This window comes from Sciurus carolinensis, chromosome 4 (assembly GCF_902686445.1).
Source record: "Sciurus carolinensis chromosome 4, mSciCar1.2, whole genome shotgun sequence".
NCBI lineage: Eukaryota > Metazoa > Chordata > Mammalia > Rodentia > Sciuridae > Sciurus > Sciurus carolinensis.
Genome location: NC_062216.1, coordinates 77,039,434 through 77,183,612, shown reverse-complemented (window position 1 = coordinate 77,183,612; position 144,179 = coordinate 77,039,434). Strand labels below are relative to the sequence as shown.

General features: G+C 36.6%; 6 protein-coding genes and 1 pseudogene across 14 annotated transcripts; 3 read left to right on the top strand and 4 right to left on the bottom strand.

Annotated features, from left to right (window-relative positions):
* Positions 1-26,597: 26,597 nt before the first annotated feature.
* Positions 26,598-50,806, bottom strand: LOC124983217 (natural killer cells antigen CD94-like). 4 transcript variants are annotated; one of them, XM_047550287.1, is made up of 7 exons: positions 50,670-50,806; positions 38,038-38,149; positions 29,634-29,726; positions 29,427-29,489; positions 28,540-28,691; positions 27,811-27,914; positions 26,598-27,039 (listed from the first exon to the last, which is right to left on the bottom strand). In XM_047550287.1, exons 2-7 carry the CDS (start codon positions 38,042-38,044, stop codon positions 26,928-26,930), a joined length of 531 nt encoding a protein of 176 aa, XP_047406243.1. In that variant the 5' UTR covers positions 38,045-38,149; positions 50,670-50,806; the 3' UTR covers positions 26,598-26,927. The 4 variants fall into 4 exon arrangements, with proteins under 4 accessions (XP_047406243.1, XP_047406242.1, XP_047406245.1 ...); XM_047550286.1 differs by lacking the exon at positions 50,670-50,806 and adding an exon at positions 40,715-40,835; XM_047550289.1 differs by lacking the exon at positions 29,634-29,726.
* LOC124983216 (pre-mRNA-splicing factor SPF27-like) lies at positions 50,684-51,358 on the top strand (annotated as a pseudogene).
* Positions 51,359-55,038: 3,680 nt separating this feature from the next.
* LOC124982439 (killer cell lectin-like receptor subfamily E member 1) lies at positions 55,039-95,897 on the bottom strand. 5 transcript variants are annotated; one of them, XM_047549071.1, is made up of 8 exons: positions 95,883-95,897; positions 62,871-62,940; positions 61,346-61,431; positions 58,506-58,610; positions 58,168-58,206; positions 57,364-57,527; positions 56,475-56,575; positions 55,039-55,282 (listed from the first exon to the last, which is right to left on the bottom strand). In XM_047549071.1, exons 3-8 carry the CDS (start codon positions 61,413-61,415, stop codon positions 55,147-55,149), a joined length of 615 nt encoding a protein of 204 aa, XP_047405027.1. In that variant the 5' UTR covers positions 61,416-61,431; positions 62,871-62,940; positions 95,883-95,897; the 3' UTR covers positions 55,039-55,146. The 5 variants fall into 5 exon arrangements, with proteins under 5 accessions (XP_047405027.1, XP_047405026.1, XP_047405028.1 ...); XM_047549070.1 differs by lacking the exon at positions 95,883-95,897 and having other exon boundaries at positions 62,871-63,010; XM_047549072.1 differs by lacking the exon at positions 95,883-95,897 and having other exon boundaries at positions 57,364-57,512; positions 62,871-63,010.
* Positions 67,142-67,610, top strand: LOC124982441 (U6 snRNA-associated Sm-like protein LSm5). The gene has a single exon (XM_047549077.1). It carries the CDS (start codon positions 67,142-67,144, stop codon positions 67,415-67,417), a length of 276 nt encoding a protein of 91 aa, XP_047405033.1. The 3' UTR covers positions 67,418-67,610.
* Positions 95,898-97,452: 1,555 nt separating the features above from the next.
* On the bottom strand, positions 97,453-104,785 carry Gabarapl1 (GABA type A receptor associated protein like 1). Its single transcript, XM_047549076.1, has 4 exons — positions 104,409-104,785; positions 99,945-100,023; positions 98,848-98,966; positions 97,453-97,558 (listed from the first exon to the last, which is right to left on the bottom strand). Exons 1-4 carry the CDS (start codon positions 104,496-104,498, stop codon positions 97,493-97,495), a joined length of 354 nt encoding a protein of 117 aa, XP_047405032.1. The 5' UTR covers positions 104,499-104,785; the 3' UTR covers positions 97,453-97,492.
* Positions 104,786-119,215: 14,430 nt separating this feature from the next.
* On the bottom strand, positions 119,216-124,774 carry Tmem52b (transmembrane protein 52B). Its single transcript, XM_047547955.1, has 5 exons — positions 124,669-124,774; positions 122,756-122,799; positions 121,089-121,127; positions 120,431-120,597; positions 119,216-119,460 (listed from the first exon to the last, which is right to left on the bottom strand). The coding sequence occupies exons 1-5, from the start codon at positions 124,750-124,752 to the stop codon at positions 119,216-119,218; spliced, it is 579 nt and encodes a 192-aa protein (XP_047403911.1). The 5' UTR covers positions 124,753-124,774.
* A 6,429-nt stretch (positions 124,775-131,203) lies between these two features.
* On the top strand, positions 131,204-142,549 carry Olr1 (oxidized low density lipoprotein receptor 1). 2 transcript variants are annotated; one of them, XM_047551554.1, is made up of 6 exons: positions 131,204-131,329; positions 135,667-135,768; positions 137,409-137,654; positions 140,223-140,362; positions 140,514-140,629; positions 140,925-142,549. In XM_047551554.1, exons 1-6 carry the CDS (start codon positions 131,254-131,256, stop codon positions 141,073-141,075), a joined length of 831 nt encoding a protein of 276 aa, XP_047407510.1. In that variant the 5' UTR covers positions 131,204-131,253; the 3' UTR covers positions 141,076-142,549. The 2 variants fall into 2 exon arrangements, with proteins under 2 accessions (XP_047407510.1, XP_047407509.1); XM_047551553.1 differs by lacking the exon at positions 131,204-131,329 and having other exon boundaries at positions 135,197-135,768.
* The last annotated feature ends 1,630 nt before the right edge of the window (positions 142,550-144,179 follow it).

Sequence of the window (144,179 nt, the reverse complement as noted above, 5' to 3'; positions counted from 1 at the left end):
AACTAACATTTTTGTTTTATTAAATTTTTAACTCTATACTATTAACTTTTTGATCTTTTGTCAAATGTCTTTGCAGTTTATTTTATTTGACATTTGTGGGATCCATTTTTTTATTATATATGAATTTCATTTTTATTTATACACTCATAGTTATTTCTGGAACCTAGAAATTTTATAACTAAAATATAAGTGATATATGAAAAATCACTGAAGCTCAATAGCAGGATGGAAATAATAGAGAAATGAGTAAGTTTCTTAAGGATAGGACAATAGAAATTACCTAATCTGGAGATAAGAGAAAAAAAGTACATTTTTTTATTTATTCTTTTCTTATTTTTAATTTTTAAAAAAGTTTTTAATTTTATTTGTTCTAATTAGTTTTACATGACAGTAGAAAGCATATATACATTTTGATAGATCATACATAAATAGACTGTAATCTCTCGTTCTTCTGATTATACATATTGTGGTATCACATTGGTTATGCAGTCATACACGTATATGAGGTAATAATGTCTGTTTCACTCTACTATTATTCCTTCCCCTATACCCCTGAAAAACATATTTTTTAAAAGTGAATAGACTCAGAGAACTGTGGGGCAATATCAGTAGGTCTAAGATTTGTGTCATTGGATTCCCAATAGGAAAAATAAGAGTTTGGGCCACCCAAACTCTAAGCAAAACCTATCTTCCCATAGCTATAAGGAACAGAGTAAATCTTAGAGGAGAGAAAACTGGAGAAAAGGATATTTTAATTTTGTTTATGAAATAGACATAACTCCAGATTAATCGCCTAAAATGTGAAATGAAGCTAAGACAGCATAGCAGACTTAGGGAAATGAACTGTGATCTGTACTACTAAGTCCCACATTAACAACTGAGTGACTCGTGAGCAAAGCAGAGCCCAAGCAGTACAAGAAATGTTTTAACCCTGAACTGCCATGGAACCAGCATCCACAGAAGACAAAGGGCACAGAAAATTTGGGGCCAAGAAGTATGTGTTCATTATCTTGATGGTAATTTAATGGTAATGTATATGTCAAAACCTATCAAATTGTACCATTACACCTGTCCTTCAGTGTAGATGAGTTATACCTCAACAACCTTAAAACAATAAATACTTTTTGAATTTCTAGTGACAAAATTTAGGAAATGAAAATATATGTTCACTCAGTAAAAAAGCAGGGGTTTCCATCCTTATATCAGAGAAAGTGGACTTCAAGCCCAAGTTAGTCAGAAGGGATAAAAAAGGACATTTCATATTGCTTAAGGGAACCATAAATCAAGAAGATATAGCAATATTAAATATTTATGCCCCAAACAATGGTGCATCCCTGTACATCAAACAAATCCTTCTCAATTTCAGAAATCACATAGACCACAACACAATAATTCTGGGTGACTTTAATGCACCACTGTCACCACTAGATAGATCTTCAAAACAAAATCCATCCAAAGAAACCATAGAACTCAATAACACAATCAATAACCTAGACTTAAGAAACATGTATAGAATATTCCATTCATCAACAAACAGATTCACTTTCTTCTCAGCAGCACATGGAACCTTTTCGAAAATAGACCATATGTTATGCCACAAAGCAGCCCTTAGTAAATGCAAAAACATAGAGATACTGCCTTGTGTTCTATCAGATCATAATGGACTGAGAGTAGAAATCAATGACAAAATAAAAAAGAGAAATTACTCCAACATCTGGAGACTAAAAATATGCTATTGAATGAAACATGGATAACAAAAAACATCAGGGAGTAGATAAAAAAATTCTTAGAGGTCAGTGAGAATGACGATACAACATATCAAAATCTCTGGGACACTATGAAAGCAGTACTAAGAGGAAAATTCATTGCATGGAGCGCATTCAAGAAAAGAATGAAAAGTCAACAACTAAATGACCTAACATTACACCTCAAGGCCCTAGAAAAAGAAGAACAGAATAACAGCAAAAGTACTAGAAGACAGGAAATAATTAAAATCAGAGCTGAAATCAATGAAATTGAAACAAAAGAAACAATTGACAAAAAATTGACAAAACAAAAAGTTGGTTCTTTGAGAAAGTAAACAAAATAGACAAACCCTTACCCACACTAACAAAGAGAAGGAGAGAGAAAACTCAAATTACTAAAATTTGTGATGAAAAAGTAACTATCACGACAGGCACCACTGAGATACAGAACATAATGAGAAGCTACTTTGAAAATCTGTATTTCAACAAAATAGAAACTACCGAAGACATTGACAAATTTCTAGAGACATATGCTCCTCCCAAACTGAACCAGGAGGACATACACAATTTAAACAGATCAATATCAAGCAATAAAATAGAAGAAGCCATCAAAAGCCTACCATCCAAGAAAAGCCCAGGACCAGACGGATTCTCAGTCGAGTTCTACAAGATCTTCAAAGAAGAACTCATTCCAATACTTCTCAAAGTATTCCAGGAAATAGAAAAGGAGGGTGGGTACCTTACCAAACTCATTCTATGAAGCTAATATCACCCTCATACCCAAACCAGGAAAAGACACATCAAGGAAAGAAAATTTTAGACCAATATCCTTGATGAATATAGATGCAAAGATCCTTAACAAAATATTGGCAAACCGTATCCAAAAACATATTAAGAAAATTGTGCACCACAATCAAGTGGGGTTCATCCCTGGAATACAGGGATGGTTTAACATCTGTAAATCAATAAACGTAATCCATCATGTCATTAGACTTAAGGATAAGAATCATATGGTTATTTCAATTGACGCAGAAAAAGCATTCGACAAAATACAACACCTCTTCATGCTCAAAACACTAGAAAAAACAGGGATAGTAGGAACATACCTGAACATTGTAAAGGCTATTTATGCTAAGCCCATGGCCAACATCATTCTTAATGGAGAAAAATTGAAACCATTCCCTTTAAAAATGAGAGCAAGACAGGGATGTCCTCTTTCACTACTTCTATTCAACATTGTCCTCGAAACTCTAGCCAGAGCAATTAGACAGACCAAAGAAATTAAAGGGATATGAATAGGAAACGAGGAACTTAAGCTGCCACTATTTGCAGATGACATGATTCTATATTTAGAGGATCCAAAAACCTCCTCCAGAAAACTTCTAGACCTCATCAATGAATTCAGCAAAATAGCAGGTATAAAATCAACATGCATAAATATAAAGCATTTTTATATGCAAGCGATGAAACAGCTGAAAGGGAAATGAGGAAAACAAGTCCATCTGCAATAGCCTCAAAAAATAAAATAAAATACTTGGGCATCAATCTAACCAAAGAGGTAAAAGATCTCTACAATGAAAACTAAAAACATTGAAGAAAGAAATTGAGAAAGACCTTAGAAGGTGGAAAGATCTCCCATGTTCTTGGATAGGCAGAATTAATATTGTCAAAATGGCCATACTACCAAAAATGCTATACAGATTCAGTGCAATCCCAATTAAAATCCCAATGATGTACCTTACAGAAATAGAACAAGCAATCATGAAATTCATCTGGAAGAATAAGAAACCCAGAATAGCTAAAGCAATCCTTAGCAGGAAGAATGAGACAGGGGGCATCACAATACCAGAACTTCAACTATACTACAAAGCAATAGTAACAAAAACAGCATGGTATTGGCACCAAAATAGACAGGTAGATCAATGGTACAGAATAGAGGATACGGACACGAACCCAAATAAATACAATTTTCTCATACTAGACAAAGGTGCCAAAAATATGCAATGGAGAAAAGATAGCCTCTTCAACAAATGGTGCTGGGAAAACTGGAAATCTATATGCAACAGAATGAAACTAAACCCCTATCTCTCCTGCACAACAATCAACTCACAATGGATCAAGGACCTTGATATCAGACCAGAGACCCTGCATCTTATAGAAGAAAAAGTAGGTTCAAATCTTCACCTTGTTGGCTTAGGATCAGACTTCCTTAACAGGACTCCCATAGCACAAGAAATAAAAGCAAGAATCAATAACTGGGATAGATTCAAACTAAAAAGCTTTCTCTCAGCAAAGGAAACTATCAGCAATGCGAAGAAAGAGCCTACAGAGTGGGAGAAAATCTTTGCCACTCATACTTCAGATAGAGCGCTAATTTCCAGAAAATATAAAAAACTCAAAAAACTCTACACCAAGAATACAAATAACCCAATCAACAAATGGGCTAAGGATATGAACAGACACTTCACAGAAGAAGATGTACAAACAATCAACAAACATATGAAAAAATGTTCACCATCTTTAGTAATCAGAGAAATGCAAATCAAAACTACACTAAGATTCCATCTCACCCCAATTAGAATGGGGATTATCAAGAATACAAGCCACAATAGGTGTTGGAAAGGATGTGGGGAAAAAGGTACACTCATACATTGCTGGTGGGGATGCAAATTAGTGAAGCTACTCTGGAAAGCAGTGTGGAGGTTCCTCAGAAAGCTTGGAATGGAACCACCATTGACCCAGGTATCCCACTCCTCAGCCTATACCCAAAGGACTTAAAATCAGCATACTACAGAGATACAGCCACATCAATATTCATAGCTGTTCAATTCACAATAGCCAGACTGTGGAACCAACCTAGATGTCCTTCAATTGATGAATGGATAAAGAAACTGTGGTATATATATACAATGGAATATTACTCAGCTATAAAGAATAATAAAATTATGGCATTTGTAGGCAAATGGATGAAATTGGAGAATATCATGCTAAGTGAGATAAGCCAATCTCAAAAATCCAAAAGACGAATGATCTCACTGATAAGCGGATAATGACACATAATGGGGAGTGGGAAGGGGGCAAGAATGGAGGAAGGAAGGACTGTATAGTGGGAAAAGAGGGGTGGGAGGTGTGGGGGGGAGGAAAAAATAACAGAATGATTCAAAGATCATTACCCTATGTAAATGTGTATTATGCAAATGGTATGCTGTTACTCCAAGTACAAACAGAAACAACATGTATCCCATTTGTTTACAATAAAAATAAATTTTAAAAAAAAGAATTCCATGTTCTATAACATTAAAACTATCAAATGCCTAGGGAAAAAAAATTAACAAAAGTTTTGCAAGACATTTCTTCTGAAATGAACAAAGGTTTTCTATGAGAAAGTAATGACAACATAAGTAATTGCATTGATACTCCAAGTTCATAGGTTGGAAAAGTCAGTATTGTTTTGGTTTTAGTTCCCTTTTAATTGGCATACACATTCTATACAATTTGATTTAAAATTAGTCTGGCTATGTGTATGTGTGGAAATCTTTTTATCATAGAATACACAAACACACACAATGGGCATATAATATCTAAGATAATTAGGCAATAGGTAAGAAAAAATAAAGTAAGGTATCAAGATTTACTCTGATACTAAATTATTTAAGGAAGTATAATAGGGTGCAAGGATGTATCACTCAATAAGAATCCAAAAACCAGAGTTTTACTGCCACATATATTTCCGGATTTGTGACAAAGACATTATTGCAATTCAGTGAGTAAAATGATGAACTTTCAATAAAAGTGACAGAGTTAAAGTGATTTTGATCTTTATTTCTTATACCATAAATAAACAAAGATTAACTTGTAAAGAATCACTTACAAAAGAAAACATAAAATATCTAAAGGAACTTGTGATAGAAAAACTCTTTCTACTCAAGACCAAAAAAAGAAAGATAACAGTAATAATGAAAAGTTTGATTAATTAAATTTTTTTATTGAGATTAAATTTTCTATTTATAGAAAGACAACATTCTGTTCACAAGGGATATTGAAAACTAAAGTTACTGAATAAGAAAATATTGATAATATGTCTGTACAACAAATTATTGTCTGTACACACACACACACACACATTTAATAAGTTAATAATCCTTGGTTTATACCCAAAGAACTTAAAATCAGCATACCACAGTGACACAACCACATCAATGTTTATAGCAGCTCAACTCTCAGTAGCTAAACTATGGAATCAACCTGGGTACCCTTCAAAAGATGAGTGCATAAAGAAAATGTAGTGTACATACACAAAGGAATATTAGCCTTAAAGACGAATGAAATTATGGCACTTGCCAGTAAATGGATGGAGCTGGAGAATAACATGCTAAGCGAAATAAGCCAATCCCAATAAACCAAAGGCCAAATGTTTTCTCTCACATGAGGATGCTAATTCACAATAAGAGGATGGCGGTTAGGGAAGAATAGAAGTGCTTTGGATTAGAGGGGAATGAAGGGAGGTACAGGGGGTAGGAAGGATAGTAGAATGAATTGGACATTATTACCCTATGTGCATATACGATTACATGACCAGTGTGATTCTACATCATGTACAACCAGAATAACGAGAAGTTATATTCCATTGTGTACAATGTGTCAAAATTCATTCTATTGTCATGTATAACTAATTAGAACAAATAAAAAAGAGTAGAAATCAATAATAAAATAACTTTTTAGAACCTAAAAAGTTTATAATGGCCAAAGATCTAACAGGTATTACATAGAAGAGAATACTCAAAAGTCATCTCAAAATGTATCAGCACTATTAATCAGAAGGGGAATGTAGATTCAATCTACATTTATATTCCAATGTATAATACTGAATATGAAAATTTTAGAATTTGAAAAATTTTAAAAGATTGAAATTTTATATCTTGGCAAACCAATAGACCAGCAAAAAATCAATAAAACCACTGGTAACTTATGTACTTATCTTAACTAAAAATAAGTATTATAGCCTTTATAGAAAAAAGTATGGGGGTTCCTCAAAAAATTAAAAGTATAACTACTATATAATCCAACTGTCTCACTACTGGGTATGTATATCCAAAGGAAAGGAAATCTGTATGTCAAAGAGACTTCTGTATTCCCATGTTCATTGCAGCAGTATTCACAGGAACTAAGGAATGGAAACAATCTAAGTGTCCACCACCTCATGAATGGATGGGGAAAATGTGGTGCATGTACAATGCAATATCTTCAGCCAAAGAAAGAATTAAATCCTTTAATTTGTGAGAACATGGATGGAACTACAGATGTTTATGTTGAGTGAAATACAGCAGACCCAGAAAGACAAGTACTAGGTGATCTTACTCACATGTGGACTGTATAACAGTTGATCTCATAGAAGCTGGGAGTGGAATGGTGGTAATCCCAGGTCTAGGAGAGTTGAAGGAGAGTGATGCTGGGAAAAGGGTGATGAGGGGAACTAAGTTACAGCTAAACAGGAGTAAGAAGCGGTGTGTGCTGTTGTACAGTGAGGTAACTGTAGGTAGTAGCACTGTTCTTATTTCACAAAAAACTGGAAAAATTGATTCTGAAGTTGCCACACACACACAAAAGAAACATGTCCCAAGACATGGGTGTGTTTAAACTGATTTGAACATTATATGGTGCATGCATGAGCCAAAACATGACACCATATCCCATTGATATAAAATAAAAATAAAAAAGTATGCCAATGAGATAATATCAGAGTTATTCATACATTTATTTAAATGATAACTTTATTTTTTTAGGTTCCTGAGTTAGTTAGAGAAAGTTAGATTATTCCCATAATGATTAAGTCCCATTGTGGCATCAAGATTGTGTTTTGGTTGCTCTTGTTCATGGTCTTAGAGTGTTATGTACTGTTTCTGTTTTTAAGATATATTGGTTTATATGGACTGGTTGAAAAACTAGAGAATAACTTTTAGGATAGTAAAAACTTGAAAACCCATGTTTTTTATTTTTTTATTTGTTGTTTTTAGATATGCATGATGGTAGGATGTATTTTAACATATTGTACATAGAAGGAATGCAACCCTTTTCAATTTTGATCCAATTCTTATGGTTGTACATGGTGTGGAGTTACACTAGTCATGTATCCATATATGAGTATAGGAAAGTTATGTCCAATTTATTCTACTGTCTTTCCTATTCCCATCTCCCCTCCCTTCCCTTTATGTCCCTTTGACTGATCCAATGAACTTCTAAATTTCCCCTCCCTAATCTCTCTTGTTATGGGTTAGCATCCACATGTCAGAGAGAACATTTAGCCTTTGATTTTGGGGGGATTGGCTTATTTCACTTAGCATGATATTCTGCAATTCCATTCATTTACCAGAAAATGCCATAATTTCATTTCATTGTGTATATGTACTACATTTTCTTTATCCATTTATCTATTGAAGGCAACCTAGGTTAGTTCCAAAGCTTGGCTATTGTGAATTGAACTGCTACAAACATTGATGTGGCTGTGTCACTGTAGTATGCTAATTTTAAGGTGTTTGGTATAAGCCAAGGAGTGGGAAAACTGGGTCAAAAGATGGTTCCATTACAACTTTTCTAAGGACTCTCCATACTGCTTTTCATAGTGGTTACACCCATTTGCAGTCCTACCAGCAATGTATGAGTGAACCTTTTTCCCTACATCCTCACCAACATTTATTGTTAGTTGTATTCTTGATAATTTCCATTCTGGCTGGATTAAAATAGAATCTCATAATTTAAGTGTAGTTTTGATTTGCATTTCTCTAATTGCCACAGATGTTGAACATTTTTCATATATTTGTTGACCAATTGTATTTCTTCTTCTGTGAAGTGCCTGTTCAGCTCTGTTTTCCATTTAGTGATTGAATATTTGGTTTTTGGTGTTAAGTTTTTTGAGTTCTTTGTATATTTGAGATGCAGATGGTAAAGATTTTCTCCCATTATGTAGGTTCTCTCTTCATGTTCTTGATTGTTTCCTTTGCTGTGAAGAAGCTTTTTAGTTTGATGCCATCCCATTTATCTATTACTTCTTGTGCTTTAGGAGTCTTATTGAAGAAGTCCATTCCTGAGCTGACATGATAGAGAGTTGGGCTTACTTTTTCTTCTAGTAGGCTTAGGGTCTCTGGTCTAATGCTAAGGTCTTTGATCAATTTTGAGTTGTTTTGTGCAGTGTGAAAGATAGGGCTTTAATTTCATTTTGCTGCAAATGAATTTCCAGTTTTTCTAGCACTATTTGTTGAAGAGGCTGTCTTTTCTCCATTGTCTGTTTTTAGCACCTTTGTCTAGTATGAGATAACCCTATCAATGTGGGTTTGTCTCTGTGTCTTCTATTCTGTATCATTGGTCTATCTACCTATTTTGGTGTTAATACCATGCTGTTTTTGTTACTATTGCTCTGTAGTATAGTTTAAACTTTGGTATTGTGATACCTCCTGCTTCACTCTTCCTGCTAAAGATTGCTTTGGCTATTCTGGGTCTCATATTTCCAAATGAATTTCATGGTTACTTTTCCTAGCTCTATGAAGAATGTCATTGGGATTTTAATAAAAGTTGCATTAAATCTGTCTAACACTTTTGATAGTATGGTCATTTTGACAATAATAATTCTGCCTATCCAGGAGCATGGGAGGTCTTTCCATCATCTAACGTCTTCTTCAATTTCTTTCTTTAGTGTTCTGTAGTTTTCATTGTAGAGGTCTTTCACCTCTTTTGTTAGATTGATTCCCAAGTCTTTTGTTTCTCTTTTTGTTTTTTGAGGCTATTGTGAATGGGATAGTTTTCCTGATTTTTCTTTCAGTTGATTTGTCATTGGTGTACAGGTATTCAATTGATTTATGGTGTTAATTTTATATCCTGTTACTTCATTGAATTCGTTTAGGACCTCTAGAAGAGTTTTGATGAAATATTTTGGGTCGTCTAAATATAGGATCTTGTTGGTCAATAGTGATAGTTTGAGTTCTTCTTTTCCTATTCATATCCTTTAATTTCTTTCATCTGTCTAATTGCTTTAGCTAGAGTTTCAATGACTATGTTGCATAGGAGTGGTGAAAGAGGGCATCCTTGTCTCATTCCAGTTTTTAGAGGGAATGCTTTAAATTTTTCTCCATTTTGTCGGCCTTGGGTTTAGCATATATAGTTTTTACAATGTTGAGGTATGTTCCTACTATCCCTAGTTTTTCTTGTGTTTTGAACATATGGATGTTGCATTTTGTCACATGATTTTTCTGCATCTATTGAGGTAATCTGGTGGCTCTTGTTTTTAAGTTGATTGATGTGATGAATTATGTTTATTCATTTCCAAATATTGAACCAACTGTGTAGCCCTGGAATGAACCCCACTTGATCATGGTGCACTCTTTCTAATATGCTTTTGTATGCATTTTACCAGTATTTTATTAAGAATTTTTGCATCTATGTTCATCATGGATGTTAGTCTGAAACTTTCTTTCCTTGATGTGTACTGGTACTGTATTTCAAAGATCATAACTATATGAAAGTTGTTTTCCAAATCTTTGAAAATATGTGAGATGTCAAAAAGTGTTGAGCCCCACTAGAATAATGTGCAGAATACCTTTATAACGTATTCCTGCCTGCCAAAGCTAAAGAATTGGACATTGTGCATGTGTGCATATACATGTATCCATGCCATATGATTACACAATGGTAAAAGGAGGAAAGAACATTTTAATATAAAATAATGTGTCATGAGTTATTTGTATGTGAGAGCAAGAGAGGCAAGAGAAAGGGAAAAAAACCCTCCTTGGGGAAAACATTTAGCTCTCCCATCAATAGTTTCAAAGAGTCTTAAGTTTATTTCTAAGTATCTTATCTTATTTCTTAGTATTGTAAATAAAGCATTTTATCCATTATGTCTTCTGACTGGTTAATGTTTATGTTAATGAATGTTATTTATTTTTGTATGCTAATTTCATCAGCTTAATTTAATTAAGTTTACCTGCTAACTTACTAATTATTAATATTAGAATTAGATTTATCTTTGATTCACTCAGATTATTTACATGTATTATCTTGTGATATCCTAATACAGAGGGTTTTTTTTCCCCCATTTTTGTCTTCCTATCCACTTTCTCTAGTGTAGTTAATTGGCTGAACTTTCCAGGACAACATTAATGAAGAGTAGAGATATTTGACTTGTATGCCACAGTACTGACTTTGGCAGAAATACCTCAAGGGATTTTCTACAAAGCACTGGTTTGGTACATACACACACACACACACATACACACACACACACACAGACACACACACACAGAATATATACTTTTCTAGGTAAGTAAGTATCCATAATTTTTATTTTTTAAACAGAGTTCTACTTTGTGAATGGTACAGGTACACTTGTTGAAGGTATATTCTTTATTACCAGTGTATAGTAGTGAATATGTATCTAAAATATGTATGATGCTGACTCTCATATTTAGATCTTTAAAATGACATTTTTTTTGTCAATATCTTTGGTCTCATATTGCCAGTGATATGCTGAAGTCACCTGTTACTAATGTTACTATTTCTCCTTCCATCTCCTATAATTTCTATTTTATGTAAAAGTCACTGTTATTTATTGCATAAATTCATAACTATTTTCTCATCATTGTATACCAGTGTAGAGAGAAGTAAAACAACTAAATGCAAATTTAAGATAGATATAATTTCTGTATGTCCTTTCTCAATTAAAAATACAGAAAGAGGTAAACTGTAATCAATTAAATATTTGATGTACATAAGGAAATCAATACAGAAAAAAAAAATCTATGCAATTGTTTATGGAGGAGGTTTAGTGAGGAGCCAGCCCAATAACAGCAGGTGAGTAGGGACTCTTGGAAGAATATTTTCAAGGAAAACAAATGATATTCTTGAATTACATAATATGATTGAGAACTTTGGAAAACCTAAATTTCACAGAATAATTTTCTTTTATTTCATAGAGGTTATTATAGTGATAGAACCTCAGAAGAGGAGGTATACTCCTACTCTTAAGTACCTTCCATTCGTAGGAGTGTAACAATGAAGCATAGGCTGTTAGCTAGCTGTTGTATATAACAAATTAGATTCAAACTTCTTCACTTAAAACCACAGTTATTGCATTACACAGTTTCTTCAAAGTGCCATGTACTAACTGATTGCACCACACTAGTTCCTCATTTCACATAATTTATGAGGCTTAGGAGCATCTGAGCTAGACTGTTCTGATTCTTGATTTCTCAAGAGGTTGCAGTGAAAGTGTGAGGTAACACTGGCTGAGGAGACTAAGGGAGGCTCATATGCATGTCTGTCCCTCACTATATGTTCATAGGAGGCCACAGTTCTTTGCCATGTGAACTTCTCTGAAGTTTTGCTCATGAATGGTATCTGGCTTCTCTGAGATACAGTGATTTGAGAAAGAGCAAAGCTGAAAACACACTCTTACATAGCCCATCCTCAGAAGTGACATACTATGACAGCTGCCTCATTCTATTTATCACACTGACCAACCCTAACACAATGTGATTGATTATTCAAAATATTTGAATTCCAAGAGGAAGGGATCAATGATACTGTACTAGTTAGCTTTGCATTAATGTGACCAAAATACCTAACAAGAACAACTTAGAGGAGAAAATGTTTATTTGGGGCTCAGGGTTTCACAGTTTCAGTCCATGACTGACAGACCATTCCTCTGGATCTGAGGTGAGGCAGAACATCACGGTGGAAAAAAATGGCAGAGAAAATCTTCTGAACTCAGGATAGTCAGAAAGCACAGTGAGAAAAAGAGAGAAGGGGCCATGGAGAAACATAGTCCAGGTCACACTCTCAGTGACCTACTTCCTCTAGCCAAACCCCATCTGCCTATAGTTAAGCAACCAATAATCCACTCATATTATGAATCAATTGAATGAATTAATCCACCAGTGAGGGTACAGCTTCATAAACTCATCATTTCACCTCTGAACATTAGTTCATTGCCTAATATGAGTTTTCTCAGGGGATATCAAAGATCTAAATCATAACAGGTACTGTCTAAGAAACTATAAATGAGTACAGATTTTTAGCTAAAATGATTTATGTTCCTGCCACATACAAAACACACACCTCCCGTGGCCCCTCTCCCAATCTCATCTCATTACATCATCAGTTCAAAGTCCAGTATTTTGTCACAACCAAGTATGGATGAAATTCATCAATTATATTTCCTTAAATTTAGTGTCTTGAGTATAATTTCTCTCAATCTGAAGATCTGCTAAACTAATAATAATAGACTTTGAGGTTTTTTTAAAATTTATTTTTATTGTAAACAAATGGGATACATGTTGTTTCTGATTGTACATGGAATAACAGCATACCATTTGCGTAATTATACATTTACATAGGATAATGATGTTTGATTCATTCCGTTACTTTTTTCCTTCCACCCCACCCCTCCCACCCCTCTTTTCCCACTATACAGTCCTTCCTTCCTCCATTCTTACCATCTTCCCATCCCCCATTATGTGTCATCATCCGCTTATCAGTGAGATCATTCGTCTTTTGGATTTTTGAGATAGGCTTATCTCACTTAGCATGATATTCTCCAATTTCATCCATTTGCCTGAAAATGCCATAATTTTATTATTATTTATAGTTGAGTAATATTCCATTGTATATATATATACCACAGTTTCTTTATCCATTCATCAATTGAAGGACATCTAGGTTGGTTCCACAGTCTGGCTATTGTGAATTGAGCAGCTATGAACATTGATGTGCCTGTATCTCTGTAGTATGCTGATTTTAAGTCCTTTGGGTATAGGCCGAGGAGTGGGATAGCTGGGTCAAATGGTGAGTCCATTCCAAGTTTTTTAAGGAATCTCCACACTGCTTTCCAGAGTGGCTGTACTAATTTGCAGCTCCACCACCAATGTATGAGTGTACCTTTTTCCCCACATCCTTTCCAACACCTGTCGTGGCTTGTATTCTTGATAATCCCCATTCTAATTGGGGTGAGATGGAATCTTAGGGTAGTTTTGATTTGCATTTCTCTTATTACTAAAGATGGTGAATATTTTTTCATATGTTTGTTGATTGCTTGTACATCTTCTTCTGTGAAGTGTCTGTTCATATCCTTAGCCCATTTGTTGATTAGGTTATTTGTATTCTTGGTGTAGAGTTTTTTGAGTTCTTTATAGATTCTGGAAATTAGTGCTCTATCTGAAATATGAGTGGCAAAGATATTCTCTCACTCTGTAGGCTCTCTCTTCGCATTGCTGATAGTTTCCTTTGCTGAGAGAAAGCTATTTAGTTTGAATCTATCCCAGTTATTGATTCTGGCTTTTATTTCTTGTGCTATGGGAGTCCTGTTAAGGAAGTCTGATCCTAAGCCAACAAGGTAAAGATTTGGACCTACTTTTTCTTCTATAAGATGCAGGGTCTCTGGTCTGATTTCAAGGTCCTTGATCCATTGTGAGTTGAGTTTTGTGCAGGGTGAGAGATAGGGGTTTAGTTTCATTCTGTTGCATATGGATTTCCAGTTTTCCCAGCACCATTTGTTGAAGAGGCTATCTTTTCTCCATTGCATATTTTTGGCACCTTTGTCTAGTATGAGAAAATTGTATTTATTTGGGTTCGTGTCCATGTCCTCTATTCTGTACCATTGATCTACCTGTCTATTTTGGTGCCAATACCATGCTGTTTTTGTTACTATTGCTTTGTAGTATAGTTGAAGTTCTGGTATTGCGATATCCCCTGTTTCATTCTTCGTGCTAAGGATTACTTTAGCTATTCTGGGCTTCTTATTCTTCCAGATGAATTTCATGATTGCTTGCTCTATTTCTGTAAGGTACGTCATTGGGATTTTAATTGGAATTGCATTGAATCTGTATAGCATTTTTGGTAGTATGGCCATTTTGACAATATTAATTCTGCCTATCCAAGAACATGGGAGATCTTTCCATCTTCTAAGGTCTTCCTCAATTTCTTTCTTCAATGTTTTGTAGTTTTCATTGTAGAGATCTTTTACCTCTTTGGTTAAATTGATGCCCAAGTATTTTATTTTATTTTTTAGGCTATTGCAGATGGACTTGTTTTCCTCATTTCCCTTTCAGCTGTTTCATCGCTTGCATATAAAAATGCTTTAGATTTATGCATGTTGATTTTATACCTGCTATTTTGCTGAATTCATTGATGAGGTCTAGAAGTTTTCTGGAGGAGGAATCCTCTAAATATAGAATCATGTCATCTGAAAATAGTGACAACTTAAGTTCCTCTTTTCCTATTTGTATCCCTTTAATTTCTTTAGTCTGCCTAATTGCTCTGGCTAGAGTTTCGAGGACAATGTTGAATAGAAGTGGTAAAAGAGGACATCCCTGTCTTGTTCCCATTTTTAAAGGGAATGGTTTCAGTTTTTCTCCATTAAGAATGATGTTGGCCATGGGCTTAGCATAAATAGCCTTTACAATGTTCAGGTATGTTCCTACTATCCCTGTTTTTTCTAGTGTTTTGAGCATGAAGAGGTGGTGTATTTTGTTGAACGCTTTTTCTTTGTCAATTAAAATAACCGTATGATTCGTATCCTTAAGTCTATTGACATGATAGATTACGTTTATTGATTTACGAATGTTGAACCATCCTTGCATTCCAGGGATGAACTCCACTTGATTGTGGTGCACAATTTTCTTAATATGTTTTTGGATACGGTTTGCCAATATTTTGTTAAGGATCTTTGCATCTATATTCATCAAGGATATTGGTCTAAAATTTTCTTTCTTTGATGTGTCTTTTCCCGGTTTGGGTATGAGGGTGATATTAGCTTCATAGAATGAGTTTGGTAGGGTACCCTCCTTTTCTATTTCCTGGAATACTTTGAGAAGTATTGGAATGAGTTCTTCTTTGAAGATCTTGTAGAACTCGGCTGAGAATTCGTCTGGTCCTGGGCTTTTCTTGGATGGTAGATTTTTAATGGCTTCTTCTATTTCATTGCTTGATATTGATCTGTTTAAATTGTGTATGTCCTCCTGGTTCAGTTTGGGAGGAGCATATGTCTCTAGAAATTTGTCAATGTCTTTGGTAGTTTCTATTTTGTTGGAATACAGATTTTCAAAGTAGCTTCTCATTATGTTCTGTATCTCAGTGGTGTCTGTCGTGACATTTCCTTTTGCATCATGTATTTTAGTAATTTGAGTCTTCTCTCTCCTTCTCTTTGTTAGTGTGGCTAAGGGTTTGTCTATTTTGTTTACTTTCTCAAAGAACCAACTTTTTGTTTTGTCAATTTTTTGAATAGTTTCTTTTGTTTCAATTTCATTGATCAGCTCTGATTTTAATTATTTCCTTTCTTCTACTACTTTTGGTGTTGTTCTGTTATTCTTTTTCTAGGGCTTTGAGTTGTAATGTTAGGTCATTTAGTTGTTGACTTTTCATTCTTTTCTGGAATGTGCTGCATGCAATGAATTTTCCTCTTAGTACTGCTTTCATAGTGTCCCAGAGATTTTGATATGTTGTATCATTGTTCTCGTTGACCTCTAAGAATTTTTTTATCTCCTCCCTGATGTTTTTTGTTATCCATGTTTCATTCAATAGCATATTTTTGGTCTCCAGGTGTTGGAGTAATTTCTGTTTTTTATTTTGTCATTGATTTCTACTCTCAGTCCATTATGATCTGATAGAACACAAGGCAGTATCTCTATGTTTTTGCATTTCCTAAGGGCTGCTTTGTGGCATAACATATGGTCTATTTTCGAGAAGGTCCCATGTGCTGCTAAGAAGAAAGTGAATTTGCTCGTTGATGGATGGATTATTCTATATATGTCTATTAAATCTAGGTTATTGATTGTGTTATTGAGTTCTATGGTTTCTTTGGTTGGATTTTGTTTGGAAGATCTATCTAGTGGTGACAGCGGTGAGTTAATGTCACCCAGAATTATTGTGTTGTGGTCTATGTGATTTCTGAAATTGAGAAGGATTTGTTTGATGTACAGGGATGCACCATTGTTTGGGGCATAAATATTTACTATCATTATGTCTTCCTGATTTATGTTTCCCTTAAGCAGTATGAAATGTCCTTCTTTATCTCTTCTGACTAATTTAGGTTTGAAGTCCACTTTATCTGATATAGGGATGGAAGCCCCCGCTTTTTTACTGAGTCCATGTGCATGGTAGGTTTTTTCCCATCCTTTCACCTTTAGTCTGTGGATGTCTTTTTCTATGAGATGATTATCTTGCAGGCAGCATATTGTTGGGTCTTTTTTATTAATCCAATCTGCCAGTCTGTGTCTTTTCATTGATGAGTTTAGGCCATTAACGTTCAGTGTTATTATTGAGATATGATTTGTATTCCCAGTCATTTGGCTTATTTTTGGTTTTTAAGTTGGCTTGGTTTCTCCTTTGAGTGCTCTAAGGTAGTTCCTCCCTTTGCTGACCTACATTGGTGTTTTTCATTTCCTCCTCGTGGAATATTTTGTTGAGAACATTCTGTAGTGCAGACTTTCTATTTGTAAATACTTTTAACTTTTTTTTATCATGGAAGGATTTTATTTCATCTTCAAATCTGAAGGTTAGTTTTACTGGGTATAGGATTCTTGGTTGGAAACCATGATCTTTCAGAGCTTGAAATATGTTGGTCCAGGCCCTTCTAGCTTTTAGAGTCTGGGTTGAGAAGTCGGCTGCTATCCATATTGGTCTCCCCCTATATGTATATGCTTTTCTCTTGGGGCCTTCAAAATCCTATCTTTATTTTGAATGTTAGGCATTTTCATTATAATGTGCCTTGATGTGGATATGTTGTGATTCTGTGCATTTGGTGTTCTGTAAGCCTCTTGTATTTGATTTTCCATTTCATTCCTCAGGTTTGGGAAATTTTCTGATATTATTTCATTGAATAGGTTGTTCATTCCTTTGGTTTGTATCTCTGTGCCTTCCTCAATCCCAATAATTCTTAAATTTGGTCTTTTCATAATGTCCCATAGTTCTTGGAGATGCTGTTCATGATTTCTTACCACCTTCTCTGTTTGGGCAACTTTATTTTCAAGATTAAATATTTTTTCTTCATTGTATGAGGTTCTGTCTTCCAAGTGGTCTAGTCTTTTGGTGATGCTTTCCATTGAGTTTTTTATTTGGTTTATTGTCTCCTTCATTTCAAGGATTTCCGTTTTTTGTTTGTTTGTTTGTTTGTTTGTTTTGAGACTCTCTATCTCTTTGTTGTAATGATCTTTTGCTTCCTGCAGGTGCTCTTTCAGCTTATTGGTATGATCATTCATTGCCTGCATTTGCTCTCTTATCTCATCCTTTGCTTCGCAAATCATCTTAATCATGTATAATCTGAAGTCCTTTTCTGACATTTCTTCTACCATACCATCATTGGATTCTATTGATATAGAATCTAGATTTGTTTGGATCATTTTCTTTCCTTGTTTTTTCATGTTGTTCATGTATCTTCCACTGTAGCAGTGCAGATCTGGGGTATTGCAGATTTCCCCCTATAGGCTTATAGTGGCCCTATAGGTTTCCAAAACCCTTTCTTTAGGGGAGATCAATATTAGCAGTGCCCAAATTAGACACTATGCAGTCCTAGACCAAAAACTCCTATGGGGACAATAACAAAATTGTCATAGTAAACAAAATGAGTTCAAATATTATCTTCGGTAAAACAAACAGGTTTGCAATAAGGTCTGCAGTTTCTAATGGAGGACAAAGAGGATGCAGAGGGATGTAGAATGTGGCTGTTAATGGGATAAGAAAAGAATATACAGAAGTTCTAGAAAATAGAAAGTGTGAGAGTGTAATCAAAAGAAATCAGATGTTAGCATGCAAAAAAGGGAGAAAGAGACTCTGAGGGAACAGGTGAACAAAAGAAAAAGAGAGCAAGAAAAGTAAAGAAATAAAATCTTAATTTTTTTAAAAAGGAGAAAAAAGAAAATCTACAGTATAACAGTCATATACTAATGAAACCTCTCAGTGTTTAGTAGCCTGATGCATGAGAGGTACTTGACAATGAGCTTCAAGCCTCCAGCAGGCATTGCAGGATGAGATTTACCCCACCCAAAGATCGGAGCTATGGCTTCTAGGATTATCCAAGATGACTGCTCTGGCTTCAAAATGTGTTGGCAAATGGGGAGCTGCAGCTTGGGGGTGGATGTGGTCACCTGGATGTCCTGAAGATGGGATGTGGTTGGTCTGACAGGGGTCCTGAAGGTCTCGTGTGTTTGGTGTGGTTGTTTGTGGGATCCTGGAGGCCAGGTGCAATCAGTTGGTGTTGGGTCCCAGTGATAGGACGCAGTTGGTCTGGGGGTCCTGGCGTCAGGGAGCAGTCAGTTGATGTGAGGGTCACAGAGGCAGGGAGTGATCGGTCAGGCTGAGGGATCATGGAGATGGGGTTCAGTCAGTCCGGCCAGGGGTCCTACGGGGCCTGGCTGTTGTCTCAAAATGGTGGCAGCCACGTGTAATCAAACCTGCAGGTATTGTAACAGTGGACTTCCAGGGGACAGCAGGCTGCTGGTGTTCCACTGGTGGTCGGCGATCAGTTTGCTGACTATTGTTGGATGATCAGGAGGTGAACCTCGTGTGTTGGGTGATGAATAGGTGTAAGGCAGGCGATGGACAGGCGAGAGGCAGGCAAATGGCGGATGATAGATGCGTGATAGTGAGCAATCTGCACTCAAAAAAGGCGTTGATATGCTGGCAGAATGCAGGTCATCACAGCAGACAAATGGGGTAAACGCCAGGGGATCAATAAGCAGCAAAAACTGCCTCACAGAGAAACAGATATCCTCTGCTTGAAACCGGAGTTACAGAGCGACAAGGAATGCAGCCTCCCTCTACTCCGCCATCTTGGATCTCCAAATAAATTTTTTTAACCCCTATTTACCCAACATATAAAAGAATAAACTCTATAGACGTTCTTACACTAAATGGAAAGGGGAATAAGAGGCACAAAGAAGTCACTGATGTTTGATAATTCTAAAATCTAGCACAGAAAATGTTGGGACTGACCTGATTAGGACCAGTCTCTCTTCTGCTCCAAAACAACTCTCCGTAATTCTTGGTTCCACCATTTAGGCTCTTGGTTCTGTCCTCTGACTAATCCTTAATTTTTAATGAAAAATTTATTATGAATTCATATTTTTCTCAGTGTTTCCTGTTTGCAAATGTTTGGAGTAAAAATATGTATACATGTAGGTGTGCATGCATGTATGTAATATACGATTAATTTTCCTGTCTTTATGTCCTTTAGTCTAAGGTATCCATGCTTTTATTTCTATGATATAATTATGTTTAAAATGTTCTGGGACCTTCAGTTGTGGCATTCAATCCATTCACAGAAACCACATACAAAAATATTTTTGAACTTCTTTTCCTGGAGCTTCAGCTGAGATATCAAGGGTCAATTCTACAAAGCTTCCTCCAAGACCTATGGTTTGACCAAGACAATCTCTAAAGTATACCACTTACAGATCCTTTCTCTGGCTGAACTGAGACACCACAATTGCCTTTTCTGTGATATTAGTGAAAATAATAAAATAAAGCCAAACCCCATGCTTCCCCGAAAGCACCCTAGGTTTGATCTTTACTCAGAATGTATTTCTTAATTTTAACACTTTTTTGACATTTGAAGAGGTCAGATCTCAAAACCATCAAGTTCTGGCTCCTTTTATTTTTAAAGTCCTTCCACTGCAGTACATATCTTCTATCATCATAAGCAGTAGGAAGAAACCAGGCAGTATATCCAACAATCTGACCAGCAATAACTTTAGAGCATTCTCCCAGTTCATTAAGTACATTTTCTATTTCCCATAGTACTAATGGCAATAGTACTGATAAGTTTTTGGACACTGAAGAGAAAGCCACTTCTTCTTTCGGTCTCTGGTAACATGTTTTCATTTCTCTATAGGCACACACTAGAAGCCTCCAGTCTTTCCAGTCCCTATGCCTTTCATTTCTGTCAAGTCAAGGCACTTCAAAATGTTGTGGTTTTTTCCCCCCCTTTATAACAATACTTCCCTTTCAGTTACCAAAATAATTATTCATTATCTATTACAGTATAACACATGACTCCAACACTTAGCAGCTTAAAAGAATAAACAGTTATATCACATAGTTTCTGAGGGTTAGGAATCCCTGAACAACTAGGAAGGATGAAATGATTCAAAGTTTATCATAAGGTTACCATTGAGATGTTAGGTGGGGCTAAAATTGCCTGAAAGCTTGATTAGGGGTAGAGGACATACTTTCAAAGAAGTCTCATTACATGGCTGTTGGAAATAGACTTCAGTCCTTTCAGGCTGTCCACAAGAGGCACCTGAACATGGAGCTTTCAACAGGGCTGTTCATGATACTGATCATGAACAATCAAAAAAAAAAAAATCTTTATGATCTAGCCTCAGAGGTGACATGTATTGTTCTACTGTATTGATTTTGTCACACAGATTAACCGTGATATAATTTGGAAGGAAATTAGGCAAGTGCACAATTGGCAGACATCTTGCAGTTTAGTTATAATACATACTTTATTGAGGTTTTACCTGTTAGAATAAAACACACTGAAATTAGACATTATTGTAACATCCACAACCTAGCTGTACTAAGGTAGAGAAATACATGGCTCAGAGGCCAATGAAGACCCCTGAAGGTGAGGGGTGACTGATAAGGCTAATTGGAAAATGCTTATCAGGAAAGTTCAGAGGCAATGATCTGGACAGGTGCTTCACCAGAGAATCCATGGCTACCAGCTACACAGGTGGACCTTCTTTGCTCATGATACCTGTAGGGCTTATCAGAAGATAGAACCTCCTATTCCTCATGACAGTCTATCCAGTGCAGGTTGATTAGATAAGCACTTCTCTTTCCATGGTGCTCTGACCCATGCCAGTCACCACAAGGAGAGGGATTTTATAATCTAGGCTACAGACACAATGACATCACTAGCTTAGCGTGCTCTGTCCCTGTATGACCAGCATCCCAAGGAATTTGCCATGCATGCAAGAATGCTACACATAACACTAAATTGCACTCATTCCCAGCAGATGTGAGAGAAAACCATTGTCCTTCAAGATAATATGCATCTGCAATTAACTTATACTAGACAAAGTTGCCATAAATATACTTTGGAGAAAAGAGACCCTCCTCAATAAATGGTGCTGGGAAAACTGGAAATCTATATACACCAGCATGAAATTGAACCCTGATCTCTCACCCTGCACAAAACTCAATTCAAAGTGGATTAAGGTCTAGGCATTAGACCAGAAACCCCACACCTACTAGAAGAAAATGTAGGCCCAGTTCATCATGTCAGCTTAGGAACCAACTATCTCAATAAGACTCCTAAAGTGCAAGAAGTAAAATCAAGTATTAATTAATGGAACTAAAAAGTTTCTTCACAGGAAAACAAACAATCAAGAACATGAGGAGAGATCCTGCAGAATGGGAAAAAATCTTTACCAACTACACCTCAGATAGAGCATTAATCTCTAGGATATATAAAGAACTTGAAAAGCTTAACATCAAAAAAGCAAAGAACCCAATCAATAAATGGGCAAAGGAACTGAACAGGCACCTCACAGAAGAATTACAAATGGTCAACAAATGTTTGAAAAAAATGTTCAATATTTTTAGCACTTAGAGAAACACAAATCAAAATTACACTGAGATTCCATCTCAATCCAGTCAGAATGGCAATTATCAAGAATATGAGTAATGATAAATATTGGCAAGGATATGGGGGAAAAGGTACACTCATACATTGCTGGTGGGACTGAAAATTGGTGCAACCACTGTGGAAAGCAGTATGGAGATTCCTTAGAAAACTTGGAATGAAACCACCATTTGACCCAGTTATCCTACTCCTTGGTATAGACCCAAAGGACTTAAAATCAGCATACTATAGTGACAAAGCCACATCAATGTGCTTAGTAGCTCAATTCACAATAGCTAAGCTATGGAATCTAGGTTCCCTTCAACAGAAGAAAGGATAAAGAAAATGTGATATATATATACACTATGGAATATTACTCAGACATAAAAAGAATGACTTTATGATTTTGTCAGTAAATGGATGGATCCAGAGACTATTATTATAAGTGAAATAAGCCAATCCCACAAAACCAAAGGCAGAATGTTCTCTCTGATATGTGGACACTAACAGACAATAAGGGGACGGGGAAGAATAAAAGTTCATTAGAAAAGACAAAGGGAATGAAGGGAAGGGTGGAGGGATGAGAATAGGAAAGACAGTAGAATGAATAAGACATCACTTTCCTTTGTTCATATATGAATTCACTACCAGTGAAACTCCACATCATGTACAACCAAAAAAATGGGATCTGAATTAGAATAAGTTATACTCCATGTCAAAATGCACTCTACTGTCATGTATATCTGAAAAGAATAAATAAGATAACAAAAATATAATTTCCTAAAATTTAAAAAGTAAAATTATATGTTTTTAGAAAAAAAAAAAAAAAAGATAATATGTATCTGAACACTTTGGCCCAGACTTGCTTTCATTGTTCCCTTAACTTATCTAGAATTTGGGGGACTGGGATGAGCATTTCAGAGACATGGTGTTTTATTGTTCTCCTTATCTCCATTATATTTACACTTTCTGCTTTTTCAGTATTTTTAGTAACACATGAAATTAAGAAAATACAAAGTGGCTCTAGGCAATGTTATTCTATTATGTGTGCGTTTTGCACATTTACTTACCCTATTCTGCTCTATCTCCAGCACAGAGTGTCAGTCAACTTAGAACTTTCCATGCACACTTTCTTACTTCATGGTAAAGGGAGAGGGAGAGAGAAAAAGGGAGAAAGTGTCTCTCCCAGAAAAATATATTAGAAATCTCATATTAGAGGAGAAATTTTCGATAAGAAGTTCTATGTATAAAATAACTACCCTGTCCCGAAGGCTACAGAAATATTTCAGAATGAAGAAAATCAGAATGTTTGGAGAGCAGTGACCTGAACCATGGCTTATGATTCCTTCGTGGTTGCAATTGCCTGGGAACTGCCTGTGTGAGGATGCAGGTCGAGATGGCCCAGTCAGAGGAGGCTGTGGAGAAGGCACGCAGCTGTATCAGTTCCAGCCTTGAGCTCAGGCACCAACTCCCGGGGATAGAGAATTCTGGGCATGACAAGATGACCTCAATGTCACAAGTTTTGCTACATCCTTCAAACTGCCTGCTTTGCTAAATCTTTCTCACAAATAACCTTCTTATGACAAAATCTCTATAGAAATGTGCTAAGCTAGCTCTGGGCCAAAGTCCAACAGGGTTTGGCTGCCCGCCTGGCCCCAGTTTTTTTCTCTGTGTGTCTGTCTTTTCTTCATTCCCCATCGCCCCTCCAGCCTCTGAATTAATGACTGTGCTGATGGTGGCAAGAGTACAACATTAAAGAGAAGAAAAATGAAGCAGACCAGATGAGCTTGGACTGAGTATGACTAATGTGATACCATGTTGTGAGATAGACACTGTTTGGGGTGAACAGTCTTCTCCTTTTAAGCCAGAACTGTTAGAAGCCACAAATGAGCCGTGGGCATGTCTGAGCCAACTCTAAAGTCAGGGTAGGCCCTTCAGAGAACTCTTGGGGCAATTTCACTGATCTGAGATCGCTCTGTTGCTTTGGCAGACGTCCTGCTCAGAGAGAATTCTACGATACTTTATTGGCTCAGGCAGCCCTAGGTTCAAATGCAACTCCCTGGAGGTAGATATACCAGTGCCCCAACTAGCCCTGTGGTGCCAACTGCCTGGAGGAGGAAGAATTACTGCCCCAGTGATAAGTCTCCAGTCAGGCCACCTTCCCCACAGCCTCTGGCTTCTTGTTTACCTCAAAGAACCCCTCCTCACAATAAATTCCTTTGGTGTGATTCACTATAAATAAATCATTTGTGAACTTCTCCCTTTGTTTGGATCAGACCCATCAGGTGTCTTCCACCCATCAATGTTCCCGCTTTGAAAATATTTCTTGTCTTTTGTGTCTATTTCTTAATATTACTTTTCTAGCTTTTCATTTCCAGCCAGCCCAAACTCCAATGGTTCCTATTCTCTTCCGATGCAGGACGTGGCTGAGACAGAACCTTTCATCAAAATGCACTGAATGTTACCTACATTCAGGTATTAAGAACTGTGAGTTATAGTTGACAAGCAAAAATAATTTTCTTCTCCTATTGGACATAATTTCTGGCATAGCTTACTTTCTAAAATAGACAGTTTCCAACATATTTAAAACTTCTATTTTCCATTACTCTTGCAGCTGTGATGAATGCTCAGAAAAAAAGAAGACCAGGCTTCAGACATCTGGGGGTGTTGATAATGTGAAAAGTAAGACCATGAACCTGTAATGTGTATGGCTGCATGAAAACAGTCAATATCAGAGCAAAGGCATAAATTTGAGAGATCTATTTCACACAAGATAATGACAGTTAATGATGATATATTGTATTATTGAAAATTATAGAGTTCACACCATAGAAAATGATAACAATGTGAGGTAACACATTTGTTAGCAAGCCATATTTGACCAATCCACAATGTACACTTAAAAACATAACATTGTAAACTCTAAAAAATGCAATGCTATTTTTCTACTTTAATTAATTACAAGCTTTTGAGATTCACACTGGAATAAAATGATGCACATAAATCAGCATTTGTTCATTTGTCACTTTAGGTGGCAAAATAAAAGCAGAAGGAATTGCCTTATGGGAACAGGGAATGTGACAGGGACATGAGGTAGTGGATACCAAAAACTGCTTATTTTCATTAAGAGTTTGTCTATCCTATGCTTACAAATTTAATTAGAAACTCTTTTTTTGTGTGTGTGCTGGGAATTGAACTCAATACCTTGTGCATGCAAAGCAAGCACTCTACCAACTAAGCTATATCCCAGTCACAAGAAATGTATTACTTTGTGATCACATGGACAAAATCCTCAAATTTTCACAAAATACAATGTATAAACTCTCTTGATCCAAGTTAAACATTTAAAAGATAGTATATTGTATTCTGTATCTTTCCTAGAGTAACTTCCTAGGTCAGTATTCATACAAGAAAGTGAAGTGTCTGGTGTATAGAACTATTAGGTTTATATTTTGAAAAATCAAATTTAGGAGGTCCTTGCTTAGACATGCCTCTTTATATATTAAGAATAAACTTTGGGTTCTTAATTATTATTATTTTATTAAAATATAATACCATAAGTAAGTAGAGATGTCAAAACAAATTTCTTAAGATGTACATGCAATACTTATGAAAGAGTGTGAGCTTTTGACAAACTGTAATGTTAGGAAAAGTGCATCCACATCACAGGTTGTAAATTTTATTCTGTTTCAATCTTGACTTTGACATACTCAGAAATCCCTCAGTATGTCAATGGTTTGTCATCTCCCTTCCCCAAAAGGAATGGTTCAGTGTTAGACATATAATTTTAGGAAAAGGAATAAGATCTTCAATTCATGTGTAAGTGATTGTTACCTGGTATATAAGACAAGAAAAATCTGGGGAAAGAAAGAAATTCGTGTGACTAGGGCATGGATTCCCTTTATTCTTGCAAAATATGGAAGCAATCCCATGAGAACCAATACCGACCAAACACAGGCTTACAATCATTCTGTATAACTCAAGACCATTGAGAGGATGTACAGATAGGTTCTCTTCTCAAACAGTGATACATATGAGGAAATTTTTACATGGTACTATCAACTCTAAAATTAAATAGAGTTATATGTATATGTATATGTGTGTAGGAATATATATGTATATCCAGAAGAACCAACAAAGTAAATTATTTTAACTTCCAGAAAGTGAGATAAGCCAAAACTTCCCAATTTAGTATGCCATATTAGATTGAAAGGATGGGTCTGATATATATGATTTGGTGTGAATTAAATTTTATTTAAACATTTTCAGAGAGTATTTATACAAATGTATGTATAAAAGTACATTTAGTATAAAATATGCATTTAATCAATATACTCATGAAATTCTTTATCTTGATTGACACTCGTCTCTCAGGTATGGATGTTCAAATTTCACCAATTTTAAAACACAGGGTTTCAAATATATGAAAATTGTATAATAAAACACAATTGAAAACATTTTATAGTCCCCAGAAGTAGATGATTAATTTAAAAAATTAGAGGTAAAGTTACCATTCTTTGTAAGCCTGGACTTTTACTGTCCACCCCTACCACCCCAAAAAATAGTTAAGTAAGTTATTTCTTACAGATATAGTAATTTTTATTTTCACAGAGTTCATCCAAAATATTGTGACTTGGATTATATGTTACGCAGAATTTTGGATTTAAAGTTTCAGTTGATAGAAATCTGTAACAAAAAAGAAAATGTTAACATGGAAAAAAAGAAATGTGAATGTTCAGGGATGTTATTTTTATTAAATGATAGAACTTTTAAAAGTTTTTGAGTGATATATTAGCAGACTGTTCTGTTTTTTCAATAACCAAAATTATGATTTTAGCATACAATACTTCACAAAATTCAGTTATTCTCTCTATAATCAGTAGACTGAGGTCAGGATTTTTAAAATTTTTGTTTTGTTTTGTTTTGTTTGATATGATCATAAATGGTTTGGATGTGTGATGTTTTACTTGTACTTTGTTTAAGAAGTGTTAGTAGACCAAACTAGTGCATAAACTTAGTCACTGCATGATTCTGCAAATCCCATGTTCATGAATGAACGTTATATATAACTCAGAAAATAAGCTCAGAATATTTGAAAAACGGGAGGATGCTAATGATACTGGGTTTTATCAGAACAAAGAAAATAACCGATACTGTTTATCTGTATGGCTCAGTGCATGCAAGTGCTTCCAAGTGCTTGTACTAAGGTTTAAAATAGGTGGTGGGGGGGCATCTGTTAATGTCAGTACACTAACTTTCATGTCATTGAGCCAAAGCTTGAGTGTTCTGGGTTGAGCTATGATTATGTCTTTTCTGTTTTATGTGTATTCATGCCCTGCACAGGTTATTTTAGCTAGAATGGCTCTGGTCAGAACTAAGGATAAATCCACAAGAAACAAAAAAAAAAAAAAAAAAAAAAAAAGAAAGGAAAAACAGCCTTAACAACCAGAAACGTACAGATCCTGATTGAGAGATGAGCCATCCTCCCACAACCAGGCACCATGTTCTTCACTATATGAGAGTCCAATCCAATAAAAGGACTGAGTGGAATTCATGAAATGCTGTTTCAAGAGAGAGACAAGCATATTAACCAAATGTCAATCTACTCTGGGAATAACATACTTCTTTTTTGGTACCAGGGATTGAACCCCGGGGCGCTTAACCACTGAGCCACATCCCCAGGCTTTTAATTTTTTTTATTTTGAGACAGGGCCTTGCTAAGTTGCTTAGAGCCTTGCTAAGTTGCTGAGGCTGGCTTGAAGTTGTGATCCTCCTGAGCCACTGGGATTACAGGCATGTGCCACCATGCCTGGTTATAATAATACTATAAAGACAAACCTATATAATTACAAAGGAAATTCTACACTAAATTAGAAGAACTCAAAATTCTAAAGTTATTTTGTTGGTTCTTTCAATAACATGTAAAAATAATAACTTATTGTTTATTCTTTGAATTCTCACTGACAAGTTTGTGGGATTTATCCAGATTTTTGTGGCTATGATGTAAATATTTGAAGAATTTTATAGAAATCTAATGATTACATCTAGGTTGAAACTGATAGTTTACTGGTTCAAATGTAACCATTCATTTTCTATCTGATTAGAAACATTAAGTCAAAGTATTCAGCTTACATAGCATATTTTATAGGTCAAATAAAATGTAGGAAACAAGAATTAAGTACATGCCAATTCATCTCTGTTTTGGAGCTGAAGAAGACTGGAATTATGAGAAGCACAAAAATGGAAACTTTCATTCCAAGTTTTTATTTCATTAGAAATGAAATAACAGTTGCACTGATGCCCAATCCACTTTTCTGGACAAGAACAGCAGTCAGAAACTAAGAAAAAAACAAAATATGAGATGATACTGAAGATTTAAAATTTTTTTCAATGCTACTTAATCATTTTAAAATTGTGTGCCATTCGTTCTTGTTTTTCTACAAATATTCTTTAGGAATCTCCTATATACAGTACAGTTCAGAGAATATTAACACAAACAAACCAGACAATTTTTCTCATTCATAAGCTACATAAACTGTGGACTGTTAATCGTTTGGATCTGAAATGTCCCCCAAAGACCAAGAGGTGAGGGACTTGGTTCCCTGCTTAGTGTCATCAGAAGGTAATGGGGCCTTTAAGATGCAGGGCCTAGCGGGAAGTTTTAGGTCATTAGGAGCATGTCATTGAAGGGGACAGTAGGTCCCAGCCTCTTCTCACTGTCTGACCATGAGATGAGTAGTTCCATTGCACCACACACTTCCACCATGACCTGGTAACTTGCCATAGGCCCAAAACAGCAGGGTCAGCCTATTACGAACCTAAACCTCTAAAATCACAAGCCAAATAAATGTTTTCTTTGGAAGTTGATTAACTCAGACATTTGTTACAGACACACATATACATTTGATGTAATTTAATCATTTTTAGAGAACAGCGAAGTGTGACTATCCTATAGTTAACAGGCAAAATTACATTACTAAGTGCAATATTCCATCATGCATTTGTGTGTTAAAAACAAGTCACTGTCTATTTAATCCTTATCAACTCTAAGATTTGCAAAGAATGAAACCTACCTTCTTGAAGTTCTGTCATAGATCCTGGAGAGAATGTTGGTTGGATACTTTGTTTAGTGTATGCTGTTAAAAATATTAAGGATTTACTTAATCAGGCATGGGCTTATGAAATAATAAAATATTACAAATTAGTAAAATGAAATCTTTTCTATTAAATGATATAATTGCAATTTTGATCTTTATATAGACTTGCCTAGAAAAACTTACAATTTTTCAACAAAATTCCCAAAGTAGCCATCAACAAAAGGCATATTACTCCCAAGGCCCCAGAAATCAGCTTCCACAGAGTGATCTGAGAAACTGTAGGAAAAAAATGCATATAGTAATGATTTAAAGAACAAACACAGGAACTGAAGTTCATAAGAGGAGAAACCAATGAGAATGAATCTGAAGAGTTTTTCATTTGGTAACACAGACATCTTGCCAGTGAAACATTGGAAAATGACATTTCATTTGTAATGCCACCCAATAGCAACATTTTTATGTACCTTATTCAGTGAGATAATTCATGCATGTTCTTTTCTATGGGTTCTATCTCAGTAAAGTGGACTTATCACTTATTTTTTACATTGACAAAGAAGCTGAGACATCTGCAGCAAACTGTTTGATGGGCTTGTATAACAGACATTTACTGTTTTTCTTTCAACAAAATCACAAGATATGTAATATGATTCCAATTAGATGATGAGAAAAAAAGTATCAAAGCTAGTAAGTACCCACTTTAGAAATCAAATTGAAGTTTGTCTAGGTTCAGAGTCTTTTATTTAGCATATTCTGTCATTGTCACAATAATACCACTAGGGACCGTGCCCCTCCCTAATCTGCTAATAAATACGTCTGTGGAGTTACGATAGGTGAGATGACACAGCATCTGGAACTATGTGATGAGAGATTGCATGACCAGTGTGTGGGTTGGAGGACCAAGTTCACATCACAGCACACTGAATGAGGATACATAAGGGATTTTTTTCTTTAGGCTTTTAAAAAGACATATTCAAGAGGTTCAAGATGGCGGACTAGAGGGCGGCTGCATTTCATGTTGCTCCAGGACTCAAGATTCAAAAGAGGAGATAGTGACTTGGGACCAACTCAAAGCCGCCGCCGGGGGAGTTTCTCCCATAGGGGAGGCGTCCCCGATGGGGCAGTAGCCCTGGAACGCAGAGAACTTTGTGAAGTACAGTGACTTGGCGGGTCGCCCCTCCCCCGCCGGAGCGGTAAAAACGGACAGCGAAGCGGAGCGAAAAATGGCGGATTGAAGTTTCCAGGACCGCGGGCAGATTCTCTAACCTAAGGAGACTCGTCTGCGAAGGGTGAGGCTCTCAAGCCCAGGAGGGAGGTCCGGGCCCCTGGGAACGTTGCCTGCGAAGGCTGCCCTGCCCAGGCGGCAAGACACACCTCCCCTGCTGGAGCAGTGAACTCGGAAAGCGGGGAACTTTGCAAGGGAGGTTGTGCGACACACCGCTTGGTTTTGAAGCGATCTGCCAGGGCTCCAGCGGCTGCCAGAGAAAGAGTGGGGCGGCGAGTTGTTTGGATCCAGCAACCGCCTGAGCAACGGGGAGGGGGCTGCCCAGAGGAGGTGGAGGTACGCAGTGAGTGCCTTGGTCTCCAAGCGCCCACACCTGGAGGAAGAGACGAGCGACGGGTCACTGGGGCTTGGAGTATATGTACGAGGCTCCAAGTGACTGCTCAGAGGGCGGGTGGCATAGCCAGGCGATTAGGTGCATAGCAAGGTCCGGTCCAGGGACCTAGGCACCTTTTCTTGAATGAACTACACAGAGACAAGCTGAGGGGCAAAGTGAAGGTTCCAGGACTTCAGGCAGCGTCTCTGAGAAGGGACAACCTAAGGAGACTCGTCTACGAAGGGTGAGGCTCCCAGGCCCAGGAGGTAGGTCTGGGCCCCTGGGAAGGCTGCCCTGCCCAGGCAGCAAGACACATCTACCCTCATTGGAACAGTGAGCTCGGAAAGTGGGGAACCTTGCAGAGGAGGCCGAGCAGCACACCGCTTGGTTTTTTGGTTTTTTGGACCAATCTGCCAGGGCTCCGGGGGCTGCCAGAGAAAGAGTTGGGTGGCGAACTATTTGGATTCAGCAACTGCCTGAACAACGGGGAGGGGGCTGTCCTGAGGAGGTGGAGGTGCGCAGTGAGTGGCTTGGTCTCCAAGCGCCCACACAGAACACCTGCCTGGAGGAAGAGACGAGTGACGGGTCACTGGGGCTTGGAGCATATGTACGAGGCTCCAAGTGACTCTTCAGAGGAGGGGTCGCATAGCCAGGTGATTAGGTGCAAAGCACGGTCCGAGCCGGGGATCTAAGCACCTTTTCTTGAAAGAGCTACATAGAGACCAGCTGAGGGGTGGAGCGAAGGTTCCAGGACTGTGGGCAGCTTCTCTGAGGAGGGGCCACCAAAGGAGACTCGTCTGCGAAGGGCAGGGCTCCCAAGCCCAGGAGGTAGGTCCAGGCCCCTGGAAACGCTGCTTGGGAAGGCTGCCCTGCACAGGCGGTAGTTGTGGACTGAGGGGAACCTCTAGGAGGGGAACGGACTAGTGAGACCTCCCCACCGGGTGAGTCTTCCCCGCCGAGTGAGGTTTTCCCACAAAGACAGTAAAACCAGAGACACAGGCCCAAACAGGCATTGCCTTAGCCCGCAGTCTAGCTCCCCTTTGGATGACCATTGGTCAACAAGTAGAGGCACCTCTGCCCTCTAGCAGGGAATATACCCCACCTGAAGACCACCACCCCTAGAGAGGCAGCTACCTAGGGGAACACCGAAGTATCAACTTCCTCTAAGACTTCAGGCTACTGAAGGATAAGAGGGGATACATTAGCAATCTTCAGGGACATTATAAGTCAATAGAGGAAATCTGCAACATCTCTGCAGTCCACTGATACCTGAACAATATGAGAAAACAAGGGAAGAAAATGCCTCAAACAAATCTGGATGTTATATCAATAAAATCCAATGACAGCATGGCAGAAGAAATGTCAGAAAGGGAGTTCAGAATGTACATAATCAACATGATAAGGGAAGCAAACGATGAAATGAAAGAGCAAATGCAGGCATTGAATGAACGCACCAATAGACAGTTAAAAGAGCAAATACAGGAAGCAAAAGACCATTTCAATAAAGAGTTAGAGATATTGAAAAAAAACCAAACAGAAATCCTTGAAATGAAGGAAACAATAAACCAAATTAAGAACTCCATAGAAAGCACAACCAATAGGATAGAACACCTGGAAGACAGAACCTCAGATATTGAAGACAAAATATTTAACCTCGAAAACAAAGTCGAACAAACAGAGAAGATGGTAAGAAATCATGAACAGAATCTCCAAGAACTATGGGATATCATGAAAAGGCCAAATTTGAGAATTATTGGGATTGAGGAAGGCTTAGAGAAACAAACCAAAGGAATGAACAACCTATTCAATGAGATAATTTCAGAAAATTTCCCAAATCTGAAGAACGAAATGGAAAATCAAGTTCAAGAGGCTTACAGGACTCCAAATACACAAAATTACAACAGACCCACACCAAGGCACATTATAATGAAAATACCTAACATACAAAATAAAGACAGAATCTTAAAGGCTGTGAGAGAAAAGAACCAAATTACATTCAGGGGGAAGCCAATACGGATATCAGCAGATTTTTCAATCCAGACCCTAAAAGCTAGAAGGGCCTGGAATAACATTTTTCAAGCCCTAAAAGAAAATGGATGCCAACCAAGAATCTTATACCCAGCAAAACTTACCTTCAGATTTGACAACGAAATAAAATCCTTCCATGATAAACAAAAGCTAAAAGAATATACAAAAAGAAAGCCAGCATTACAGAACATTCTCAGCAAAATATTCCATGAAGAAGATATGAAAAACAAAGAAGCAAATCAGCAAAGGGAGGAGATATCCTAAAGGAACTCTCAAATAAAGAGGAACCAAGTCGTGTCAAAAATAAGCAAATAAATGAATAAAATGAGTCAAATGACCGGGAATACAAATCATATCTCAATAATTACCCTGAATATTAACGGCCTGAATTCATCAATCAAAAGACATAGACTGGCAGATTGGATAAAAAAGAAAGATCCAACAATATGTTGCCTGCAAGAGACTCATCTCTTAGAAAGAGATACCCATAGACTAAAGGTGAAAGGATGGGAAAAAACTTACCATGCACATGGACCCAGCAAAAAAGCTGGGGTATCCATCCTCATTTCAGATAAAGTGGATTTCAAGCCAAAGTTAATCAGAAGGGATAAAGAAGGACATTTCATAATGCTTAAGGGAACCATAAATCAGCAAGACATAACAATCATAAATATCTATGCCCCAAACAGTGGCTCACCCATGTATGTCAAACAAATCCTTCTCAATCTCAGAAACCAAATAGACCACAATACAATAATACTAGGTGATTTTAACACGCCTCTCTCTCCACTGGACAGATCTTCCAAACAAAAATTGAACAAAGAAACCTTAGATCTCAATAACACAATCAATAATTTAGACTTAACAGACATTTATAGAATATACCATCCAACGAAGAGTGAATACACTTTCTTCTCAGCAGCACATGGATCCTTCTCTAAAATAGACCATATATTATGCCACAAAGCTAATGTTAGCAAATACAAGAAGATAGAGACACTTCCTTGTATTTTATCAGACCATAATGGATTGAAACTAGAAATAAATGAAAGAGCAAAAAACAGAAATTACTCCAACACCTGGAGATTAAACAATATGCTATTATATGATGAATGGATAACAGAAGATATTAGGAAGGAAATTAAAAAATTCTTAGAGGTAAACGAGAACAAAGAAACATCGTATCAAAATCTCTGGGACACTATGAAAGCCGTACTTAGAGGAAGATTTATTTCATGGAGCGCATTTAATAAAAGAAGTAAAACTCAAAAAATAAATGAACTAACACTACAGCTCAAAGCCCTAGAAAAAGAAGAACAGACCAACACCAGAAGTAGTAGAAGACAGGAAATAGTTAAACTCAGAGCTGAAATCAACGAAATTGAAACGAAAGAAACAATACAAAAAATTGACAAAATAAATAGTTGGTTCTTCGAAAAAATAAACAAAATTGATAAACCTTTAGCCACACTAACAAAGAGAAGACGAGAGAAAACCCAAATCACCAAAATTCGGAATGAACAAGGAAGTATCACAACAGACACGACTGAAATACAAAACATAATTAGAAGCTATTTTGAAAATCTATATTCCAACAAAATAGAAAATTTCGAAGATATCAACAAGTTTCTAGAGACCTATGAATTGCCTAAACTAAACGAGGAGGACATGCACAATTTAAATAGACCAATTTCAAGTAATGAAATAGATGAAGTCATCAAAAGCCTACCAACAAAGAAAAGTCCAGGACCTGATGGTTTCTCAGCCGAGTTCTACAAAACCTTTAAAGAAGAGCTCATTCCAATACTTTTCAAAGTATTCCATGAAATAGAAGAGGAGGGAACCCTCCCAAACTCATTCTATGAAGCCAATATCACCCTGATACCTAAACCAGACAGAGACACATCGAGGAAAGAAAATTTCAGACCAATTTCCTTAATGAACATCGACGCAAAAATTCTCAACAAAATTTTAGCAAATCGCATACAAAAATGTATTAAAAAGATAGTGCATCATGATCAAGTGGGTTTCATCCCAGGGATGCAAGGTTGGTTCAACATCAGGAAATCAATAAATGTAATTCACCATATCAACAGACTTAAAGTCAAGAATCACATGATTATTTCAATAGATGCAGAAAAAGCATTTGATAAAATACAGCACCCCTTCATGCTCAAAACACTAGAAAAAATAGGGATAGTGGGAACGTTCCTTAACATTGTAAAGGCCATCTATGCTAAGCCCATGGCTAATATTATTCTTAATGGTGAAAAACTGAAAGCATTCCCCCTAAAATCTGGAACAAGGCAGGGATGCCCTCTCTCACCACTCCTATTCAATATCGTCCTTGAAACTCTAGCCAGAGCAATTAGACAGACCAAAGAAATTAAAGGGATACGAATTGGAAAAGAAGAACTCAAACTATCCCTATTTGCTGATGATATGATTATATACTTAGAGGAACCAGGAAATTCCACCAGAAAACTCTTAGAACTCATAAGTGAATTCAGTAAAGTAGCAGGATACAAGATCAATGCTCATAAATCCAATGCATTTTTATACATAAGTGATGAATCTTCAGAAAGAGAAGTTAGGAAAACTACTCCATTCACAATAGCCTCGAAAAAAATAAAATACTTGGGAATCAATCTCACAAAAGAGGTGAAAGACCTCTACAATGAGAACTACAGAACTCTAAAGAAAGAAATTAAAGAACACCTTAGAAGATGGAAAGATCTCCCATGTTCCTGGATAGGCAGAATTAATATTGTCAAAATGGCCATACTACCAAAAGTGCTATACAGATTCAATGCAATTCCAATTAAAATCCCAATGATGTACCTTGCAGAAATAGAGCAAGCAATTATGAAATTCATCTGGAAGAATAAGAAACCCAGAATTGCTAAAGCAATCCTTCGCAGGAAAAATGAAGCAGGGGGTATTGCAATACCTGAACTTCAACTTTACTACAAAGCAATAGTAACAAAAACGGCATGGTATTGGTACCAAAATAGACAGGTAGATCAATGGTACAGAATAGAGGACACGGACACAAACCCAAACAAATATAATTTCCTCATACTAGACAAAGGGGCCAAAAATATGCAATGGAGAAAAGATAGCCTCTTCAATAAATGGTGCTGGGAAAATTGGAAATCCATATGCAACAAAATGAAAATAAACCCATATCTCTCACCGTGCACAAAACTAAACTCAAAATGGATTAAGGACCTCGGAATCAGACCAGAGACCCTGCATCTTATAGAAGAAAATGTAGGTCCAGATCTTCAACATGTCGGCTTAGGACCAGACTTCCTCAACAGGACTCCCATAGCACAAGAAATAAAAGTAAGAATCAACAACTGGGATAGATTCAAACTAAAAAGCTTTCTCTCAGCAAAGGAAACTATCAGCAATGTGAAGAAAGAGCCTACAGAGTGGGAGAAAATCTTTGCCAATCATACTTCAGATAGAGCGCTAATCTCCAGAATCTATAAAGAACTCAAAAAACTCAACACCAAGACTACAAATAATCCAATCGACAAATGGTCTAAGGAAATGAACAGACACTTCACAGAAGAAGACCTACAAACAATCAACAAACATATGGAAAAATGTTCAACATCTCTAGTAATAAAAGAAATGCAAATCAAAACCACCCTAAGATTCCATCTCACCCCAATCAGAATGGCGATTATCAAGAACACAAGCAACAACAGGTGTTGGCGAGGATGTGGGGAAAAAGGTACACTCATACATTGCTGGTGGGGTTGCAAATTAGTGCAACCACTCTGGAAGGCAGTATGGAGATTCCTTAAAAAACTTGGAATGGAACTACCATTTGACCCAGCTATCCCACAACTTGGCCTATACCCAAAGGACTTAAAATCAGCATACTACAGAGATACAGCCACATTAATGTTCATTGCTGCTCAATTCACCATAGCCAGATTGTGGAACCAACCTAGATGCCCTTCAGTTGATGAATGGATAAAGAAACTGTGGCATATATATACAATAGAATATTACTCAGCCATAAAGAATGATAAAATTATGGCATTTGCAAGCAAATGGACGAAATTGGAGAATATCATGCTAAGTGAGATAAGCCAATCTCAAAAAACCAAAGGAAGAATGATCTCGCTGATAAGTGGATGATGATACATAATGGGGTGTGGGAGGGGTTAGTTTTAGGGTTAGAGTGAGGGTTAGGGAGGGGGGCAAGAATGGGGGAAGGAAGGACTGTATAGAGGGAAAAGAGGGATGGGAGGGGTGGGGGGAAGGGGAAAAAAATAACAGAATGAATCAACCAACATCACCCTATGTAAACGTATGATTACACAAATGGTATGCCTTTACTCTATGTACAAACAGAGAAAGAACATGTATCCCATTTGTTCACAATAAAAAATAAAAAAAAAAAAAAAAGACATATTCAATTTTCTTTCTTATAGGCTTTTGCTCTAAAACATCTCAACATTAGTAGATTCTGAATTAAATTAGCACACTCTCAAAGAGTGGTGTTGTCTATGACAACAGTACAATGTGTCAGTTATTCTGTGTCATTTTGGGATGTCACAAGACAAATATTAAAAATTTGAAGCACTGTGTCATTAAAATCTGACATTCTTTATTTCTGTGCTAGAAATATGTTGTTTAAAATTGAACCAGTTATATTCAGGTTTTATTGAAAATTTAGAGGTATCCCTATCAGAAGCCACTCTTTAACTGATGGAAAAGATTTACAAAAGACTTTGCTTCACAAAATCATGCTTAACTTACAAAACGAAGAGTCAGGAAAATAAAATGAATGCATAAAGGACTAGTACATACAAAGTCTAAAAATATTCACTCTTAATTACATTCTTTTTAAAGTTTAAAGCACTGCCCTGAAATTAGCTAATCTATGAAATGCCTCTTCTGGGGTTTTTTTATTCTTTAAATTTTATGACAAGGGCACTTACTTGCCATGAGAAAAGATGTTCCAGGGTCGATGGAGAAAAGACACAATGTGTGCTGGCTTAGGAAGAATGGTGTTGGATCATGAAGCTGAGCAGGAGGCTAAGGATGGAGAAACTAAACACAAAAAGAGGAAGAAAATTTATGAATTAAAATGATGTCCTTGAATCATCTATTGGTGAGAAGCTTAAGTATAATATGAATAAGATACAGTAAAATCACAAGCTTCTAAAATAGTCTAGGAACCACAACAAAGGAAATTCTCATTATGCTTTTGTAATGCCAACACTTGAACCAGAATAAAAGAGGGTGAAAGGGAGTTTTTTCCAATATTTGCACAGCAGAGTTGTCTTTAAAATTATTTGGAAAATAGGGAAAAACATGTGCAAACCAGTGGTAAATTTATTTAGCATAATAAAACCCCACACTGATCTTCCTCTTAATAATAACTTTTATTATTTATCTTGTACTGTGCACAATTTAAAGCATATAGCTTTAAACTTGACTTCTGAAAATTCTTTAAAATTAACTTCTAAAAATGACTAGGTAATTAAGATGCAAAACCAGCCTTATTTTAGCAATGGATAATCTGAGATCCAGTAGAGATGAGTGACTTGCTCAAGTTCTCCTAAACTTGAAACTCAGGCATCCTTTCTCTGGAGCATACATGTGATATATTTCAAATGAAGCCCGTCTCTTTGTATGTATATATTTTGTAGATATTAATTCATTTCTTTAGCACATACTGGATGGTATTTCCATGTCTAATTTTGTGTTTTGGCTTCAGTAACCCAGTCAAAAAAGTAGAACCAGAGTGGCTTCCCACTACTGTTCTATGAAGACACACATGTGCTCACGCATGCACACAGAGCACACGTGCACATGCCTGTGCTCCAGAACTGCCTTGGGTGGTCTAAACCAACATGTCAGTGCCCCATTCACATTAGGCTTAAATGTTTCTTTCCACATGACTGACCATTCCCACTAAGGGCTTTGAATTTGACTAGTTGCTCTATAATCCTTATTTTTACTAATATATGGATTATTATGATTATCTAGTATAGTTAGATGATATACTGATAGTTTAGTTCACTTTTTTGTCCTACGAAGAGTAACCTTGGTGGGTGCAGTGGCTCAGGCCTGTAATCCCAGCGGCTCCAGAGGCTGAGGCAGGAGGATTGCGAGTTCAAAGCAACTTCAGCAAAAGGGAGGCACTAAGCAACTCAGTGAGACCCTGTCTCTAAATAAAATACAAAATAGGGCTGGGGATGTGGCTCAGTGATTGGGAGCCCATGAACTCAATCCCCAGTACCCACCCACCCCCGCAAAATTATAACCTTATCTATATGAGAAACCAAATATGGAAAGAAAAAATCTTGAGAGCAGGGACCTTGGTCTATTATTTGGTGTCTGGGGACACCACTGCCATTCATCCCCACACAAAATCAGACTCCTATGTCAGATTTTTGTGTTTTATATGATTTTTAAGCATTATAATTTGCTGTACATTCATTTTATTGTAAGAGGTGGGCTTTCAACCAAAAAAGGAAAAACAACACAAGCACCAAAAATAAAGGCTGTGGTTTGATTTCTATTTCCATGAAGTCAAAAGTTTAACCATGAAGTTAAAATTTTCATCTGTTTAATTTGCATTGTGTACATACAGCTGGTTACACAGAACCTCAAAAATTGCTAAAATATAAATCATTACCAGAGAACACAGTCATGAAAATCCCTCCATTCAGATTTTATGCAAATCCTAAGTAATTTATAAATGATCCTTTGCTTACTTGATCTCTATTCTTTTTCAGTTTGGGGATAAGACAAAGCTGAACTAGCATAAAGTTGTCTGATTTTGCTCAATTTTGTCTCATGTAAAATTGCCTAAACTCTAAAGGAATTTAGGATTTTGCTTTTAGCTTTTTGTTTTGAGATGGTACCAATTCATGACAGGACTAAAGCAGAGATCACACTAAAACAAAACCACCTTTAGAATATTTCAGACCTATTGGTGAGACTCTCTTTGTGAGAATCATACTAGTGACATTTTTTTTTTCCTTTTCATCTTAGTTCATTGACTCAGAAGCAAAAATCCAGTTAAGACATGTGTGATTCAAGAACTACAAGCTCAAGACACAAATATGACTACTGAACACGCACTACTAAGCACACATTTAATTCTTTCTAAATTGTCAGCCCTGGCTGATTCTTTGATTTCTTTTTGTACCTAGACGGTTAAATTGTTTCATGCCATGGGATCCTTACCACTCATCTCTATTTGCAGCAGTTTTTCATTGCCCTGCCCATACTTGAGATATTTGGGGTACTCTGGAAAAATAGTATCAGTATCTCTGTTTCTTGGAAATTTTTTTTTTTCTCCCCTCTTAAACCCACTGAAAACCTTGTTGTTCTCACACATGGCAATCTAGAAGTGCTGAATAATTAGCACCAGGATGAACCTCAATCAATGAGTCTCCAGATTGGTATAGTCCAGGCGATACTAGCCCTAAGCAAGGAAGTTTCAGACACTGTGCTTTATCCCATTTCCCAGAATCACTCAACAGTGTTAAGCTCCAGTCTCCCCCAAGCAGCTAGATTGAGAGGAAGAGAATATTTTTTTTCGTTCAGCCTTCCCCTTCCTGTATTAACACTCCCTTTCCTACCTTTACTTTATATACATACCAAATAAACTTTGCACCCAAAACGTTTCTGAGTCTGTTGCAGAAAGATCCCAGACTGAAACTCCACAGAAAGTTCAGCTGCACTAGAGCTAAATTTGTTTTTGAAATGTCTTCTTTCCAAAGATGCATCTCCCTTTGCAGCTCCTCCCCTTCTCTGGTGTCCACAGCAAGTAACTCCGCCCTTCCTCCCTCATAATTTCTAGTGCCCTTATTTAAAGCAAATGATGACTTCAATAACTAAAACATCTTTCAAACTTGAGCAAAGACCTGGGAGAAAGAAACCAATGTCCACTAAAGATATGAATGGTGAAATTTTTTCTCTAACATTTTATAACTAAAATGTTGCAGAACCTCCTAGCAGTCCATGTTTCACCAGATCCAAATGGGAATTTATTTTGGTCTCACTACTTTTGACAAATATGTGCATGCTCTGAGTGAAAAGAAAATTGCTGGCACCAGGCTTTAAGTCACTCTCCTTTTCAGAGGCAGGAAGGGTTCCCTGGAAAAGAAGGAAAGGATCCTGAGCTGATAACAGCTCTTTATGAACTTACTAATGATAAACTTGCTATCAAATACTAGTAGGTTTTTCCTGGCAAAATTTATCCATGGCATGTTTTTAGCAACATGTATTGCCTTGTCTAAATTGTTCATTAACCTATGAGTCGATGGAACAAGGTTTCCTGGAAAATGTTATAGAAGCTACAGAACCATCTGAGTGACAAAAAAGGTGTGTCGTGACCAAAGCATCTATTTTTGTGTAAATAATAAAGCCATACATCATTTTGAGATCTCATATGTTATCTGTTAGTCTGGTCAGAGTGTGTCCTAAAGCAGAAAGCAAGGACCTAAGTTAACCCATTGGCAGACATCTCACTGCTCTGTCCTTACCTCACAATTACTGTATCCCTAAAATTATTATTAAAGCTTGATATTGGGTGAAATCTGTGGTGACACTCATGTGTCTAATTTGACCATCAAATCCTTTGTGTTACATTCTTGAGGAACTGTTAAGTTTTATCCACAAGGTTATTGAGAAAAAATGCTTACAATTCTATATCTAGAATCAAACATCCCTGCCACTCATATGAACTTAAAGCAAAAGTTATCATTGCCCCTCCTCAAATCCATAGGAACTTTGTACTTTGGCAGACTTCTGCATCTCCTGGTCTGTGGCTTTCTTTCCTCCCTCCTGTGCTGACATCTTTCCTGCACTCACACAAAGGAATCCTCAGGACCTGACAGAAATATTCCAGCATTTTTTCCTTCTCTAAAGTGCAGGGACTATGTGGAGATGCATGGTTGAAAGGAGGAAATGTGTGAAAAAAGTGTTTTCCATCCCCAAGACTAAGAAAAACTTCCTGAATCAAGGGAAAGGAGAACAAGCATAATGGTGTAATTGTGGAGGGGTGATAAAAGAAGAGATCGGAGAGGCAGGACTGGGTGCTACTGACATGAGGAAACCATGATGTGAGAAGAGAGGCCACAGGTCAGTGCTTCCCTTCATGTACTATGGGAGTTGAGTAAATGTCTGAAAAAAACGTACCCTCTTTACAAACTGAGTACTAACACATTTCCTGCTTCCTGGGGATATTCTGATTGGGATTCTTTCTGTTATCTGGAGATAATTTCCTTTCAAAAGAGATAACCTTCATATAATTTAACATCTAGACACTCCTGTTTCTTGACATATTCAAGAATCTTTGTAAGTCTTCAGCACCAAAAATAAAATTAAATTAAATTAAAATTAAAAATTCAGAATGAAGCACCCAGAGTGAGTTGAAAAGGATATTCCTGAATATTTGTTTTGTTTAGACTAAATAAGTATGAGATTCATCCTTGGGTGCAAAAGTGATAAATTATCTTCATAGACCTTCACAGAGAAAGTGGATAGAACTAGAAAACACAGAAAGGGAATGAGCTAACCCTTGGGGAAGGACCCAGGTTAGCACAAATGGAAAACAGAACTTTAATTATTATAAGCCGTCTGTACTATGGACTTCTAAAACTTATGCATATTTTGCTTTGTGGAAAAAAAAAAAACTGACAAGCAGGGTACAGTAGCACACGCCTGAAATCCCAGTGACTCAGGAGACGGAGGCAGGAGGATTGCAAGTTCAAGGCCAGACCCAGCAATTTTGTGAGACTCTGTCTTAAAATAAAAAAAATACAAAGGGCTGGGGATGTAACTCAGTGGTAGAGTGTCCTTAGAATCCAACCCCCCCAGTATCGAGAAAGAGAGAGAGAGAGAGAGAGAGAGAGAGAGAGAGAGAGAGAGAGAGAGAATACAATTAAGCAAAATAAACCTTCAGATGCATAGTTCTGAAATCACTTTAATGCTTTAAATGCTTTGAAAGATGGTCTTTTTTAATATGTACCTATCACCATGAAGTTCATTTTTCTAATTTGCACCTTATTCAAGGGTAAAAATGGTTTTGGTATGATAATCCCATTTTTTGGAATTCAAGAAAAAAATAGATTTTTTAGTTTTGGCGCATTGTGTAGTGAGATGGCAAAATCAAATCATCGGTTCCCCAATTAATACTATTAATGCTAAAAAATATACTATTATAGAATAGAGGAAGGGGACTGAGAGAGAGGGAGAGAGGCAGGAGGGGAAGGCACTGGGAAGTACTGGAGAATGAAGTCTACTAAAATATGTCCATGTATGAATATATCATATATATGTATATGTACATATAATTATAATGCACTAATAATAATAATAATAATGGTAGATGGGACATCAAAGAGTAGAGCAATCAGATTGGGGGAGGGAGGAGAGGAAAGGGAAAATACTGGGGATAGAGATTGATAAAATTACGTCATGTGCATGCACAAGTATGGCATAATGAATCCCACTATTATGTATAATTATAGTGCAGAACTAAAAATATACTATTACATGAAAAATAAAAATATCAGTCTAAATTTCTTAAGATATTTCTGTACCATTATCATAAAAGTGAGTTGTACAATATTCAACATATGATATTTAGAGACAGTGTGCTTTCTGGTTTAATGGGGGGATAAAGGACAAGTTCCATTTGTGTTGCAAAGATTTCGCTGCCTGATGTGCTTGGAAGTCTATAATGTAGCACTAGGTTTTTGCAAAAAGAAAACGCTTTTATCATGTGGTCAGTTAAAAAAAAAACAGAAGCTACAAGCTCAAATCTGCTTCCTCCTTTGTTTGGTAGTGAGTGGGATTTATAGGAAGGCAGAGGGGAGAAGTTGCTTATTAATTGACTGGCAGGAAGGGGGAGTTTTAGGGTTCTTTTATACAGGCCTAGATGGTCAGGTCATCATGCCTCTTCACAGGTTGAATATTTCAGGGGACAGTTATGTTGCCCACAATGGATTTTATGCTTGTAACCTCAAAACATTGACCAGATGAGTTGTCTTCTTTAGCACTTGTCCATTCTTAAGAAACTGTTTCCAAACAGTGCTTGAGTGAATTCTGGACTCTTCCTGAAACACAACTTAAGAACTTTGTTAGCTAAGGAATTCATTTCCAGGTGTGTCCAGGACTCAGTTGATTTAACTACCTTAGGACATCACAACTCAAGGAAACTGTCGATTAGATCTTAGCGTGTCCTGTTGTTCACATGGCACAGATTCTGGGTATAGCCCTAGGAAGACACTTTTTTTTAAAAGGATGGGCTGATTCCAATATTTATATCTTTAATATTATTTCACATCTTATATCAGAAATGTCAAAAAGCTACATCATTTTTATTTATTTATTTTTTTGCAGTGCTGGGGATTGAACCCAGGGCTTTGTGCTTGCAAGGCAAGCACTCTACCAACTGAGCTATCTCCCCAGCCCTAAAAAGCTACATCATTTTTAAACAAAACAGAGATAAATTACAATTACCATAATCCAAAGCATTTTAATTGACTATTAAATAATATAATAAGATTGAAATTTCATTTTACATTGAAACCAGGTATTAAAATTATAATTGCCTATTTTATTACTTAAAGGCCAAAGCATTAGCCTAATATAATTATTTAAATGACACATCTCAAGATATGAAGATTAATAAACATGCTTCATTCATGATTTGGATAATTTCATTTTCATGGAAGCTTGGCATCTATATTTTAATGTAAAAGTATGATCTAGTTTTAGTAATTATAAATATCCTGAATTTCATTCACATTTATGAAAAAACTGATTTTTATGGTATTTATGCAATAAGTTAAGAGATTAATGAGTGATTTAAGTAAAGTAATAACCAGATAACCTGTTCAAAAGTCCATTGAGTACCTAAACAATCAAATTCAAAGTGTTTAATTTTGAAGTATTTTTTTATGAATTCCCAAAGAACACTGTAGGATACTTAGTTTGAGAACATATTGACTCATCCCTACTATCTATCTGAAATAGATGAGAATACTGAGAATTACAGAGGGCCTGGCTCTCTATGAAAAGTTTTGCTGTAGTAAATAGGAGGTAACACATGGATCTATTCCCCATGCACTCTGTTCCAGAACAGGGTCACAGGAGAGGGAGAGACAACCTCAGATAGAAATGAAGAAAGAACTCAGATGGAATTGAAATTTGATCATGATCTTAGAGAAAAGATAGAACTTGGAAATGCAGGTGTTACTACTATGAAGTGAGATACAGGTAACTGTCCCATCTGATATGAGGACCTAAAAGAGACAGAAAACAATTTAACAAACTATATTCTTTTTTTTTTTATTTTTTTACCATTTTGAAGAACATATATAAACACATAAATTTCAATCATTTAACTATCATCTAAGTTCAAAAACAGGACACTTCCAAACTTCCCCAGAAATCTCATTTAAACTTTCAATGCCTACTCTCTATTTCCAGACATTAGCACCATCATGGCATCTAGTGCTATAGTTTAGTTTGCCTGCTTTTGAAATGTATGGAACTAGGAGAATATAATGTGAACTCCTTTGTGTCTAGATTATTTTGCTTTGGTTCTTGTGATTCATCAAAAAGCTCCATTCTATCACACTGACATGGAGTAGAATAGAGAGAAACCACTTTAGTCAGTGGATAGGAAAAACTGACTAGCTTAAATCATGTAGGCCCTTGTTTGTGCAATGGATTGAGGTAAACTTCATTAACAACAAAATGGATAGCAATGATTATCTAAAGGAAATTTTGAGGCACTGAACTTCTATGAGGCTAGACTTTAGCAAACTGGTGATGACTATTAATGCATTTTTGTGTTTGTTTTGTTTTCTTTAGTAATTTTTTTTCTTAAGACTGATCTTTCTGAAGAAGTCTTTCACTGATCTACATGAACAAGTTTACTGTGAAGCACAGTAACTGGGAAAAGATGAGAGTGAAGAACACACGTGTGAGTGTGTTGTGTTGAGAAGACTTCATGTCCAGATTCAGCAAGTAGAAGTGATATTAGCAATGACCTCCATGAGCTTTGATCCAGAAACAGAGCATTCACCATCTCTGATGTAGAGTAAAGCTTATATTAAATAATGTAACAGAATTTGACCTCAGTGAGGAAACCAGCCAAGTGACTGAGACATAACAAAAAAGGAAAATGAGGATAACTATATGCTAATACCAAGGAAATAACAGTACAACGGGCTGTTAATTCTGTTTTTTTTTTTTTTTTCCTTTTCATTTCTATGTTGAAATTAATATAGACTGAGAAAAAATTGTGCAAAGTCTAGGATGCTCTCTATACTATGCACATGTGTAAATGGGGTGAAAAATTGCTACCAATTATTTTATTACTTCAAAGTATGTTTATTGTAGAAAAGATAGGATAAACATTGAAACTTGTTTACTAATTTTCATATTGATGATTTAGTTCAATACAGGAGAAATTAAACATTTGTTCAGTTCAGTACAGTATAATTTTAACACATTACATCCCACTTTCTAGTGCTTGTGTTGCATCTTATTTCAGTATATTTGTGTGCATGTGTATGTATTGTGTATATATGTACATACATATATACATACATGTGTCTCCTAATGAAATATTTGATGTTCATCTATTTTATTGATGTAGAAATTTATGAATATATGAGGAATTCTATGTTCTATACTTTCTTTTTAAAATTAGATCTTTATGGTTATATATAGTAATTGGGTTCATCCTGACAGACATGCATGAAATCAATTTCAATTTCTAATACTTTCTTAAATGGAAAGAAGATCATGTAAATATACCTAGAAATAGGAAATCATTTGAATTCCTTTGAATATTCTTCCTGGAGTTAAATATTTTGACATCATTTCAAATTAAATAGTGCATTTCTTACTGGTCATTCGGTTCCAGACACCGACCATTTCAAGAATTGACTAGGAGGGTGCTATATGGAACTTGCTCTGCCTTATCTAGGACTAAAAATGACCACTGTAACTCCAGTGTAAGTAAGAAGGTATTTATCAGGGTAGAAATGGTGACTTTCAGTTCTAGCCAATACCATGTTTTAAATCAATCTCTGATATGTTCACCAGTGGCTTTGCAGTTGTGTTTTGGGTTTTAGATTCTACTTTGTTTGATTGTGATATCATTTTACAGTTTCAATTTTAACTGATAGTAATGAATTCACTCAAAGATATCAAACAGAGACATTACAAAATAAAAGAATTTCCCTTTTGCAACTATCTCAAATTAAAAAAGTACCAAGAGACCTGCTTCCCACCAGAGGAAATAAACAGATTAAAAAAACAAAACAAAACGAAAAAGAAAACACAATGACACCAAAGCAGCAACCAAATTTGCATCTAACTCCAGAATAGCTTACTCAGAGACAAATGAAAGAAATAACAAGGTGCAAGTTTTGTATACATGTAGATCTCTCTAAGCACTAGATGCTGCTTGATATCTTTTTTACAAAGTAGTGATGTCTACACATAAGTGTCCAATTAATGGTGGCATAATTAATTGGCCACATGTATTTTGAAAACACATTGGGCATTCTCCTTGATTGCTTAGGGTAGGAAGGATTTATAAAACTGAGTGGAGAAAACGTACCACTGTCTCAACACCTCTTACTTTCAGTGCTAACATGCATCTTTTCTAAATAACAGGTTAATGTGCCACGTGGGACTCAGCAAAGTGTAAGAACCCCAGGAAAGAGCTGCAGAGCTCAGCTACAGCTGTGGCTTGTCACCTCCTGTGTAGTTGCAGATAGCTTCTTTGTGGTGAGCACCTGGTGAGTAGACCTTTGGGTTCTCAAACTGAAATAGCATACCAAAGTTGACAGATTGGTCAGTTCTTAAACCCTAGAGCTTAAGCACTGTGACTAAGTATCAGTGAAATGGCACCAAGCCTCTGTCTTGGCCTTTAGGAAAAAATGTGTGCATTGCAGAGTTCCATAGTCATCTGCTGATGAAATGGGCAAGAAGAAACAGTGACGTGAGAAGAAAAAGGATTCCCTAAGAACAATAAGACGCACCAGCACCCAAACAGGAGACTCAGAGTGAGATCAGTGAAAACCTGGCGTCTAAAGAGAAATACCTTTTTAACTCTTTGTGATTTCAATGAGCATTACAAATTTTACACATTTCCAAGCTTCAATGATGTGAAACAAAAATGAGAAAAAAATTCATATGAAAGATTGTTGCTAAGATTTTTAAATTTACCCTCTAATGCTTTAATAGTGAAGCAGTCTACATTTCATTACTGTTAACAACTTTTGTGTTACTCTCTGCTGGGCTTAGTGTAAGATTATTCTGCAAGATTCAGCTCATCCAATCTTTATAAACTCTATAATACTGATAGTATTATTTTTTAAATTTCACATTTGAAGACACAGGACTATCAAGGAGATAAACATAAAGTCAAAAGAGCTGGGATTGGCTAAGCTGAGTCTCACTAAATTTTGTCTTCATCTTATAAATCAAAAAGTAGACACTCATTTACATAATTTTAAGAAAAATATATTTTATTTTGCCCTTATAAGTCTGGAAATTTTTGATCTTCATTTAATTTAAACATGTAAATAGTTATAGTTAGTTTGGATATGTGTTTTTATATGATACTTGCACATATATGTACATATATAAGTATCCACACAAACTTAAGTATATGTTGTCTAGTTTTTCTTACTGAAGATAAACTAATTTGTGACCGAAAATCTGCATAATTTAGTAGTGGTATTTAAAGTCCTAGTAAGCTTTAAGCTATTTGCTTTATTTTCCATTTTCCATTTTTATGCCTTTTGTCTTCTAGAGAAATATAATTACATTTTTAAAAGGATCTGTCTAAATATACCAGTGTCTTTTACTGAACTTTATGATACTTCAAGATATAAAATAATTCACTTGAAGTGGATAACAGCCACAAGGTGTATGGTCCTTTATAGAATTTATTTGGACTTATTTGAAGTTAGGTTTCATGGTTGAAGAAAAAAATTCTATCTTGCTCCTTCTTTTTTTCTATGTTTTTTGGTGTGTGTGAGTGTGTGTGTGTGTGTGTGTGTGTGTGTGTGCATGTGTGTGTGTGTGCATGTGTGTGTGTGGTGGGAGAGATGAGAACTCTAATCAGAAAGGCATAAATGTGCAAAATAGGCATTATAATTGACTACAGCAGCTAAAATACATTTACTATTCCCTGTACTTGGCTATCTTGTTTACAATGGTCCAGGCAGACACTAAGGGTAAAATGATGTGAATACGTGCTGGGGTTACCAGCACCTGGCTAGAGCAGAATCCTGCTTGGAGGTGTGGGCCACCTGGGAAAATAAAGTCTGAAGTAATCAGCCAGGAATAAAAGACAAAGCCAGAAATTAGATTTAAAGATGGGTCTTCCAGTCCTAATAGGAACTGGAAAACAACTGAACAAGTTCCCAATCCTTTATTTAAGGGAAAATAGAGCAAAGATTTCAATGTGGCAGGAATCTTGAAGTAAACAGGTTGTTTAGTGCTTGGCAGGTTATGCCCATCTCTGGGTGGCTGTGTTTGATCCTAGGGCTTTGAGCTAAGGAAGGGCACAGCGTGATGTGGGCTTTCTTGAAGTAGAGAATTTCACCTGGAAGTTCCCAGACAAGCAGCTTCTCTGCCTTATGTTGGCTCAAACAAACCCACAATTTATATATGGCATCAACAAATACATATGATTTCTTGTTTAAATATGTCTAATATAAGTGTTGGATAATTACAGCACAATTTATTAAGAACCTAATAAAGCTGCATACAACATTCTCAGGTTCAGAGATAAAAGATTTAAGTTAACTTCTTGAAACAAAGTGGGAAATACTAGTTGTGTCTTGGTTGAGAAAACTTTTCTTGATGGTATTAAGACATTTGATTTTACCTTGCTATTTTAGGATAGTCAAAATTTTTTCTCATATATGCTAAATTTCATAGCACATTTTAATAAGGTTTTTTTTTTTTTTTTTTTTTTTTTTTTTTTACCTGTTAGAAAACCCTTTAGAGTCCTGAAAACTCAAAGAGAAAGAAATAGCCAGCTCCTTGTTTACTTTATTCCAAGTGCTAGAAATGCAGTTAATTCTTTTATTCTTTACAGTGATCGACATGAGATGGAAGTAAGTGTTGGGTGTTTTTATTCCACTATAGAAAACTGTATGAATAAATTAACACGTGGAGGCATCTTTAGAGTGTTACATCTTTGCAATTTACTAGTCATATCTTTAAAATGATATGCTAAATGTTTTGAAACCACCTTTAGTTCATTTGAATGATTTTCTCTCCCCTTCTATACTGTGTGAACAAGTTATTTTCCCTTACATTAAAAAGATAAGATTTGTATGGATACAAAGCAGGAACATCTTAGTGGGAAAGTGGAAGGGCTGATATTAGAATGACTTAAATCAACATTTTAAAAATCAAGTTTTTAGAAATATTTTAAAATTAGATTATTAAAATGTTTTCCCAAGTGTTATGATAATAGCATTAACACTTGTTGTAAAAATATTTCAGGCTAAAATAGATTTCTTTACTTAAAAGTAATTACTGGGAGAAAACGCAGGCAAACCTTAGGTCCCTGGTATGGCGGGCACAGAGTTGGTAGCTGGTGAGGTTGTGGTGGATGCGCTTCCGTATTTTGATCAAGGTTATGAAGCTCCTGGTGTGCAAGAAGCTGCTGCAGTGTTGGTGGAGGAGGAAACTCGCAGTTACCGACCTACCAAGAACTATCTGAGCTACCTGACAGCCCTGGATTATTCTACATTTGAAACTGTCATAATGAGAAATGAATTCGAAACACTGGCTGCTCGTCAGCCAATTGAATTGCTCAGTATGAAATCATATGAACTTCCAGCCCCTTCCCCGGGTCAGAAAAATGACATTACTGCATGGCAAGCATGTGTAAACAATTCTATGTCCCAGTTAGAGCATCAGGCAGTTCGAATTGAGAATCTGGAACTAATGTCACAGCATGGATGTAATGCCTGGAAAGTATATAATGAAAATCTAGTTCATATGATTGAACATGGCATACAAAGAGCTTCAGAAGTTAAGGAATCATATTCAGGATTTAAACTGGCAGAAAAGAACATCCAACTCACAGCTAGATCTCAATTAAGAGAAAATGGATTCAAATTGGGTATCCCTGGTCAGTATTATGAGATTGAACAGACTGTTGTGCAACTAGAAAATGATATCTTTCAAATTAAGCAGCAAAATGGAGAGGCAAACAAAGAAAACATCTGGCAAAATTTCTGAAAAAGACCAATTTGGAGGATAGAAAGGAAGAAAAATTGGGCTTTCACAGAATATCAGACATCTGAACTTTCTCTGACATGAAGAACAACAAGCCTTATGAAAACCATTGATGGTTAAATGTTCAGAAACCACAAAATATGTAGACTTTAGTATTAACTCTATCTGTATATCTTAATGAAATAAAGATTTTCAACTTGGTAAAAAAAATGACTGAGTATTTACTAAGTGACTGATATTCTTCTGGATGCTACATCCCACCAAAGAAAAAAAGATATTCATTTTATTACATGGACAATAAGAGCACATGTGTAAAAAGTTTATTGTGTAAAAAGAAAGCACTGGAAATATAAAACAAGAAGAGGGCCAGGGGTGAGGTGTGACAATAAAATTTTAAATCAGAGAATGAAGAAAATATAACTGAGCTGTCAGGGGCGGGCTCTGAGGGCCCCAGAGCCGCACCGTGGCCTGATCTCTAAGATGGCGCCTGGCAGCTTGCCAGACATAGCTGCACTGGTAAACAAGTTTTAGGAAGTAACTCTGGTTGACTGTTGTACGTGAGGCGATCCTGGTATCTCCCTGGAGACTGTTCCTTGATAGGCTGACTTTCCTGGTAGTCTACTCTCTGATAGGCTGATGTTCTCAATATAAGTCTGAGACTTGTGGAATAAAGCGCTTTTTGGTTCCTGTGCTCAAGAAGAGCGTATGCGTTGTGATTGTCCCCGCGGGCAGTGGGCGATCATACTGAGCAATGCACATGAAAATAGAAAAATGAAAAAGTCATAGAGGTTGGGGAGAAGCACTGTATGCTCCATGGCACCCACAGCAAGTTGCAAGTATTCATTTAGCTCATGTTTTTTTGGAATAGACCTAAAACGGCTACTAAAATTTATAATCTAATCCCAGAAGTGTTTCCATACCGAATCTGGCTATATCAAGAAAGAATAACCAAGCTTTTACCAAGAATCTTAAATTAGATGTATCTATGTATATCTATACTGTTGTTCTTAAAGTTTTATGTGCCTTTATAAGAACATGGGTCTCTAGACCTTATGAATCTCTTATGCATATAATACAGAGGAATATTTTCAATCATTTCTGATATCAAAAACTTTATTATCATTTCATAAGGCGACGCTGGTGATAAAAATTTACAACTGACATAAAGATATTAAGAATCACATTTTTCTGTGAAAAGGTATTTCCTATTTGTACATAAAATGCCAATTTGGCCCCAATTTGCTAAAGAGACTATTGGAATAAATACTTCTGTATTTTGTGTATTTATCATGCAGTGGAAAAGAGAGGGCAAATTCACTCATTTGCATAATATTTTTGCAATTTATCAGTGAGAAGTATGTGAAGTGAGAAAAATTTTTGAGTGATTTGCATTTATGCATGTTAACTTATTTAACGAACACCAACTAATACATATTATCTGCCACGCATGCTTCTGAGTATTTTATAAACAACTACTCATTTAATAGCTATTAATCTTATCCTATCCATCCATTCTTCCAATGGCTCTCTAACCTAACTTCAAACACATGTCCTGCAGTACACATTCATTACTTTAGGTGTAGTATCTCCCAGGCTTTTAATCATTACAAAAACTAGCTGCATTCATTATAAAGCAAAACTTGACACCATTATGGCAGGTCTAGGATCTAAAATAAGCACACAAATAGGCATAAGCATGCTCAAATTAAGGAATTGCTGCAACCTGTATTATGCAACTAAATTGAATTTTTATCGAACAGCTCCATGTGTCTAGAAAAGGGGGAGAAAAAAGAAAAATATAAAACAAGAAGAGGGCCAGGGGTGAGGTGTGACAATAAGATTTTAAATCAGAGAATGAAGAAAATATCATTGAATTACATATTATTGAACACTGACTCTACCATAGTGCTTGTCTGGTGGTTATCTCTCTCTGTCAGGACTGCCAGAAAAAGTAACATGACGACCAGGATTTGATCCTTCTTGTTTACTTTTATACTCATAATCCTCAAATTGTGCCTAAGCTACAGTGAATTTTAAAATTAATTACTTGTTTAAGGAATGAATATATGAATGCATTAAATGGGTAAATGAATAAATGAATGTGTGTGTGTAGGTGTGTGTGTGTGTGTGTGTGTGTGTGTGTGCATACTTATGGAACAGAGACCATTATTTATTAGTTACAGTAAGTTTGGAGAATAAATTTAGGGGAAATTTATGGAACCTGACATGCCCCTGGCCCACCAGCTCAGTATATTCCATATGTGTAACAGATGTGGCTGACACATCACACTATACACAACAGAATATTTCCAAACGCTGCCAGTCACTGCCACTTGAAATTAAAGTTCACACCTACACTAGCCTTGATATGACTGTATGATCTTGGGGACAAAGTAGAGGGTCATGGGCAGAGGAAATACCTTATTGACAAACCAAGATGCCACTGCAAATGATATTGGGAATCAAAGCATTGTACCTGACCAAGGAGCGGAGGATATAGCTTACAGAGGAAAGAAGGAAACCAAAAGTGAGGTTCACAAGTATGAATGTGGCCAATCACTATCACTTTAGCTGCAATATTTGTGTTATTCCAGCAAGTGTTAACACAGGAAACACCACCGAAATCAGAGCTATGACAATATTTACCCACCAAAACAATAAGAAGGAAGAAGAAAAGTCAAATAAAAATAACATGAGGGCCATAAAGCACTGATTGGATAGTCCATACCATAGTCTTATTTTCTACAAGATCCTTTTTACCCTGGATTTTCTTCTGAGTGCTGAAAAGTATAGTAAATTAGGAGTGATGAAGGTGGGGTAGCTAATACTTTGCACTAAGCCTAAGCACAGTATCTGGTTCTTCTATCATGATCACATCATTTCTGTTGAAGTAGAATAGATGGACTAGTAAAATATAAATTTTTTTCTGTGAATATAATTTACCAGTCTTAAGGAATAAAAAAGAAGGATGGTTACTATGTCAGTACGTATAGAAGCCACAGATGTTTAGAGGATGAAGAAAACAGAAGTGCCAGATTGTTATCCTTACTGTTTAGTAACTCTAAAACCGTAGAAATGGTTAAATTAAAATAAATACTATTTGTTTATTTCTGATATTTTAAAGGTGATTATGTAATAGAACAACGTAAAGAAATAGAAATTTGACAACTGGGATTTTAAACCAAAGACTTAATCAAAGACTGGATCACTCTAATTTGTGCTTGTGTCTCTAATTAGTTATCTCAATTTGACTAGAGGAAACAAATACTGAAGAGATTGTTGTTTTAATTAGACAATTTAATCAAGATTTATGGAACCATTCTATTTCTTGTGTGGTCATACTAATTTTTTCTTCCTGTATAAAATCTTTGTTATTGATTAACAGGATATTTTAACCAATTTATAGGCCATTAATGTACATACACATCAAACACACACAAAAATGTATAATGGCAGTGATAATTGTAAAACTGTACATAACTCAGGCTCTTTGCTATTTAGTAGTCTAATCTTAACCTCAGTGACCTTATCTCACTGTTTAATTCAGACATCATTTATTCTGTTTCCTAAATGACTATTCTCCTAATACTGTCAATGTTATTTCATGAAAGTCATGTAAATAAAACTAATTGCTCAACACAATTATAGTATACTTTAAAGAATAACACTGGAAAGTATTTGTATAAGGTACCATATTTATTATATCAAAGGTGTAAATCTACATTATTTTGTCTATAAAACTGGCAGTGCTGTCAGTACATGGAATAAGATAAAAGTAATTTTCATCTCCCTTATGACATTATAGGATAAATAAGGTGCTTCTTGCAAATGTAGGTTTGTTTCTCTTCACATTTTTCAGGTAAATAAACTTCTTTTGATTTGTAAGATAGACAGGTTTGTTGCATGTGAGGTCTAAGAACCCAAAACCTGAAACAGAAGAAATGTCATAGTTATCATGGAATTCTATAAAATCTCAAAGAAAATATAGAACTTGTGTTTTATGCAAATTTTAGAACTATAATTTCTATGTAATTTAATACAATTTGATTTAATTTCTGTCACTTAGTGGCACAGAGAAGTAAAATTTTAGTAAATTGAAGGTTGATAGATATAACGGAATAGGCCCAGAGAGTGGGCTCCAGAGAATGGGGGAACTGCCTCAGTTTCAAAGGGAAGGGCCCCCTCCTCAATTACATTAGTCTAGGCCACCACCATGGAGGGTCAAGTGAGCAGGGCCACTGTTCTAATGGGGCCAGAGAACAGAACACTGCACTAAATCAAGGATTATTCTTAAACTTTAAAATTTAATGCACTTTGCCCTAATAAATTTCAGACTTGCTTGGGATTCAGCATGACCCCTTTATTATGTCTGATTTTTCTTTTTAGAATGGGAATATTTATCCTATATTTGTCCCACCCTCATATCCTAAGACATAATAAATTATTTGGTTTTCTAAATTTTAAGCATAAGAATTTCACCACAGAATGAGTTATATCTCAGCTCTGATATAGATGAGAGTTAGATGAGACTGTAGACCTAAAGTTGATGCTGGAATGGTTTAAGACCTTTGGGGCTATTAAGATGGTGTGAAGGTATTTTGCATATGAGAAAGGTAGGAAGTTTGGGGAGCTGGAGGGCAAAGTATTGTGGATTGAACTGTATCTTCCCAAAACCCAAATGTTCAAATCCTCAGAAAGTTTGGAGATAGGATAAATGGGTGATGTAAAATTAAATCATTAGGATGAGCCCTAATCCAATGTGTCTGGTGTCACAAGAGAAGGAAACCTGGGCATAGTGTGAAGACATAGGGAGAGGCTGGCTATCTGAAAGCCAAGGAAGAGAGACTTCAGAAGAAATCAACCTGCTGACACCTTGATCTCAGGTTTGCAGCCCCCTTAATTCTGAAAGAATATATGTCCTCTGGCAATATTAGCTACTTCTTGAATCCATAATTCTGAATATGAGATTGGATTTAAATCACTGTCTCTTTTCTCAGTTCCTCAAATATCCTTGAAATTACGGCCCAGGTATCCTTTATTACCATTTTTTGGATAAATGCAGTTCCTTGAGGAAAACGCCATAATTAAAGTAAGTACATTATGTCAGGTAGATACTTACATATCAGGGGGTAGAACTGAATCATTTTCCCATAGCCACTGATGGCAAATTTCATTATAGTAAATTCCAACCCAAAAGAAAGAGTTTAAAGAGAATAAATTCTGGTGGTAAGAAAACACAAACAAATTATTATTTTTTTCATCAACTGCATGGAAGAATCTTTAAAAATATTCAACATAATATGTATATTTATTCAATTCCTCCAGCCCACAAAATCATTAATGCATGATAAATAGCAATGAAAAACACAACTTCCTGCTCTCATGGAAGATACAGAAAATAATAAATAGTAAAAAGATGGTGTTAGTTTGGGGAAGAAGGGAGTGAGCTTTTTAAAAGAATAGAACCATCACAGATTTCTTGGAGATTAATTTTACCCTCACTGCCTCCCTCTTTGGATGCATAATAAAAAGGATATTCTCTATCAGAAAAACTGACACAGTGGGGCCTCTACTTCAATGATGATGCACATTGCTAGAGTCTGGACCCCTTCCCCATCTTCTCACACAGTGTTCCAGATTCAGGTGTACTAGTCACACAATAGTATTAGATTTGGAGCTACAAAGGCTACTACCCTATTAGCGTTGGGATATAACAGGTTCCTTTCTCTCTGACTGAGATATTTCTTATAATATCTGGCTCACTCTGGATTCATTATTTATAGTTTTTTTATGAAGAGAATACCAAATATTATTTTAAAATATCTTCCTCTTTTTTACACAACGTATAGACCTACATTTTGCATGTGAAAATGGAAACGAAAGATAAATGAATGTTATCCTTCAGTTATTGGTCTAGTGTTAAATTGGCAAATGTCAATCCCAGTTCAATCTAGTTAATCAACCTTATATATCTCTCATATTATTGTGACACTCAATTAAAAACTCACCATCTCATCTCTGTTTATCTTCAAGAGGCTGGAATTTAGAGATAAGCAGGCATTTTGACTCTCTCTCCAAGATAACTGTTCTTTGGAGAAGTAATAACAACTGCATCTGAACCAGACCCAATTCTTTGGACAAGGATGATAGCAAGGTCCTAGGCAAAGATCCTCTGTCATCACATTGAAGGGATACACAAACTCAGATTTTGTTTTTTACTTGTTAAAAACACACCTTATAAATAAAAATACACTTTATGATAGTATAGGAATATTATGTAAAGATGATAAAATTCTACAATAAGATTATGAATTAGATATGCAAACTATTGTTTTTATTTTTCTCTGAACCTGATGTTACCTTTTAGACCCTTTGTGTATCAAAGAACATGGGTTCAGAAGACCCATTCATCCAAGTAGCTGAACCATTAGTTTTCTTACCTCTATGTCATTGTAGCATTTAGAGATTGGAATATCTTCATGTTACATCACCAGTAGATTAATTTTTTGATGAAATTTTGACCTTCCAACATAAAACTCTGCCTTTTTAAAATTTGTTCTTATATTAATTAATTTTACTCCCCTACAAACCTATGCAGTCTCATAAGAGTTTCTATAATGAACTTATTTCTGTATCATTATATTGAATACGAATATGTTATTCAACTTTTGGGACTATATCTTATCACTTCTATAACTACATATTGTAGTACCTTGTTATAAAGGCTCTATGTTTAAGGAATTAATATAAATAATAAATGTATTTTCTACTTAAATCAGCATAAGAAGTCAGGCTATGAAATCATTGCCTACCTTTTTGTTGGATTGAGGGAGATGTTCTTTCAGAAAATGCTACAAAATAGTCAATATCATAATTAGATCTTCTGTAAACTGATACATCAAAATAAAATCAAGAAAATCTATGAGAACAAATCAGAAATTTTAAAGAAAATTTTAAAAGGAAGTTTGTTCTTTTTTTCCCTTGATAATCAGAATTGAGCCTAAGAAAGGCCTGGCACATGACAAGAAAATGGTAGAATGGTAGAATTTTGATGAGGTTAAATTGTGAACCTAGTCTCTACTTATCATATTATATAAAAGAAAGACTGTTTCCAAAGGAAGACAATTTAGAGGACTCTATGGTTGCTCACAGTTTGTAGTAAAAACAGCCACTGCAATGACCACAACCATCAGGAGAAGGCACACGACACCAAGTGCACTAGAAAGGAACCTCCATGGAAAAGGTGAACAACCCCCTGGAAGACACGACATCAAAGGCAGAATTCCCATGATGTAAAAACAGTGCTGAGCAAACAATAAAAGAAATAGAAATACCAAAACATGAGCAAATGATTCACAACTTACATAATAAAATAATGGAAGTAAAAAGCTCACTGTTTTAAGAGACCATAATTAATGGCAGAGTACAGTCCCTAATTCAAAAATTCTGCCTTCAAATCCTACTCTTTATTATCTCATCTAAGAAAAGGGGAAAAAACTGAGCAAGAAAACTTTCTGAAACCAAAATGAGAAATGATTCACTTAGGCACTAAGTTCTTTCCTATACAAAAAGAAAAAATGGTTATATTCTAAATTAGGAAGTCAAATAGGTATCACTCGTTAATTTTTTCCTCCCACACTTCCTCCTTTCCTTAACTCAGTGAACATATAGGACACCTTACAATGTGTTATGAAGGATGACACCCAGGAGCAGGGACACAAGTATGAGATGCAGCCTCCCCCGATGGTTCGTTTTCCACCACATCTGCCAAGTTAACACTTATGAACTGAATTTCAGTATCCCTCCTCCTGCATCTGTATTGCAGATACCTGACGAAGGATGAACAACTGATAGGACTCAAGATAAAGGAAGCATTATCCTGGTATATAAACTTAGCCAAACTAGCTAGATACTTATGACTTGGTATGATTTTTTTTTTCAAATAATTTAGGATGGAAATTTAGATGGCATCTCCTTGAGTGTGTATCTCCTACGTGTTTCCATCAGGACTCAGAGCAGTCATGCAAGGACTATATATTTAAGCATTCGAATTTAGGAATCTAGGAAATGGCCTTTAATCTTGCCACAAGGTAGAAACACAACAACCTGTTCTATTAAGCACAAAAAGAATTTAATAAGAGGCCAGATAAATTATTTTTATAACTGGAAAGATTACTATAAAAATGTCAGCTATTCTCAAATTACATGAATAAATAAAACACAATATTAAAAATGAAACAGAATCGTTCTGGAACTTGATTTAGTAGTCTGGAGTAGTTTGGAAAATAGGCAAATGAAAATAATAGGATTTTATTATTTAATAATAGGGGCTCATTCTATTTTTGATTGAGCAAATAGTCTTAATTAGCAAGATTGATTATTAAAGTGAGAGAATTGAAAAAAATGCCTGAGATAGACCCTACTACATTAAGTGTTAAAATATAATAAAGGACAAACACACACACACACACACACACACACACACACACACACAAATACCTCCATTAGTTACTAAGAAAAAAACTTGCAACCAATAATCATAGCTTCCCATGACAGCCACACATAATTTATACTTTCCTTTCCTTAAAAAATATTTGAAGTTTAGGAGACATAAAATGTGACTCTATCATAAGCATATAGTTGGATGAATTTTTAGTGTGGACACACTTGTATAACCACAATGCTATTCAAAATATAGAATATTACCAGTATCCACAGGTTTCCCAGAGAGGCCCTTCCCAGGGTCAAAATATAACTATTATCCTTATTTCCATTGCCATTAAATAGTTTTGCTTGCTTTAAACTTCATATAAATAAAGTCATACAGTACATGGAAAAGTTTTGTATTTGAAGTTTCTTTATATTTCTATTTAATGTGGAAAGTAACATATAAAGAATATTAAATTATATACTCCAAACCACATAGCTACATAAACAGAAAATAGCCTCATGGGGGACTTCTAAAATGTATACTGTATTTTTAACATTTTCTTTAATAAACTTGTATTTATTCAGTCAACAAATAATATAAATACAAATTATGCTTTTTCTTAAAAGCTAAATAGTTTGAATTTTATTAGCAATTTAAAGTAAGCTCATGCAAAATGTGCCTATGTTTTTGTAAAAAATAATACAAGGAAATATTGAAAACTTATTTTTTATAGAAACAAGAAATTGGTCTTTGCTATTTCAAAAGCTCACCAGCTACTTCTATGCTTTCATATCTTTCCCAGATCTGGAGAAGGAAAGTTGGCTGCAATCACATGCAGAGTTTCAGAAATAAGACTTAACCGCAACTTCACATTAACTGTTAAATCTTATCTAGGGGTTAATTTTGTCTTTGCTATATGCAGTTTGAGATCCAAATTTGAGATAAGTATGTGTGTCTTTTGTTTGTTTCAGGATATAATATGGAGCACTCAAGTGTCAGCTGTATACTACACTCTGGCCCAGAAGTCAATCAGTCTAATTACATGTTGACTTCTTGCGCAATAAAATTCTCAGTGCCCCAAACAACTTTCTTAAGTCCAGTCCTCTCAAGCAGCTATGCCCAATAACTTTTTCCACACTTCGATACCTTAAAGTCTGCAGTGAGAGAATTAATTTCCAACTTTTTTGACTTATTCAAATTTTATTCTTCCATTCAGATCTAAAGCAACTCTTACCTTAGCAATGAAATATCTAAACTATCCAAATTACCTTTTAATTTATTTATAATATTGACCATTTGACCTTTGTTATAATCTACATTGTCAATATTCAATTTTACTTGTATATTTTCTAATTAGATTCAGAAAAATTTTATGCTATATTTTTGTATCTCCCCAATACATAGCACAGATTTTTGTTCTGTGCATGTTTATTGAATATAATGTTTACCTTTGCTAATAATGTTTTTTGCTTTGTTATTGTGTTGTTTTATAAAGTTTCTGGTCTTTTACCTCTTTCCTGATGAATGGCAATTGTTCAAACTTAATTTAGTCTTTATACCTTTTTCCATTGTGTGTTTCTGCTGATAGTTCTCATTTAGCGTGGTAAAAGTTATGGGCTGCTCATTCATTTTTATGTAGGAAAAACTGTGGAATAGAGTATAAATATCAGTATGTTACTCTATAATTTGGGAAGGTATATTATAATAAAAAGAGGAGTAAAAACATTTTTTAAAAATTGTGTCAAAGAATAGATATGGCCTGTTACCTTTTCTAGATGCATGTCTTCAATATTTGAAGACCCAAATATTTGAAAACGTACCATCAAAAACTTAGATGTAAAGGTAGTAAAATAACCCTGAAAGAGCTCAGAACCATTTGACCAATTCTTATAAGGAAGTAATTAATGCCTTAACAAAGAATTGAAAACACAATTATAGATTTGCAATGATTTTATCTCCAAAATTTCTAAGACTATTCCTCTCTAACATCATTGCAATTTGAATTGAATTTATCAATTTAAAATGTCTTGCTTGAAATTGAATATGACAGATGATTTTCTGCTTCACTACTGAAAATAAAAACTTTACATTTATTAGTTGTGCTCCCTAATAAGCATTGCACAATTTATGATTAAAGCATGAGATTAATATTTGCTTTTCATAATTAATAACTATTGGACAAACATCTTTATTTCATAATATTTTAGGACTTATTTTTATTTATTGATTTTTTTATAGTCATTTATGTATATGTGTTTTTTTATTTTTCTGAGATAAATGCCCAGGAGTGCAATTTATGGATTGTGGGATAAGTACATGTTTAGTTTTTTTTTTATTAGTGCATTATAATTAAACATAATAGAGGGATTCATTGTAACATTCATATATGCACATAACAGATACCTTATTTGCGTATAGAGTCTGTCGATTTACTAGTTTATTTCTTTGTTTTATAAAAGTCTTCCTTATTATGAAAAAGTAAATAAATAATTTAATTATAAAAAAGTAATTAAGAGATTAAATACCAAAATATCTAAGTTTCAAAGTTTGAAGAATTTTTGGTTGTAAATATTAGTTCTCAGCATCAAAACTGGCAAAGCACTGATCAAGACAATGTCTGTTATTTGTCAGATTTTAAAATACCTTACTTGCCAGTGTGGTGATACACACCTATAATCCCAGCAGCTTGGGAGGCAAGGCAGCAGGATCTCAAGTTCAAAGCCAACCTCAGTAACCTAGTGAGGCCCAAGCAACTTAGTGAGACCCTGTCTTTAAATAAAATATTTTAAAAAGAACTGGGGATATGGGTCAGTGATTAAGCGCTCCTAGGTTCAATCCCTGATACAAATAATAATGATACTACTACTAATAATAAAATTAATAATACCTTACTCCACTTTCAAGAAGTTTTTACTAAGAAAAATGTGGCAGATATTTGGAAGCCAGAAAATAAATTGCAGTTACTTTTTTTTAATTTAAAATGTCTAAAAACATAGATAGTCTCCCCTCAAAATTTTATACTAGTCGTTTATTTTAAGTTAAGGGAGGGAAAATTATGAGTGAAGTAGAAAAGGTTAAACGTACCTGAAATGAGGAAGAAATTCTAGGAACTTGTGCTAAAAATTTAATATGTGGGAATCCGAGGAGGCAGGACCTGGTGAATTAGAGCAGAAATAGAAACTGTCAATCCCAGTAGAAAAATGTGCTTGCTGTGTTGAATATCAAAATTACCTACAGGAACTTCACTTCTTTTCTTTTAGCACCCACAATGTAGGTGAGAGCACTGCTTGGAACTCAAGTGATGTAATGCATTTCATTTCAAGCCATGGTAAATGACAGATTTTGTAAACAACAGGATAACATGGCTGAGAACAAATCTTCTTTTCCAATAAGTATATTTTCATCAAAGCTTTGCCATATTTGCCTCTCAGGAAGTAAAAAGTAAACTAGATTGAGTTGTGATTGTCTAAAAAATGATTTCATTTTCATATTCACAAGCAAATGCTATAGATACCTTCTGAGAAATGCATAATTAGGCAATTTTGTAGTTGAGCAAACATAGTATGCACTTACACAAACTAAGACAGCTTCAATAACACAAGGTGATGTTTTCTTACAACATGTAGTACTTGTTGACCAAAATAACATTATGCAGCACTATGAGTTAAGTTTTATATGTGGGTACAGAGAAATTTGTTCTCTTGTATATTGAAGTTCTCTATGCTGGGCTTTTGATAAGTTTCATTTCTTTCTTTTTTTTTTTTTTGGTATGGGGGATTGAACTCGGGGCACTTAACCACTGAACCACATCCCCAACCTTTTTTTGTATTTTATTTAGAGACAGGGTCTCACTGAGTTGCTTAGGGACTTGCTAAGTTGCCGAGGCTGACTTTGAACTCTCAATCCTCCTGTCTCAGCCTCCCCAGCCCCTGACATTACAGGCATGCACCACCATGCCTGGCAAATTTCATTTCTTTATTCATTATTTTCCAACAAATTAATATTACTTGAAATAGTAATTAATGAATTCATTAATGTACTTATACCAGTGATTAGCTCATAATTGCAAGAAATGCAAAGATGGATGAATGGATAAATGTTACACAGACAGAAAATCTAGGAGATTACACTATGGGAAAGTTAAGGAGCTAGTGTATTTCAAGGAGTTTCTATTGTATTCTATTGAATGCTTTCAAGAGATATAATAACATTAATGCTTATTAGTGTCTAGAACACCTTTAAAAATGGAAGAAACTAAGTAATATAAGAATGCTGGGAAAATAGAATGAATAAATCTGCATTATCTTGAAAAAACTGAGACCAATTTGGGTTAATGGGTGTAGATAGTTACCTTACTGAATTACACACAGGTAGCTGAAATATTTTACTCTCATACCCTCTCACCATTCAATATTCAGTCTCATGCATCGGTTCACTTCGCTCAGTTTCTCTGAGGTTATTTATCCTCCTCAAAAATAGTCTATCTTCATGTTCACACATTTTCTCAGGGTGCTTCCGCTCCTGAAATCTACCTTCTTGTCTTCTTTGTAATGACTGTTTATTCTTGCTTGCACAAGACAACTGATAATTCTACACAATCATGGATTTAACTTTTGCTAAATAGCTTAAGCATAGAGATAGTTTCTCTATAATTTGAGAATCTGGGTCTTTTCAGTTATAGTAACAAGAGTAAGATTAACCATTTCAATAATCTATAAAACAGAAAATTAATTTGATGCAACTTTCAGGAAAAGTATTTGTTTACTGAAAAACAGGTATGTTGTTGTCTCTGCAGAATTAAGGAGAAATATGTCACTAATAGACCCTTAATTTTTGTATTTGGAAAAGAGAGATTATAAGATGTATGTGGCTCAACCACAGAAACATATTGCTGACTTGTGCTATTTCTTTCTTACCGATACACACTTTATATTTTAATTTTTATTTATCTCCGTTATAATGGTTTTGAAAAAAACTTATACTTGTTCAGTATATTATATACTTTCCCCCTAAAATTATGAATGATATTATTTGAACACATACATATAAACTTATATAATGACCCAATAATAAATTAAATGTGATGATGCAAGAAAGATATATATAAGGCATATAAAGAAAACCAAAGAAAAGTATACTTTTATTATTAATGACATTCAGAAGCAGTACAAATAGGTTATGAGAAGTAAGAAAGGTAATCACCATTCTTAGAATAGTTTCATAATGTTCTAAAATTCAGAGGCTCTTAAAAATAGCAAAATAAAATTTTAAATCTGTTGTTTGGAAGTATTTCATTTATTTTGATAAAAACTTATACTCTGTTGCCTTTTAAACTCTTCTTTTCCAGTCATTTTTAAGTATAGATTCTTTAAATCAATAGTTACCCTACTATGCTATTGAAAAAAACAGAATTCCTTCTCTCTGTGTTGTGGTGACCCTTTTTGAACTTCTTTCCCTCCACAATTCCCCCCTTCAATTCCTGGTCTCTGTGAACACTGTTTTATTCCATTCTTCTACAAGAGTCTTTTTAGTTTTCACAAATGAGAATAAGTGGCATTTGCCTTTCCATGTATGTCTATGTCACTTAACATAATGACCTTCAGTTCCTCCATGCTGCTGCAAATGACAGGGTAGGATCTTTGAATGAATGCTATGAATTTCTGAAAGGCTCTGGAGGCCTTCAGTATGTCAAAATGTGAGCAAAACCACCCAGGGGAGCTTTTTCTTTTGCTCATCCTTTCCTGGTTTCCAACCCCACTCATAAGAGTACTCTCTCCAAAAAGAGAAAGCAAAAAGTTATCAGCACTTAAGGACTCAATAAAGACTCCAGAGAGGACTTGAGGAGATGTAAATGCTTCTTTCTAGGTTGACACCTTTAGACACCAGAACAGCAGTAAAGACAGGAACACAGGACAATTTAATTCCTGGGAAATTCTAGCATGGTGGACAAGATATATTTAATAAATGATCCTCAAAGTTAGTTTGCCTTAGAGCCAACAAAAGGATGACTCTACTCACTTCCTTAAAGTTGAGATCCACAAAGTCAGAGTGATGGCAGCTCCTTTGTACTCAGATGAAACCCAAAGGGAGCAGTTAGTTAAGGAACATATTACAAGTTGCCATGGCCTTCTACCTCTGGGCTTGGCAAGTTCAAACTAAATGGTCTTTCCTGCTTGAAAGATATAACCACAGCCCTCAGGTCATCTTCACTGCAATTTTGTGGTAAATGTGAGAAGAAACTCATTATGCCTTGTAAAAAGTCAAGTGTGAAATAATTTCACACTTTTTCTTGTCAAGATTTGTCAAGGTTGCTTCTCAATAAATAAATTTAATGAATTGCCCAAGATTTTGTACACTGCCTCTAATCCCTATCTTTAATTTTCTTGGAGGCATTTTGATATTATGTCTAAAAGCACATTTTTGGTATCACATAAGTCAGAACATTAGTTCAACTGTGCCATTTATAATTTTTGCAGTCTTAGTCCAGTTTAACTCTATAATCTGTGTATTTCTGAATCTGTAAAATAAAGAGAATAAATGTGTCCTCATCAAAGGGTTCATCTAGAGATTAAATGAGAAAACATTGTTAACTACTGTTATTGGGTCTTTTTTATTTCTAATTCAAAATATTTTTTTCTCCTTTGGTTTACCTATCTTTTTCTTTCAGGAAATATGTCATGAAGTAAAGTCCTCATGATATAGCAGAATCAAGGACTTCCTTAATTCTGTAATGTAAGGGATAACATCAACTTCCTTTCCTTACCTCAATGCCTAATTTAAAATCTTCCCCAATTTTATACTGATGCCAATGGTCCCATACTTGAAAACACATATACATTGTTCATGACTAGATAAAGTATATTTTGTCAGTCACGTATACCTTACTATATATGATATAATTATAGATTCAAATGGAACTCAAAAAATGTTATTTTCAAGTGTGCAGAGTTAAAATCTATTGTAATAGAATGATAATGATGTTTCATCTAAGTACATGGGTCAAATGAAAAAAAATGTTTAACCATCAATAAGAAAGTATATTTAAATATAATTTCATACAATAAAATACATATTTAAAAAAATCTGAAAAGTTTATTAATGTCAATAAACAAAATTTACTGTCATTAGAATTGTTTTGACACAATGCTGTACTCTGCACAAGAGTAAGAACAATGATCACATAGTATTTCTTAGAAAAGTATCCTCTAATGTCTCTAGCTTCTGATGCTCATTAATGAAATTCTATGCTGGTTATTACTTGATCTGTGAAGGTTCTATAGAAGTTGTCTTTGAAAGTCTTGTAGAAAAAGAAAAGATTGGTTGGCCACTTCTGGCTTAGCCATGGCGGCTTTGCCATGGCGGGTAACTCTACAACCAACCCCTCGCAGCTGCTGCCGCTAGAGCTTGTGGACAAGTGTATAGGATCAAGAATTCACAATGTGATGAAGAGTGATAAGGAAATTGTTGGAACACTTCTAGGATTTGATGACTTTGTCAATATGATGCTGGAAGATGTCACCGAATTTGAAATCACACCAAAAGGAAGAAGGATTACTAAATTAGATCAGATTTTGCTACATGGAAATAATATAACAATGCTGGTTCCTGGAGGTGAAGGACCTGAAGTATGAAAGAATTTCCTTGACTTATGCTAGATTCCATTGTGTTTTATAATGGCAACAAAATAGATTTTTTTTAATCTTCTAATGTTTAGATTCTCTAAAGCTAATTTTCCCGTTAAAGGGAAATGCTTTGAAGATGTATTGCATGACCATTTTTCTAAGTTAATCATGATTATCTTGGAAAAAGAAGAAATTAGTGTGTTTTTTGAAGACAAAAATAAAGGTGTTTTTGGTTAAAAAAAAAAAAAAGAAAAGGTTGTAGAACTTTTAGGGGAAAATATAGGATTAGGGAATTCTATTCCATTTGCTAATGATGCTAAAAAATCATCTGTTGACTTAAACATGCAGGGCCAAAATGTACACTTGCGTTATTACTATTCTGTATTGTCACTGTCACCAGCCAGGATCAAAATCAGAAATAAGCAGATTGCAACTGCCTCTTAGCCAACAGTGATGGTAAGACTCCATACATATTAAGATGCATCGTGATATCATAGATGTTAAAATGTGAAAACAACATACCTTAGATTCATTGAAACAGGTAAAAGAACAAAAAATGTGAAGGTGAAGCAAAATATAAGAGTAATGAAAAATAATGAATAAGTATGATAAATCTAAAATATGCAAAATACTACGTTAAGTCTGTCCAAGAAAGTTATTAAGTATGTCCAAGGTGTTAGGTTAAAAAGTATAATAAATTCTTAAATATACAAAGGAAGAGATGGTTAGTGTTAAATATATGTTCTTTATGGGAAAGAAAACATGGCAAGAGAGAAACTAAGAAATAAAGCACATAAAAAAGGTGTCTAAAACCCCCCACATTGGTTGCAGTGAAAGTTGACATGTTTAAACATACACCAAAATCTATATTTTTGTTCCAGTGAAGACAGATAGATAGAACACAGTTAAGCACATGTACAGAAACTACTGATGAATAATCAATGTAGCAATGCATTAATTTTTGTTTACATAGATAAATTCAGAATTATAAAACTACTGGGATAATTGAGGAAAAAAGAAAGTATATTTTCATGTAATTATGCATATTACTTTCTGTTTACTTAACTGGTATGGGATAAACCTCTAAGGGGATTAACTCTTCCACTAGCTAGGTGAAACTGAGCACATTAGCTGGTAATCCTCAGTGTCCTCACGTGTAAATGTAGGCAGTGATAAGATTTATTCACTGAATTATGAAAAAGTTTATACAAACTAATGCATGAAAATTCTTAACAAAAATCCTGCTACACAGTAAACATCAAAAACTATTAATATCACTATGTGTTATATTTATTTATTTTTTTAATATGTTATATTTAAATGAAGTCAAAATCAAATTATTACTCCATCAAAGAAGCATGGGTTCCTTCAATTACATTATAACAATAATTGAGTTTCATGGTTAATGAGACCTTTTCTCATTTTATTCCTTATTTTATCTGGTTTTGGTTTCTAGAGATTGATACTTCATAAACTGACTGATAGGGGGTGAATAGGGTATTGGTCACAAGTGATCGTTTACATGTTCTTGAGCTCAACGTGTAACTATAGATTTGATCACTGATTCTGTAGTTCTCTGTCATAAATTGTCCCCTGATCTTTGTTCAGACATTTGCTTGTCTCCCTTTCTATCTTTCCTTTGATGCTTAAGTTGCAACAGCAGAATCATAGACCACAGAGTTTTATGATGTAGAAATTTTCTCTTATATTCCCTTGCTAGGAGCTTCAGAACGATTTTACTGATCCTTAACAAAGTTGCCTGAGCTTTGACCAACAAGTGACCTATTTACTGCAAGTCTTTGGCTATTTCAGAATGAGCAACCTGAGGCCATCAACAACTCACCACAGGACAATGGTTTCTAACCACATATGCAGGCAACCATAGCTGTAGCTCCTTGAAGGTTTGCTGAGGTATTAACATCTTATTTTAATCTCCCACATTTTTTAGTCATATAGTTACTAAAAGTGACACAAAATCATTGTATTTTGAAATCATATTGTATATGTTCTTCTCTACTCTGGGGAGTAAGACCTCTTTCAGTGAGAATCTCAAGCAAGATTAATATTCCATATTATAACATATTTAATTCACACACCTCTTCTCCTAGTTAGATGCCTCATTTTGTAAAATTATTAGTCAGTGTCTAGCACTCATAAGGAAAATAACAATATCCAGAGATCCAAGATGACGGACTAGAGGGTGACTGCATCTCCCGTGCTCCAGAACTCAGGATTCAAGAAGGGGATGTATTGAGAGACTCGGACCAACATAGAGCCACGGGGTGAGTCTCTCCCACCGGGTGAAGCTCGGCCTGGGCCGCAGGCCCGGACCAGGGCAGCTTCTCGGAGAAGGGCAGGGCAGCAAGAGTCTTCCCTGAGCAGCCCTGCTCTCTCCCACGGCAAGCTCAATGCACAGCCAGTTTCTAGGAGCAGGCCCACCCAGTGAGGATTTTTCCACACAGAACCAACCCTAAGCTCCGGACCCAGCGCCGGGCGGGCCTGCAGGTGGCTTCTCAGACCAGGGAAGGGCAGCGAGAGACTTCCCCAAGCAGCCCTGCTCCCTCCCACTGCAGGCCCGGTCCACAGCCAGGTTCTCCAAGCAGGCCCGCCCAGTGAGAGCTTTTCCACACAGAGCCAACCCCAAGCCCTGAACCCAGAGGCAGGCCCCAGTCGCTTCTGGGACCAAGGCAGGACAGGGAGACGCTTTCCCCGAGCAGCCTGGATCCCTCAGGCAGGGGCAGGCCCTGTCTATAGCCAGCTTCTAGGAGCAGGACCGCCCAGTGAGAGAATGTCCACACAGAACCAGCCCCCAGTCCTGGACCCAGTAGCGGACTAGGGGAAGCTTTCTTCGGAAGCACTGCATTATCAAGCTCCTCCAAGACTTCAGGCTACTGAAGGCTGGGAGGTGATATACTGGAAATCTACAGGGACACTAAAAGCCAATAGAAGAAATCTGCAATATCTCAGAGTCCCACTGATATCTGACCAATATGAGAAAACAAGGGAAGAAAATGTCCCAAACAAACCTAGATACTATATGAATAAAACCCAATGACAGCACAGCAGAAGAAATGTCAGAAAGGGAGTTCAGAATGTACATAATTAAAACAATCAGGGAAGCAAACGAGGAAATGAAAGAGCAAATGCAGGCATTAGATGGTTGCACCAATCAACAGTTAAAAGAGCAAATACGGGAAGCAAGAGATCATTTCAATAAAGAGTTAGAGATACTGAAAAAAAAAACAAACAAATCCTTGAAATGAAGGAAACAATAAACCAAGTTAAAAACTCCATAGAAAGCATAACCAATAGGATAGAACACCTGGAAGACAGAACCTCAGATGTCGAAGACAAAATATTTAATCTTGAAAACGAAGCTGACCAAACAGAGAAGATGGTAAGAAATCATGAACAGAATCTATAAGAATTATGGAATATCATGAAAAGGCCAAATTTAAGAATTATTGGGATTTAGGAAGGCTTAGAGAAGCAAACCAAGGGAATGAACAATCTATTCAATGAAATAATTTCAGAAAATTTCCCAGAACTGAAGAATGAAATGGAAAACCAGGTATAAGAAGCTTATAGAACTCCAAATATACAAAATTACTACAGACCCACACCAAGGCACATTATTATGAAAATACCTAACATACAAAATAAAGACAGAATTTTAAAGGCTGAGAGAGAAAAGAATCAAATTACACTCAGGGGGAAACCAATAAGAATATCAGTAGATTTTTCAGTCCAGACCTAAAAGCTAGAAGGGCCTGGAACAACATTTACCAAACCCTGAAGGAAAACAGATGCCAACCAAGAATCTTATAGCCAGCAAAACTTACTTTCAGATTTGATGATGAAATAAAATCCTTCCATGATAAACAAAAGCTAAAAGAATTTACAAAAAGAAAGCAGGCATTACAGAACATTCTCAGCAAACTATTCCATGAGGAAGAGATGAAAAACAACGATGCAAATCAGCAACGGGAGGCATTAGCCGAAAGGAATAGCCAAATAAAGGAGAAACCAAATCATGTCAAAAAACAAAAATGAGTCAAATGATTGGGAATACAAATCATATCACAATAATAATCCTGAATGTTAATGGCCTGAACTCATCAATCAAAAGACATAGACTGGCAGATTGGATTAAAAAGAAAAATCCAACAATATGCTACCTGCAAGAGACTCATCTCATAGAAAGAGATACCCACAGACTAAAGGTGAAAGGATGGGAAAAAACATACCATGCACACGGACACAGTAAAAAAGCTGGAGTATCCATCCTCATTTCAGATAATGTGGACACAGCAAAAAAGCTGGAGTATCCATCCTCATTTCAGATAATGTGGACTTCAAGTCAAAACTAGTCAGAAGGGATAAAGAAGGACATTACATACTGCTTAAGGGAAGCATAAATCAGCAAGACATAACAATCATAAATATCTATGCCCTGAACATTTGTTCATCCAGGTATGTCAAACAAATCCTTCTCAATTCCAGAAATCAAATAGACCACAACACAATAATACTAGATGATTTTAACACACCTCTCTCACTACTGGATAGATCCTCCAAACAAAAATTGAATAAATAAACCATGGATCTCAATAACACAATCAACAATTTAGACTTAACGTACATATATAGAATATACCATCCAACAAAGAACGAATACACTTTCTTCTCAGCAGCACATGGATCCTTCTCTAAAATAGACCATATTTTATGCCACAAAACTAAGCTACTATTAGCAAATACAAGAAGATAAAGATACTACCTTGTATTCTATCAGATCATAATGGATTGAAATTAGAAATAAATGACAGAATAAACAACAGAAACTTCTCCAATACCTGGAGATTAAATAATATGTTATTATATGATGAATGGATAACAGAAGACATCAGGAGGGAAATAAAAAAAAATTCTTAGAAGTAAACGAGAACAAAGACACATCATATCAAAATCTTTGGGACACTATGAAAGCAGTACTTACAGGAGGATTTATTTCATGGAGCGTATTCAACAAAAGAAGTAAAAATCAACAAATAAATGACCTGACACTATGACTCAAAGCCCTAGAAAAAGAAGAACAGACCAACACCAAAAGTAGTAGAAGACAGGAAATAGTTAAAATCAGAGCTGAAATCAATGAAATTGAAACAAAAGAAACAATCAAAAAAATTAACAAAATAAAGAGTTGGTTCTTTGAAAAAATAAACAAAATTGATAAACCCTTAGCCACACTAACAAAGAGAGAGAAAACTCAAATTACTAAAATTTGGAATGAACAAGGAAATATCACAACAGACACGAGTGAAATACAAAACATAATTAGAAGCTATTTTGAAAATCTATACTCCAACAAAACAGAAAACCTCGAAGACATCAACAAGTTTCTAGAGACATGGGACATACACAAGTTAAATAAATCAATTTCTTTCTTTTTTTTATTGTAAACAATTGGGATACATGTTGTTTCTCTGTTTGTACATGGAGTAAAGGCATACCATTTGTGTAATCATAAATTTACATAGGGTAATGTTGGTTGATCCATTCTGTTATTTTTTCCCTTCCCCCTAAATAAATCAATTTCAAGCAATGAAATAGAAGGGGTCATCAAAAGCCTACCAAGAAAAGTTCGGGACCAGATGGGTTCTCAGCCGAGTTCTACAAAACCTTTAAAGAAGAGTCCATTCCAATACTCCTCAAAGTATTCCAAGAAATAGAAGAGGAGGGAACCCTCCCAGACTCATTCTATGAAGCCAATATCAGCCTGATACCTAAACCAGACAGAGACACATCGAGGAAAGAAAATTTCAGACCAATATCCTTAATGAACATCGACCCAAAAATTCTCAACAAAATTTTAGCAAATCGCTTACAAAAATATATTAACAAGATAGTGCACCACGATCAAGTGAGTTTTATCCCAGGGATGCAAGGTTGGTTCAACATCAGGAAATCAATAAATGTCATTCACCATATCAACAGACTTAAGTTAAGAATCACATGATTATTTCAATAGATGCAGAAAAAGTATTCGATAAAATACAGCATCCCTTCATGCTCAAAACACTGGAAAAAATAGGGATAGTGGGAACATTCCTTAACATTGTAAAGGCCATCTACACTAAGCCCATGGCCAATATCATTCTAAATGGTGAAAAACTGAAAGCATTCCCCCTAAAAACTGCAACAAGGCAGGGATGCCCTCTTTCACCACTTTTATTCAACATTGTCCTTGAAACTCTAGCCAGAGCAATTAGACAAACCAAAGAAATTAAAGGGATACGAATAGGAAAAGAAGAACTCAAACTATCCCTGTTTGCTGATGAAATGATTATATATTTAGAGGAACCTGGAAATTCCACCAGAAAACTTTTAGAACTCATAAGTGAATTCAGTAAAGTAGCAGGCTACAAGATCAATGCTCATAAATCCAATGCATTTTTATACATAAGTGATGAATCTTCAGAAAGAGAAATTAGGAAAACTACCCCATTCACAATAGCATCGAAAAAAATAAAATACTTGGGAATCAATCTCACAAAAGAGGTGAAAGACCTCTGCAATGAGAACTACAGAACATAAAGAAAGAAATTAAAGAAAATCTTAAAAGATGGAAAGATCTCCCATGTTCTTGGATAGGAAAAATTAATATTGTCAAAATGGCCATACTACTAAAAGTGCTATACAGATTCAATGCAATTCCAATTAAAATCCCAATGATGTACCTTACAGAAATAGAGCAAGCAATTATGAAATTTATCTGGAAGAATAAGAAACCCAGAATAGCTAAAGCAATCCTTGGCAGAAAGAGCAAAGCAGGGGGTATCACAATACCAGATCTTCAACTCTACTACAAAGCAATAGTAACAAAAACGGCATGGTATTGGTACCAAAATAGACAGGTATATCAATGGTACAGAATAGAGGACACAGACACAAACCCAAATAAATACAATTTTCTCATACTAGACGAAGGTGCCAAAAATATGCAATGGAGAAAAGATAGCCTCTTCAACAAATGGTGCTGGGAAAACTGGAAATCCATATGCAGCAGAATGAAATTAAACCCCTATCTCTCACTCTGCACAAAACTCAACTCAAAATGGATCAAGGACCTTGGAATCAGACCAGAGACCCTGCATCTTATAGAAGAAAAAGTAGGTCCAAATCTTCAACATGTTAGGATCGGACTTCTTTAACAGGACTCACATAACACAAGAAATAAAAGCAAGAATCAATAACTGGGATAGATTCAAACTAAAAAGCTTTCTCTCAGCAAAGGAAACTATCAGTAATGTGAAGAGAGAGCCTACAGAGTGGGAGAATATCTTTGTCACTCATACTTCAGATAGAGTACTAACTTCCAGAATCTATAAAGAACTCAAAAAACTCTACACCAAGAATACAAATAATCCAATCAACAAATGGGCTAAGGAAATGAACAGACACCTCACAGAAGATCTACAAGCAATCAACAGATATATGAAAAAATGTTCAACATCTCTAGTAATAAGAGAAATGCAAATCAAAACTACACTATGATTCCATCTCACCCCAATTAGAATGGCTATTATCAAGAACACAAGCAACAATAGGTGTTGGCAAAGATGTGGGGGAAAAGGTACACTCATACATTGCTGGTGGGGTTGCAAATTAGTGCAGTCACTCTGGAAAGCAGTGTGGAGATTCCTCAGAAAGCTTGGAATGGAACCACCATTTGACCCAGCTATCCCACTCCTATACCCAAAGGACTTAAAATCAGCATACTACAGACATACAGTCACATCAACGTTCATAGCTGCTCAATTCACAATAGCCAGATTGTGGAACCAACCTAGATGTCCTTCAATTGATGAATGGATAAAGAAACTGTGGTATATATATATACAATGCAATGTTACTCTGCCATAATGATAAAATTATGGCATTTGCAGGCAAATGGATGAAATTGGAGAATATCATGCTAAGTGAGATAAGCCAATATCAAAAAACCAAAGGACAAATGATCTCGCTGATAAGTGGATGATGATACTTAATGGGGGTTGGGAGGGGTTAGTGTTAGGGTTAGGGTTAGGTTTAGTGTTAGGGTTAGGTTTAGTGTTAGGGTTAGGGAAGGGGGAAAGAATGGAGGAAGGAAGGACTGTATACAGGGAAAAGAGGGGTGTGAGGGGTTGGGGGGAAGGGGAAAAAATAACAGAATGAATCAAACAACATTACCCTATGTAAATTTATGATTACACAAATGGTATGCCTTTACTCCATGTACAGAGAAACAACATGCATCCCATTTGTTTGCAATAAAAAAAAAAGTAATGCAAAAAAAAAAAAAAAAAAAAAAAAAAGAAGTGTTTGGAGGTTGTTTTCTGAGAGCATACTTTGTATTCTAAGGTTTCTGAAGTGGAGCACTTCCAGATGATAAAATTCACGCCTGGGTGGGACTGCTAGCCAAAATGAACAGAGTCGAGGGTCATTGGCATTAGAGGAATGTTCCAACATTCTGAGGCTAAGTAGATTTCTTGTAACTCTGAGGATCTACCATTCTACTAATTACTTGACTTTTCCTAAAATGAATGGGTTTGTTAAGGGCTTTAGCACACGGAAGTTGACTGTCTCACTAAAAGTTACTGTTTTACTCAGCTTTTTGCAAATGCAATGCCAGGGTGTTATGATCAAAACCTGTGATTTTTGTAATAGTACTAATTAAGCATTTGGGGTTTGTGATGTGTGGATGGAGTGTTTATTTGTGACTGTAACACCCCACAACCTGGTGCAATGAAAGTATACAGGACTAGTTCATTGGTCTGGAGGCAACTGATCAAGCTCAGATGTGTATTACCATAAGAAACAAATGGTCCACCTAACTCTAAGGCTACAGGTAAGCAGCTTAGCTAGAGGACTTCAAAAACCTTTTCAGTCACCAGAGGTATTTCAGGGGTCTGTAGAAACCTTGAGAAGCTTCCACTGGTCCCATGCATCTCCTTAGACACCTTCCTGGTGTGTGAAGCACGTTGACAATCATCAATATGAAAAGGCACCTCTGAACATGATCATGTTAAACTGAGCATATTGGAACACTTGAATACTTCCCTTGAACAACTGCCATTATAGAGTCATGAACTTGCCCCATGAACTTCTAAACTTTGTTTAAAAAGGATTATTGCCAAATAAAATTGTTATAGAAAAAAAAAATCCAGATTTTTCATATTGTTCCATATCTTCTATTGTGGTTGGTTTGCTTTCACTTTTTAAATTGATAAATAATGTTATATATTTGGGGGGTTCAATGTGATATTTTGTTATATATACTGTTACACACACACATACACACACATCGTGAATGATTAAATCAAGATAATTAACATATTCAACAGCCCACATACTCATTTTTGGTTCAATAGACCTCAAAACCTTTTCTACCTATCAAATCTGGAATTTTATGCTTTTTGACCACTACTTCCTCATTCCTTAACACCCAGCCTCTGATAACCATCATTCTACCTTCATTCTATGAGTTCAACTTTTCTAGGTTCTACAGATAAATGAGATCATGTAGTATCTATCTTTCTGTGCTTGGCTTATTTCACTTAGCATAATGTCTTCCAGGTTTGTCCATATTGTAGCAAATCGCAGATTTTCGTTATTCTGAAGCTGAATATTATTCCATTGTGCATATATATATATATATATATATATAACATTTATATATATGTATGTGTGTTTATGATATATATACATCACATTTTCTTTTCCTATTAATCTGTTGATGGACACTTGGATTACCTCCAAATCTTGGCCATTGAGAATAATGCTGCCAAAAAAAAAGAAAGACAGATGGCCAACAGGTATATAAAAAAATGTTCAACATCACTAATCATCAGTACTATGCAAATTGAAATCACAATGAAATCTAACCACACCTGTTGGAATGCTATTATCCAAAAGATAAAATAGAATATGCTGGTGAGATGTGAAGAAAAAGGAGCATTTTTATACTGTTGGTGGGAATGTACATTAGCATAGCCACTGAGAAAAACAGTATGAAAAACTAAAAATAGAATTTTCATACAATTCAACAATCTCATTTCTGGGTGTATATCTAAGGAATTGAAATCAATGTCTCAAAGAGATATCTGCGTTGTCAGCTCTCTTTTGGATTTTGCAACTACTCATTATCAAGCAGATGGTGAAGTGAATAACTGTTTTGAATTTGGGGGTAGAGGAAGAATTAAATATGTTTTCTTGTTTATGTTTAAACTGGAGGTTGATACAAGTGAAAATGGTTTTGAATAATGTGTTTTGGTGAATATTTCTGAATGATTTTGTTATTGTTACTGTGAAAAATAAAATTAAAAATCCATCCCATACTAGTAAAATAAAATCAACATGGTACTGACAGTCCAAATATAACTGCAAATATCAGGATGGACATTTTACAGAACAAATCAAATGCAGAGGTGAACAAGAAACCAAAATTGGTGTATACCTCCAATTTTCTCTTTATTTATTTTATTTTTATTTTGTTTTTAGATATACATGGAGAGTTCACCTGCAATGATTTTCTTCTAAAGCAGATTACTATGGTGAAACCAAGCCCTCCCACCATGCACGCACACACACACACACAAACACACACACACACACACACAAAATGAAAAGAAAAAAAGGCACTGAGAAAAATGCAAAATGTTTTAAGAAAGATAAGATGCAGCAAACGTATCCAACTAAGAATGGAAAAGGTAATACTCAAAGTGATATTTCTTGTGCATTTCAAAGTACCAAGCACTTTCGATGTACTATTATATTTAATCCCCACAACCACCTCATGGCATCAGTGATCTAATTGCCCCATTTGTCAGGAAGCATCTAATCACAGAGAGTATATCTATTTTGGTCAAAGTTCTAGTTTGTAAATGGAGGAGTAGGATAGGCAGGTTGGCCTAGAAAGTCTGTATATAACAACTTCTAAACTGGACAGTGGCCATCAAAGAAGAGGTGGGGCCCAGTTGGATGATCCTTTTATAAAACAACCTCCTATGACACTGTGTAATTATATGTGAGAACTCTACTCTGGATCAGGGGGTCCAACTGAATGCACATACTTGATTTACCACCACCAAGCCCTTAACACTTATTTTCTAGGATGGATGGATAATGCATAAAAACACAGCATGCTGTTTACATCACTATGGAGTTCTGTAACTTCAGGGAGAGCAAAATAATTCTCCAGAAATTGGAAAAATTAAAATCAAAGATTTATTACTGAAGGCAGTAATAACTAGAAAGGAAGAGAGATGATATATGAAGTATTGACACCAGAGCTCATGATCACACAACCAAATAAGAAACAGTAGCACCAGATTGGCAGCAACCCTATAGAGCAAGTTATAACTTTAGGTCCTTTGGCCTGAACAAAGCAATTCTTCTGCCATCTTCATGGTATCTGGGCTTCTTAGAACCTATGCTCCCAGAGATGAATTATGTTTGTCTACTTTATATTTTCCTACTTTAGATATGTCGAGTGGCATTGAATCCCTTCTCTCTTCGTGGCTGTTGGCCCAGCAGCCTAGTTTAATGATATTGAATAAATATCTTCGCATCTTTTTCATCAAACTAAGCTGAAACAGTTAAGTGACTAAATAAAACAAGATAAAGCAGAAATCTTTGGTGAAAGTTACTCTCAGTAGTCAGAACTTCCACAATTACTGAGCCTCTTAACATCTTCATAATAATTGAGCATTCAAGACTCATGACCAAAGTTTTGATGGACTAAAGAAACCTAGATCCCAGAAACCATGAACATGATCTTTATTCCACCTACTGTTGACCTTTGTTAGATCAGATTTATAGAACTCTACATTGAAGAGTCACTACCATATATGGTATGGGTAGAAAATCTAATTTAGACCCACCTCAGCTGGCTTTGTCTCATTTCATGAACTAATACATCACTTTATTGAGCTAATGTATGCTAGATCATTCAGACAGTATGTTTCTGGGTTTCATATATAAATCATTGGGTCAGTGATTTTTTTTCTCATATGATTCTGATTACCTCTTGTCATATCAAATTTCTTTCTCATTGAGATTCAAATTAAATTTTCTCTTTTAGATTCTAAGAGTATGAACACCTACTACTTGTTTCTCAGTTTACATATTGAAAATATTTTTCAGAGTGTTCTTTCTAAAAAGGTATCATCACACACACAAAAATACTTTGTGTCTACCAGCCTAGAATGACATATAGCAAGTGAGCAATAAATATTTGTGAAATTATAGAATGAGTAAAAAATACACATGGTCTTTGGTTTCATGGGAACTGTTTAATAAAAGAAATTATAAAATCCAGGCATGGTAGTGCATGCCTATAATCCCAGCGACTTGGGAGGCTAAGGCAGGAGTATCACAAGTTCAAAGTCAGTCTCAGCAAAAGTGAGGCACTGAGCAACTCAGTGTGACCCTGCCTCTAAATAAAATACAAAATAGGACTGGAGATGTGGCTCAGGGGATGAGCACTGCTGAGTTCAATGCCCAGTACCAAAAAAACAAGAAAGAAAGAGAGGAGAGAGTGAGTGAGGGAGGGAGGGAGGGAGGGAGGAAGGAAGGAGGGAAGGAAGGAAGGAAGGAGGGAAGGAAGGAAGGAAGGAAGGAAGGAAGGAAGGGAGGGAGGGAGAAGGAAATTATAATAGCTAAGTAAAAAAGCAAACAAATAATAGCAGCTCCATTCATGTTATAAATTAAATGAAAAGGTTTTGAGATTCAGCATAATAATAGAAGGAACCAACAATCTCTAACTGGGTAATCAAAAATTTTAACATTTAAGTTAAGACAAGGGATGAGAATAAGCTGGCCTTAGAGATCTAATGGAAGAACGGCAGAACATGCCAGCATGTGCACAGCTCTGAGGAAGAACAAAGCTTGAGCAGCGATGGCTAGTGTTCTCTTATGCAACTTTATATTGTTTCCCTCGTAATAACTAGAACAAATTACTTTGCAATATAGAAAACATCAAATTAAATTTTTTTAAATCATAGCAGTGGGTTGCCTGAAATTCAGGTTCAGCTGCAGCAGGTAGCACAGAGGCAACAACACATCTCTTCTCCAATGCCATGTGGCTGGCTGCTTAGCCAGAAGCCAGCCAAAGGCAACTGTCTGGAAATCTGACGCACCACGACCCTGCCTCCTCTGACACCTGGCATGTTCATCAATCTTTTCTTCCTAAGTTTTCAAATACAGTTTATTTCCTATAGTGTCTTACATTTCTTTTTCATCTTAAATATTCACTCCTCTTAGAGTTTTTCAGTTTTTATATCAGAAAGGTCTCTCCATATTATCTTCAGAAGAATAACTGAATTGATTGCATGACAAAATTAACTTCTGTTAAGTTAATCATATCCATTTCAACAATACAGATAAAAATATCTTCAAATTAAAAAAAAAAAAATCTTGATGTAGTCTGAGAAACCCATTAAAGACCAGTGTGGTTCAAGATTAATTAGTGAGAGGACAATTGATATATAATGCATGAGGTTATACAGAATAACAGATTATATGTCATCTCTTTAGTACATTGAAACACTGTAAACCATACTGAGTGTATATTTTGGGCTACAGAGATTTTTAAATTTTTTAAACTTTTTTTCTTTTTTAAAACAATGCCAAATACAGTTTAATTTTTTTTTATTTAAAAAAAATTTTTTTTAATTTATTTTTTTGGTACAAGGATTGAACCCAGGTAACAACTGAGTCACATCCTGGCCCATTTTTTATATTTTATTTAGAGACAGGGTCTCTCTGAGTTGCTTAGGGCAGTAAGTTCCCAAATAATCAAGTCATATAGTATGCTTGGGAACAGATGCTCTGAAATATTCCTTTTCCTATTTCCTGTCTTTTCTTCCTCCATTCACCTTAGCATGAGGAAGTTCTTCATTAATTTATAACAACCTATGGACTAAGAGAATGAGAGCAAAGTCTGTTCTGTGAAGAGAGACATTTAAATGAATTTACCATTGGTTCTTATTTCTCAGCAGTGAGTCTATCAACAAAACTTCATGTGAGTTGTTTGTTCCGATTCACCTTTTATAGAGGCAAATACTCTGCGCAATATTAACAACCAAAATACAGCAAAAAATAAGTCTTTATTTATTCTTCCCCTCTTTTATTTTTTTCCTTAACTCAAGCAAAACAAATGAGGGGATAAATCATGTTGATTATTTTCTTTTATAAATTCCTCCATTTCCTCCAGTAATTGCCCTCTTGTTTCTGCATCACTTAATTTTTTTAACATAAGTACATGCATGTGTGTCTGAGCAAAGAGTGTTCAGATTTCACCTAGATGCTGAGAGGGACACTAGGAAGGGTAATTTAAAAATGTGTAATGTGTCTCCCTCCTTTTGGGGAAGATTTTTTACAAGTTGACAATTAACAAAATGATATCTCATATTTTTGTCAATTGTTAGGATTCTGTGATCTGTTTACCAAAAGGCGACATACTCTTCTCAATGATTGGTTGAAAAAGGGGAAATGACAGTTATAGCCAGTGACGACTGAGGCTGCAGGGAGTTATAAATGGATCTGGCCTGCCCCCTAGTGGCCAAGGAACAACGACCAGAATTGTTTTGGAAATCTAACCTCCTGCTGTAGAGTGGTAGGGAAGAGTTGGTGCTGGGGAGCTAACTGCCTTGCAAGTTAGCTTATCAAAGTTGTTCAGGGAGATCAAAATACAAGATGGATGATAGAAGATAGGTGGCTAATTATTTTTAGATGGACAAAGAATCCAAACGCTATTACCTCCATTCTTCCAGCAGAAATCAAATTCACCAGATTCTGAAGCACTCCAAGAATAGATGGTGAAGTAAGTATGATCTGACAGGAATTACTGTACATTTATTACTTAGAATTACAATAAGGCAAACTCAGAAGACGAGCTGTATGTTAGTCAAGGCTCTCCGGAGAAACAGCCATTAAGCTATATATATTTAATACAAATGCATTCATTTTATTTTATATAAATTTATATATATGTATGTGTGTATGTATACATATATATGTATGATGGAGGGGAGGAGACAAGAGATTATGGAAATTAGCTCGTGAAATTATGGACGCTAACAAATCTTACTATCTTCTGTCTGCAAGGAGGAGAATCAGGAAAGCCAATGAAGTCAGTCAGTCCATGTCCAAAGACTTGAGAACCAGTGATGCTGATGATATAAATCCTGGAGCCCAAAGACCCCAGAGCCATGAGCTTCAGTGTCCAGTGTCTGAGGGCAGGAGTAGCTGCATGTCTTGGCTCAAGAAGGGTCTCTGACTGTTGGTTCTGTCAGGGCCCTCAGTGGATTGGATGATGCTCACCCACACTGGTGAGAATGGACTTTCTTTAGTCAGTCCACTGACTCAAATGATAACCTCTTCTAGAAACAGCCTCACAAACACATTCAGAAATAATATTTTATCAGCTCTCTGGGCATCTCTATAGCCTAGTCAAGTTTATACATGAAATTAACCATCACATGCTTCTATTTCCACAACCGTCATCCATGTGTTGTTAAGCAGAGAATACTCATTTGTTTGATCGCTCACAATCCTACTTACGCAGATCAGCTGGGGACCAGAAAAGGTAAAGGTGTCCAGATCCTCCCCAAAGTTCTTCCCAGGTGTGATGTAAAAGTGGGGACCTGGCATCGTTTTTTTTTTTTTTTTTCTTCTTCTTTTTTTGTGATGCTGGGGATGCTAGGTAAGCACTTTACCACTAAGCCACACGCCCATCCACATCAGTGGCTTTTAGAAGCTTGCCACTGGTGGAAATGTGCAGCCAGGATTGGAAACCACTACATAGCTTAACCTTGTTCAGTAGGGCAGATGGATTTTAATTCAATGTGGCTATAAAGACCCAGATTGTTTTGTTTGAGAATAAACAAATAAAGCCTTTGTTAACAGCAGTCATATGCAGATTGTAACAAATCAAAATTATTCAACTTCCCAAATGAGTAGAATAGAAGATTAAAAGAAGCCTGAAGGATTGTCTTAAAACTTTCCCTTGGATAGGTATGTCCCAATAAGTTTGTTCTACAAAAAACAAATATCCCAAATGACAGTCCCCTGGTCTTCCTTTTTAGTCCTAGATGCATTGTATTGTAGACTTGTTTTCATATTCATTGTGAATTTCTCTCATTCTTTGGCAAGTATAATATGTTCCTCATGGTTCTCAAGTATTCATCTGCTTACTTGTTGAAAATGCTGTTTTCTCTTTACCCCTTTGAGAGTTACATTAATAAATCTGAGTGTCGAACAGAAATCTTCCCTGATTAACAAGTAGTCCAGGTGAATCTGATACATGTAGCCTCAAACACATGAAGCATCTCAAGAGAAGTTCTGCTTAATCACATTACACTTGATGACTCACTGAGGCTTGTGGAAGCAGGATGTTTCAGAGAAGGAATTTTCTAATATCTGTTTTCTACTACCATGGTTTTCACAGTGTGGTCTCTGGACTTACAGCATCTGCATCACCTAGGAACTTGTGATGCAGATGTGCACCTAGGAAACACAAATTCTCGGCCCTGCTCTGGATCTATGGGGTGAAATGAAATGGAGTGTAGACCCAGCAAAAGTAGTTCCTATAGCTCCTTGGAAGATTGTTTTTCTGTAGATTTCCTTTCATTTTTCAATTTAAGTTTATGTTTAACTGAAATATTAAAACGATTATACATATTAATGTGATATTTCAATACATGTATACCTTGTGTAGTGTCTAAGTCAGGTTTATCTATATACTCACAAATTCATTTCTCTATGGTGAAAACATTCAAAATCCTTTTTTAGCTTTTCTCAAAAAGCTACATATATCATATACCTCAGTAAATGATATATGACTATTATCTATAGTCACCAAACTGTACAGTAAAATAGCACATCAGAACTACTTACTCCTTCCTAACTGTAACTTAGCACTCACTGATAATTCTCCTGTCCTTCCAACCCTTCTACTCTCCCCAGCCTCAGGTCACCACCATTCTGCTTTCAACTTCTATGAGATTAACTTTTTACATTCCAAATGAGTAAGATTGTGTGATATGTTTTTCTGTGCTTAGCTTATTTTCTTTTTGATCCTTACGCATTCTTAATTTGAGAATCACTAGACTTTTTGAAGAACCACCCCATCCTCATTGATGGTCTTTTGATATAGCTTCTCCTTAGATTTTTTTTCCTTTCTACTCCTAACACATGCCTTTAGGAGGGAACCAAATCCCACTATTATGAATCAAATCAAAGAGGAGGGTGAGAGCGGTAAGGAGTTAATTAATGAGTGCAAAGTTGTTATAGTTAGATAGGAGGAAGAAATTCTGCTGTACTGTTGCATAGCAGGGTAACTACAGGTAACAATTATGTTCTGTATATCTCACAACACTAGAAGAAAGGATTTTGAATCTTACACCATAAAGAAAGAGCACTGGATTTAAATGACAAGATTTTGATGAGAGTCCAGCTCTGCCAATAACTAGGAATGAAATCATATAAATGTTTTTCCCTTCTGCAATGGTTTGGATCTTAAGTGTGCCCCAAAGGCTCATGTGTGAAGCCTTGGTTGTCAGTCTGTGGTACTACTGGAAGGCAGTAAAAGCTTTAGGAGGTGGGGCCTGATGGAAGAAAGTGAAGTCACTGGGAGTGTGCCCTTGAAATAATAGTAGGACCTCAGCCCCTTTTCTCTCACTGTTTGCTTCACAACTACCATGAGGTGAACAATCTTCCTTTGCTACACACTTCAGCCGCCATGATGTATTGTGCCAACACAGGCCCACAGCAACCAGGCCAAGTGACCATAAACTGAAACCTCTAAAATGCTGAACCTAAATAATCCTTTCACCCTTATAAGTTGATTATCTTGGGAACAGATTTTTAAAAAAAATTTAATGCATCCTCTGAGCCTATTTCCTTTTTGGACATTAGAAAAGAACTTCATTCCGTTCTGTTTTGTACTCAGAGTCAAGAACTTTGCTTGGAACTTTACTATTATGTCATTTGCTCAATAGTACACAGCTGCAGTTAGTATAACTTTTGATTTACAGATGAGAGAAAAGCAGATGTTTGCCTAACCCTGATCTATTGACCACATACCCATTGGCAGTGTTTCCTTATTAGGGGGAAAAAAAAGTAGATAAATATGAGTTTGTTGTGAGGATAAGAGAGGCAACTAAGTTTAAAAGAATTTATAAAACATAAGCATTATGTTTGTACTTATCCACATAATGGTCTGGTAGGTTGGCTGGCATAAGCACAAATCAATTTGCAGCTGAGGGAAATCAGCAGTTAATTAAAAAAAAAAAAAAGAAAGAAACCAGAGGATCCTTCCAAATGCTCTGATAACTCAAGAGTTGTCCCCTGACTCAGATCTGAGGTAATGTGGGGTGGAACAAGGGGCTGGTCTGCTTGTCCAAGAGCAAGCATAAGCTCTGTCCACAGAGAAGGGCAAGGAGGTGTTGTTTCTGTTTTACCTGAGGGATGGGCTTGAACAACCAATATTTACAGAGGACAGCTTTCAGTTTTTCATTCAAATGAGCATAGCTAATGACAATCCTGCAACTATTTTTCAGGAACTTAAAAGGAAAAAAAGAAAAAAATGCCAGCTCCACCTTTCTGCTTGTCAGTGGAAAGTCCTGGTGCAGTGTCTGGCACAGAACTGGGAGGGCACCACGCCTGCAGGAAAGGAAAGCATGGCGCTGTCTCCTGATGGAGAGCAGCTATGTTGACAGCAGCCCTGGACATGCTTGAGGACGACCCTCCCCAGTTAAAGTCAAGTGCCATTTTTTTCAGTGTTCTAGGAGGAACTACAGATCAAGACAAGCTTCCGCCTACACTCTTGGGATTACTAATTTTTTTTTCTTTTCCCTCCTTTGGACTTGTGCTGATGTAGCTCATGTCAGATAAATCACTGCATTTCTAATTTTATGTTTCAAGAAGAGAAATGAGTAAAACGTTAACACAGAACCATGCAATGTATTCATGGTATTTTTACGGTTCATATTTGTTCATTTGAAGGACAGGTTAGTAAAATATACTAAGCACAGTAGGCACTTACGAAGAAATGTGCATAAAGTAAGTGTAGTGTGTGGGTAATGTTCTTTACACAAACTAGTTAAATTTCAAACTAGTTATTATGCCTTTAGATTTTTTTATATTAAGATATGAACAAATATTAGACACACCCAAACACTGTTAAAAATTAAGATGCTTTTCTAAAATTCTGGAGCTAATACATTCACATTTACTTTTTAAAAAGGCAGGTGATTTTGCAGAATGAAAACAAAAATAATGAAAACTTGCATTTGGACATGAAATTCTCTAAGACTCAAAAATCCTTGTCCATTATCCTATTACTCAGCTAAATTTATATTAGTAGTTGTAGTGAGCTGAGTCGAATTCTCCCAAAATTCATGTCCACATGGTACTTCATTATGTGAATTTTTTCAGAAATGCAGTTTTTGAAGATGTGATTAATTAAGTTCTGATCTTATTGGACTATGATGGATCTCAAATCCAACGTCTGGGGTCCTCATAAGAAAGCCAGGTGATGACAGAATGTGGAATGATATGTGACAAAAAGGGTAGAGACTAGCACTCCATTCCATCACTTGGGATGGAGCCCATGGAATGCCATGACTGTCAGCAGCCACTAGAAGTCCAGAAAAGGCAAGGAAGGTCCTTCCTTAGAACCTTCTAAGAGAGCATGACCCTGCCAACAATTTGATTTTGGCTTTCTAAGTCTCCAGAACTGTGAGAAAAATATGTGTTTTTTAAAGCTCCCAGCTTGTGGTAATGTGTTACAGCAGCCCTAGATACAATGGCAAAGTGGGAGATTAAAAATACATCAAAGCAGTAGAAAAAGGGGAAAATATTTCCAAGTTGACAACAGAACATAGTTTTTGAAAATTCATCCTGAAGAGAAGCCTTGAATAAATGGTAATGAAACAGATTCTCCTAACAAATGATCCTGCTGCCCAGAACTCAGACTGCAGATTTCTTTCATTTGATTTTAATTTATTAATCTTATGACAGTTGCCAAATATCATGTCGGGCTATGAAGGAAAAATAATTAACAAATCCAGTGTGGAACTTTCCTTCATAAATTGAATTCTAGTGAGGGAAAGAGACAGAAAATAAATGCCCTGTGTATGTGTGTTGAAATGTTTAAACGTTCCCTGAAGGAGTATGGCACAGAGGAAGCTAATCTAGACGAAAAGTTTCAAGGATGCTTCAAGAAAATAGTGTTTAAACTGAAATTGGGGAGAACAAATTTCAATGTAACCATATAAACAACCAGAAGGACATCTATTATCTATTCTAGATAAATCTCTGGAAGGTCTTGAGGTTACTGAAAAAAAGAAAAAAAGGAAAACAACCTCAGTTGCATCTGAAGATCTGAGAGAGGCAACCAATCTACAGCACAAACAAAGCCAGAGTGCACTAGGAAACATCAAGGACACAACTTGCCATTTTACATCCTGGATTTGACAATTTACTTGACTTTGAAGGCTTAATCTTTCTTCCAAAAATGCCTCATCTACCTACTAGCTAGAGAATTTTGAGATTTGTATGCAGGATATGAAAACTGCCCACACTCCTTTGGTCTTAATTATTGCACAGCTGTTTTAAATTCAGCTTGTTTCATTATCATTTATTCAAAGCTGTTTTAAAAAATGTATTAAGAGCCAAGTACTAGTGGGACACAAAAATGAATTACATCATAATCCAGATTTTAAGGAACTCCATGTGATGGAAGTCACATATCTAAAAGAAGAGTATCTAAAGGAAGAGTATTTAAGGAATAACACAATAATAGAAATATATATAAAATACAAAATTTTACAAAGCAGGCATTATCTCTGATTAATGAATGAGGAAAACTGAAATATTTATCTGGACATAGTTATCTGGAGCTCCATGTACAGAAGGGAAATCTAGTCTCCATTTTATATATCTGCCTAAGAAATCCACTGCAATGGGATAAGAGGAAAATGTCACACCTCTCCTGAATTGACTCTTAGATTCTTTAGAACTCTTAATGATTCTGTCTACTACCTTCATATTTAGTCATTTGTACAGGTCCCTGTGGGAAAAAAGTGTAGCATCAGTTGTCTTTTAAAAACAACTTATACAAATGTGTTCACTAAGTGTAAAATATGCCAATAATTAACTTTCCAAAAAAGGTTGAAATTAAAACTGGAAATGTTATGCAAATCACTTAATCTTTGTTTCAAATTCCTTAGAAGCAGAAAGAAAGGCTCAAGATACAGATTTGAAGTACTAACTTTGTTTAATGTCTACCATCTTAGGCCCATTTTGATTTAACCAAGGTAGAAAAAAAAAGGGCAGACAAAGGAACTAGGCTCATTCATAAAAATAACTGTCTCTTAATCTTGTAATAAACTAACCATGGGAATTTAAGATTCAATGCCATTTTATTATAATGTAGTTACTTCATAGAACACATTAATTTATTTAATATTACAACACAATGACAAAAACATTTTAAATTCTTTTCATAGTATTTGTCCCATGTAACTCTTGTTATGCTTTGGATCTTAAATGTCTCCCCCAAAGGTTCATGTTAAACCCTTGGTCAACCAGTACTGGGAGGTGGTGAAATCTTTAAGAGGTGAGGCCTAGTGGAAGAAAGTTAAGTCATTGGAGACCTGCCCGTAAAAGGGACCCCGGACCCTTTCTCTCTCTCTCTCTCTCTCTCTCTCTCTTTCTGCTTCCTGGCTGCTGTGAGATGAGCAGCCTCCTTTGTCCTGCGCCTTTTCCATAATATACTGTGCTGCCACAGACCTAAAGTAATGTGGCCAAGCAACCATGGATGAAACCTCTGAAATCAGGAGCCAAAATAAACCTTTTCTTTTTTAAGTTGATTTATCTTAGGTGTTTTGTCACAGCAACAAAAGGCTAACTTACTGAAAATCATTTCGCTGTGATAAGAGATTCCCAGTTGCTTGGTTAAAGTATTAATAGTTAATGTTTAATGGAGAATAAATAAGTTGCAAAGTTGAGGTGCTAATACTCTAAAAGTAAGTAAATCTCACTTCTTGGTACATTCATCCATATGGTTATTCACTCATTCCTTCATCTAACAATCATTAGCTTCAAGGCACTCTGACTCCAAGGCACAGAGAGAAAGTATAGTCCTAGTCCTGGCAGGACCAAAAATGCAATTTGAGAAGTGATGTAGGTTCAAAACAAACTAGGGAATACAAACAAATAGCCAAATAAAATGTATGGGTGCCTTAATGGAAACATTGTGATATAGGATACAATGACTATAAAAAGAATTACACTGCAAATTTCCAAGAGAGTATTGGAGGAATATTAGGAACTGGTTAAAAAAAAAATTCATTATGCTCTTTTTCCATAGACATAAAATTCTGAACCAGGCAAGTGGCCACCCAGAATAAAGAGTAGATTTTTCCAGCTCTACTTGCAGTTAGATGTGGTTATTCCTAAGTTCTAGCTAGAAGTAAATTAAACTCTCCTTAGATGCTTCAAGGAACCTTCTTTAAGAAAAGCTAGGGCTGGGGAGATGGCTCAGCTGGTAGAGTGCTTGCCTCACAAGCACAAGGCCCTGAGTTCAATTCCCAGTACTGCAAAAAAAAGAAAAGCTGATCTATCCTCCTCTCTTATGCCCAATGATGAGCAGAAATGTTGCCTGTGACTATACAAGTGAGATCACCCCCAATTGGTGAGGAACAGAGTAGGGACAGCCTGTGTCTGAGGAGACAGCTCTCATTCCAAACCTGGGCTTTTAGGGGCTGGGGAGATAGCTCAGTCGGTAGAGTGCTTGCCTTGCAAGCCCAAAGCCCTGGGTTCAATCCCCAGCTCTGCAAAAAAAAAAAAAAAAAAAAAAAAAAAACCTGGGCTTTTATATTAGCACAGAATAAATTATCATTTACAACCACAATGTCACTTGTAGTCAATCCTAACTTACATACATGAGGTGCTCCTGGAGAGAGTTCACTAGGCAGGTCAGACAGAAAAGGGTATTCAAGATTGAGAGCAATGTGAGTGATGGGCTGGGGGTGTAAAATATCCTGGCTTGTTTGTAATAGCAAGCAGAAGCAACTTTAGAAGAGGGGAACATCACAAAGAAAAACTGAAACATTTTATAGGTTCAGTATTTTCTATCAAAACTTCGTATGGACTCACTCAAAGGCCCTAATTTGTTTTGACCATGGTGAGGACACATGCATGAAATTCAGTGAGATTTGAGTTCATATCTAAGTGTGCATTCAACATGAGTTAGCTATCTTCTTCAGGAAAAACTAACTCTTCTCCTTCCTCCTGCAGTCACAATGAATTAATATTCACTCTAGAGTTTATTGTCAAAGATTATTTATCTAGCACAATGACTTACATATACAACTTAGTTTGAGCAGTCAGAGTCTTCATTAAAAAAACTGAGCTTTCACATGAGAGTATCAATGGTATTGGAAAATCTAATTGGCTAATATCTCTTTCCCTATCGTTTTCCCTCAATTTTCCTTCTTATAAAACTGTACCTTCCAAAAGGCACCTGCAGATCAGGCATCCTCTTGAATTCAGAGTTGCCTGGTTGGCAGAACAATCTCCCCCGTTTTCAGTCCTGTTCAGTTGGGGAACAGTTAGTCAGGAAATGGCAAGAAGTGTCTTTCACTCTTTGCTTTCTTTGCTAGTCATAGTTAGCGAATCTTTCATGGTGCCTGCTTCTTTTGTTTTATTTATGTATATTTTTACTACTGGGATTCAAACCCAGGGCTTTGTACTTGGCTAGGCCAGTTCTTTACCACTGAGCTACATGCCCAGACCTTTTTATTTTTTATTTTGACACAGGGTCTTGCCAAGTAGTCCAGGCTGGTCTTGAACTTGTGATCCTTCTGCCACAGGCTGTGAGTCACTGGGATTATAGGCATGTGCTACATTTCTTAAAAGCCAAGAAAGCGAAACAAGAAAGACACAGATTTTGCTTTCATAACTAGCTATTCCCCAACACTAGAGTAACCACAGAAAGGGAGAAAGTGTTTCCACCAAGCAAGCAGCTCTGGATTCAAAAAGAGCCTGAGCTGAGGGAACCCTCTTCGGAAGGCACAGTTTTATAGTCCATTTTGCTCTGGGTGGTAAAAACCTAAATAAATGGAAGTTGCTTACATTGTTAATGTGTATATAGCATTACATTTGTCTGGATATTTTATATTACTTAGCTCAAAGTATCAAAATATTTTTTAATGATACTGATTCCAGCCTAATAAGGTTGAAACATGTTCAGCCTATTCTGTCCCCACATCTAGGTTTCACCTGTTATGGAAAAGGAGACACAGGGTACCAACTTTAGGAATAGGTGGTAGCTATTGGCATCAAGAGAATCAGTTATAAAGGGAATCTAACAGCAGAAAGGAAAAATGCCCTTGCTGCTATTTCATGTCAAGTCTGAAAACTTTGAGATGTCAGTTCAACATATTCTGCTTCATTTTCCCTAGCCCAAGTTGTAGCCTGCATCTGTTATTATCAATGAATAAGAAAAGTAAAAACTTGGGAGAGGATTCCTGCTAGGTAGCCTGTTATTGCCATTTTAGTTTAAAGTGAATTTTATTCTTAAAATGTAATGTGTTTAATGGCTTGCAAAGGATTTACTTGATATCCCCAACAACTTAATATGTAATTATTCAATCTGTTGGATAGGAAAAGAACTCTGAATTTCATTTGTACAGGTGATAAATTGGTCTATTAACAGAGCTAGTCAAGTGGCAGAGCTGGAATTACCAGTTTCCTGTCAAATTTCTAGCAATCATTGCTGGGTTCCCAAAGTTCTCTAAATGGTCTGTTTGTAATTTGTGGATTTCTGGATAATTAATTTCACAACTGAATTACCTACTTCTTCAGTCCTATTGAAAATCATTTTTTTGAACACTAACTATGTCAGGCACTGCTGACCACTTTATGTAAATCAGAAAATAGAAAGTTTCTGCCTTCATGAATCTTACTATCTAGGAGCAGACAGATGATAAACAAAAGAATTATGTTAAGTGATCAGTTCTGAGCAAAAAAAAAAAAAAAGACAAAGGGTAATGTAATAAAGACTGTGAGGGCTGGGAGTGGGTGGGTGTGCTGAAATATTACAGAAGTACTTGGTGGGTAGGCCTCCTTGAGGCGACACCTGAGCTGAGACTTGAAGGAGGTTTGAGAATTAGCCAATATAAGCACATAAAATATAATTTACTTTTATTCTTTGAATATTATGTGCATATTGCTTAAATCAACAAACAAGCAATCATTATGTTTTTGCTAACTGATATGAGGCAACTTTGAGTCTACTAGAAGTGTAAAATGAATGAATTCTGAATGACTTTATGCAAATTTTGGGAGCTAAGTACCCTAAACAGAATTCATAAGGATCTTATAAGTACATTGCTATGCTGAAAAGAGAACTGTGTCAGAATAGATGACACCAGCCTGCTGAATATACAAAATGACTTAAGTCTCTCCTTAGTCACTGTAGAAAACTACGCACACCTGCACCAGGACATGATGAAATGTGTTCCATGATTTCCTGAGGATGATCACCTCCTGCTATGTGCACCTGGAAAATGATCAGCCACGTGTGTTTACAAAGTACCAAAGTGTCTATAACTGTAATAATAAAGGGGAAAAAAAAGGAATATGAGGTAACACAATAGGGCAATTAAGCTGACATCATTGGTCTCAGAGCTTTTGGGACAAGGACTATGTCTTTTTTTCCCCCATATATTAAGTTAATCTAGAAGAACAAATTTTGCATCCCTGTCATCCCCAGGGATGTTACACCACAGGCTAGAGCTGACTAAATGTTTGTAAACCTTGCACCATCATAATATTCAGATAAATGAAGGGGTAGGGTACGCGGCTGGGCAGCAGGCATGATCTAAGAAATACTTGATATACTCAGTGCTGTATTGAGACCACCTTGACTCAGAATGCATCAAGGGAAAAATAGACCAGTTTCTGAAAATACTTGGTAGATTCATACAGCTAAAAATAATAAAAGAACATGAATGCCTGGGGCTTGTTCAATCTGTCAAAGTAAAAATAGCCCCCCCCCCCAAAATAAAATAAAATAAAATAAAAAACAACAGCTAGAAAGAGCTAATTAAAATTTAGTGTAAAAGGTTGGGATGTAGCTCAGGTAGTTGCCTAGCAGATGCAAGGTTCTTGATAAAGAATGTATTACATTATTAGTATTCATCTATTATTACATGAAATCAATTATCAACCTTGTTATTTACAAGATTGTCTGAATGTTTTTCACTGCTACAGTAGTTGACTTAATGCTGTATTCACGGACAAGATTTGTAAACACAGCTTCAAAATCATACTATATCTATCAAATTTGATGGGTTAATGACACAATATAGAGCATAGAGTTGTAACCTTAGTAAGTATAACTTTCCCAAGGCAGCTGGCAGTAACTGACAGTAGTGTCCAAAGGGTCATTGCAATGCCTAGGAACTGCAACATGCCATCCTGGGAGGTAGTATTCACATTAAGTAAGGACTGCTGTGAGTGTATCAGGCAGTGAACTTGTCTGCTCAGTTACCATGTGGACACAGTTAACCACTATTTGTTTTGTTCTTTAACAATCTTAACTGATTGCACAATATAGTGTATAAACTCTTAAATGATGTGCACGTTTTGGAAGAAAATAATTCACTGGTGCAGGAGGATAATTAAAGTAAATAAAAGATTTCAAAAGTGAAATTCTTTTTCTAGTGTCCACATAAAGGACCATACTAGGTGTGTTAAATCTGGATGACACAGGTATTGTTATATCTTTTCATAGAAGAGACAGCTTCAACTTTTATATTAAGTAAAATATGAGAGCAAGCATGTTTTGACTATTTGGGAACTTGACAGTGAAAAAAGGAACCCACTTCTCAGTCCATTGGGACAACACATGAAAATCAGTTACTCTTGGCAAACTTGGATGTATGCTTATCCATATATAGTTGAGAAGTTTCTACTAAAATACATAGGAAGAGTTAAAGGCTCACTCATCTCTAAGGATGATGTCCTATTGACCCTCCAAAGAATGAATGGAAGCTTTTTGAAACATCATTTTAACTTCATCCCCAGGTAGACACATTGGAGTAAGTCAATTAATCTAACGGGGCATGGAAAACAGAGTCCAAGTTAATGGAAAGATACCTTCTCAACTGTTTTTAGTCCTTGAGAAGCCTCAAAATGACCTGAGAACACTAAGTGTTAAAAGCTAGACCAGAAAGTAATGCTGATAAACACTGACATTCAGGAAAAAGCATTAAACGCCAATAAGAGCACAGAAGTATCCATCCAGCCTGGCTTTGCCTCTGAACTTTAGCTGTTAAATTTTATATATCTTTAAATCAGAGAGCAGGTTCTAAAATAGAATGTAACGCCCCATCCAAGGATACAATTTTCCCACTTGGATAACAGAGATGAGTAGGACTAAAATAAGCAAAGACCTCCAGGGAGAGACAGAGCCTCTAAATTCAAAGTAACCCTTTGGTTTATCTACAGCCTGCAATCTCCATTACCACAGGGACTGTTTCAGATATGCAAGGAGGGGTTGGATCCACCATGTTTTCTTCACAACATTCATCCACTCTCATTCATCAGTAGTGGGCAAGTTTGTTAAGTTTCCAAATATAGTTCATGTTTCAGTAAATCAAATATTAGCTTCCTTCAGTTTTATTATGGAATAGTGCCCTGGTGTTTTTGTCAATAATGACGTGTCCATTTTCAATGCTTTGATTGAAATTCCTTCAGAGCTTTCCATTTTCTGAAAAATTACATGGTGCTTTCTGGGTTTGGGCTGCTTCTTTTCCTCTCAAACCTTACTTAACTTTCCCAAGCAATATAGCCAGCATAGCTTGGTTGTGGGTGGTATAATGCTTTCATGGTTCTTCTATGACTTCCTACTTCCTTTCTGGTAACTTTGTTATATTCCTTAAGACTCTACAGAGGAAGATATCATCTGGGGATACAGCTGCCAAAAGATCAAGGAAGGTTAGAATTGGGTTTTGTGGTTCTCTGAATGGAGATTCTACTCATTTCTTGGCTGTTTCTTTTCTCATACAATTTGCACCCCCATAGCACACCTACAGACCCACATACTAGTTTCTGAATGAACAGAAGACTGAGATAGTCAGAAGACACAAAACTTGTTCTGATGCCAGGAGCCTTACTTATTGCTATCTGTTGCTTTGGAAAATGGTGGCCTTATATGGACCAAACTGTAGTGGAAAAAAATAAAGTGTGGTTGGAACTTCCAGCACAGCCTGGTGCAGAGAGCAAACTTCAGTGTACAGCAGAAATCATATGAGGAACTTGTTAAAAATTAAGACACCTACAACACTGTGATTCTGAGTCAGCTAAAACTGGGACAAGGCCCAGACATCTTCATTTGTAATTAGGACACCCTTACCCCATCCCAATACTCTGATGCAGGCAGTCTTCCAACTCAGCTTTCAGAAACACAGTGACACAGCACTTATCTGCGGAGGAGAAAATCATGTACACATCACCATGGCACCAGGCACACTGCCGTCCATAACACTCACCCTCAGACAGCAACTACCTGGTCAGTAGAGGGCTGAGTAAACATGCACCTGATCTTATGTGAGTATTCACCTGCTAATAGCCACCCCACTCAAAGTTTTTGTTCAAAGAACACATGCTGTCTATTCAAACACATACCCAATAAAGGCAACATTTCTGAATTCAGGGTGTATTTTTAAGATAAGCAATTATTTTATTTCCTTGGCCTGACAGCAGTGACTTCATTATACAAGAACCTGTAGCTGACAGAACAGACACACAGATTTCCCCCAACAGGAAGAATCATTATCATCAGCAGAGATGAACTGAAATGTCATGTCTGAGTGCAATTCCTGCTCCCCACCCCCACCCCACAAAAAACCTTAAATGAAAAGAAAAATCAATAAAATCCCCATGAATTACTAAGCCATCCCTCCGGAACTGAAATTAGCAGCTGCAGTTGATGAAAACTGGAGGGAAGCAGCTGGCCATCACACAGCATTCCTGTGCCTGTGAGACTGAAGGGGCAGCAGCAGGGGAGCAAGAATTCTGGATGAGTGGGGAGGTGAAGATAATCTATGTTTCCTCTATCTGCCCCCTCCATATGGAAGATACCTCTGGCCCAATACATGGAAAATGCTAATGAAATGCTAAAGGACTGGCTTTAGCTTGTGACTAGAAATGCCTGAGGCTCCTGAAATTCCAAGATAGGTGTGGGATAAGGGGTACCAGAGAAAGAGCAGGTTAGTGAGATGCTCAATGCTCATTCGATTCCAGTTTAAAGCCATCAAAGCTACTTCATAATCATAACCACCTTCATGCCTGCCCTTTATTTTCCAAAGGTAAGAGAACTCCATCTAAATGTCTGTGTGGATGTCTATTGCCACCACCAGGGTGATACAGTGACATCCGTATGTGAGACTAGGATGGGTGTGTGGGGTGGAAGTGGAAAGATAGGAGAGATCAGGGGCTACAAAACCTTCATTACAGTGGATGTCTTTTGGTCCCCAGGTATGGTCCACTACCACAAGTCCTAAAGCATTCCTGTTTCCTTTTCCCTACCTATCCTGTGTAAATGTCAAAAAAGAGAAAAACAAAAAACAAACAAAAAAAAGAAATTTCTGCCCAAAGAGATGGGAGCTGTTGCTGGACTGCATTAATCTTGAGCCTCAACTTGCCCACCTCCTGAACCTCCTATGAAAACTGCACAAAAGTTAATTCTCAGCACTGCTGCGAAATCATGTCATCCCCACTCCTGTATCAATGTCAATTCAACAGCTCTATCCTGACATACTTTCTTCCTGGGCCGAAGAAGGAGCAAAAAACATCAATTGAGCATGTGAAAATATGACGACAGTGTGTGCAGTGTAATGTTTCCTGATGTCTTCACCTTCTGTCTCCTCCGCGGTGGGAGCCCTCCCTCTCTTCCCCAAGCCCCACTCGCACCCCTCCCCTACCCCCAAGTCCAGGTGCTCCCATCTGCTGGGCTTCTGCCACTCACTTCCCATAGACACTCTCATCACTGTAGGCCACATACAGAAAATAGTCTTCCTCATGGTTGTCCTACGGGAAAAGACAAAATGACAGTTTAGAAAATATCCATGTTCATCCTAGAATTCTGAGCCTTGAACAACCTTGTAAATTAAGTATGGAAGTGTTCATTAGCTCCTATTAAAAACAGGAACAGGGTGGGGCATGCAGCACAGTGGTTTAGCCCTTGGCCTGGCAAGCGGGAAGCCCTGGGTTCCAAACCTAGCACTGCAAAAAACAATAGGGGGAACAAATCAACAACAACAAAGACAGAGACAGAAGTGGTTGGAATTAAACTTTGAGCTTTAACTTCACAAACAGAAAAGACGTGATAGAGAAAAGAATACACATAGGTCACAGGATATGAAGATAAGTACTCTTAAATAGCTAATTCTAACAAAAAGAATGAAGATACCAAAAGATACACAAATTGGAATATATATTCACAGTGTACATATGCTATGGAATAAAGGTTAGGCTAGCACTTATTAAATGTTCATGTAATTAACTAATAGAGCTCAGGAAAAGGCAACCTCTGTGTGAAACCCTTCAAGGAATAATATAGTTACAATCTTGGGTTGTATCCACAGTATGATAATAGCCTTTACAATACTTTTTCTCAAATTAGATTCCTACCATTTGCTATTAAACCAACCAAATCACATAAAATACTAAATTTATCTGTTAAGGCAAATGAATCAATTTATAAAGACTTTGTCTTAATTTTAAATTTTATTTTATCTGTGTCCAGATAATAGTAAATCTCCTCCATAGTCTTAGTTGTGGTTTAAGAAGAAAATCTTCCCTATGTGGTTGTCCTAAACAAACTTTTTAGAGTTTACATGAGAATAAACTGTGAAGATTCTGCTTCAGTTTGAGGATTTTAGCTTCAGAGTGAGAAGGGGCTACCTTTACCATGGTATTTTTGCTCAATCTGTTGGTAAATGGGAATAGCATAATGAACTGGGGTTGAAATACATAGTTCTCTCACAAATTATATGTTACCAAGAAGAATAACATGAATTGTGATGGGTAGACACTTTGCAAGTTTTTTCTATCAAAAACAATTTACTGCTGCTTTAAAAAGTGATCCAGTATTAAAACACTATGGTCAAGCAGAGGAGAGCTCTAAAGGATTAAATCTAGCAGGGTGCTCAATCACTAAAGGACAAATGGTGTCTCATCCGCCATATACTGCCGTGTGTAAGAAGATCCTGATAAATAACACCTCCGCTCCACTTCCCAGGTGTGTTATCGACATACACTGGAACAAAAGCTAGAGGATGCCAGACTGTTCTTATTGTTGTGACCAGAACCATTACCTCATACAGTTGGCCCATGGTGGCACTAGTAGGAGGGATAGTGTTGTTGACAAAGAAGAATAAGGCGTCCTCAGGTCTCAGGTGGATCCTCTTCCGGATTAAGAAGTAGAACTGGCCAACTGAATAAAGAAAAAGGAAAAAAAGAGGTAAGAAGAAACAAAGGATTAGTAGAAAGGTAAGTACCAGAAAAAAAAAAAATTCTATTTTAACTGTCCCCCTTTAGAGTAAGTCTCAGCTTTATATGTCATCTGAACAGAGCCAAATACTTTCCAAGAGCTTTAGTAACAAAAAGTGAAACTCTAAGAGCTTATATAGTCCCTGGCATGCCACAGTGGAGTAATTTCTCATTACTCAATTTCAGACCTAATGCTAGCATATTCACTCAGACTGAGGGAACACTGTGCATATTCAAACCAAAACTTTTCCATTATTATCTACAACTAACTTGAAATACCTTTCCATCCCTACTTGTACCCTTACACAAAGTAATGATAGAGTTCCACTGGACTCTGGTAATCATAGCACAGACATTCAGTGTTGGGACAATGAATGGGTTCAATAATTAACCTCTTCAGAAAAATGCTGAAAAAGTTCTAGAAGGCCAATATTTAAATATATTATCCCTAGACCAAAAGTATCTACAAAAATCTCTCTAGTGTATCCTGGATGCAGTGGGTATTCCATTAAGTCTCATGGTAGAGAGTGAATATATTATGATTCCAAACAGAATCTACAAAACCTGTTATAGAACTACATTAGGAGATTAGGTATTTAGTTTAGAATCTCTTAAAATGTGATCTCATCAAGAAATGGGCTGGTTTTCTTTTTGGAACAAACTGCTATCACAATAAGGCTTAATTTTAAAAGCAGTCTAAATGATAGATGTCTGATCTCTTCTTTCAAAGCTTTTTGCTTGGCTGTAACTAAATCAGTGATGGGGAATGGTACAGGGATCTGGGGATGAGAGAACTATTATGTCATTTTTTTGAATCAGATAACTGAAAATCCCACATACCTTCTCCAACTCTCATGCATGTGATAAGGACCAAAAATGTTTTGTCATGAAATGAAGGGTCAGGGAAGAGAAAGAGCATTACCAGTGAGGTCAGAGGGCACTAGGTACTTCCTCTTGTCCAGATCAGGCACCCTGGCTTTTGGAGCCTTCTCCACAATGACCTGGATGAAGAGTAGGGAAGTGGAAATAAATAAATACAGAACCCAACATGTTGCTTTTCCTTCCATATCCCACAGTTGTAAAGATGGAAGTTGAGACTGCCTAGGCTTAATACAACTTTTTAATCCCCGCACCCAACAATGTACTTGATTTTAAGTAATTATGAATTATCTGTAAGGGACATACAGGACACTGGTATTTAATTAGAGTATGGAGATTATCTGGGTTTTCTCAGATGGTTCTAATCACTTGTTAGCTTTATTCTTTTTTAAAAATGCCAATGTACAGTGCTATGGTTTGGATCTTAAATGTCTTCTAAAAACCCATGTGTTAAAGACCTGTTCTCTAGCTTGGCATTACTGCGAAATGGTGAAATCTTTAAAAAGGTGGGGCCTAGTAGGAGTGTTCAAGTCCTAAAAGGGGACTATGGGAGAGTGTCCTAAAAGGGGACTATGGAAACCTTTGCTCTTTCATACTCCAGCCACAAGGTGCATGGTTTTGCTTCACAATAAATCCTTTGCTGCCATAGGACCAAAATAATGGGGTCAACTGACCATAGTTTAAAATCTTTGAAACCATGAGCCAAAATAAACATTTTCTCTTATAAGTTGATTAAGTATTTATTTTAGTAAGAGGTTACTAACACAAACAGGTTATGTTTAAATATAATACTTCACCAAAATTTTCAAGAACGCAAAGAAATATTTAAGACACTATTAAGTGAACAAAATATTAAAATAATTCTTAAAATAAATGACACTGTGTAACAGAATGTCAATATGTTAAACCATTAGGCAATATTGTTAGAATTTTAAAGGGTTTTCAATGTCTACATTAAATATTTCTATAATATTTAAAATATCTTCAAGTTTTATGAAGATCATGTTTTTTAGAGAAAAAACAAAGATATAAATATCCAACTTTTATATACTTAAATTTATAAAATATAAAATACCTAATGTAAAACCATTAACTCTAGATTTTTTTAGTTCAGAAATTATAATCATTCCAAATACAAAATATAGAAAGTATCAAAAATTTAAGTGAGCGAGAAACAAATACTGAACAAGTATCCCTGGGTGATCTTCAATAGGTCATTCAACCTCTTTAAGACTCAATACTCCAGTGAGTAAAAGATAACTTTCAAATTCATCTTTCACAAATTCATGGTATTATTATGATATAAACTTAAGTAATAACTTTTATGTGAAAATGCTTTATTATGTATAAAAAACTCACTAAACATAAAAATTAATTTGAATGAAGAGGCTGAAATCTCTTAAGTTAAAGGGAACATATGAAAACAGTAAAAAACTTACTTTGTGTTTACAGATAAAATAATTCCTACACCAGGAAGAGCACACTTGGGCATAATCACACTTCGAATTTTAAAAAGAAAACTGGAGGGCTGGGGGTATAGGTCAGTGGTAGAGTATATGCTTAGCTTGCATGGGACCCTGGGTTCAAAGCGGAGTACCAAAAAAGTAAATAAACAAATAAATAAAAATAACAGCTGGGATATACAGATATAAGCCAGAAATTAAGAAGAAAAAGAAGAGCTTCAAAGACAAACCACTGAGGGTCCAAATATGAGGATGGACAGGAGACAGCACAGTTTATAAAAATCAAAGGGTAACAGATGGAGCCTAACATTGTGCTCTGAGATCTGGCAGAGCTCCTCACAAGCTCCTCACAGGAGCTCTGAGACCTGGCAGCTCCTATCAAGAAGAAATAGAAACCACAAAGGCAGGAGATAGAACAAGAGCAACAAAGCTGATTACAGTGACAACTGGGGGCGCCTGGGAGAGGGGACAGCAGACAGGAAGAGGAAAAGTGATTTAAGACCTTGGTTGATCAGAAAATATTCAGGTCTCTAGAAAAGCAATTCTACTTACAGTGACAGACCATTGAAACATTTAGACACTCTGGGTCTCAGTTTTCTTCATCTGTGAAATGTGGGTAATCCTCCATAGTACTAATAACAAATTTTTAAAAATAGATCATGTGTTCCTAATAGTTTCCTGCTGCTGCAGGTTTTCAATATGTTGTAGCTATTAAGATCCCATGAATTCCTCCCATCCCAGGGCACAAGCACACCTACTGAATGGGCTAAGCTCAGGTTGTATGAGCAAACAGAGTGGGGCTTCAGAAGAATGTTTTACTCTATTCTGTACAAAGGACATTTCAGCAAAGTAGGGTTACTGGTTCTGCCCAAAGGCACAGAAAATTCCTCTTAAAGCATAGATTTAAAACCAACTATCTGGAGCTGGAGGTATAGCTCAAGAGTGGAGTTGTACTTTGTCTACATCCTAGCACAAGGCCTGGGTTCGGTCCCATCGTGCATGCCAGACAAGCAGACAAGGCACACATCTCTGCACTTAGTAGAGCTTTTTCCTGCGTCACAAGTGGAGAGGGTCATAGGCTGAGCATTTCATGAGCAGTTGGGAGGCTCATCACTGGTTAGAGTATAACTGGAGGGACCATGAGATCTTACCAATGGTCTTGTTTATAAAGTATCATGAAAGTAAAACTGGTAACAGCAAACCTTTAGCAGGTAAATAGGGAGGATTAGATTAAAATATTCTGAATGAATGCAGGTGAATAAAATGTGAAGAGCTTCATTTTGGGAAAATATATGGGAATTTTAAGTAGATTGTACAAACAGGTACAAGAGTCAAGAGTTTGTGATTTATGCAAAGCTACTGGAAGAACAGAAGCTGTCCTTAACAAGTTCTGAACAAAAGGTAGTCATTTTGCTTTAAGAGTCCTTGCTGGCACCAGGCTACTCCTGAGGTTAACAACAGTTTATCTATTTTCGGTACTCAAAAATGTAAACCATACAGTGCACACTTAATTAATTCTGGTTAACAGAACTGTATTAGAAATTTAAAAATGATAAAGGATGGAGGTTAAGGGCTCCCAAAGCACAGCAGCTAAGGTTGGAATTTCTGCTACTACCACAGGCCTTTAATAAATAATTTCATTTTTCTGTGCTTCAGATTCTTCATCTGTATAATGGGGATTATAATGGTGTGAGGTAAATATTATTTAAAATTGAACTGTTATTACCAGAATTGAGAAAAAAAATTTTTAAATAGTCATTCAAGTTCCAGAGATTAAGTAAGTAATTTATAAAGGATCATGTAACAGGTAAGGGTTAGCTCCCCTGTTTTTGCAGTATGTGTGTAATTCCTGGAGAACACAGTGGAGCCCGAAAATCTCCTCTTCCTTATAGAAAAAGGGGTGCAAGGAATTTCTACTTTGGGCTAAGGCTCAGGCATCCTCTGGTAGCTAAAAGGCCATGAAAGTTAGAAGGGATTGTGTAAGAACTCCAAAGAGCACCCAACAGTCAAGAAAAAAAAAAAAAAAAAAATCAGATAATTCCAATTCTTTTAAATTATGGGTAAGACTTATTCTAATGTCCCTGCGTGATGCTAAAGAGCACAACCTTAAAGTCTCTGCTCCACCATCCCCCAAATCCAATAGCCACTGATCCCTCTACCACACTTAAAAACCTTGCTATTTGGCTAAGCAGCCTACATTAGGGGAAAAAAAAAAAAACAGGGAGGTGGGCGGGGGGTGGGGGGGTGGAGGAAAGGGAAAAACGCCCGGATGCTGAAAGATACCTAATATTTCTTCGTTCTTCCTCACTGCCTGCAGTAGTTTTGACCACTTATTCCGAGATTCAGATCTGAGAGGAAAATGCCTCAGTCCTGCCACTGGGTCTGGGCAGCCTGACCACACTCACTACCGGTGAAGGCCTGTGGTCGCCGCACCTGGCCTTGGAGCAAGAATGATGAGGCTAGCAGGCTGTTACGAGGAGAACGTGACCTTGTTTTCTGGGCCTGTCTTGTGGCGCTCCCCCGCCCCCATTCCTAAGCGAATACAAGAATCTAGGCGCTGAATTTTTTTCTTCCATTGCCCAAAGATATTAGGACCAAAATTAACATGATCCAGAGAACCATCCAAAGCAGAAACTGATGGGAGCAAACCCCAAAGTAACAGTTGCTACCCTAATTTTCGTGCGTTCCTAAAGGTAGCGAATCTGTGCCCCCAAACGAATCTCTCGCACAAGCGGACCCTATTTAGTGCACATTTCAAGCTACACATGTGCTGAATATGCTGAGTCACTCGACGCGTAGGCTCCGCTCTAAAGATGCAGACACCTCTGAAGATGGGTACCGGTCCTGGCGACACGGATTTACGAAGGTCCGCAGTTTGCATGTCCAGGGCCCCTTGTAGTAGTGAAGGGCGTGCAGGGTTAAGTGATTTCGGAGACCTCCCGCCCCCGAGACCCTCCTGCGCCTCGGGGCAGCCATGACGACTCCCTCCTCGCGCCCCCGCCCAGCCCCTTCCCCTCTTCCTCCCCGCTTCCCAGCGCACTCACAGGGACCCTGTCCGGATATTTCTTCCGGATCTTTTCTCCTTCCTTTTTCCGATACTCAAAAGGATGGTCCTCCTTATACTGGAACTTCATGACGGACCGCAGGATTTCTAAGATACCGGGACGGGGCCTGCCTCCCTCGCTGGCGATTGCGTCTGTCGCCTCTTGCTACCCTCCGCCAATGTCAGCGTTATCCGGATCGCTCCAGGAACGTCAGCTCCCGCCTCAACACTGTCTGGCCCAGCGTTTGTTAAAGGACCCTGGGTCTCCTTGGCCTGGAGCTGGGGGATGGCCAGGTAAAGAAATCCAGGCGGCTTTTCCGAAGAGCTGGGAACACAAAAACACGGAGGCAGCGCGTCTGTGTTGTGACGTCACAGCGCCCCGCCCCCGCCCCGCCCCCAGCCTCTGGGCGCCGCGGGGCGGGGGTCGACGGGGTCGTTTTCTGCTTCAGTGTATTCTCTGGGTGTCTACGCTTTTCCCAAATCAACTCCATTGAAAACAGGGCTACGGTATAATTGTTTTTGAATTGTCATTGTAACATTAAAGGTTATTTTCAAAGCAAAAGAGCATTCTAAAAAATGTCTTCTTCCCTCTCCTTCGCGTTTCTTGGTTGGGCCTCAAAACAAATACACAGGACGCTCAGCCTTACTGGGATCTGGAGACCAGGGAAAAGCGACCGGGCCTCCTGGGATCCCCCAGGCCGAGGTAGAGATGTCCCGTGCTTGCATTTTGACCTTTGACAGTTGCACCCGCCTTGGCATCCCAAAGTGCTAGCTGGCTTCCTCTGTGATCCCTCCCTCCCCACATTGGCGTCATTTTGTTTGGATCGAGTGCTGCAATTTGTTCTTAGAACAGCAACATAAACAGAGCGTGACTCAGGAATTTGAAGAGATGTGCAAAGCGAAGGGCATGAAGTGTAATAAAGGTTCAGAGAAGAAACGGTATCAGAGACTACTATTGTTGTCCCCGTGCACGTTCAAATATAGACATGATTCACTTTCCCCTATTTACCCAGGAGTTAGGTTCCTCTTCTGGAAATAAAAACAACTCATTTAGATGATTAACTATGATGCCCAACTTTTCTTTTCCTGCAAAAATTCACCGGAAAAAAATAGTTTTACCGGATAAATGACCTCAGGTGGATTGAGAACGCTGCCGGAATGCTGGGGGAAGGCTCCAGGTGGTGGGGCAGTTAAGGGATGTAAGGCCTTTCTCTGGCACTCCTTTTCCTAGAACCAAATAAGGCCTTTCGAACTGATCCTATTGGCAGTGATTCCATGAATCCGTAGGGAGAGGGCAGCGGAAAAATGGTGAATATGTAGAGTAGAAGGGTTGCTTTGCCATTTGCATTTCAGGTGAGTTTTGGAAAAATACTGGACAACAGCAGCAACTCTCTGATAAGTGTCTCAGTGTCTCTCTTTTAGAAAATAAAGCCACAAAATAAAAGAAACCAAGTTTCATTATTGAAACTGGAAAATCAATTGCAAAGCCCCACTTCTTAACGTTAATTTATTATTCTCCGTGGTATCTCAGCCTTTTTTCAATATGTGAAAATCGATGAATTATTGTATCACATTTTACGTTTATAATTTTTAGGCCTTATTTTCATATTGAATAACTTTGACCCGGATAGAGCTAAATCTTCCAAAGGAGGACTTTACAACCAGTTGAGCACAATTATAGTGGAAATTAAAAATTTAAGAGCATTGGAAACATCCATGACTCATTAAAATGTTGATTGTAACCTTTAGTTTAAAGATACTTTAGCACAATGACAATTTATACAGTATATGAAAAATAATTTGGAATTGAAATTTTGTTTAATCTTTCTGCCACAAGACTTTTCTAAATCCTAATACTTTATGCTAGAATACAAAATCTATTGCCAAAGTGTGCTTTTTGTATTTATTCTCAGTATGGCATTTAAAATATTATACAGAAGCTAGTTTTCTTTATGTAAATTAACACAATCAGTCAAAATGTTTTAAAATTCCCTTTTCAGCCAGACAAAATGCTATTTTTAAAAAGCTCATTTTCTCAAATGTTCTTTTCAAAATTTTCTTGTAATCATCTTAATTTTTTAATATTTTCAATGGTGGTAATTTTTTCTAATCTTTTATGAATATTTTAAAACAATTCCAAAGATTAGTTTGATGAATACCAATATACCCATTATTTTGATTTTTTTCCATTTGATAGTAAATTACGAACGTGATACTTCACCCCCAAATACTCAGTATATTCCTCCTACAAATGTGGACATACTACTGTGTAATCATAACATGACTATTACACCTAAAAGACTTACAATATTTCCCCAAATTATTTAATGTTGTATAGAGTTTATAATCATTTCTGCTCTGTTGCCTTTACATGCTTTGTATAATTTTTCCTCAGTCAAGCCCTAGAATCTGAAAATAGGTAGAGCTGACCACATAGATAAGTCTGATTTCTTTTATTCAGAATTTTATACTATTCAGGGTATTTTTTATTATGTTTAAAACCAGAATTTCAGTGGTTTTGATCTCCAAAGAGAAACATAAATAGCTAAAGTTTCAGTTACTTGCAACCACATGCTAAATTCACTTGCTAAATTTAGAATTTAAACAAAGAATTTCATTATTTAATTTGAATTTTTAAATAGGCTATTGTGTACAAAATTAGTGCCAAATATTTATCAGGATGAGGCTGGTTGACTTCAAGACCAGGAATATCTCTTGCCCCTGGGACTGTACAGGAATGAATCTTTGTTAATAATTTGAATGTACCCATTTTGCTGAACTCACAACTGCCACTACCGTAAGTTAGTCTTTATTGTTTTTGATTTGACATACAGTTATGTTTATCTATTGCTATATAATAAACCCTTCAAAACAGTGTCTTAAAACAATATCTCTTTTGCTCACACATCTCGAGTTATGGGTCTCAGTTATGCATTTCTCTTGGGTTCTTTAGTTAGAAAATAATTCAGCATAGGGTTTCTTTGAAGGCTTCTTCATTAGCACTTCTGGTAACTGGCCTAGGAAGATTAAGACAGAAGGAGCTGCACCTCTCTCTCTATGTAGTCTTACCAGGGGACTTTTTCACATAGTGGCCATACCTAGCCATTTTTCTTTAATGGCAGCTAGAGCCTTTGTGAATAAATTTCCCAAGAGAAAGCACATGACCCTTTGTAACCTAGTCTTTTTAGCCACTACTATGGTTTGGATATTGAATGTGACTCCAAAGTCCCTGTGCTAAAGACTTGGTTACCAGCCTATAGCACTGTTGAAGGTGGTGAAACCTTTGGGAGTTGGGGCTTAATGGAAGATCTTAAGTCATTAAGAACAAGCCCTGAAAGCGAACTATAAGACTCTAGTCTCTTGCACTCTGTCTGCTTTCTAGCCACTATGCTGTGAGCAGCTTGATGTTCTGGATCACCATAGGCCCCAAAGCAACAAGGCCAACTGGCCATGGACTAAAACCATAAGCCAAAATAAACCTTTCCTCTTTACAATTATTTATCTTAGGTATATTCTTATAGTAATGGGAAGGTGACTAATACAGTTTCTCAATAACACTTTTGCCTTATTTTATTCCTAGAGGTAATCACATAGTTTGACCTATATTCAAAAGAAGGGACCATAGACTCTACTTTTAGATAGGAAAATGTTAAAGAATCCATGAACATGCTTTAAAACCACCATTATAACACAAACCCATTTCTAATTGGTTGTCAATGATGTCCTCATCACTTCTAGACAAGAGAGAGAGATTATCAATACCAAAATAAATGTAATAATACCATATTTTCATCTTGTCATTTCTGCTCATATCAGTCAGTGGTCATCAGTTCTCTGTAGAGTTTGGAGAAAGTTCAAATTCCTTAGGCGAGAAATAGAGTATTTATGATCTGTTTACTATTTCTCTCTCTACATACATACTTTTCCCACCCTCTTAACAATATTAACATAATACTTTGGGGGTTAAACCCCTTCATGAGTTCAGGGGACTAATCATATTTAAACTGTAGCAACAACAAACATTTATTTATCAGTCTGGAGACTGGGAAGTTCAAGATCAAGACACCAGCAGATTCATTGTCTATTGAGGCCCATTTCTTCATGGATAGTTCATCTTCTTACTCTAACCTCACAGGCAGAAGAAAAGAATGAGAGGTCTCTCCCAGACCTCTATAAGACCTCTAATCCATTTAAAAGGTCTCTGCCCTCATGACTGAATCATCTCCCAAAGACCCCATCTCCCATTATCATCATCTAGGGGTGGTGGAATTTCAACATACAAATCTGGGAGATAGACATTCAGGTGACAGCAGATGATATGAGATCAGAGACTTACACTGGTTATTGTACATTTTAGTTTCATGCAGTCATCAGAGAAGGGAGATAAAGAAGATGACACTCAGAGAATCATGATATATCAACAGTGAGAGAGAGAGAAATACAGAGTTTGAGGGAGTGCAATAACATTCAGATCCCTGGTTCAACAATCTCCCCATAGACTGTATATTCTTTAATGGCTTATGTAAGAATTAGCTTTCCATTTTGGCTGGAGAAACTCTGTCCTTTCCAGGTCTGGCAAATTCTTAGAGATAGCAAAAGGTTCTGCCAGGAGTTTCCTTTGATCTTCCCTTGACAGGCAAATTGACCAACCCAGTGCCATACATACCTCCTCTCTCTGGCCTATACTCCCCAGGAGGCAACATTCCTCTAACTCAACCATTCCAGGGCCAGATACTAGGCAACTAGAGACCACTCCTCTAGTTTAGAACATATGGGAATTATTCAAACTAACCAGTCCTAAACTGTGGACCTTGCTCTCCCTTGTCTTTCCCAGAGAAACACCAGTGTAAATTTTGGTCAAATCCTTCCCTTGCTCCTGTCTTCTACCTCCTGACCATTCTGATGTCTTCTTGTGGCTGTGCATGGCATGCCTTGCCTTCTGTGTCTAGTATTTGTGAGTATAGCCAACTTTGTTTTCCTGAGCTTCCCCTCTGTCTCTTCTTATGGCCACATGTGTCAGACAGTCTTTTAAGGGAATACAAAAGAGCATATTATATTAAAATTATATCTTCAGCTCAATGGGTGACCCACGATCCAAAGTGAAGACTTAAACAATCCAATCTGATGTAATCAAGAAAACAAAGGGTAGACTTTTGATTTAAAATAGTGTATGGGAAAGATATATTTTGCTTTGTTGTCTCCTGAAACTTCACTAAAACATCTTTGATATATTGAACTGTGTATCAAAAAAGAAGTTTATTTATTTATTTAGGGAGGCACTGGGGATCAAACCCAGGGCCTTGTACATACTAGTTAAGCACTCTACCACTTGAGTTACACCCACAGCCCAAGTGTAAAATCTTAACCATAGTACCATTGAATGTGATCTTCTTTGGAAACAGGCTCTTTGCAGATGATTAAATTAAGAGTAGGTCGTTAAGAGTAGACCCTAATCCAAAACAATAGGTATTCTTATAAAAGGGGGAAATCTGGACACACAGTGAGAGATGCATAAAAGAAAGAGGATGGGAAGACACAGAAATAATGTCATATAGACACCAAGAACACCAGAGGGTACCAGAAACCAGGAAAGAGGCATGAAACATTCTTCCTCAGAGTCCTCACAAAGACTAATGCTGCTGACATGGATTCCAGACTTCTGTGTTCTGGAGCAGTGAGACCACAGACTTCTGTTTTTCAAACCACCCAGTGTGTGGTACCGCTATGGCAGCTCTAGGAAATGAATATAAACTGTAAAAGAAAAAAGGAAATACAAAACTCACAAAACCAAAGAGAAGAGGAGAAAACAAATTGATTTTGGAGTTTAAGAGGAAAAAAAAATGATAACTGACAACATAGATTGAAAAAATGGAATCTGAACTTGGCAGAAAGGAAAAATTAAAGTAGCCTGTTATCCATTACAGAATTTAGAAAGGCTTAGGATTTTTTACTGCCAGGTTACATCCCTAGCCTCTTTCAGTCATTTGACTTTTTCTCTCCCATCCTGTGTAGATTGGAAATTTATTCTTTGTACAGGATGAAAAACTAGGCCTGACAAAAGATGGTACACTGAGAACAGGACAATTGAGAATTTTCCTACTGACTCTTGAATTCCCAGCCTTCTTACCCCTGTTCTGTTCCCACAATTCTTACAACCCAGTTGGCAATCCACTCAGGAGAAGACCACGCTTTGCAAGATTTTGCACACATGCAGAATTTCATGAGCTTTTTAGAGTTTTTAAATATGAGCAGAAAATAAGGAGTCAAGGATAGCCATGGATTTGAGGATCTATGAAACAAGGGGAAAACAACTTGAAGAAAGAGAAAAAGAATACTCAGGGAGAGAAATACATCAAATACTTCTGTCATTAATATCCTCAGAAAAAGAAGAGAAAATGTTGCTTCCATGAAATAAAGACAGTTGTAACCAAATATTATTTGGAGAAAAAATTTTACAAAATAAAAGAGTATGAAAAGAGAAAATTCAGAAGTATTAGTATGAAGTTAAGGAAATTTCCCAGAAAGGAAAGGAATAGAACAGAGATGGGAAAAAGGAGGTAGGAGAGGTAAATTGAAGAATGTTGGTTCAAATACAAGGAGTCTCAGAGAAAGAACAGAAAATGAGGGAGAGAGGTCAAATTTTATTTGAAGCTAGCTGTGCTTTCACAATTGTAAAGGAAATTATTTTCTTCCTAGAATTTTATTCTAAGCCAAACTATTGTTTAAGCATAGGGGTAGGTCTAGACTTTTTTGGACATGGAAACTTTCCAGCAATTTGCTTCTCATGTATTTGTTTTCAGTAAGCCACCCCAAAATAAGGAAGCAAGCTAAGAAAGGAAAAGACATGGGATACAGGAAATAGGATTTAAGTTAAGAGAGAGATGAAGATAATCTATAAGATAGTAAAAGCGATTAATAGTTATTGATATGTTAATATATACAAACTCCCACAATCCTCATGTGATAAGGTAATGTAGGTGTACTCATTGTATCATCATTTTACAGATGAGGAAATTGAGGCACAGGATGATTAATTGCACCAAAACTGGACAGAAATCAAAGGGCAAAGCCAAAATTTTGATCCATAAAGTCTGGTTTCAGGTTTTTAAAAATATTTTTTATTTGTAGATGGACACAGTACCTTTGCTTACTTATTTTTATGTGGTGCTGAGATTGAACCCATTGCTTCACATGTACTAGGCAAGGACTTTACCACTGAGCTGAAACTCCAGCCCTGGTTTCAGGTTTTTAACCATTCATGATTTCTTTCCTGCTCCCCAATTTACTCATCTAATCAAATTACAATACAACCATATTTGGAAGAAGGAGAGGCAGAAAGACAATCCATGTATGTAACCGTAGCAAAGGTAGGGAAGAGCACAGTGGAAAATGGTGTCATTTTCTTTGTCTGTGAGGAAAGTCAATAGCTTTATATTCCAAACTAGAAATGAAAATCAAGAGTGCCAACATATGCATAGTATTTACAGAAATACGAGTTTTAAATTATTACCTAAAAAGTAGGAAATAGACAATGTATATGTGGTGGGAAGGTGCAATTTTTCTTCACAAGCCATGTAGATACATAGATTGTGTTACATGTAATATAATCAAATTTAAAAATAAAAGCAAAAAGTTTATCAGTTTTCTGTTAGAAGTCTGAGAAAGCTGAGTGTAAATCAGGCTCACTTAGCAATCTGCAAATTATATTACTTCCTTACAACTCAGCCTTCAAAGCTGAAGGAGGAAGCCGGGCACAGTGGTGCACACCTATAATCCTAGTGTCTCTGGAGGCTGAATGAAGGATTGAAAGTTCAAAACCAGTTTCAGCAATTTGGTGAGGTTCTGAGCAACTTAGGGAGACCCTGTCTCAAAATAAAAATAAAAAGGACTGGTGATGTGACTCAGTGGTTAAGCGTCCCTGGGTTCGATCCCTGGTATTAAAAAGAAAAGAAAAGAAAAAAAATGAAGGAGGGAACAAGTAACAAGTGCATAGTCTGGAGAATTAAATGAAGTCATGTAGTAGATATACACGGTGGACATTCTGATGATTACTACTAACCAATTATTTGACTCCTGATGAAATATGACCCCTTCAAGTTGGGTTTACATTTATCTACTTTGGTATTTACAACTCTTTGAGAGAGAGAGTAGAGTACTCAACTTCACTACTTATAACAATTAGTATTAATATTGTAGGGGAGAGCAGGTCTTTAGTTCAATGCAAGAACAGAGTGCAAGACAGATACTGAATAGGCATGTTCCACATATAAACTGGAACTCATGGAAAGTCTAGGTACTTGGCTATAATTTATCAAACGGGCCAGGAGAACCACAAGGCAACATAAATAATTGAAGGATGACTCCTGGAAAGCTAAGATATAGAGAAAAGGCGTTAATTTAGTTTATTTTATAACTTTGATTATAATAAGACTTATCATGGAAATTAAAGTAGTATTGTCTTTGTGGAGGGGGGTTCAATAGCCATCATGGTCACCATGTCATCTATATTTCCTTTCTTTTATTCATCTTCTTGTGACAAGCAATGCATCTTAAAAGTTATATATCCCTTTTCCCTATTCAAAAACTTAACAGATTTCCACTGAATGCAGGACAAAGTCTAAACTGCTTAAGCTCACATTTAATACCTTCCATAAAAAGATGCCAACTTGTCTTTCCAGATTCATTTCTATTATAACACTTGGAATTTTTACCATTCTTTATAATTCACATTCTCGTTTTTTTAATCTTTGTAGACAGAAAATACCCTTCTATTATGCTTTTTATTTATTTATTGGTATTGGGAATTAAGCCAGGAGTACTCTATTAAGACAGGGTCCCTCTAAATTGCCAAGGCTGCCCTCAAACTTGCAATACATTTGATGTTTAAAATTTCATCAAACTTGGGGTTTAGATTCAGACACTACCACTTTTATGGCACCTTTTCTAAACTTTACAATCATGAAGAACTCTCAACTGGTGCAATTCTGGGAGAACCAAGATGGAAGTGCCAATGGATGGATACCAGCCAACATTACTCAGAGACTGCATGTCAAATATTTTCCACAGTTGAACATTCAAGTAACTGGGACAATCCATAAATCACTGAAATTGTTTTCCCAGACTGCTTGCTCAAGGGCAGACTTCCCCCCCCCACCCCCCACCACCCGCCCCCCGTCCTCTTTATTACCTTCCAGCCAATCTGCTTCACCCAAGGAAAAGAAAACAAAGCTCAATGTTCCCAGGCTTTGCCATTTTAATTCCCTGCCTCTTTGTTAAACAATTCCTTTTTAACTTTATTTGCATATTCCCATACACAAATAAACTCATACAAACTAACTAGATCTTCTAATAAGGATCTGTAGCTGCACCTGTAACACTAACTCAATAAGAATGTTATGCTTCAGTTCCCGACCTAAACCTGGATTGAACATAGTCACTGCAAAGTTCCCTGTGCTGTCCTAATACCCTCAATGCACAGACAGAACACTCACCACAGCCTACTCAGTGCTTGCTCAAACCCAGCTTTCCCCCAGAGGAGAATCTGAATTGTCCTTGTGTAAATGAATACATGCCCATCTTTCAGGTCTCCCTCAGATTAGGAACTTTGTGCTGCCAGGGTCATTTCCTCCTGCTATGTAGATATTGACACCTCCCTTCAGATATGAGCTGCTTCTTAGACACAGTGCTGCCTGTTTACAGCACTTTCAGCTTTGACAAGTAAAAAGCAATGGAGAACACAGTTTTTTTTTTCTTTGTTTGTTTTTATCGCTGTTGTTTCATCCAGTATAATCAGTCCCAGAAAAGCCCAGAGTAAGCTGTAGAGGAAAGAATGTAGAGTTGTAAGGGGGTCCTGTGAATTGAGAAAGAACTGTGAGTGAATCTCCACTGCTTCACATCATATCATAACTGCTTGGCTAGCTGCCCCTCCCCCACCAATTTGAGTATAACTTAGAATGATGTTAAAAAGAAACAGTGATTACTGTCCTTCCATACCTCCCACCCATGCTCCTTTTCATTCTCTCATTTTTAACTAGGGTTTTTATGCTCCTTTCTGGAATTAAAACGTGCCTCTTTATACTTCAGCTGAAACCCCAAACGTTTGTCAGCATTTTTTTTTTTTTAACCACAGATCGAATTATGGAACTTTCCTGCCAGCTTCTCATTGTCTTCAAATCCAGTGTCCAGATTGCTCAGCACCAGGTTTTACAGCGTGCCCCTTTTCATCTTCAACTCCATGCTGCCCTCTCCGTTTTACAACCTATACCCCATAAAGAGCCATGTATACTGAAGAGAAGAAACTAGTAGAAGGTGAACAATTAAAGAATGAATGAGAGAAAAGAGGAGAGTGAGGATGGGGAGAGACGGCCTCATTTATACCCATCTTAGCTTGATGGCTCTCAAATGTATTATCCCCTGGTCAGTGTCACAGAGTCCCAGAGAGTCATCCCTAAATTGCCATGCCCTCTTCAGATTGAAGCTTTCCTCAGTCAATTCCAAGGAAAACTTTGACTCATTCCCTTGGCACTTCAAGTCCTTCCTGTGGCTTGGTGCTTTAGGCCTTGCCTTAGCCTATCTTGGTATATATTTCACCCTCAAAAGCCTCTCCCCTATTTTTAGAAGTCACTGTCTTCAATATCCCTCTAACTCTGCTCTTCCTTCTTTCCCATCCTAATAAATAGCTACACCCAACTGCTTGCATCAGCATCGACTCTCTTTCCTTAACACACATCTCTGTCCAGTTCTTCAGCATGTCCTGATGATCCTATCCCCTATCTCTTAAATCTCTATGTTAATCTCTACTTCTGCCTCTGTTTTCATAGGGGGAGGTCTTAAATTTATTCTGTAGTTACGGTAATTTTAGTCTAAAAATAAACTTACAAATTTTATTACATGCTTAAGGTATGGGACTGAGACTCAAAAAAGGGCAAGATGATTGAGCATTATATAGAGTTTAAAGACAGAGGGCTTGAGCATCTGGGCAGAAGGGAGGTGGTGCAGGCTATGGAAGGTTGTGGAGAGGACCTGCTTGGCGAGCAAGGGTTGTCTTTATGTATATGAGGTCTCCCAATAGCAGCCACCTCTGGTGATCTCTGCCTGGGCCAGGTATCTGACACCCCGATCTCCCCCCAGCCCCAAAACACCCTTCCTAGGAAGAAAGGAGAAGATAAGAAAAGCCTTTGTATGTCTGCTGTCTACTTTACTAATGGAGATTAAACGTCTTTTTTATAAAAGGGCAGCTATTTCAAGTCATTCCTGTGCTGTTTCTCTAAATAATCAATCCGGAAATATGCCAAGGAAATATATTGAAAGTGGATGTTTCACTTCCCCTCAGTAAGCTCACTTGTCTTCCTCTGCAATCATCTCTTACCTGTTTTCTTTAATAGCTTCCCACTGGTCTTCCTGCTATTGTACTTGTTCTTCTCCAGTCCATTCTCCTACAGCATCAAATATGACTTTTATTGCTGGACCTGGTGGCGCATGCCTGTAATCCCAGCAGCTTGGGAGCCTGAGGCAGGAGGATCATGATTTTAAAGCCAGTCTCAGCAACTCAGCAAGGCCATAAGCAATGTAGGGAGACCCTGTGGTTAAGCCCCATTGGGTTCAATCCCCAGTACCAAAACAAAACAAACAAAAAAATTTTAAAGTTTGTTATTTTATTTTTGCTTTTTTTAAATATTATTTAAGCTCTGTGAGGAAAGAGAGTCAAATACTCCATCTCTCACCTTCTTTTCCCCAGATGCCTCTTTCCCTATTCTTGGTGCAGTCTTTGTTAAATAATGCTTGCTGAAGACACAAATCCTGCTGAATCAATGTAATGCAAAGCACCATTGATGTACTGATATCGGGGAGGAGAAGGTACATCTGTTCCAATGGGACTGAGATGAAGGAGAAAAGATAGGTATGGATCTATACAGGTTTGGAGGTGTGGGGGCAGGAAATCACCTGAAGACTTTGATTCCCACTCTGAACTAGAAGAACCAGTCCCCTTCCTAGAAGTAAGGAGTTGATGGCAGGGTGTGGGATATGAAGATAGTCATTGAAATTCACTTACTAAAAGGAATGCAGAAATTACCCGAGAAAATTCGAAAGGAATGCTAAATGGTCTAAGTGGTTTCGAAGGCCCTATTGTTAACCACAATTAGTCTACTTGAGAGACTTTCCCCAGCACTGCTCAGCAGTGTAGGCATTGGAGAAACAATAGTTAGCATCTTGAACCAGTGTTCAAAATGTGAAAAATAGGTGTGAAAAACACTAATGGGTCTTAAAAATTTGGGAACTATAGTGAAAGTGATCGAGGTGATTAACACATGTCCCAGATTGAGTAGAGGAATAAGAGATGTCAAAAGGGTTCTTACAGTTTGTGACAAAGTGGGAGGTCACAGGAGTGAAAGACTCCATGTAGCTGAGGAGTGGTCATTAGATTAGACACGTGAAGCAGATTATGAAGAAGTATAATGAAGGAAGGAGACACAGACAGTATAGAATGGATGAAAAGTGATTCCATAAGTCAAAGGAGGCAGTGGGAGCAAAGAACTCTCTTTAGAATGAGTCCTTACTGGCAGCATTTCTTCCAAGGTCTTTTAATATCTATCAACATTTTAATTTCTTCAAGTCTGTAGTGTCTTGAAGAATTAAAGAGCCAAAAATATATTTATGGAATGAGTGATGACTCGATGCTTCATTTGGTGGTGGAACAATAAGGCCACCTTGGGTACAGTGAACAATTCATGCATTTCAACAATTTCCTGAGGCAATTTACTAAGTGATGCTGGGAAAATTCAGATCACTAGCAGATTATACTCACTTAGAACATTTTCCCCTCCTGGCTGAGTGAGCATTTCAGGAATGTGTTTAGTGAGGCACTGCCACTAAACAACCAATCCCTGGGTATGTGGTGCCTCCTCTGAACACTGGAGCTAACTGCCTAAAAAACGACTACCTTTCTCAAATATTCCTTACCTCTACTAAAGCATATTAAGAAGAATAACATATCTTTAGTCATTTACTCAGTCAACAAATGCTTATTGATAAAATGAAGCCACTTCACAATGACAAAGCTGGCTGGCAGAAGAGCAAAGCAGAACATAATTCTCAGAGGAATCCTAGCAGGCAGGTGAAGATTAGATGACAATAGTAAGAATACTAACAGAAACATGGATGGTACTTTACACATCATGTCACATAGGTTTATCTTCTGGGACCCTCATGACAATCCTGTGAAGTGTTATTGTTCTCTATTTTATAGAAGAGAAAACTGCCTTAATGATTTCAGTAACTTTTAAGGCAAGTAGTTTGTCTCCAACTACGGTTCACTTCCTTCTTGATTTTTTCCGTAACAGTACTTTTGCAAAGTAGTATCGATGCTGCCGTTTACCGGTGACAGGTTCTGTTCCTCAGGTATAACATCAGAGAAGTATAACATCAGAGAAGCATGCCAAGGCAAGCATATTAAGCAGGTTTTATTTAAAGGTAATAATACAGACTTCTCCCGGGAAAGAGAAGGGGACCATGGCTGATGTTGTAGAGTCCCCAGAAGTGAGCATGCCCTACATCTTTTATAGGTTAAGGTCTCTTTTGTTCTCCAGTTCTCTCCGCTCTTATCTCTCCTTCCTGACTAGGCCTGGTTTTGTAGGTGAGATGCAAAAGTGAGAAACTGATGGGCAGGGGGAGGACCAAAGTGATTCAGCAAGGCAAGGGACCAGGGGGCATTAATTAGCAGCTCCTTGCTTGTAGTCCCTGACAAGCTCAGGTAAATTTGGTAATCAATGGGCTCTGGAGATCCTTGACATTCCATTCTCCCAGGGGCAGTCTCCGACTTCCAAAGACAGACGACTTACATGGCCTCCATTTCCTCGATTTGACCCGATCCCCTATTTCTACTCTAACCGCCTGTCCCCATTTCTGGCTTCAGTATGTTCTGAAGGTAGCTTAGCATTACTCAGTAGCATGGCACCGTGGGAGGGATGTCATCCAGGTTTCGTTTGCTTAGCACTCCAAGAACTGAAAAGAGAAGATGGGCTCAAGGGAGAGACTGTGTTTTCCACCATGGCTCCACTAGGTGGCAGTGAGGGCCACCACTAGAGAGTGTGAGTCAATGCAGACATTTGGCTATAAGTGGCCTAAGCAGAAAGGAGGAAAGAAGCAAAGTAATGCTGCTTTCTTAGAGTTTTAGAATTAGTGGTACTGCTATTGTACTCAGTAAGTTTTTCATAGATCTGGTGGTTGGGACAAGAGTGAAAGAAACACACTGTCTGAGAGAAAAGCACATACTATGTATTGTGTTCTCTTAGCCCATACTACCAGCTCCACCCCTGAATTCTAGATGTTCAGGTGGGTATTAATATGATGATTATTGTCAGTCAGCATAAAATTGGTTGTTCTCTCTGGAGGAAAGGTGCATGTGTTCATGCATTCATGTCGATTGCTGTATGTACACTGTTTCTCCTAAAGTTTATCAGTCTATTATCTGGCAGAAATAAAGCAGCTTACACTATCATAGGGGTACTGGAATTTTTATATGCACTTAATATTTGGAGTAATTCAAGACACCTTAATGATTTCCTTGTTTGGTCACAACATAGTGAGAGGTGCAAATTTTGGCCATTGTGGGGGGAAAAATAAGTTCCAGACTAGAGAAATTCCATGTCAGAAAATATATGTGGCCGGAAATGAAGAATGAGAACCCTTCTTTTGCACAGAATAATGATTAGATGCTATACTAACCTTCTAGGAGTTAGAAAAGAAAATGTTCCATTTGTCTGGGAATCCCCAGGTACCTCAGTTCCCAGGTATAAAATCAAAGTTCCCTCAGTGGAAAGGGTGTTCTGTTTGAAGAGACTCCTTCTCCACAGGAGGTAGCTGCTTTTCTTCAGGCACTGAGGGCAGATCAGGTGCTTTCTGCCCGCACCTTGCTACTGTGAAGCGACTCATGTGAAGAGCTTCCTCATACCCTGGGAGGGTGTCCAGTGAGGAGGGCAGTTGGCCCAAGGAGCCGTGGGAGCGAGTCACAGCCAGGATTCTCCGAGCTGCAGGGCCAAACACTGACTGCAGAGCTGTAAGGAAAGAAAGGAGCGTAAATGGGTGAGCCCCAGACACCACAGGCTTACATCACACTTAACGTCCTTTCATTTTTAAGAAGTGTCCAAACTCATTGTCACTCCCTACCACAAAGTTTATGAAAATCCCGTAAGCCTAATTTAGAAATGAACTTTACAATCTGCTTCAAGATCCTGTCTTCTCTGATGTCTCTGAGTAATCTATATTGTGTTCCCATAGCTCACAAGCCGGCCCCTTCCCCTTGGAGATTCAGATTCCTTTACACCAACCCATGATAGTACAGACTCCTTGGGGATATTTATTTTGTCCCTATTTGTCACTGCTCTAAGATGGCCAAGAGTAAAGGGGAGGTAGGAGGGTGAAAAACAGCATATCACAGTGTTCTCTTTTTAAAATAAATATCAGGGTGTTTTGTCATCTGGTTTTCTGCCTTTGTATTTACTCCCTAATTTTAGGAAATAAAAAGAACAGAAGGAAAAAAATGAGAGTGTCTTATAATAATCATCAAAAGGACATTGGGGCTAAAATCTAGAGTACTAAGACTTGAAGACTACAGAACTGAAAGTGGGCAACACTACTTTCTTTCAAGATATAAAATAGAAGAGATAATAGAAAATGGAGGTTTTCACAAAATCTGAGACATTTTGAAAAGGGGATATGTTCAGAACATAAAATAGTTTTAGCAAAATAACTATTTATAAACTGAGTGATTTTTTTCTATAAAACATCTCCAATATATCTCCCAATATTTCACTTCTTTCTTCACTCTATTGTCCTGACAAATAGTTGAGAATACAGCATTAGTGAGAGCCCAGGTCCTTTCACCTCTGGACTTCTGGAAATTAAAACTACCCTAGTCCTAGAATATTTAATAGTCTTTGATCAGTGGCTCTATACTTCTGTATCCTTGGAATCATTCCTTTCAACCTAGATTCCTTTCCCATGTCATAAGGCCAGCGTACTCACAAGTAAAAGTGCTCTGGAGGGTGCTATCATGATCAAAAGCGATGACAGTCACTTCGTAGGGTGGCGGGCCCCCATCTTCGCCCTGTTGCTGACCCAGGCAGCAGCAGCGGAAACAAACTGAGGTCAGGCCACACAGGAGCAGCAACGCGCCAATCACCACTAGCAACCTGCAAGAGTGCATGGAGCAGGTCCAAGCTCTGGGACCTGACTTGTTTCCCTTGTTTCTGGCGTCATCAGCCTTTAACATCTGTCTTTCCATTCTCATGGATATTTTTATGGAATAATTATTAGATTTTAATTCTAAGGCTATATACCTTCTTATTTTGTCAGCAAGACTAAATCAGTTCATTAGAGCAAATAATAAGGTATTTTTGACAGGTTGAAGGGGCTGCTTTTGACTTCACTGAATTAAATCCCAATGTAGAGAGATTTCTCAAGTAGACTCCAAGGGGGTATACAATAATCTTTTGATGTTGGCTGAAGAGATCAAAATGAAATAGAAAATCCTGGCATATTATCACATAGGTAGTGATGAGGTAAAGAACGATGTGAGATGTCAGGTATGCACCTTTTCTTCCTGGTCACAATGTGTATTAAAACTTCAGTTAATGTGCCTAAAAAATGAAATATCTTTGTAGGTGTTATAACTGAAACTTACCATATATACCATAGGTGTACCCAGTCTGTGGTCAGGCAACTATGGAGAAAGAATAAAGTTTTATTACATTAAAAATCAGAAATATAAATTGCAGCATGATACCATGCTATAATAAACACATCACAGGTTATATTATTTAAAGTTCAATATACCTAGTCAATTTTATTGTGAAATGGTATGCCTAATAATGTTTAATACTAGATGGCATTGGGCAAATCATTTCATAAATCACTATAAATCAGACCAAAGTGTGATCATGAAAAGTGTTAACAGAAAATGTATCCATGGCTATTGTAAATAGTTAGGGTAAAAATTGCCAGGAAGGAACTTGGAATGCAAATTCCTAAAGAGTAAGTTCGAAAACGGATATGAACATTAAGATTTGCATATATTTGAGGTCAATAAAAGTAAACATAAAGAAAATTTCAGTTAAGAGCATAAAAACTATCAAGTTTGGAATTCATGTTTCATAAACTCTTACAACACCCTCACCATGAAAAGGGACCTGAAGTGTCACATCCAGGGTCAAAACTGATACAGATATTCACTGAGGCTGAAAAGGAAGGAGTAAAAAGCAGTCTAACTCTGCTATGATGATAGTGAACTAAATATTCTGAATTAACTGTGATAATTTTAAATTTTCTCTGGAGGAATGAAAATATAGGAATTGCAAGGGAGAAAGAATGAGATAAGATCAGGAATAGAAGAAGGAGAAAGAAAGTATGTGTGCATCTCTGTAGATATGTATATTTTCTCATTTAATAATATTTTCTAATACCTTGTCCTATTGAGATCTATTGAAGCCCATTTCTATATCCCTACTTTGGTTATATATTCATAAAAAATACAGTTTGTTTTTATACTGTACAATGTCTCCTCTTGGTTTTTTCACATTTACTATTTGTTCAAAATTCTTCTGGTTCTTCATCAGACTCAGGTTCTATGGGAAAGGACTCTTCCTAGGATATAGATATAGTGTGTCAAGTAGCCAAGGTCCAATGCACATGTGACAAATAACCAAGGCTAAAATCACCAGTTCCCTCAGGTTCCCAGACTTCTTAGCTCTTGGGAAACCCTCCCCATGGCTAACAATGTGTTTTCCTTCAATCTAAACAGGTCTTTTATTCACTCTCTACTTTATCTTTTCTTATAGTTCCTCCAAGTAGAATGAATCTCTTGCAGTTTTTATCTTTATGTGATCTGTGTCTGCATGAGACCTAATTGTGGCAGGTTTAGATTGAGGGATAACTCCATCAAAGCAATAGCTAAATGAAGTCTGAAATAAACATTAACATGTTCTAAAAACTAGAATATGTTTCTCTGGAAACCACCCAAATAGATACACCAGTGATTAGATATTGAATCCAGTCTCTCCTGATGAGTCACTGAGAAACATGACTAAGAAAGTCTTTTGCAAGTCTCTGTGTTTATATAAATTGAGATTCATTGTTCTGCTCTGATGGGAAGATTAGCTGAGGAAAAAGTACTGTCAGCAGTGTTATTTTGAGTACGTAGGATGACATACATGTCTCTGATTGTAGGTGGATGTCCATTTAAGTAGAAATAAAGGGAAGTCATAGACATCTGATGACATTTTGACCCGCATTTGGGTATTGATGTTTTTGTCTGACCCTCTGTCCTCCCAGATTGAACTCTCAGATACTTACTGTTCAGCATTGGCACAGTTCTCCTCACATCTTGCCCCAGGAAGCTGTAGGAAGGGAAATAGTCTCAGACAGGGAAATTGTTTCATCTGCTGTGCTCAGCAGCCTATCAATCACCTCTCAGAGCTGTGCTCTGTTAGATCAATTGGTAAAGATGAGGACATGGTCAGAAGGTCAGTTCATATTTAGGACAGTTACTTTTATCACTCCCATGTGTGCTATTATACTTGAGATGGGAGAACCTGGAAGGGCAAATATCTCTTCTTTTGTTAGTGGGTAAGCATCACCACTGTGGTGAATGAGAGGCAGACCTTTATACCAGTTTGTCTGCCTTAGAACTTTCTTGATCTGTTCTTCAGGATATCGTGATTGTTCTCTTTATTCCTGCCCAGTGGCAAATTGAATTCTACCTCACTGCCCTATTTTATGCCCATAGTACATCCATAATTCACCATAAAAAGTAGGGAAGGGGAAAGGAACCAAAGAAAGCTTACTACTGAATATCTACCATTTGCCAGTCAGACTGCTAAGAATTTTTAATATTTCATAACATTTCATTACAATAATCCTGTTGGTTGATATCTTTAACCTTGTTTTGATAGACAAAGGGACTAAGGTACAGGGTCTAAAGTATTGTGACCAACATGTATACCCATGGATGCCGCCAGAATTCAAATCAGACTCTATCCTGAACATGTATTGAATGAAATTGATACAGCTGATGACAAGTTTGTTCTAACAACCTTTGGCATTGTTATCAATTCCTCTTACTCCTTGAAAACAAAACAGAACAGAGAAAACTTCTACTCCTTCTTTCTTATATCTCAGGTGACTTCCTCCTTCAAAGACCCCTTTAGGTAAACTCTAGTTCTAGAAAGCATTTCTATCTTGAACAACCTGATATTTCATTTGTACCTTCTGGGAATTCATGTTGATGAGTAAGGGGGTAGGGGAACATGCATATTCAAGATATATCAAGGAAAAAGGATTTCTAGAAGGACTAACAACCATCCTCTGCAGACAACATTTCAGAGATTCCTGCTATCATTTCATTTTCATCTAAAAGAGGGTGCCGCAAAGAATGTCTCTCTGTGTTTCCTCAGCCCATCTCTGTGTACTTCCATTTCACTTTCTTCATTAAAGGAAGGAGAAACCCCAAGTACTTGGAGAATAAAATGCCTCTTCGGGGGTTTATTGAAAAATAAGAAAAGAGAACTGAAAGAGAGAGGAGGAAAACAGAGAGATGAGGAAGCAAAGAGAAAAATACCAGAAAAAGAAAGAAAAATTGGATTTCCAGATATTGGTTAACTGGTACATAGGAAGCAACACAGACAGTCACTCCCTGAACAGGGATATGATACAACTCAGTTTCTGCATTTCTAGAATTCTAAGCTACCCAAACTGCTCCTTGATAATTGTTCAGAACCCCTCTGTTCATGACACCTTTCTCAGTTAATGGAGTACTCACAGACTTCTGATTAATGGGAGAGAAACAAAAGGGCCCAAAGAATTTTTGCAGTCCTCTTCCTTTTAACTTGTTCCTGCAATGAAGGTATCCAAACTGCTGGAATAGTATGAGAGCTGATGTGGGAAATTCCATATAGTATAATTAAGTAGTTAGTATAATTTACTTGGAATTTCAAGAAATGGGTAATAAAATACTAAAAGAAACACATGCAAGTGGCACTTCTAAAGTACCATAGTCTACCTGTATCTGTAATCGCCCTAATTTCTGTCCCCTCTTTCACAGGCATTACCACCGACGTCATACATGCATCTGTGCAACCCCATAATACTGCACTACTGGCTAAGTTCTATATTTGTCTTTTCACTCCATTTCCTTACAGTTTCTTCTGAGAGTTGATTTACTTGAGGGGGAAAAATACCTTTTTCCTGCCCCTTGTAACTGAACTCACCTGGATGAAATATGCCAGGGCAGAGGCCATCACGACCTGGGCTGGGACTCCCATCAGGTTGAACAACTGCTTCTTCAGGATCATGCTCTGGGTATCTGCTGCCTCCTCTCCATGCTCTGAGCCATGATTGACGTCTTGATCTAGAATTGTTAAGGAAAGAAGCTTTTCTCAGTAATAAGTCAGTTTTCCTCTGTCTCTCTTTCTCTCTGCTTCCTCCTACTCCCTCTGATGTTTATTGTCTAGGTCTTTCTTTCCTCCTGGTTTTCTTCTCTATTTCTATTTTATAGTCCTCACATTTGCTTCCCTTTGCCTTTTTTCTTTCTACTATTACTCCTTTCTGCGTTTTTAACTTTCTTTCCCCACTACCCACAGAAGGAAGACATTCAAAAAGGACACATTTGTCCTCTGAATTAGATATTGTTCTAATTGGTGATGAGAAATTTGACTTCGAAGATCAAAGGCAGATTGCTGGTGACCAGATATGTTCTTTTCTTCAAAAACCTAGTAATTCTCTTAGTCATTCACCATAGCACTCCAGGTGACTGTTGAAGTTTGAAAGTCACCCTTCCAATCTCCTCTCACCACCTCCATGTGATTCACGACCCCCCTTCTTCCTCTTTGGAGCACTCGCCTTCTATGTTGATAATCAACTCTCCTGGTTCTGGGTCATTTATTTCTAAACATTGGGTAGCTGAAAGGTTGCCAGATGAACTAGAAAGCTGTCCCATCTTTTGAGTAGGCAGGCTTGGAAATTAGACTTCCCAGGTGCCGTTAATGGTCTCCTCCTCCATACTAAGTTCATTTCCCATTGCAAAGTTAGACACAGGCATGGTTTTAAAAACTAGATTCTGGGGTTTCTTTGTTGTTATTTTCTCTTTTTCCTTCTTTTTCTCCTACATTCACCTCCCTTGGTAAAGTAGTATTGTGATTAAGAAATAGTTCTTGCCACTCAAAAGTCAGGCACAGTGGCATGCACCTCTAGTGCCAGCTACTCCAGCTACTCCAGAAGGATCAGTTGATCCCACGAGTTCACCAGCCTGGACAGCATAAGAAGACTCCATTTCAAAATAAATAAATAAAATGAAAAGTAAATGAAAAAAATCTTGCTTCTCAAGAAAATAAAACTTAAGATCTGAAAAAATTAAGCACATATGGAAAGGATATAAAGTAATTGCAAAGATGCATATCTATAAGAATGAATAAATACTGTATGGATAAGTTATTTTACTTAATACAAAGTATGTGATAAGAAAATTAGATATTAGTTTACAGTGATGTATCTATCTCATAAGAATTAAATAAAACCCCATTAAGATCCTTACTGACTCTGGAAGTCTAAATTCTATGATGGGATTGTTGAGGGGATACTGCTGGGTTGCACCAAACATAGTCTAAAGGGCCCTCACAACCATAAAAATGTGATATGAAAATGGAGAATGTAAACTTTATTTCTTTTCTTAGTGAAGTAAGATAGAGAATACCCTGGTGTGATGCTGGTTGTTTAAAATCTATCAGTTTCAAAACTGTGAGCACTGACTTTCTTTTTTTAAATGTAAGGCTGTTTGGATTGGGATGAAGAATCTATTCCAAGTTTTGATAGAAAACTTGGCAAGGTGGAAGGTATTCTACAGGACAGGAAGAGCAGGACTTAAGTTGTGGCCCTTCAAAAAGTTCAGTAATTATGTAGTTTTCCCCTGTCCTTAGTGGTCCCATTAATAAAGGAATGGAATGCCCACTCTACCTGCTTTAGATATTATTTCAAAGAGGAAATAAAATCAGAGACAAGAAGTATTTTGAACAGAATATTTCAATTGAACGCCAGGTATGTGGAAAGCATCATGAAACTATCCCTTCCTTTACTTTCTGAAACATTGTGGTTTAGAGTCCAGCTAGGATGCCTGCAATTAGTTACTTACTTTGTCATTTATTAGCTCTGCAACCTTGGACAAGTTATCACTTATCTCCATTGACTCAGTTTTATTTTACATAAAAAGAGGAATAATAATATTTACTTTGTAGGCTTATAGAGATTAAATAAGCTATTATGTATAAAATATTTACAATGGTCCTGATAAGTATTTTATGTGTTAGCTAAGATGATTTTAACTCTTATTTTACAAATGATCCGCACTTCCAACATGCTGGATAATGTCCTTTATGCTTCTTGTATTTTTATACCACTCCCTCTCTAAGCTGCATTCTATCCTTTCTAACAGTCTAGCTCTTGAGTGTTTTCCTTTACTAGTCTGGCCTTCTCTTGCTGCAACCAGGCCAGCTTCCACCTGCATGAACAGGTTTGCCAGTTAACATGGCTTTTCCCCTCATTGACTTTCCTGCCATGTGACTGCCATCATCTTTTTGCCCTCCAGCTTCCTAACAGGTTTGAACAAAATAGGCCTCTGTTAATGACTGCTTCAGTATTTTTCTTTCTTGGAATTACTATTGCCATTTCTTTTTTCTCACCAAAGTGTTTCCTGGAGAAATAAAACTTCTTTTTTATCCTGATGAGTGTGATTATGTCTTGTGACAGTTTTAATACTGAGGTCAATTTTTATCAAAGCCTCCTTATAGGGAGTGAAGACAAAGGAAAGAGAGTACCGAAGAAGGCACACGTGGGATAGGAACAGAAGGGCAAGTAGCTGCAGTAGTGGGGAATGACCTCATTACAATCCTATACAATCTTGTGTAGTTCCATTAAGCCTGTGAATCATTAGTTTGCACCATGCTGTTAAGGACTTGGATTGAACCAGTGCAAGGTGCATGTACATGCACCCTCTTGCTTATGCTTCAGGGAATTGTTGTACAACCACTGTAACAAGTTTAGCTAAAGAAGTGCTTGCTTTTGTTTCCTTTGGTTATTCTCCTTTTGACCTTGGCTAACTCAGGTCACCCGCCTCTCTGGGTTTCAGTGAAACAGAATTCAGGATTATGATTGCTCTGAGGCATCAGCTATAAAGGGCTGATCAGTGGACTGGGCCAAAACCATGATTTCAAGAATAGATGAGATGGCACAAGTTAGTACCATCTTAAAACCTCTGGGAAGCATCTGTCTTATGAACCAAGATCACAACATAGATATTGACTGGCAACCTCACAGGCACTAAAAGTCAGTAAGGGGAGTAGATTTAAGGAAGTTGAGAAAGGCAGAAGGATTCAGTTTATCAAAGGATGAATGAGGTTCATATGCTATGTAACTTATTACAGTGAGCCATTTGAGCAATAATATAAAGCAACACATACTTGTTGTCTTGCATCTGTGAATCAGAAGCATGGGCACAACTCAGTTGAATCTTCTGCTTAGGGTCTCACAAAGCTGAAATCAAGGTGACTTCTGACCTGCATTCTCATCTGAAGGCTCAAATGGAAGAAGGATTCACCCACAAGGCCCCTCAGGCAGAATGATTTCTTTGTGACTTTTGTATCAGTGTTAGATTGCTTCTCTACATCTAGATGGAGAAATAGAGATAGGAGAGGGACAGGGTTTAGCATACTAGTCACTGCATCTTACGTAATCACTTATGCATGATCACATACATTCTACCACTTTCGCTGCTCTCCAAGTCACAGGTCCCGCTCATGCTCAAAGGGAAGAGATTATATTGGACCATGAATACAAGGAAGAGGAGAAAATTGGAGACTTCTTAAGTATTTCATGTCTTCCCAGGTATCTGCCGCACAAGGATTATAGAAACTATCTCCATGAATGTTTAAGAACAGGAGAAGCCAAATGACAATTGACAGATGAATGAACAAAAAAATTCGTTCTAAATGTACACAAGGGAATATTATACAGCCTTAGAAAACAAGGAAGTTCTGATATACTACAGCATGGATAAAACTTAAAGATATTATACTAAGTATGACTCAAACAAAAATGGACAAATATTTTATGTTTCTACTCATATGAGGTATGCTATGGTGTAGACCTGGAATGTCCCCAGAAGGCCTATGTGTTAGAGGCTTGATCTCCAGCCTGTAGTGCTATTGGGAAATGTTGGAACCTTGAGGAGGTGGGGCCTTGTGTAGGAATTAGGTCATTGGGGGCATGACCTTGAAGGGGACATTTGGATACTGGATCCTTCCTTCCTTTCTCTCTCTCTACTTCCTGTCTGGCATGATGTTAGCAGCTTTGCTTCTCCTGTCATGGTGTTCTGCTTTTCTATAGACCCAAAACAACAGTCAGCAGACCATGGACTAAAACATCTGAAATCATAAGAGCCAAAATAAACCTTTCTTCTTATAAGTTGATTATCTCAGGTGTTTTGTCACAGTGATGAGAAGTTAGCACAGGCACATAGTTCTAGCTAAACCTGGAAACAGAATAGTGGTTTCCAGAGAGGTGGAAGGAGTAGAGAGTTGTATTAATCAGAGTTATCTAGAAAAGCAGAACCAGTAGGATGTGTACATACATTTAGAAACTTTTTCTAAGGAATTGACTCAAGTGATTACAGAGGCTAATAAGACCAAATCAGCAGTGGGGGTCAGTAGTCTGAGGATCCACTACTCCTGGGAGTTGGTAACCTCAAGAGGATTTCAAATGTGGCAACATGCAAGAGAGCTGATGGTACAATTTCTCTCCAAAGGCCAGCAGGTAAAGAAGATCCAGTAGAGTTGGAGAGGTAGTTTTTGCCCAAAGTCCATCTGCTGGAGAATTTTTTCTTATTTGTTGGGAGCTTAGTCTTTTTTTTTCTTCAGTCCAATTTTTGGAAAAGATCCACCCACATTATGATTTGAAATCTGGTATATTTTACTAATTAATATGTTCATTCCATCCCCAAACACCCTATTCTGGGCACCTGATGGCCCAGAAAAGATTATACATACAATGAACCGTCACAGGAGTTATTTAATGGGTACAGAGTTTCAGTCTGAGAAGATTTTAAAGTTCTGGAGGTGGATTGTGGTGCTGGTTATACAACTATGTAAATTTAATTAATTTCATAGCGAATAGTATGTCTGAAATGGTTATGTTTTATGTTATGAAAAGTTAGTGGCATGTGAATTAACTAAGTCATGTGGGAATAATAAAGTGTTCTTTTCTTTTCAGTATCTATTAATTCATTATTACATGAAATTTTCCAAGATTCTACTCATGTGTGAGTCACCATGGTGGTTGCAGAAATGTTTCCAGTCAGGATCCTGCTTCCTGACTCACATTCCAGGGAACTGGCAAGGGGTTTGGGTGATAGAGGTAAGTAACACTGACTTGCTACCTGCTGATTTGATAAGGATGTATTTGCTACATGCTGATAGTTTTTTTGTATGTGAACTATGTCACAGAGTAAAAATTAAATTGCAGAGAAGCTGTTTTTGATTTGGTATTTGATACCCTGCACAGAAATAGAGAATACAGAAAAACTTAGGGAAAAGGAAGAAAATGGAATCCTAATTGGTGATTTTTACTAATTAATTTCCTGGAGATTTTATTTATTTTTCCATTCTTCTTGTAGTTATCCTTTCCTTCTTTTCCTTTCCTTTTTTTTTTTTGTTTCCTGAAGTGGTTTAAGCAAATTTTAGAATCACATAAAAAATTTACATAAGAAATATTTATGTAAATACTTCAGAAAACATTTTTAGGAGATAAGGATATTTTTTTAAAATGCACATAACTTCAAAGAGATATTTCTTTTCTAATGAGTGTCTTGTGAAGGGAAAATAGATGAGGATTTTATCCATGAATACATGTGGACATACTTAAGGAGAGTGCACAGAAGAGTGTTTGTGATTCAAGTCAATCACTGGTTAGACCAAAATGTATTCTTTGCTGGGCAAATAACTGTGCTAAATATTAGAACTAATAATAATTATAACAACTATTTATTGAGTTCATATTATATTTCAAATATAAGACTTTTCACTTTCACTCATTGTCTCATTTGAATCCCTCTAGCAACATTATCAAGTAGACATCATCCCCAGCTTACAGACAGAGACATAGATCAGTGTTAAGTAACTCCCCAAGATGGAAGATCAAGGGAGATATTGAAACTAACATGCAGTTCAAGACTGCTCTCTGCTGCTAAGTTATACTGCCACTGATGAAATAGTACCCCGAACTGAGTTCTAAAATTACCCAGGGCACCTGCTGGAAAGTCATATGTGATTCACCACACATGCCCAAGTCTATTGTTAATTAAAGCAGAATTTTTTAAAAGTGTTGATTGTAAGACACTATGTACAGTCTGCCACAGTAAAATTAACAAGCAAATGTGAACATTGGACCAAATGCACCTTCTTCCACAAATTTGGTGTGATTTACTCTCTTTGAATTTTAGCATCTTATCTAATAAGTATGTACAACATTTCCCCTCTAAGGCTCATGGAAAGAACAGTTTTTCCTTTCATAAATTGCTTAGTGAAATATTAGAATCACCACGTTCCTCACCTGCAATAGATATAAACCAAGAATTTGCGTCAGTCAACTTCCCAATATGAAGCAAAGCCTCCCTTTCCTCCCGGGGATGATTGAGTCATTTTCTATTAGATAACAGTAGCTATTTAAACACTCCAGCAGAAGCTCATGCATTCTTAGTTTGTTGAAGTCCTTGACTGCTACACTTTCTCATTCTTGGAGTGAATTTGGAAATGACTTTTGATGACCTCAAAATGAAGCCTAGGAAGGATCAGCCTGACCAGAAGTTAAATGGAGAGAAAGCTAAAGGTACTAGGGGTGGGCAAATGCATACAGAGAAAGAATTCCAGGATTAGTTCAGAAATGCAAATTTATTGAAGAAAGGAGTTAGAAAGTCAAAACGTCCGAGTGTAGGAAAATAGAATTAATGCCATTTAATGAAAATTAGTACCATTTAAGGAAAACAAGTAGAATATAATGGTGGTGGTGATGGTGAGGAGGATGATGATGATTAACTTATACTGAGTATTTACTTCAAGCTATTCTCTATGCTATTTAAATGTTTATTTCTCAGAATCTTCAAATAACACTTTGAGATTGGTAATATTATTATCTCCCTTTTACTAAGGGCCAACTTGGGATCAGAGGGATTAATGAAATCACCCACTTTCATGGAGCTAGTAAACAGTAAAGCTAGGACTGTATCACAAACTCCCATTTAATCAGAATCCCATGAGATGTTTCAGAAAACAAATTCATCCAGTGTATATAGTCCTAATTTTTGTATATTCTTGAGACACTGCAAAAACCTGAAATGCTTTATGAATTATCCAAAACAAGTTAAGTGACACACAATATGGTTTAGCATAAATTATATTCTATTGTATATAATTGCTTTGAAAAATTATACTTTCTGTTTGACACACACAGTAAATTAAACCACTTAGGTATACATTAATTCATAAGCCCAACTCCACAGGCAACCTGGATAAATTCCCTTTTATTTTATATTCATTCTGAAGAAAAGGAACTAAAAGAGAGGAAGATAGACAAGTGTCATAAGAAATTTGAATAAATTTCAGATCATGTTTCTGTAAACAAAACAGAAATTTCTTTCAATGGGTAAAATAATGGTGAGCATGGAATGATGTAACATTTGTGTCAGTCAACTAACTTGGTATGAAAACAATGAAACATTTATTGGTAGACTTACAAGTTAGCCATCCATTTTTCATTCATTCACTCAATCATTCATTCATTATTCATGTAGTAAATGTTGAGTGCCTGACTTTTGATGTAATTGTAAAATTAATTCTTTTTTCAGAATCCTGATTAGATAAGTTATCTACTGCGAAGGACCTGATTACTTTCTGATGAGAAAATAAAAAATAGGAGTAGGGGGTGAATTAGTAGTCTATGCAGAACAAAGAGTCCTCTAGGTAATAGGAAATGTGCTTTTCTTGTGATTTGAAATGTCCTTGTGATTTTTTTATTCTTCTAAAAATTCAGGAGTTTCATCATTCAAGAGTGGTGGGTATATCTGATGTCCTGTAATTTGGAATGAATACCAACCAAACAGATAGATCGGTTGGGATTTACAGAGATATCAGTTAGGATTAGGCATCATTTGCAAGAGATGAAACTGTTTTCTACTTCTTCTCTGCCAGTTTGCCACACACATGCAAGGAGATAATAACTACTGAATCACTAAATGAGTTATCTTCTTTCCTATAAAAATTTTGATTTTTCTTTTGACACTCGAGAATTCTTAATATTTGACCATTGATTGACTTGGATGGTTACACATTCACACTGGAAATTTTGGGATGTAACTATTCCAAGCAGTCTGGCTATTGAAAACTGGATTAAAGACCTATGTTTGGGTTTTATCTGTATATTTTTAAGGAAATTACTCAACTTTTCAGTTTTCCTCTTTACTCATAGAGGTGAAAAATATCAGTGCTTTCTTCGTTTATTTCACAAGAAGAGGAAACCAAATTCCTTGTATGGGATGTTTTCCTGCTGAACTGGTAACCTCTGTTTTTTGAGTTTGAACCTCAAACATAAGCAGACCTTCATATACTTGTGGTATTCATGACTTGTTTTCATAAAAATTATAAATTTTTCTCTTGTAATAACAGGTCTATAGTTGGTGTGACATACTATTAATACAGTTTTATAATATAGTTGTAGGACATGTTATTAATATAGACCAAGTGAATATCAAGCTTTCATTCCTATTTTTCTTTGGTCAATAACCCCAAGTTCTAGATGTAATTTTAGTGGAATAAAAATTGAATTCAGCATAAAATCATGCATGGGATTCTTTGTGGAAATCCCAGGTGATTCATTTACTAAAGTTTATTTGCTTGACATCTGTTATTTATATTGTGTTACTTATAAACACTGTGATTTATATGATTTATAGTACAACTTCAGGCTCTCTGTGCTGTGGATGTAGTTGAGCCAACCAAGATGGATTGAGAATTCTTTAAAGAGTCATTGTATTGAGCAAGTCAGTTCCTAAGCTAACATGATAGAGTTGGGCCTACTTTTTCTTCTAATAGGTGCAGGGTCTCTGGTCTAGAGCCTAGGTCCTTGATCCACTTTGAGTTAAGTTTTGTACAGGGTGATAGATAGGGGTTCAAGTTCATTCTACTACATATGGATTTCCAGTTTTCCCAGCACCATTTGTTGAAGAGGCTGTCTTTTCTCCAATGTATGTTTATGGCACCTTTGTGTAGTAGGAGATAACTGTATTTATGTGGGCACATCTCTTTGTCTTCTGTTCCATTAGTCTTCATATCTGTTTTGGTGCCAATACAATGCTGTTTTTGTTACTATAGCTATGTTATATAATTTAAGGTCTGGTATTGTGATGTTTCCTGCATCACTCTTCTTGCTAAGGATTGCTTTGGCTATTCTGGGTCTCTTATTTTTCCAAACAAATTTCATGACTGTTTTTTCTGTTTCTATGAAAAATGTCATTGGAATTTGAATAGGAATTGCATTAATTCCATATAGTACTTTTGGTAGTATGTCCATTTTGACAATATTAATTCTGCCTATCCAGAAACCTGGGAGAACTTTCCATTTTCGGAGGTCTTCTTCAGTGTTCTGTAATTTTCACTTTAGAGATCTTTCACCTCATTTGTTAGATATATTCTCATGTTCTTTTTTTTTTTTTTTTTTTTTTTTTTGAGGCTATTGTGAATGGGATATACAATGAACTTGAAAAACTTAACACCAAAAACCCCCCATATAACCCAATCAATAAATGGGCAAAGGAACTGAACAGGCATTTCACAGAAGAAGAAATGCGAATGGTCAAAAAATATATGAAAAAATGTTTAACATCTCTAACAATTAGAGAAATGCAAATTAAAACTACACTGAGATTCCACTTCACTCCAGTCCGAATGGCAATTGTCAAAAATACAAGTAACAATAAATGTTGGTGAGGATATGGGGAAAAAGTTTCACTCATACATAGCTGTTGGTACTGCAAATTGGTGCAACACTCTGGATAGCAGTTTGGAGACTCCTTAGAAAACTTGAAATGGAACCACCATTTCACTCAGCTATCCCACTCCTTGATCTATACCCAAAGGACTTCAAATCAGCATACCACAGTGACATGGACACATCAATATTTACAGCAGCTCAATTCACAATACCCAAGCTATGGAACCAACCTAGGTGCCCTTCAACAGATGAATGCATAAAGAAAATGTGGTTTGTATACACAATGGAATATTACTCAGCCATAAAGAAGAATTAAATCTTGGCATTTTCTGGTAAACAGATGGAACTAGAGAATATCATGCTAAGTGAAATAAGCTAGTCCCAAAAAACCAAAGGCCAAATGTTCTCTCTGATATGTGGTTGCTAACCCACAACAAAGGAACAGAGGGGAGGGGAAGGATAGAAATCCATTGAATTAGACAAAGGGGAATGAGGGAAGGGAGGGGGATGGGAAGAGGAAAGACAGTAGAATGAATTGGACATAACTTTCCTATACTCATATATGAATACATGATCAGTGTAAATCCACATCATGTACAACCACAAGAATAGGATCCTAAATTGAATAAAAATAGAATAAGTTATACTTCATGTATGTATAATATGTCAAAATTCATTCTGTTATGTATATCTAAAAAGAACAAAGAAAGAATATATATATATATGTATTTTTTTTTCTTTTTCAGTAAAAAAGAGTCATTATAAAGAGATTAGACAGGACTGGGGTTGTAGCTCAGTGGTAGAGTGCTTGCCTAGTATGTGGGTTGCACTGGGTTCCATTCTCAGCACAGCATATAAATAAAACAAAGGTCCACTGACAACTAAAAAATATTTAGAAAAATGAATAAATAGACTAGACAAAGTATTGACTTCAGAATCAGATATTTAGAGTCAGATATCTGGTTGAATCCCAGCTCTTAAAATTACCAGTTGTGTGACCACGAGTAAATTACTTAAATTCTTTAGTTGTTCACATTTTTCATCTGTAAGTATGAAGAATTGTTTGCAGAGCCATTGGGAGGATGAGAGAGAAGGAGTCAAGTACAGACAAGATCCAAAGAATGGTTTGATGACTTGCTTCCGTCGTTTCTGTGTTTCTGATTCTCTCTCTCTCCCTCTAGGTCTTCACTTTCTTTCTTCTCCTTGGTGGTGTCCTGCTGCTATAACTCTGGGGATCCTTTGCACAGGATTACTGGTGACCATCATAACGCTGGGGATGAAATGTAAGTGCTAAAATAGGTGGGATGAGTCTGGGTTTGAATTTGTTTCATAAAAACTACAAAACAGCCTTGATTTAGATTCATTTTAGGCAAAAGGTATTTAAAGTGAGTGGGCAGATGAATGGGTATATTGTGTTAATCCCTCAAATGGATTAGAGGCATGAAATGATTATACATGGTAGTGGTTTATTAAATTTTCATAACTTTGAAGAAAAAGCATATATTAATCCAAGAATGATGGGGAGTAAAATTACTTAAAGTAACTAATCCACAAGTTCTCTTGAACAAACCCAAGGTGAATTTCATTAACTCTTGTTGAGGTTTGTTGGAGATGATTAAATACCCTTCTTAAGAATCAGAAACAGTCTAAGTAAAGCATTTTAAACTAAATGTACTTTAAATTTATTACATGATCATTTAGGAAAGAGGGTGTATTAATAGAAAAAGCAGAAGTGAAAATAAGGACCAGAGTGGCTAAGAAAATCATATCCATCCATCTAGTTTGTCTGTATATTTAGATAGTAGATCCCAGCTATTTCAACTGAGTGGGATCTAACGTATTAAGGTTTTTGAAGTGCTATTTGCTTCTGAGTTTTTCAAGTTCATAAGACATTTTTATTTTCTTTTGGTTCTAGAAATTGAACCCAGGGGTGCTCTATCACTGAGCTATATCCCCAGATCATTTTAATTTTTATTTTGTGAACAGGGTATTGCTAAGTTGCTGAGGCTGGCCTCAAACTTGCAACAGCTTCCTCAGTAGCTGGGAGTACAGGCATGCATTACCATACCCAGCTTTATTTTCAATCTGTCAACACTAAGGGCCTTTTCTTACTGGTTGGGAGAAGTGTCCGAGACTAGGCAGCACTGCTTGGCAGAAATCTTTGAGGCTTTATCGCTTTCCAACAGGTTCAAATCTGGCTTCAAGGCAAGGGATCTGCTTGGGATTGCACCATCAATCTTCTAGAACTGAGATCTTTGACCCATAACATTCATTGCTGCTTGATTTCACAACCTTAGTTTCATCTCCACCCTTCCTAAAATGTGTTATGGCAAAAACAAAAATCAAAAAATGTCTTGAAACTCTAGTGACACAGTAACTTAAAATAATTTTGTGGGTGACTATCTCAAAATAGGGTAAGGGTTTTGGTCATTAAATAAAATTAGGAAGTCTGGAAAGGTAGACAAAATGGGAGGAGACAGAGGAGATATAGCACAGGAATTAAGACACAAATAGATTAAACCACTAGTAACATTCCTGCTAATAGTCACTGAGTCTGGTGGGTGTCTGACTGTCTTAGATTATCTCTATTTTATTTATTTCACTGTGCTGTGACTTATTTTTTTTAAATTTGTGTATAACTCTCAATAAAAAAACAAACTATTGGTAATTTTTTTACCATAAGTATCAGAAAGTTCCTTACATTAAAAAGACACTACAGGAGTATTGAATAATTTCCAAATTCATAATTTCTGGTGAAATCAGAATCGTTTTCCAATAGACTTTGAAGTGCTGTTTGCCTCTCAGTTATTCAAGTTCATAATGTTATTGTAGACATTTACCTGTTGTCAAAATCGATTATTTGATTTTGTGAAAATTCAGTGACTCTATATTGGGGGCTGGAATTGATTCAACTCTGATGTAGTATTTCAGGTGTCTGATCTCCTGCAGCAACACCAAGCCAACCTTACGCACCAGGAAACCATCCTGGAGGGACAGATTTTAGCCCAGCAGCAGGCAGAAAATGCTTCTCAGAAGTCACAGAAGGAACTCAAGGAAATGATAGAAACCCTTGCCTGGAAGCTGGATGAAAAATCCAAAAAGCAAATGGAGCTTCACCAGCAAAACCTGAATCTCCAAGAAGCTCTGAAGAAAGTGGAAAACTTTTCAGGTATTGTGGGAAGAAAGAGGGGAAGTAGCAGGTTTTCTGTTCAATTTTTATTTTTTTATAATTATTTTAGGCACAGAATTGTCATACTGACATATGTATCGTTCATTATTCATTCATAATGGTCTACACCTGGGAGTTCTCTATTTTTGTCATCTCCACCCTACCACACGTCAAATCCTGGATACATCTGATTTAATTAACCACACCTTTTGATGGATTTAAGATTTTCTTCCTTAAAAAAAGAACTTGTTTCTTTTAAAAATTCTAGTTTTTAGATTTGTCTAGAAGAACCCTGTCATCCTCACTGCGTGCTATAGGTACTTACCTCTTTGTATTCCAACGTATCTTAATTATCAGATTTCTTTTTCTAAGGAGTCTTCTTGTCCTTGCAACTCTGCCCTTACTTCTGCATTAGACTTCATTCTGCAATACTATGTGAAAGTGCACTTCATCAATCTAAATAGAATCAATTGAGGTAGGCTTTTGTGAAAGAGTTATGTAGATACTTCACGATAGATAAAAATATGAGGGGTCCAAAAACTCCCTTTATGTAAGAAGAATTAAATTGATTCCAACTGCCCAGGACTCAGAATCTAGAAGTCAGGGAGAAATAGTAGCATCTACAAGATTATTTTTAACTTTGATATTATTATGGAAGCTATTTGCATTATTTAGTCTTTCTATGGTGTGTAATCCAAACAGGTTTATAATTTTAGTCTTAGGAGGGTTTGAAGGTGTGAGATGGAGTCACTTTCAGAGATGCATTGCTTTCTGTGAAGTGCATGAGTGCCCTGGTCTCAGGATTAGTAACTTAAGTGCCACTAATACACAGCTGTTCTCTAGCTTACTGCTCGTACAGCTCACTTAAGTTCAAATGTGTAAGTTCTTAGAATAAATATGATATAACAATAGTTCACAGATACCCATCCCTTCATTTTCTACAAAAATTGAGACCAAGATAAAATTAAATGATAAAAATGATAGTAGTTTTGTATAAAGTCCCTTCACTGTTTACAGAGTAATTTAAATTTCCAAAATAAGCAGGGATTTCTAGACAGACTGATATTTAGTTACATATATTTAATCTTTTTAGGAAGGGAGCTTTCAAGGAAATAAATGATGAGTCTCAGAGAAGAGTTAAGGGCCATAAGGCTATATATCAAGGACAGGAATGCTTACATAAGCAGACTTAGCTATGTACCAACCAACAGTTTATTTCACAGGTAAGGCTGTGAAACAGTTCTGTCTTTATCAGGTGCAAGTTATGAGATTAAATATGTGTCAGGACCATTTAGAACCATCTTCCAGAGATGTCAAGCATAGATAACTAATCAAACATAATAAATGATATGTCCAGTGCTGGCAGACACACCAGGTAATGTATGCCACTCCTTGACAGTGTCAGATAAAGGACAATTAGAAGATATACTAAATAAAGTTTTGCTTTCATCAATTAGCTTTGAGAAGATTCTCAATAAATATATAAAAATACTAAAATACCATATGGAAAAATATGCCAGTTTTCTCAAATTTAAGGCAGGTTTTACTTGTCTTATAGATAAGAGTGTGGTCTCAATGCATATATGAAGAGGGAGAGTGATGATTTACCATGTGTTTGCTTGAGGTCATCAAGCTGGTGAGATGCAGGAGCATCACAGTAATGGATTTCATACTTAGTGTCAGAAATAATGGATCTCAGACCTTCATTTGCAAGGCACTTGTTAAAAGTGGCAGATTCCACATTGACCCTAAGATTTTACATCAGAAAGTCTTGTGAGTCTCACTGAGAAATGTGTTCTTAAAGAGTTCAAACTTAGAAATTTGAGAGGTAATGTGTCACAGTGATTAAAAATGTAGATTTGGAAGTTAGACTGACTAGGTAAATATTCCTATTTTCTCTATTTGAGAAATGAAGAGTATTAACAGAAACTACTTCAATGATTTGTGATGAAGACTAAATGAGTTCATATATATGAAGTACTTCCAGTGCTTTCTGGCACATGGTAAATAAGATTTGTGTTTTTTCAAGTTTATATCTCATAATATTATATGGTAATTATGTATATTTTATACAGTATTGTCATGTTATGTAATGTTACATGTATGTTTTGTACTCACACAGAAAAAAAAGAATTGGTTTCAATGCCACATTTTGAGTGTGTCTTTCTTACTTTGTTAAAGCTTGTAAAACTTACCTAAACTTTCTTTCAACCACAAAACCAATATTTTTGACACTTTCATAATATGACAGGCACGTTAAGAAGCTAAGAAAGTTGCATGTGTTGCTTTCAACCTGACCTTTTGCAAGTCCTTTTCAATCACTTTCCTGCTTTATTGTTCAGTTCCCTCCTGCTTTAACCTATTTGATAAAGCCTATTCTTAAATTATCTTGGTTTATGCCACAAGGAAAATTGAAATTAAGATGTAATTTAGGTATTCGTAGAGTATGGATATATTTTAATGAAGAAGAAATGCATGTGAGAGGACTAAGGGGATAATTAGTTAAATAACTATAGAAATACTTGTATTCAAACATAACTCACTGATTAGATATACAACACTTCCCAGGTCCTTGTCCTCAAGATTGGATCTGGCATGAAGAAAGTTGTTACCTATTTCCCTCTGGACCATTTAATTGGGAAAAAAGCCGAGAGAACTGCTTGTCTTTGGATGCCCAGTTGCTGAAAATTAGTAACACTGATGATCTGGTTAGTGTTTATGAATAATTATGGGGCTGGAGCATTGGTTGATATTAACATAAATCTGGTTTAGGACCTGGGGGAGGTTCACTTGTTGGAGAACCAAAATAGCTATTTTGTAACAGCAGTTCAATCAACTAAGAGACATTACTGTCCACAGAATTTCATCCAGGAAGCAATCTCCCATTCCAGTTTCCCGTTCTGGATGGGATTGTCACTGAGGAAACCCAAGTACTCATGGTTCTGGGAGGATGGTTCTCCTTTGATGTCCCACTTGTAAGTTTCTTACTCCTTTTGATACCCCTTGTTTAAGTTTTTTGTTCCTTATCCAATCTACTTCTGAAGTTACTGCCACATTCTACTATTGTCCTCATTTGCCACACTGAACCTTTGAAAATTTGTCAGTGTCCTTCTTCACCTCTCTCACAAAGGGCTTTGCCCATTTACCCTTTCAGGTCTCTCTAGAGCTTTTCTTCCTATATTTATTGATTTGAATCTTTAAGACCAAGCTAAGATCCTGACACAAGGTGGCAGTAAATTTAACTTTTTTTTGTTTTTCCTTCGCCTGCAGATTTAGACTCCAGGGTGCCGTTTCACAGATGTACCCGTCAGGCACCTGTGCATATATACAACGGGGAGCTGTTTTTGCTGAAAACTGCATTTTAGTTGCATTCAGTATATGTCAGAAGAAGGCAATTCTACTGAAAGCACAGGGAATTTGAAGGATCTGGAAAAAAAGAAGGTCTTTAAATTTTACTCTGGAAGTTAAGCTACTCTTCATCACTTAGTTACAAACTATGACAGTCCTGAGAACTGCAAGTGATCAGCTGGTAACAGAGACAGACGGGGTTGTTTCAGAAACTAAGACTGGGTATCCAGATGCCTACTGCCTTTACAAGAAAAGTTATGGATTCACTCTTTCATCATCGTCTGTCGTTTTTCAACTGGTCTGTCCCAAGTCTCCCTGCTAATCTTCAACCCTTCTTCCCTTTTCTATTTTAAAATTTGACTTCTCTCCAACCTTGGGAACCCTCTGCTCAATTTTCTCTGCCTTCCCCCACCTTCTAATACTGCAAAGAAAACAGAACATAGAGAACTTGCCCAACTGCAGGCAGAAGGCAAAAAAAAAAAAAAGGAGGTGGGTGGGGGAATGGGCCTGTAAACAGTGCACATGAAGGAGAACTGGAGAAATGCGCCAAAGCCAAGAAGCTCACATTCTCAACTTTAAAAGCCATTCTCTTTTTAATTTTGACCTATTTCCAGGCTCTACCATTTACACATGTGCATACCACCTCCCACAAACATTTTGGAACGATTGTGGTGCCCCAGGAAATAATTAGCAATTGCATGGTCTTTTCTAGGAATTAATTCAAACCCATTATCAGTTTCTGAATCAGTCATTATCTCATCTTTACTAAAGACTGGTATAATAGCTTTACCCCTCAAAACAGTATTTGTTAGAATCACAGGATCTATGACCCAGAGGCAAAAATAATAGAATTTTCCCCCCTAAAGTACATTCTCCTCTACAACTCTCTTTTGCTTTGCTATCTTTCGGAAACATACAAGACCCAAAAATCAAGACACTCAATTCTGGAACAAATGGAGTCAGATACGATAATATTGCTGAATAGAAACAGATGAAATTAGAAATCTCTCTTCTATTTTTGGAGTTTTCCACCCTATTCACAGTCTATTCTTCTTTAAAGGAAGCCTTTATCCAGCATCATAAATAAATATAAATACACATACACATTTCCTTGGGAAAATGAGATGTTTTCTATTGTTAATAGCTTGGTTGCTATATAATTGACATATAATGAATTGAATATATTTAAAGTAGACAGTTTGATATTTTCCCACATATAAAAATGTCCCCTTGTGGTGAAGATGTCACCACAATCCAAATAGTGAACACAATCCATCTCCCCTAAAAGATTTATCATGCCCTTCCCACAGGTTTCCTGTCCAGACAGCCACCAGTCTGTTATCAGTTTGCATTTTGTAGGCTTTGTATAATTATTTTGGGATTCATGCATTTCCACCTTGTTTGTATCCTTCATTCTTTAAGGTTGAGTACCCCCTTGTATAAAAATACTACCACCTGTTTGTTATCTGTTTACTTGTTGATGACATTTAGATTGTCTTCAGTTTTTTGATAATTACAAATAAAGCTGCTATTAACATTTGTATACATATCTTTGTATGAACATCTAATTTTTTCTGTCTTGGGTAAATACCTAGGAGTGGAATGCCAGAATCATGCAGTAGGCATGTGTTTATTTATTTAAGAAACCACTAAACAATTTTCCAAAATATTGCCCTTTTACATTCCTACTCAAAGTGTTAGAGTGATTCAATTCATCTCATCTGTGCCAAAATTTGGCCTTGTCAATCTTGTAATTTTAGTCATTCTAGCAGATATGTAATTGTACATCAGTGTAGTTTTAATTTGCATTTCCCAAATGGTAAATGATATAGAACATTTTTATATTCTTATTTACCATCTGTATGTTTTTTTGATAAAGAAACTATGCAAGCATTTTGAGGATTTTAAATTGGGTTATCTGTGTACTTATTTTTTAGTTTTGAGATCTGTGTATATTTGGGATAAAAGTCCTTTATCTGATGTATTACTCAAGAATTTTGCTTTTCTGTCTGGCTTCTTTTCCTTCTCTAAACTGCGCCCTCACAAAAGGAGAAGTTTTCAATCTTGATGAAGTGCACTTCCACGTTTCTGTTGTTTAAAGAATTCATTGCCTAACTCAAGGCCACAAAATTTTTCTCCTGTTTTGTTTTTTCAAAATTTTCAGTTTCAGGATTTACACTGAAGTCTCTGACTCATTTTGGAGTAATTTATGAGTTATGCATTGAAGTTCACTTTTTTGCATGTGGATGAAGCCAGAATTGGGGACAGGCAGTTAGTGTAGAAATAGGGGATCGGGTCAGATCTAGGAAATGGGGGCCATGAAAGCCATCTGCCTCTGAAAGTTGGAGACTGTCCTGGGAGAATGGAATGTCAAGGACCTGCAGAGTCCATTGATAACCAATTTACCTTCCCTTGTCCAGGACTACAGACGAGGAGATACTAATTGATGTCCCCTGAGCCCTTACCTGCCTGAATTACTTTAGCCCTCCCCCTGCCCATTCGCTTCTCACTTTATGCAAAACTGGGCCTAATCCTGTAGGCAGGAAGGAAAGAGATAAGGGGAAAGAATGGGAGAATAAAACCTATAAAAAGGACAAGATTTGCTCATCCTATAGATTCAGTCTTCCGGTCCCCTTCTTCCACCCAGGAGAAGTCTGCTTTTACTTTTCTTTAATAAAGCTTACTTTCTACTCTACACTTGCCTCCGCATACTTCTCTGGTGTTATACTTCAACACCTGAGGAAGCAGGACTCAGTAAATGGCAGTATCATGGATATCCCATTGTTTTAGCAACATTTGTTGAGAGGCGATTCTTCTCTGCACTGTTTTGCACCTTTGTCAGTACTGCTATTCATGCATGTGTATTAATTTTAAGACTCTCTACTCTCTTTTATGGATGTATTTTTATACCACTACCAGCACACTAATTTGAATACTGCACTTTTATAGTAAATCTTGAAATCACATATTGACAATCCTTCAATTTTATTCTTGTTCAAAGAAGTTGTTTTGGCTGATTTATGTCATTGTATTTCCATATTCATTTTTGAACTGACTTATCTATTTCTGTAAAAATCTTTTGGAATTTTGAATATGATTGAATCTACAGATAAACTTCAGGAGAACTACATCTCAAAAATAATGATTTGTCTGATTTCTAAGCTAAGTACATTACTC

Bases quoted from the DNA above. Each gene is read 5' to 3' on its own strand.
- LOC124983217 (XM_047550287.1), bottom strand. The intron at 29,490-29,633 runs GTAAGTTTTTCT...TATTTTTAACAG, and splicing joins GGGAATTTTGTTGAAAAATT to CATACACTAAACAAAGTATC. The intron at 27,040-27,810 runs GTACGTTTCTGG...TTTTTGTTACAG, and splicing joins TCATCTCTCAATCAGGATCT to ATTTCTATCAACTGAAACTT.
- LOC124982439 (XM_047549071.1), bottom strand. From the start codon at position 61,415: ATGAATGAGCAGCCCATAACTTTTACCACGCTAAATGAGAACTATCAG. The intron at 57,528-58,167 runs GTAGGCAATGAT...ATGTGATGACAG, and splicing joins TCCCTCAATCCAACAAAAAG to AGGATCTTTGCCTAGGACCT. The intron at 56,576-57,363 runs GTGAGTTTTTAA...TCTTACCACCAG, and splicing joins AGATAAACAGAGATGAGATG to AATTTATTCTCTTTAAACTC.
- LOC124982441 (XM_047549077.1), top strand. From the start codon at position 67,142: ATGGCGGGTAACTCTACAACCAACCCCTCGCAGCTGCTGCCGCTAGAG.
- Gabarapl1 (XM_047549076.1), bottom strand. From the start codon at position 104,498: ATGAAGTTCCAGTATAAGGAGGACCATCCTTTTGAGTATCGGAAAAAG. The intron at 100,024-104,408 runs GTGAGTGCGCTG...CTCTTCATCCAG, and splicing joins AATATCCGGACAGGGTCCCT to GTCATTGTGGAGAAGGCTCC. The intron at 98,967-99,944 runs GTAATGCTCTTT...TTCTTTATTCAG, and splicing joins AGTGCCCTCTGACCTCACTG to TTGGCCAGTTCTACTTCTTA.
- Tmem52b (XM_047547955.1), bottom strand. From the start codon at position 124,752: ATGATCCTGAAGAAGCAGTTGTTCAACCTGATGGGAGTCCCAGCCCAG. The intron at 122,800-124,668 runs GTGAGTTCAGTT...CCCTTCCTACAG, and splicing joins CCCTGGCATATTTCATCCAG to CTTCCTGGGGCAAGATGTGA. The intron at 120,598-121,088 runs GTAAGTTTCAGT...GCACTCTTGCAG, and splicing joins GTACACCTATGGTATATATG to GTTGCTAGTGGTGATTGGCG.
- Olr1 (XM_047551553.1), top strand. From the start codon at position 135,537: ATGAAGAATTGTTTGCAGAGCCATTGGGAGGATGAGAGAGAAGGAGTC. The intron at 135,769-137,408 runs GTAAGTGCTAAA...ACTCTGATGTAG, and splicing joins CATAACGCTGGGGATGAAAT to TATTTCAGGTGTCTGATCTC. The intron at 140,630-140,924 runs GTAAGTTTCTTA...CTTCGCCTGCAG, and splicing joins TCTCCTTTGATGTCCCACTT to ATTTAGACTCCAGGGTGCCG.